The sequence below is a fragment of the Bufo gargarizans genome, chromosome 6, assembly GCF_014858855.1.
Source record: "Bufo gargarizans isolate SCDJY-AF-19 chromosome 6, ASM1485885v1, whole genome shotgun sequence".
Lineage (NCBI taxonomy): Eukaryota > Metazoa > Chordata > Amphibia > Anura > Bufonidae > Bufo > Bufo gargarizans.
The window spans coordinates 62,095,615-62,227,186 of NC_058085.1; the positions used below are offsets into that span (position 1 = coordinate 62,095,615).

The 131,572-nt window shown below is 44.1% G+C and overlaps 1 protein-coding gene across 1 annotated transcript; it reads left to right on the forward strand.

The window, feature by feature from the left end:
• The first annotated feature begins 8,177 nt into the window (after window positions 1–8,177).
• On the forward strand, window positions 8,178–111,638 carry LOC122941967 (polycystin-1-like). Its single transcript, XM_044299462.1, has 48 exons — window positions 8,178–8,250; window positions 9,587–9,830; window positions 27,016–27,087; window positions 27,191–27,262; window positions 29,322–29,461; window positions 39,329–39,594; window positions 44,737–45,112; window positions 56,822–57,002; window positions 57,194–57,384; window positions 57,948–58,060; window positions 58,191–58,338; window positions 61,985–62,238; window positions 71,022–71,777; window positions 72,282–72,413; window positions 72,591–72,766; window positions 73,550–73,683; window positions 73,766–77,379; window positions 78,152–78,292; window positions 78,372–78,509; window positions 79,460–79,748; window positions 80,259–80,466; window positions 81,944–82,100; window positions 82,183–82,317; window positions 82,573–82,714; window positions 84,430–84,984; window positions 85,239–85,398; window positions 85,665–85,917; window positions 87,148–87,337; window positions 87,771–87,938; window positions 88,845–88,988; window positions 90,372–90,582; window positions 90,970–91,093; window positions 91,183–91,308; window positions 91,424–91,488; window positions 93,507–93,712; window positions 94,781–94,877; window positions 97,375–97,574; window positions 97,648–97,850; window positions 98,773–98,964; window positions 100,285–100,439; window positions 100,516–100,622; window positions 100,722–100,824; window positions 102,841–102,936; window positions 104,160–104,328; window positions 104,410–104,697; window positions 104,787–104,921; window positions 108,283–108,558; window positions 110,719–111,638. Exons 1-48 carry the CDS (start codon window positions 8,178–8,180, stop codon window positions 111,340–111,342), a joined length of 12,999 nt encoding a protein of 4,332 aa, XP_044155397.1. The 3' UTR covers window positions 111,343–111,638.
• The last annotated feature ends 19,934 nt before the right edge of the window (window positions 111,639–131,572 follow it).

The following is a 131,572-nucleotide window of genomic DNA, read 5'->3' on the forward strand; positions in this document are numbered from 1 at the left end:
CAGGCATCCGGACGGGGACGCCCCTTGCGGGGCAAGATCCTCGTGTAGGTAGGTAGGGCGTAATAGCCCCTGTCCCCCATTTAGGGATGTCTAGGGTTAACTTACCCCGTCACCCCATTATTTAAAGGGGCATTTATGCCTGTTACCATCCAGTACGGTGATCCAACAACATAGGTCCGTCTCTATCCTCAACAACCTCCGAGAGAACCCCTGGTCTACATCTACAACCGGGTGAGAACGTTCCTTTTTGTTTTTCCATACCACCATTCCCGTACTGTTTTTGTGTGTTCAGTCTAGCCCTTTTGGGCTGTTTTTCATGTTGTACGTTACAGAGGCTCATCCTCTAGTGTCTATTTATTTTAGAATTGATCTTATTAAATGTTAAGTCTTACCCCTCTGTCCCCTAGGGGATCAGTACATATATCCGTACAGTATTAGAATGAAGTTTTATGGAAAGTCGATTCGCTCATCCCTAGTTATAACCTCCGATATTGTGGAAGGTTCCTAGAAGGCAACCCAAGCAGATTGCATTTTTCACTCACCACCTCCACTTTTATTGCAACCTTACCCTTGGCCGCACTCACCAACCCAAGGCCACCAAATCATCAAATATATATATATACACCCCTGTAAGCCTTTTAGCCCCAACAGGAGCCCCCAGCCTTCAGCTTACCAAACCTAATAAGATGCACGCTCCAACGTGTCATGTGCCTATTAAACATTGTTTTGCCTCCCAGAATCCCCCCATTTACCTGCACCCACTATGACAACGTAATCCCACAACCTATAACAGGACGGGTGGATAGGAACATTTAGCACAGGTACCCTCCGGCAACTGAAGGACCATTCCCCCTCCACAGCTTACATACAGCCCGCCAAACCCTTAACTGTTCCACCCCTCCTCCCAATTGAACCATTCCTTCCTCACTTCAAAACCTTAACCCCTTCCTGCCTACCGACTTACCCCTAAGTCAAGCCCCACTGCGCTATGGCTGCGCCCCACTGCGCTATGGCTGCGCCCCACTCCATTGCTTTACTTCTCAGGGTCCTTTTCTGTAATCCTATATGGCAGCACCTACTGTGCTTCAGTAGCCCGAGATACTCCCTACTTGTCCAACCTTGGTCTTGGGACCAATACAAGGGCAGAAAGAAGTGTTTTGGGAAATATTCCTTTTCCACAGCAGCAAAGTCTCTTTGTCATAAATGAGCAAATACCTCACTGTTGGAATTTTGCACGGCCTGGATGGTTTTGGACCTTCCATAGCCCTCTGAACCCTTTCCTACTCTGGTAGTAGAGGTGCTTCTTTGGCAGCTATAGTATTACGTTCTCTGAACTTTGGCCAGATGTGCAGGAACTCACACACACTTCCTTCCTGGAGCTTGGTCAGACTAGACTCCTACTAACTAACCAGGGGGTGGACCAGGTCCATTACCCTGGCAACCCAACTAGTCTGCCAGTATTAACCACATATTACCCATACATTGCTATTTGGGATACAGAGTGCATTAAAAGATAAGTGCTTTGACAACAAAGCACATTTTACCTGGTAACATCAAATTAACCCTTTTAGCATTAATTAACCCTTTGCAGTCCTCCACTGGGGCAATGCACATTGCTGCTTCTTTTAACTCTATGGGACTGTATAAGCAGTTGACTGTCTCTGGAATTCCCATTAAATTGAATGGAATGGTAGCCCATATGTGTGACCATCAATCCATTTACAAAGGAGCCCACAGGGCCCACGTTACCGTGATTGGTGGGGGCCCCAGTGGTTAGACCCCTACAGATCAAACACTTATCCCCTAATCCCATGAATAGGAGTTATGCATTTGTAATGGGACAATCTCGGTGAAGGTATTTTTCATTTTAATCTTGTAAAATATGTGAAACCAGAAATATATTATAGGAAACTATAGTGCAAAAGAAAAGTGGACCAGTTGCCCATGGCAACCAATCAGATTCCACCTCTCACTTTTCAGAGGCCCTTTGAAAAATGAAAGCAGCGACCTGATTGGTTGCCATGGAAAACAGTTTCACTTTTCCTTTACACCAGTTTCATAACATCTGCCCCAATTTTCACATGTGAAAAAAACTTGAAAACCCTGAGGCCTGGCACTTTAAGTAGCCAAGAAGGCCAGCGTGCTACGTCCAGGGTCAGAACATAAGGGTAACCGTGCTTGCTGAGAAGAAATACTTGACCTGTCATTGAACAATAGTAAGCCATAAATTATTAGTGGCCCTCTTCCAGCTTTCTACATGCCTCCATGTCTTGGTTACAACAGGGAAAGTTTGTTTTTTTACAAGCTGGTGCAGCTTTCTCTCGCTTGGCACGGTTGCTAAATCCACCTCTAGTATACACAGCGTGAAGCTGTAAACCATCGACCAGTTACTAAGTGACGGATAATTGCACACAGTCGGTGTCATAAAAATCAAATAGTGAGTCATCCAGAGATAAAACACTCCCTGATCTGACCTTCTGGAATTTTCTCCTGAACGACCAGGGTGGGGTCCTCCCAGGCCTTTACATAGACATTGTGTTGGTGTTTACTATTAGCAACTTGTGGACAATGACCATATGGATTAATATCCGCGCCTAAATACCCTCTAGATGCAAAAGGGTTATTCCACCGAAAACATTCCCCGATTGTATGAATGAAAGCCAACAAATAGATGAGGTTGTCTGGAACGTAAGATTAGGTAGTCTGAAAAGTAGATGAGGTAGCCAGGGACATAAGAGGAGGTAGCCTGGAATGTAAGATAAGGTAGTCTAGAACGTAGATGAGGTTGTCTGGAACGTAAGATGAGGTAATCTGAAACATAAGATGAGGTTGTCTGGAATGTAAGATGAGGTAGTCTGGAACATAGATGAGGTAGTCTGGAAAGTAGATGTGGTCGTCAGGAACGTAAGATGAGGTAGTCTGAAACATAAATGAGATAGTCTGGAACGTAAGATGAGGTAGTCTGGAACGTAAGATGAGGTAGTCTGGAACGTAAGATGAGGTAGTCTGGAACGTAAGATGAGGTAGTCTGGAACGTAAGATGAGGTAGTCTGGAACGTAAGATGAGGTAGTCTGGAACGTAAGATGAGGTAGTCTGGAACGTAAGATGAGGTAGTCTGGAACGTAGATGAAGTAGCCAGGAATGTAAGATTGATGGAGACGTGATAAGCTCCTACAAATCAGGTCACTGCAATTGTATGTCACCTATCACGTACCCTTGCCACAATCTGGTAATCATTTTGGGGACATAATGCACATAACACTTTGTGCTGTGGACCCGGGGGAGATTTTGCTGCTGGAAATTTCTAATAATCATGTAACTCCAGGATCTGGTGGGTGATGACTATCAGATTTGTCTCATGAATGAGAACCTCTGGTCCATGGATTGTCAAGTATCCAGTTTCCGAGATGCCCAGTGAAGAGCTGATTTAGCCAGGGAGAAGCTGCCATCGACTGCTCATTTCCGCTACAGGGAAAATGGAGTATTACAAGCGGCACTTTTTTAGCGGCTCTTTGTTTTGGTTCCTAAAAGGGTTTCTAAGAGATGGACTCTTCTCTATGTTGTTCATGTGCCCTAAAGGGCAGAATTAAAGTGGTTGTTCTATCTCAACGTTTATAGCATATTACTAGGATATGCCACAAATGTCAGATAGGTATGGGTTCTGTTCTGTGCGCTCCAGAGCTGAAAACAAAAATAGTGGGAAGTAAGGTGCAGCTGAAACAGGGAATAATATGACTGAAAAAACATTAGGGAAGCCCAATCATCACAGTTATTATTTTACAAAGAAGCACAGCCATTATGCAAACTTATTTTTTTTTTTTTTAACTCAGGTACGCTTTAAAGAATACCTAACTGTCCAATTGTGTGGAGTATGAAACGATATAATTTCTCTGGATCCATACTCCATACGTGCTTGAACAGCCTGGCAGAGCCAATGAAAGCCAAGAACGCTCAGAGTGGCGCTTCTGCTCCTTCCTGTTTTTTAACAAAATTTTAGTTACCCTTTAAGGTGGCCATACTCATTAGTCGAAAGTTTATCAAAGTGCACAATTGTAACCAAAATAATTGGTCATCAGGTGAAATTTATATTGTCGTCATCTGTAAAAAGTCAGCCATTTTAAAAATTTTGGTCGATATTTCCATGAAAGAACGTTCCCACAAAGATTGTTCTTCCTTTGTCCAGTGTCAATGAACATGTATGGCCAGTCTGAAGTACCAATATGGGCAAATCGTGTGTGGCTACATCGGCAGAATGATCATTCTCCATATGATGGTTTAGTCAATGGCTGTTCAACCATCAGCCTACTTCCGTATAATGTGTATGACCAACTTCAGGGTCTTAGGGGTTGATGCCCAGGACGTCTAATATTAAGAAATGCTAACCTATTTCTGGTTCATTCCATTGAATTCTCTCATCCTATGTTTGCTCGCCCTTCCTTCCATGTCATATTGAAGGATAGAGTGGCATAGCAACGTCTCTGTGGGAGCTCAACCTTGCTTCTCACTGCTCATGAACATGGGTAATGGGCCAGCCTGATGTAAAGCCCTCTCCTACATGACCCATAGAACCTGCGTGGGCTGTCTCAATGGCATGTATGGTCATTTTATCCTAAGACATCATTTACCATGGAGTTTGTTGTCATCCTTATATATTTAGATTGTCAGCAGAACTCACAGAAACTGACTTGTAGACAACACTAGTGTATTGTACAGCTTTGTATTATATATACATCTAAGCCAGCAAATAAAGGATGGTAGAATGATCACATATGTAACCTGATCCTCCCCTGTGCTATACAGTGTTATATAACATAGTGCCGTGATATAAGGCCGTAAGTCGGCAGGTGTAGATATCAAATCTTTTTGGGACTTTATGAGTTTATCTTATATGCAGATGTTGGGTTTTATAATTAGTGCTGCCATCTACCAAAAATAAGATCTAGAGGAGAGAATATACAGTATATAAGAAAAATATATACACTATATGGAGAAAAGTATCAGGACCCACCTCTCAGTTATTGAATTCAAGTGTTTCATTCAGTCCCATTGAGACAGGTGTATAAAATCCAGCCTCTACCATGCTGTCTGCCAATGTTTGTGAAAGTATGTCTCGTTCTAAAGAGCTTGCTGAAATCTTGTTTGGTCCTGTATTAGGATGCCAGCGTTGTAACAAGTCATTTCATGAAATTTCTTCACCCATAGATATTCCACCATCACCTGTGATGGGTATCACTAAAGCTTTTAGGCAGGGGCGTACATAGAAATCACTGGGCCCTATAGCAACAATCTAAATTGGGCCCCACTGCTGTATATAGTATATATATCTGTAAACACTGCATCTATTATACCTCGTACCTCAAATATCAGTACACTGCTGTATATACTATATATCTGTACACACTACATCTATTATACCTCGTACCTCACATATCAGTACACTGCTGTATATACTATATATCTGTAAACACTGCATCTATTATACCTCGTACCTCAAATATCAGTACACTGCTGTATATACTATATATCTGTACACACTACATCTATTATACCTCGTACCTCACATATCAGTACACTGCTGTATATACTATATATCTGTAAACACTGCATCTATTATACCTCGTACCTCAAATATCAGTGCACTGCTGTATATACTTTATATCTGTACACACTGCATCTGATTGTGAACTTCTAATACTTGCTATTAGGGGTTGAAGGACCTGTGATTATGTCATCACAGGTCCTGCCAGATGTACCTTTCAATTGAAAATAAGAGTTGAACGGCACTCCGTTGCTGCTCAGTGGTAAGTTTAATACCAATGTTGATAGGAAGACCACGGCACTCAAAAGAGAATATTGCATAAATATCTTGTTTATTTTCATATATTTTCTTTTATATTTTTGTATACTGTATATCCATCCGTAAATAAATTAATTAATAGTGGTATACTGGCCAACGTTTCGGTCTTATATAAGACCTTGTTCACGGCCTGAGTAATTTCAATAATAGAGGCATCTTCTCCACTGCGAGCCCCCCTTCCTCACGGGCCCCATAGCAGCTGTGTGGTTTGCCTATATGGTAGGTACGCCACTGCGTTTAGGAACCAAACCAGCTCAGGCACAAAGTAGAGACCATGTAAAGTTACAGAGCGGAGTTGACAAGAGCTGAGGAGCATAGTGCATAAAAGTCACAAATGCTCTGGTGACTCCATAACTGCAGAGTCCAAACCTCCTCTGCCATTAGCAACAGCACAAAAATTGTGCTGTGCTGGGAGCTTCATGACATGAGGTTTCATTGCCAAGCAACTGCATACAAGTCTGACATCACCAAGCACAATGCCGAGCATGGAATGGAGTTGTGTAAAGCAGGCCCCCACTGGAGTCTGGAGCAGTGGGAACATGTTTTGTGAGGGGATGACTCATGCTTCTCTATCTGGCAGCCTTAAGGACAAGTCTTGGTTTGGTAAATGCCAGAAGAATGTTACCTGTCTGACTGGATTGTGCCAGCTGTAAAGTTTGGTGGAGGAGGGATAATGCTGTGGGATGGTTTTTCAACGGTTGGCCTAGGCCTCTTAGTTCCAGTGAAGGGAAATCTTAATGCTTCAGCATGCCAAGACATTTTGGACAATCATATGCTTCCAACTTTGTGGAAACAGTTTGGGGAAGGTCCTTTTATCTTCCAGCATGACTGTGACCGAGTGCACAAAGCAAGCTCCATAAAGGAATGGTTGGGTGAGTTGGTGGGTAAGAACTTGACTGGCCGCAAAGAGTCCTGACCTCAACCCTATCAAACACCTTTGGGATGAACTACAATGGAGATTGCAAGCCAAGCCCTCTCGTCCACCATCAGTGCCTGACCTCACAAATGCTATTCTCGAAGAATGGGCAAACATTCCAACAGACACAGTCTAAAATCTTGTAGAAAGCCTTCCCAAAAGAGTCAAAGCTAAAAAGGGGGTACCACCTCCATATTAATGCCTATGGATTGACAATGGAATGTCATAAAAGTTCCTATAGGTGAAAAGGTTAGGTGACAATACTGACTAAGACAATCCCCAACTTTTGCACATAATTAATTTTTGGGGTCATTTATTAAGACTGACGATTTATATGCCGGTTTTAATAGCCCTGAGGTGGTAGTGGATGTGCCTAAGTTATGTAGAGGCGCAGGCCTCAACATAACTTAGGCGCATGTTCTAGTGGCGTGCAACAAGCTTAAACCTAAAGTGGTCATCCAAGCCCTATAATGCCCCCCACAATCCACGGGCCCCTCATACTGGTCATACTTACCCCCCTCCCCGACACCTGCATCGCTCCAGATGTCCGCACGGCTGCCACTGCATCTCACGGTGAGGCTAGGGAGGTTCTTCCTCGTCGCGGGCCTGCTATTGGCTGCACCCCCCGTATCTCCGAGTGTTTTGAGTGTTGGGATATGGGAGATGCAGCAGCGGCCATGTGGGCATCAGGAGCGATGCGGATGCCAGGGAGCGAGGTAAGTATGACCAGTATGAGAGGCCTGGGCATTATAGGGGGTTGGATAACCCCTTTAAGCCAGCTCCCTTGCTGGCCTAGTTTTAAGCTATTTTCTACGGCAAAAACAGGAAAATGACAAATGAGACAGGCCTGTCGGCCCACACTCTTGCACTCCCATGCCACCATTTTTGACAAAATCTGTGCCTAATATACACCAAAAAGAGACGTATATTGGTTCATAAATGCCCCCCTTTATGTTTAAGGGGTTTTCTCAACAAAACAACTCAGTTTTGAAAGATGCTGGAAATCCATGCATCCAGGGAGAGGCGCACTCAATTTTGCTTCGTAGAGGGAGATCCAGAGCAGGGGATGCCTTCATTAATTAACCAAACACATTTTACTAGGTAAGCATGCCAAATTATATTATATGGCATGCCAAAAATTTAAATGATGGGAAAAAATGAATAGTGTCCACCATCGGTCCGTCCCAGGGTACATTATTCACATCAGGAATTAGCATTTGCCCTGCCACTCCTAGGAGCTGTGATGAATGATCCTCATTGCCCTTTGTTAGGCTTTAAGTTGTATAATGGAGCAATTCTGTTCCACAATGGACCCTTTGTGTTACTTTGTAAAGTGCTCAACTTTTTACTACTTTTGTAGGTTTACTTTTGGCATCACATTTAAAATCAGCACTTTGGAATCAATGGCTAGGAGCTTGTGCCGGAAAATCGTGATTGATACTGTAAGAAGATACCTGGAAATATTGTGGGTGGAAGGTATGTGTCACCGAGGTTCCTGGCCTCAGTGAAGTAAGATCCGGTATTTTATGTATCAGCAGCATCTATTGCTAATTGACACCGTGAGATTTAGCATGGCTGTCATAGCTGATCCGGGACGGCTCTTACAGGGAGTAGTCAAAGTGCTGGGTGGGTGACTACTCCCCATGTTCCAGGCCGGGTTTTGCCAGGCATAAAAACCAGCCAGCACTGCCAGGTGTGTGGATTTACCTCCCTCTGACAGTGGAGCTCAGGAGTCTGTGTGCTGTGAACTGGGGGCTGTGCTAGGATTTGAGGTTTGAGCCAGGCTGGAGGAATCAGGCCCCTCTAAAGGCGAACAGGCCGCCTATGGACTTGATGAGGCTGAATTGCTAACAGGGTGAAATGGGAGAAAAGGTGACTTTTATTGTTTATGGACTTTCCTTGTGTGTGAACAAACACCAAGCCACCTGCCACCTGTGAATAAACACCGCTGTTTGATTCAAGAACTGTGTACTTTGCCTCTATACTGCATCCGCTAGTCCTAACTACCAGAGCGAATCCCCACAGTGCATAGTTTCTGTTTGAAAAATTGGACAAAACCATTTCTCAAGTGAAAAGCAACTCATGTCCCCTATTAAGTATTAGCGGTATCAGAACTAGACTATATGGCTGGCATTGCCCTCAAGTAGGGTACCGTTTTTTCACTTGATGTTCCATGCAATGAGGTAGTTGTTTAGCACATTTTCTATAAGTCATCATATAGCTCAGGACACTTTCCAGCATTGTTTGCATTTATATGGGCTTCCTTCAGATTTCCCTGCCTTTCTAGAAAGACAGACTTGGGCAGGTGCTTTGTAGCCTTCAGTGAATGCCCTCTTTAAAATCCCATTTAGTTTAATGTCTCCCCACCCACCGAGCTGCACAACATGGTTCCCAGGAGATGCAGGTTAAGAATGTTCTTGGGAGAATTTATGGGGGGTGGGTGAGACCTTGTTAAGAGATACACCCCCCTAAGGAAAAGGAGAGGAGCAGGGCTGGATGGGCAGGGGGTACCTCCGATAGCATGACACACTGGAGCACTGCAAGACAGGTTATAGCAGGAACAGGACTATTCCAGGATTGCAGAGCTGGAATTCTGGTGGCCTAGGAAAATAACTTTAGGTGGTTTAGATGGCTATTGACTTGTCCTAAGTGCATATCTCAATACAGGTGACACTGGTCTTTATGGTCCCTGCACCTGCTTCACTGGACCTTCTAGGTTCATCTATAATGTTCAAGTGCTGGACAGGGGGACAACCAGTACTGCTGTATTTCTTGTATACTACTCTATTATATGATTCTCTGTTAAATGCAGAAATAGCATTGAAGGAAAAGCGATCTGAAGAGTCAGGGGGATGTACAACCTATCTAGAAAGTGAAGAAACCTATTTAGACACCGATGATGACTGTTCCTTCGACCAAGGATGGAGATCAAACCTACAGACCCGAATACGATGTCCTCTACAGTGCAAGTGCACATCCACCTACGTCAACTGTTCTGGTGCTGGATTACGAACCATCCCTCCTGCCCAGGACTTTCCACCAGACACCATCACCATGTGAGTAACACCATGTAGAAAACATCTGAGCAAATGTTAACTTCATTGTTGTCATTACTTTATCCTGAATTGCCAATATTTTTCTATGATGTGTACCTAGTCCTATTGAAAGTCTTCCTGTGTATACTGTATCTGGTAATGTCTGAATGTGAACTGTGCTCACCTGCAAATATTTGTTTCTGTTCTTCTTTATTTCTGGGTAAGTCGCTCCCTTTCCCACTGCGCCACCTCCCCCTTCCTCCCTCCCGCACACTGTGTGGGAACTGGCAGCACAGACCGGAATGCAAGAATGCCATTCTGCAGGCTTGGCACACATAGAGGGAAACTCTGAGAGCGTTAGAAACCCTGCTACCAATTGTATATTATATAGTATTAAAGAGATTCTGCAGCAGCTGGGGCATGTGAAGTAAGGTATAATGTATAGCCCTGGAATTCTTCCACTGATTTCTACTATTATTACAACAGGATATCCTTTACCCATATTCATTTGTTACATTTATTTCTATAGCTTTTAGGTTACTTTCACATCGCTGTTTTCTTCTCCAGTATTGAGATCCAGCAGAGGATCTCAATACCAAGAAAAAAAACGCTTCCGTTTTGTCCCCATTCATTGTCAATGAGGGCAAAACAACTGAACAGAACGGAATGCTCCAAAATGTACTCCGTTTCATTTGGTTGCATTTCCATACCGGACAGAAAACCGCTGCAAGAGGTGGTTTTCTGTCCGGCAAGGTATGCGGAGCAAAACGGATCCGGCATGAAACACAATGCAAGTCAATGGTGCCGGATCCGTTTTCTCAGACACAGTAGAACACGGATCTGGCACCCGTTGACTTACAATGGCATTCATGCCAGATCCGTCATTGCTATTTTAAAGATAATACAACCGGATCCGTTCATAACTGATGCAGCCGGTTGTATTATCAATAACGGAAGCGTTTTTGCCGAACCTTGACGGATCAGGCAAACACGCAAGTGTGAAAGTAGCCTTACATAGTCCATGGCCCTGTGCAGAGATTGTCCTCCTTCACTGTCCCCGAAGCTCACAATCTAAATGCCAAGTTAACCTATACCAGTATGTTTCTGGTGTGTGGGCAGAAACTGGACTGCGTGGAGGAAAGCCACACAAACATCGACTCCCTTATAGCCTTTGGGATCCTGGATCACATGTCGGATCCAGCAATTCCATTTTCTCTGTTTTTATATTGGAATATATAAATGAAATTGTAACATAGTAACATAGTTTATAAGGCTTAAAAAGCCCTCCGTCCATCCACTTCGGCCTGTTATCCTGCAAGTTAATCCTGAAGAAGGCAAAAAAATAAAAAAACTGTGAGGTAGAAGCCAATTTTCCTCACTTTAGGTGAAAAAAATTCCTTCCCGCCTCCAATCAGGTAATCAGAATAACTCCCTGGATCAACGACCCCTCTCTAGTAGCTATAGCCTGTAATATTATTACACTCCAGAAATACATCCAGGCAGGGCTGGCCTTAGGTGTTCAGGCGCCCTGTGCGAGCTAATCTTGTGGCGTCCCCCCGTCCTCCCCGCCCGTTCACCTAAACATACACAAAGAGGAAAACAATCTTTGTAACAAATAGTTTTTCACACAATCTCGGGCCGGCCTGCTGTAAGAGACAGACTGCGAGCTGTGTCCAGTGGCGGATCCAGAGCCTGGTCTCGGGCGGGGCACTTCCAGATTATTTTCTGTCCGCCGCCACAAAACAATGGTGCTTATAGAACAGACTACACAGTGTAGCGGTATACTGTATATTGTGTGGCACAGTGTAGCGGTATACTGTATATTGTGTGGAACAGTGTAGCGGTATACTGTACATTGTGTGGCACAGTGTAGAGGTGTACTGTATATTGTGTGGCACAGTGTAGCGGTATACTGTATATTGTGTGGCACAGTGTAGCGGTATACTGTATATTGTGTGGCACAGTGTAGAGGTATACTGTATATTGTGGGGCACAGTGTAGAGGTATACTGTATATTGTGGGGCACAGTGTAGAGGTATACTGTATATTGTGGGGCACAGTGTAGCGGTATACTGTATATTGTGGGGCACAGTGTAGAGGTATACTGTATATTGTGTGGCACAGTGTAGCGGTATACTGTATATTGTGGGGCACAGTGTAGAGGTATACTGTATATTGTGTGGCACAGTGTAGAGGTATACTGTATATTGTGTGGCACGGTGTAGAGGTATACTGTATATTGTGTGGCACGGTGTAGAGGTATACTGTATATTGTGTGGCACAGTGTAGCGGTATACTGTATATTGTGTGGCACGGTGTAGAGGTATACTGTATATTGTGTGGCACAGTGTAGAGGTATACTGTATATTGTGTGGCACGGTGTAGAGGTATACTGTATATTGTGTGGCACAGTGTAGAGGTATACTGTATATTGTGTGGCACGGTGTAGAGGTATACTGTATATTGTGTGGCACAGTGTAGAGGTATACTGTATATTGTGTGGCACAGTGTAGAGGTATACTGTATATTGTGGGGCACAGTGTAGCGGTATACTGTATATTGTGGGACACGGTGTAGAGGTATACTGTACATTGTGTGGCACAGTGTAGGCTATATGTGTATAACATAAACACATTTCACATGAAAACTTACAATTACTTGGCTTGGCCCTTGGGGATCTCGGACACCACTTCAACACTTTGGCCGGGGGCTCCGTGGAGCTGATGTTGTGTTTTATCCTAATGAGAAAGATTTCATAATAAGGATTTGGAGAAAGGGCAGAGGGATAGCAGAGCAGGGAGAGGCTGGTGCTGCCACTAGGGGGTCATACCATAGGGGAGTAATAAAGCCCACCATAATGCCCCGCCCAGTAGAAATAATTCTCCTTATAATGTGACAGTGCAAGAAAAATACCCCCTTGTAATGCCCCCAGTTGAGCTAATGTCCCCATAGTGCCCCCATAATGTGCCAGTATAAAATACCCCTATACAGTGCCCCCATAGTGCTCCCCTCCCCCCTTCCTTCTAGTGCCCCCCATAATGTACCAGTATAAAATGCCCTAGTAGATGCCCTCAGTGTCCCCCATAATTTGCAAGTATAAAATACCCCTTCTTAGTGCCCCCGTAGATGACCCCATAGTACTCCTCTCCCCCTTTCCCATAGTGCCCACCATAATGTGTCCCAGTATAAAATTCTACTGTACAGAGCCTCCATATAAAATACCCCTTCTTTGTGGCCTCAGTAGATGCCCCTATAGTGCCCCCAATAATGTTCCAGTAACAAGAGCAACCCCCCATCATGTGCCAGTAATAACGGCCCCCCATCATGTGCCAGTAATAACGGCCCCCCATCATGTGCCAGTAATAAGAAACCCCATCATGTGCCAGTAATAACAGCCCCCCCCCAGTGTGCCAGTAATAACAGCCCCCCCAGTGTGCCAGCAATAACAGCCCCCCATCATGTGCCAGTAATAACAGCCCCCCATCATGTGCCAGTAATAGCCCCCCCATCATGTGCCAGTAATAACAGCCCCCCCATCATGTGCCAGTAGTAACAGTCCCCGCCATCATGTGCCAGTAATAACAGCCCCCACCATCATGTGCCAGTAATAACAGCCCCCACCATCATGTGCCAGTAATAACAGCCCCCCCATTATGTGCCAGTAATAACAGCCCCCCAATGTGCCAGTAATAACTGCCCCCAATGTGCCAGTAAAAGTATTGCATATATATAAAAATCAAACAAAAAAAAACACTTACACTTACCTCAGTGTCAGCGATGCGATGCAGGCCTCTTCCGGCCTGTGTCCCGCGCTGTACGGCTCAGGTGGCGCGATGACATCATCATGCCGCCTGCGCTGGCCTCTGATAGGCTGCCTGCCTAGTGCCTGCAGCCTATCAGAGGAAGGGAAAGAGACACGCCTCTCCCTCCCCTGCCTCAGCACAGCCATCTGTATAGCTGTCCTGAGGACGGCAATACAGATGACTATGGAGATGAGCACTTCCACAATGGAAGCGTTCATCTCCCTGTGCCCCGCTGCCGCCACCCCCTACCACGCCCCTGGATCCGCCAGGGGCTGTGTCGGCCGCCGGGCGCCCCTGTTGCCATGGCGCCCTGTGCGGCCGCACAGCTCGCACACCCCAAAGGCCGGCCCTGCATCCAGGCCCCTCTTAAACTCTTTTTTGTGAACTCACCATCACCACCTCCTCAGGCAGAGAGTTCCATAGTCTCACTGCTCTTACCGTAAAGAATCCTCTTCTATGTTTGTGTACAAACCTGCTTTCCTCCAGACGCAGAGGGGGTCCCCTCGTCACAATCACAGTCCTGGGGATTAATAGATCAGTGATTGCCAACAATCAGGAACAAATCTTTCCAGTATACCTTATCTCTGTAGGCTTCACTCCTGGCTTTGGCTCACAATCACTCATGGAAATCACTGATCAAACACTGATTGTGTAAAAAAGTCCTAAGGTACAATTCACTCCTTTGTTGGAGCCTCCGTTGCAGAATCGGTCATATTTGCCCGTAAAAATAGCGCAGGATGCAGCACTCTTTTTCTTGTAAAATGATGGATTGGATGAACCTCATTGTAAGGCCTCTTTCACACTACAGTATGTTGAATTCAGTGTTTTGCGTTCCGTTTTTCACGGATCCGTTGTTCCGTTTTTTGCTTCCGTTGTGGTTCCGTTTCCGTTCCGTTGTTCCGTTCCGTTTTTCCGTATGGCAAATACAGTATACAGTAATTTCATATAAAAAATTGGGCTGGGCCTAACATTTTCAATTGATGGTTCCGCAAAAAACGGAACGGATACGGAAGACATACGGATGCATTTCCGTATGTGTTCCGTTTTTTTTGCGGACCCATTGACTTGAATGGAGCCACGGACTGTGATTTGCGGCCAAATATAGGACATGTTCTATCTTTTCAACGGAACGGAAAAACGGAAATACGGAAACGGAATGCATACGGAACACATTCTGTTTTTTTGCGGAACCATTGAAATGAATGGTTCCGTATACGGACCGTATACGGAACGCAAAAAACGGACCGTATACGGAACGCAAAAAACTGTAGTGTGAAAGAGGCCTAAGTCAAAGGGTCCATCTGTCATGTGATGGGTTCCACAAGTTGGTGTTCAGTTTGGTTGGTGAGGGTATTTAGATGGAGGGCTATGGCGCAGACTGAAGCTTCATCATTGATGCAGTATAGCTTGGCTACCGCCTGTTTGTCCTCACCGATTAGGCTAGTTTCACATCTTCATTTAATGGATCAGGCAAGCTATTCTGGCAAAGAAACTGGATCCGGCCTAGCTGGACACTATTGTTGACCGCTGGACCCCATTGACTATAATGAGATCCAGCAGGAAAGTGGCCAGACCCTAACCGGATCTCATTATAGTCAATGGGGTCCAGTGGTGAACGCCAGTATCTCAGCTAGGCCAGATCTTTGTCGGAACAGTATACTGGATCAGTTAAATGCCTCTTTGACACGGTCAGTATTTGGTCAGTATTTGTAAGGCAAAACCAGGAGTGGAACCTACAAAGATAAGGTAGAAAATAAATATTTGTACCTCTTCTGTGTTTTGGACCCACTCCTGGTTTTGGCTTACAAATACCGATGCAAATATACCTACCGTAAGAAAGAGGCCTACGGCCGAATTCACACTTCATTTATCTGGTCAGTTATTTCAATAAGTTATGGTGACCCAAAACCAAGTGCGGGTCAAAAACACAGAAAAGGAGCAAATTTTTCCATTACACCTGATCTCGGAGTCGGCTTCACTACTGGTTTTGGCTCACATTACCTGATGGAAATAACTAATCAAATAACTGAAGTGTGAACTCACCCTAAGGACTCATGCACATGACCGTATGTATTTAGTGGTCCGCTAAAAACAGATCTGCAAAAAATACGGATGGGGGGGAAGAAGCTCATTAGGGGCAGGAGCACTAACTGGCTCATTTTCCTTAAAGGGGTTGTCCCACGACAAATACTCATATGTGTCAGATTGCCGGGTTCAGACTACTGGGGACAGAGGATAAGTTCCTGTGCTGGGTACTCCACCGATCATAAGGACGGTGGCTCTGTGTTCCCCAGTTTGAACAGAGTGGCGGTCACACATGCGCACTGCTGTTCCATTCAACTACATGCTGAAAAATGGCAAAAAGTTGCAAATTTTTGCGCAAATGAGGCCTCTGACTAAATTTGTGACTTTTTAAGGCCATTTTTGGGGCGTAAAGCTAATGATGTGCTGCTAGATATATCATCCAGCATAAGTGACTGTGATAATCCATTTCTAGACTGTCTAGTCTTAGGGGCATCAAGATGCCACTTTTTGGCCTTTTTTTCAAGTGTCTGCTTAAATTGAAGCCGTTTTTTTTCTCCACAAAGTTAAAATTGGTCGCCTGATTTTTTTAGTCTAATCATCTTTATTACAAAAGCTCCGTCAGTTTGTACGCCGCCACAGAGGACTGTAGTATCTTTGTGTCTTTTTGCAAAAAGTTGCAATGATAAATCTGGCTAAAATTGTAGCTCCGCCCCCCAAAAAAACATCTGCCCGTCCCTTGACAAATGTAAACTGCTGTGCATGGCGACCACCCTAAAAATAGCACAAATATATCATAATTTGGTGCAGCTGCAAATACCTACTCCATCACATTTTGTCTATTACCCCTTAAAAAGGAGCTGTTCCCTCCCCTGACATGTCTGGTTTAGTAGCTGCTTGATTTCCCCATGTAATAAAAACTCTGGAGCATCTATTCTTATCACTCTATGTTGTACTGTTCCTCTAATATTCCTGCTAGATGTTTATGCATGAATTAGCAGAAGCTTGCCATAAAGGTACAGATGGGTGTTACCAGTTGGGGGGGGGGGGGGGGGGGTGTCCTTGCACAGTCTGACATCAGCAGCACGGATTGGACAGAGTCAGACACACCTGCTACTGGTAACACCCAAAAGTACCTTTTGCAATTTAGGGCTCTTTCACACTTGCGTTGTCCGGATCCGTCGTGTACTCCATTTGCCGGAATTACACGCCGGATCCGGAAAAACGCAAGTGAACTGAAAGCATTTGAAGACGGATCAGTCTTCAAAATGCGTTCAGTGTTACTATGGCAGCCAGGACGTTCCGGTCCGGAACTGAAGACATCCTGATGCATCCTGAACGGATTTCACTCCATTCAGAATGCATGGGGATAATCCTGATCAGGATTCTTCCGGCATAGAGCACCGACGACGGAACTCTATGCCGGAACAGAACAACGCAAGTGTGAAAGAGCCCTAAGCGGTAAACTTCTAGCAGGAATAATATAGGAATGGCACAACATAGAGCCATAAGAATAGACACTCCAGAATTGTTATTACATGGGGGATGCCAGTAGTTACTAAAACTGACATGTCAGGAGAGGGGAGAGGTCCTCTTTAAGTTTGCAGTTATGCGGAAGATTTATCAAAACTGGTGTGAGGTAAAACTGGCTTAGTTGCCCATAGCAACCGATCAGATTGATCCTTTCATTTTCCAAAGGAGTTCTTAAAAATGAAAGGCGGATTCTGATTGGTTGCTATGGGTCACTAAGCCAATTTTCCTTTGCACCATTTCTTAGACACTATTAGTAAACCTGCCCCTTGTTAGAAGACATATCTCTGTAGACAACGGAGTAGATTTAGCAAAGCTGGTGTAAAAAAAAAAAATTGGTTTAGTTACCCACAGCAACCAATCAGATTCCACCTTTCATTTTTCAGAGCTCCTCTGGAAAATGAAAGGTGGAATCTGATTGGTTGCTATGGGCAACTAAGACAGTTCTACTTTACATCAGTTTGATAAATCTCCCCCACCATGCCCTATGAGATTCGCCCTGACATTATTTTCTTGGTGTCCGTGAATCACCCGCAGGGTGTCCACAGCTCCGGGTATCCGGGCAGCCCCTGAGAGAGATCAGGAATGTCCTGGCTGATTGTGCTCAGTCTATCTCCATGGCAATGGTAAGGGACTGTAGACAAAGTGTTCATAGCCGTGGTGACCGCCCCTCTGACCCCAGTGCCCGTCATAAAATTCGATTCCACCCAGGACCCTTCTGAGTGGGATAATGAAAGGCACAAATCTGCAGCCGCACAAAACCAGCTGCATGAGAGCTCATTCCCGTTTCTACCAATACAGGGGTCTCTGTGATAAAACTAAATTATAATTAGTCACTTTATTTTTTTTTAAAACTTCCATTTGATAATCCAGAAAGTCCAATAATCCGGCACAGAGCACAGATATGATGCGGATCTAAAGCAGAAGACCAATGATAAACTGTCTCCTGACATGTATTCTTCATACAGTAGTATAACAATTCTGGTGCACCTTTCCTTAGAGCTTACTGTTGGGCCGTTCCTCTGTTATTCCTCTTAGAACTGTATGAATACATTGACAACAGGATGTTAAAAGGGTGGGGAGGGGGGTTACATAGGCTGACATTGTCCAATCAGTGTCAACATGCCCATTTGACAAGACTAATGGTAATCAATTTAGTCATAGAATCCCAGGAGGAATAACAGGGGCACAACACAATGCAGGGCTCTAAGAAAAGATGATCCAGAATATGGCACTGTGCTTGGTATACTATGAAGAGGCCCCTTCAACGGCTGATCAGTGGGGGTCCTGAGGGTCGGATCAACATTGATCAGATATTAATGACTTAGGCTACATGCACACGACCGTATGCCATCCGTTTTTTTTTGCAGATCCATTGTAACAATGCCTAAAACGGACAAGAATAGGACATGTTCTATTTTTTTGAATGGCTGTAAAAATAAATAAAAAAAATCATACTTACCTGATCCATTTGTGCATTAAGAGACGGCCGCCGCCATCTTGATTGAAGATCTCACACAAAATCATGTGTATGGTGATGTATGACGTCACCACACCGAATGATGCGGTAAAGACATCAAAGGGCAACGCAAGATTTCGTGCTAAATCTTCAAACAAGGTAGTGGTGGCCGGCTCTTCGCGATCAAATGGATGAGGGTAAGTATGATTTTTTTTCTATTTTACACTGTGCGCTCCCTGTCATTGCACCCACTACTTACAAAGAAATGCGCTTCGTGACTAAGTAGTTCATCACAAAGTAAATTTTTGGGGTAAAATTCGGTGAAGCAGCCGAATCTAATTTTTGAATACTTCGATCAGCACCAGTGTTGGAAGCCAAAATCCAGAGTGGATCATAAAAGGAGAGAAGGTATGGAGCAGTGATAGTCAGTTTGCAGTGTTCGCTAGCGAACACATGCGGGCTGCCATCTTTAGTAAGGTAGACTCACCTGTCCGGCGATGCACAGGTAAGCCCTTACCTGTGCCTGTGCCGCGAGCCGTTCTGAAATCAAATGCAGTCACCGGAAGCAGGCAGTTCCGAGAACAGTCGCTGGGGGCCTTCATCGGGCTCTTCTCGGAACTGCCTACTCGCCTTTGATTTAAGACCGGCTCCCGGCACATGCACAGGCTTACCTGTGCATCGCCGGACGGGTGAGTCTACCTTACTAAAGATGGCAGCCCGCATGTGTTCGCTGGCGAACACTGCAAACTGACCATCACTGGTATGGAGATCAGAAATGGCTTCTCTTCTTTTTTTAATTCACTCCTAGTTTGGCACGCAGAAAACTGACTGTGTGAATGTGCCCTAGGGTCATTTGGTCTAATATTCAATTTTGCTTAAAAAATCGAATCCACAATATATATAGAGACGTGTTCTCCGTCTGCACAGCCTGATATCTTCTAGGCCTCTGGTAAGAAGTGGGCTGTGGATCCATATTAAATAGCTGCATAACATCCAGCTTGTAATAATGATGGCGCATAGCTGCATAATGACCATATAATCAGCATGCGGACGTTGCGGAGGACGGATTGTGGCACGTCATGTGTGGACTCTTTCACAGTACGTCTCAGCACACATCTCTTCCAGTAACAGCTTCTCCCCTTCCATTGTGCCTTCACAATCAGGATCTGGACATGGCCGAGGAGAATTGTTTTTGCTCAGTGTGTGTGAAAACAGCGCCCCACAGAAATGACTGGAATGTTATTACGCTGGCGGTGGAGCAATCAATTAACATCCTGATTAGATGGAGGGATTTGTCTCAGAAAGTACGTGAGCGATAATTCTAATAATGGAAACGGTATAAAAGAGAAATACAGCGGCTCGCCCGTTTCAATTTCTGGATTTAGGTGCACTGTTAGGCTCCATTCACACGTCCGCAATTTCGTTCCGCATTTTGCGGAACGGAATTGCAGACCCATTCATTTCAATGGAATGCGGATCCGCACTTTCTTTCCGCAAAAACATAGAACGTGTCCTATTCTTGTCCGCAATTGCAGACATAAACAGGCATATTCTATTAGTGCCAGCAATGTGCGGTCCGCAAAATGCGGAACGCACATCGCCGCTGTCCGTGTTTGGCGGATCCGCAAAACACGTTGCGGATGTGTGAATGGAGCCTTATCAGACTGCCCCACAGTCTATATGTAAAAAATTACGTTTCTAAAACCGTTTATTTATTACAGGAACTGTACTGGAAACCGTTTATTTCTTTTACCATTACCAGGTATAAATGAGATCAATGCAGACAATAAAAATCTATAAAAAAATATATATACAGTACAGACCAAAAGTTTGGACACACCTTCTCATTCAAAGAGTTTTCTTTATTTTCATTACTATGAAAATTGTAGATTCACACTGAAGGCATCAAAACTATGAATTAACACATGTGGAATTATATACATAACAAAAAAGTGTGAAACAACTGAAAATATGTCATATTCTAGGTTCTTCAAAGTAGCCACCTTTTGCCTTGATTACTGCTTTGCACACTCTTGGCATTCGCTTGATGAGCTTCAAGAGGTAGTCACCTGAAATGGTCTTCCAACAGTCTTGAAGGAGTTCCCAGAGATGCTTAGGCACTTGTTGGCCCTTTTGCCTTCACTCTGCAGTCCAGCTCACCCCAAACCATCTCGATCGGGTTCAGGTCCGGTGACTGTGGAGGCCAGGTCATCTGGCGCAGCACCCCATCACTCTCCTTCATGGTCAAATAGCTCTTACACAGCCTGGAGGTGTGTTTGGGGTCATTGTCCTGTTGAAAAATAAATTATGGTCCAACTAAACGCAAACCGGATGGAATAGCATGCCGCTGCAAGATGCTGTGGTAGCCATGCTGGTTCAGTATGCCTTCAATTTTGAATAAATCCACAACAGTGTCACCAGCAAAGCACCCCCACACCATCACACCTCCTCCTCCATGCTTCACGGTGGGAACCAGGCATGTAGAGTCCATCCGTTCACCTTTTCTGCGTCGCACAAAGACACGGTGGTTGGAACCAAAGATCTTAAATTTGGACTCATCAGACCAAAGCACAGATTTCCACTGGTCTAATGTCCATTCCTTGTGTTCTTTAGCCCAAACAAGTCTCTTCTGCCTGTTGCCTGTCCTTAGCAGTGGTTTCCTAGCAGATATTCTACCATGAAGGCCTGATTCACACAGTCTCCTCTTAACAGTTGTTCTAGAGATGTGTCTGCTCCTAGAACTCTGTGTGGCATTGACCTGGTCTCTAATCTGAGCTGCTGTTAACCTGCGATTTCTGAGGCTGGAGACTCAGATGAACTTATACTCCGCAGCAGAGGTGACTCTTGGTCTTCCTTTCCTGGGGCGGTCCGCATGTGAGCCAGTTTTTTTGTAGCGCTTGATGGTTTTTGTGACTGCACTTGGGGACACTTTCAAAGTTTTCCCAATTTTTCGGGCTGACTGACCTTCATTTCTTAAAGTAATGATGGCCACTCATTTTTCTTTACTTAGCTGCTTTTTTCTTGCTATAATACAAATTCTAACAGTCTATTCAGTAGGACTATCAGCTGTGTATCCACCTGACTACTCCACAACGCAACTGATGGTCCCAACCCCATTTATAAGGCAAGAAATCCCACTTATTAAACCTGACAGGGCACACCTGTGAAGGGAAAACCATTTCAGGTGACTACCTCTTGAAGCTCATCAAGAGAATGCCAAGAGTGTGCAAAGCAGTAATCAAAGCAAAAGGTGGCTACTTTGAAGAACCTAGAATATGACATATTTTCAGTTGTTTCACACTTTTTTGTTATGTATATAATTCCACATGTGTTAATTCATAGTTTTGATGCCTTCAGTGTGAATCTAAAATTTTCATAGTCATGAAAATAAAGAAAACTCTTTGAATGAGAAGGTGTGTCCAAACTTTTGGTCTGTACTGTATATTGGCAGATATTTACATAAAATAGGAATGAGTATTTAAAAGCAAGTACACATCACAAATTAATACTGTATGTCAGCTATCCGTTGTGTGTTCCCCTGTGTTGTTCAGTCAGATGCAAACTAACTGCCAGCGGCACATAGGGCTGTGCTGGGTGTAGGCTGGCACTCAGTTATAGATGTGACTAGACACATCCTGAACCTATATGCACAATATCATTAAATCCCAAGAAAAAACATTATAAGGCCTCTTTCACACGGGCGTGTGCGCCCTGTTGCCGTATTGCGGACCACATTTGCGGATCCGCAATACACGGGTGCCGTTCTGTGGGCATTCCTCATCATGGATGCGGACCCATTCACTTCAATGGGTCCGCAAATCCTGAGATGCGGAATGGTGCGGAACGGAAGCACGGAACGGAAGCACTACAGAGTGCTTCCGTGGGGTTTCGTCCCGTACTTCTGTTCCGCAAAAAGATAGAACATGTCCTATCTTTTTGCGGAACGGCCGGATCGCGGACCCATTCAAGTGAATGGGTCGGCGATCTACTGCGGCTGCCCCATGGACTGTGCTCGTGCATTGCACGACCACGGGGCATAAACGTCCGTGTGAAAGAGGCCTAAGGGCTCGTTTACACGAACGTTTTTTGCGTTCCGTATATGGGCCGTATATAGAACCATTCATTTCAATGGTTCTGCAAAAAAAAAACTAAATGTACTCCGTACGCATTCCGTTTCCGTATTTACGTTTTTCCGTTCTGTTGCAAGATAGAACATTAGTCCTATTATTGCCCGCAAATCACGTTCCGTGGCTCCATTCAAGTCAATGGTTCTGCAAAAAAAACGGAAGACATACGAAAATGCATCCGTATGTCCAATGTATCCGTTCCGTTTTTTCGGAACCATCTATTAAAAATGTTATGCCCAGCCCAATTTTTTCTATGTAATTCATGATAATTACTTTCTTTTTAAGGTGCAACTGATGTTATTGCTAATTGAATTTAATTCATAAATCAATGTACATATTTATAAACATGAGAAGAATGCTTGATCCAGATATTATCAATTAGCGGTCATAATTCACGCTGTATATATAGTTTTTCTTTTCAGGTGTAGATAATAATAGAAGGTTGTTCTCGCTCTGCTTTAGATGCTTATGTAAATAGTGGAACTCTTTGCTACTATGAAATTGAATTAGCAATAACATAATTTGCACCTCGAAAAGAAAGTAATTATCTATCATGAACATTGATTAATAAATCAAATTATATACAAAATCTGGATTAGGTAACCATTTATTGCGCATAATCATGGACATTGATGAGAGAATGAAACTGAATCATGAAGAATTGACATTATTTACAGCTATTTGCAATTAAAGAGCACTGATTCTTTTTTGGGATACAAAAAGGACGTTCCGCAGGATTATTGGATGAAATAGGCACATTAGGATCATACTGACCCTATTTTTTATGATTTGAGGGCTCGTTCACGCGACCGTATGGTTTTATCAGTGTTTTGCGGGCTGTTTTTAACGGATCCGTTTTTTTTTTTTGTTTTTGTTTTAGTAGTGGTTCCGTTCCGTTTTTCCGTATGGCATATACAGTATACACTACAAGAGAATTTAGACTAGAACCTTCAGACTCACAGGTGCATATCCATGAAGCAAACATAATTATAAAAACCAAGATGGCTGCACACCATTATACATACAAACAATAGAGCTAAGAAATGGGGGTCATTCTAAATAAAAGTGGTACAATAGCGACTATAAATTAGTTAATGGAAGCTCTTAGCGCACATATTTGATCAAACGTGTGTCGGGCCAATCTACCAGGCGTCAAGGTGGCTTCCGCAGATGGGTCCCTAACACTAAATATACCGCCTCTCTTTGGACTTACTTAAGCCTACAATATTCAGGGCAGTGTAGGAACCAGCTACATATGTATTCTGCTCAGAAGTCCCAGGTAGATGGGCGTGTTCAGTCTAAAAGAGGCGCTACCCTCATTATATACTACAAGAGAATTTAGACTAGAACCTTCAGAATTACAGGTGCATATCCATGAAGCAAGCATGATTATAAAAAATAAAATGGCTGCACACCATTATACATACAAACTATAGAGCTACGACATGGTATACAGTAATTACATTAAAAAAATTGGGCTGGGCATAACATTTTCAATAGATGGTTCCGCAAAATCGGAATGGCTACAGAAGACATACAAAGAACATTCCGTATGTGTTCCGTTTTTTTTTTTGCAGACCCATTGACTTGAATGGAGCCATGGAATGTGATTTGCGGGCAATAAATAGGACATCTTCTATCAATGGAACGGAAAAACGGAAATACGGAAACGGAATGCATACGGAGTACATTCAGTTTTTTGGGGGGAACCATTAAAATAAATGGTTCCATATACGGACCATATACGGAACGCAAAAAAAGTTCATGTGAACGAGCCCTAAGGGTCCATTCACACGTCCGTAGTGTATTGCGGATCCGCAATACACCCGGCTGGCACCCCCATATAACTACCAATTCTTGTCCGCAATTGAGGACAAGAATAGGACATGTTCTATTTTTTTCCTGCCCCATAGAGAATGAATGCGGACCCATTCTACGGACGTGTGAATGGACCCTTAGGGCTCGTTCACACGGCCGTATGTCTTTTTCAGTGTTTTGTGGGCCGTTTTTCATGGATCCGTTGTTCCGTTTTTTGTTTCTGCAGTTTTTTTTTTCTGTTCTGGTTTTCCGTTCCATTTTTCCGTATGGCATATACAGTATACAGTAATTACATAGAAAAAACATTATCAATAGATGGTTCCGCAAAAACGGAATGGATACAGAAGACATACGGTTGCGGACCCATTGACTTGAATAAAGCCACGGAACGTGATTTGCGGGCAATAATAGGACATGTTCTATCTTTCAACGGAAAAACGAAATACGGAAACAGAATGCATACGGATTACATTTTTTTTGCGGAACAATTGAAATGAATGGTTCCATATACAGACAGTATACGGAACGCAAAAAAAGGCCTGTATACAGAAAGCAAAAAACGTTTGTGTGAACGAGCCCTTATAGGGTTTTTTCTTGGGATTTAATGATATTGTGTATATAGGTTCAGGATGTGTCTAGTCACATCTATAACGGAGTGCCAGCCTACACCCAGCACAGCCCTATGTGCCGCTGGCAGTTAGTTTGCATCTGACTGAACAACACAGGGGAACACACAACGGATAGCTGACATACAGTATTAATTTGTGATGAGTACTCGCTTTTAAATACTCATTCCTATTTTATGTAAATATCTACCAATATATACATTTTTATTGTCTGCATTGATTTCATTTATACCTGGTACAGTTCCCAGTGATTCAGTGCCTGTTAACTTTTAGAAACATAATTATAATAATGTGCATGTTTAAAAATGCGGCATTGTAAGGTCTTTTTAGACAGGCCAACTTAACGGGCAATTATCAGGAACGAACTGTCCTTTCCTGATAATTCCCAGCTCGTCAGTAGAGGTGAGAGCTGCATGTACATGCAGCAATCATATCTTCTGTATAGGTCAAGCAGCTGTGATCGCTCATCCCCATAGAGATTGCTGATTTCTGGGCAGCAGAACCCCACCCACACTCCGCCCTTGCCCCGTTCCGTAAAACTGGAGTAAAATGCCATTGAAAAGTCACAGTTCTGGTGGATTTGCAACCTTTCTACGCCAAAAACCGCTCTAGGGCAAATAATGAATTTTCTCCATTATTTCAAATGTTGACCCTTCTATTTCAAGACTTCTGCAATTTGCCCTGGCATGCTGGATATCAGCTTCTGGACCAATGGTAACTCATTCTTCCCAGTCAGTGCTTGGAGTTTATCACAATTTCTGTGTTTTTCTTTGTCCACCCGCTTTTAAGGCTGGGTTCACACTTGAGCGTTGCGCAAACGCGCGTTTTACGCGCGTTTTTGACGCGCATTTTTATGCGCGTTTTTGTAATAGTAAACGCGCGTTTGACGCGCGTTTGTGTGATTCACTACAGTGTCCTATGGCCACAAACGCCCCAAAAGTCGCTCATGTACTTTTTGGAGCGTCGGGCGTTTTACAGCGCGATCGTACGCGCTGTAAAACGCCCAAGTGTGAACCATTCCCATAGGGAATCATTGGTTTCTCCTTGTTGAGCGTTTTACAGCGAGTAGGAACGCGCTGTAAAACGCTCAGGTGTGAACCCAGCCTTAAGGATTGACCTCAGGTTCTCATTGGGATCAAAATCTGGGGAGTTTCCTGGCCGTGGATCCAAAGTTTCAATGTTTTGTTCACCTAGCCACTTAGCACTCTTGACTTGTGACATGGTGCTCCATCATGCTGGAAAAAGCCTTGTTCCTTACCAGATTACTCCTGGATGGTTGGGAGAAGTTGCTCTTGGAGGAACTTTTGATCCAATTCCTTAGGCTAGGTCTACACGACGACATTTGTCCCGCGACATTTTGTTGCACCAATGTCGCGCGACAATTTTTATAATGGCAGTCTATGGTGTCGCACTGCAACATGCGACATGTTGCGACTGCGACGCGACAGTCGCAGAAAATCCATTCAAGATGGATTTTTCTGCGACTGTCGCGTCGCAGTCGCAACATGTCGCATGTTGCAGTGCGACACCATAGACTGCCATTATAAAAATTGTCGCGCGACATTAGTGCAACAAAATGTCGCGCGACAACTGTTGCGCCCTATTTGTCGCGCGACTTTTTGTCGCACGACAAATGTCGTCGTGTAGACCTAGCCTTATACATGGCAATGTTCTTGGGCAAAATTGTGAGTCCACTCCCTTGGATGAGAAAGGTCTCAGGATGCTAGAGTGCTAAATCAGTCGATCTTGATCGATTAGGATCTATCTTGGTCTTTTACTATGTAAAGTATATTTAACCTCAAACATTTCATCTTCATGTAGGGATCTCTCAAGAAACCAGTTGACTTTGCTTCACTCAAAAGACTTTATTGGACTCCAGAACATAAGGAACCTGTAAGTACAGAATTGATGGGAAAAGCAGAAATCACGCTATGGTTGATGAACCAGCGGTATGTTTCACACATGCAGATCTTCTATTCACCTTTCTTCTCTGCAGGTATCTAAGTCACAACCAGATTTGGATAATTGATGAATTATGGGATGTATCCCTGCCTGAGCTGCAGACGTTGTGAGTATTTTTATATTGAAGCATGCTTGTACTATTCAGAAATCATGGGCAAGCATCCCAAAACCCCAAAGTGACCCTACAATAAGACTACAGAATCCGATTTCCACTTTCTACCTGCCTAGAGTTGCTCCTGCCTGGCTATTACTGGTAATAATACCTAGATGCCTGTATTTATCAGTGACTGATAGCTTTCTCTGTAAAGGGCCCCTTTCACACGACCGTATTTTTGCTCCGCATCCAATCCGCATTTTTTGCGGCTTGGAGGCGGACTTATTCATTTCAACGGGGGGCCGCTAAAAATGCAGACAGCACACGGTGTGCTGTCCGCATCCGTATGTCCATTCCACAGCCCTGTAAAATAGAAAAAACATGTCCTATTCTTGTCCATTTTGCGGACAAGAATAGTCATTGTAACGGATCGTCACAGGCATGTTACAATGGGTCCGAAAAAAAAACTAAAACGGATGCAACATGGACATTGTCATCCATATTTTTGTGGATCTGCGATTTGTGGACAGCAAAATACATACGGTCAGGTGAATGCATCCTTAGGCCTCATGCACACAGCTGTTGTGCGGTCCCCAATGCACGGGCAACGTCCGCGTGGAGGCCGGGAGGGATCGAAACCCATTCAATTCCGTAATGCTTCCGTTGGGTTTTGTGCCTCCGTTCCGAACCGCAGCTCCGGACAGCATCCATGATGCGGGGAGCACACGGCCGTTGCCCGCATATTGCGGACCCGCTGTTTTCAGGCCACAATACGGCCACAGCCGGGCAACAGCCGCGTGCATGAGGCTTTAGTGTGTATACAGAGATAGCTGTCATTCACAGATAGCGGTACACAGGGGTGGTCTTAAGATCAGAAAAAAAGGTATAGGCCTCATACACACGACCGTTGTGTGTTTTGTGGTCCGCAAATTGCGGATCCGCAAAACACGGATGGCGTCCGTGTGAGTTCTGCCATTTGCGGAATAGCACGGACAGCCATTGATATAACTACCTATTCTTGTCCGCAAAATGGACAAGAATAGGTTATATTTTTTTTGCCGACCACGGAACGGAGCAACGGATGCAAATAGCACACTGAGTGCTGTCAGCATCTTTTGCGGCCCCGTTGAAGTGAATGGGTCGGCATCTAAGCCGCCAAAACTGCGGCCCGGATGCAGACCAAAACAACGGTCGTGTGCATGAGGCTATACATGTATATATTTCAAGTTTTACTGAATCTTTTCCCTTTATCTATTAACTATTTATCAACCTGCTCAGCCTGCAGATTGCACTGCAAATTTTAAAAAATAGCAAAACATAACATCCTATATACGGTATTTAATATCTCCATGATTGTGCTTAGCCACAGAATAAAGTTATTGTCATTTTTAACACACAATAAACAATGTAAAAGTGTAACAATACCATAATTGCTGACACCATCACCTCAGGTTTTTTTTTTTAGAACCCCTTCCTGATGCAGCAATTTTCTGCTTTTCATTTTTACTCCCTGCCTTCCCGGAGCTATAACTTTTTTTATTTTTCCGTACACATAGAAGTATGAGGGCCTGTTTTTTGCAGGACAATTTGAACTTTTTAATGGTACCATTTAATATTTCATATAATGTAGCTGGAAAAAAATTCTAAATTGGGTGAAATTGGAAAGAAGAAAATGTGATTCAGCCGTTGTTTTACGGGTTTTATTTTTACGGTGTGCCCTGTGCAGTAAACCTTCATTCTGTGGGTCAGTACGATTACAGCAACACCACATTTTATTAGTTTTTCTCTGGTTTTTTTCATATTAAAAAAAATAAATACTAGCCATAACATTCTGACCCCATACATTTTTTGGGGATATTAACGACGGCGACAGAGTCACACCGAAGAAGTGATCAGCCAGTGCTGCCGAGCAGCTAGTGATGGTCATCATGAGGATAGGCCATCATTTAGAAACCATTTTAAGCAGATATGTCAGAGCTAACAGATCTTCTTTACATAAAACAAAGAATGGTTGTTTTCCGCTTCTCTTTGTCTTCGTGTCCACAACCACAGTTTCATTACTATATTGCAGGGATCTGTCTGGCAATCGTGTGCCATGTGGTTGTCCCTTGAACCGTTTCGTTTCCCATTTGGCAGCAGGAGTGAAACTAGTCATGGACCCAGAGACAGAACATTGCCTTCATGATACCAGTATTCCTCTACTTCCCTGTGGTAAGAAACATGTAAAGCAACCCCCCTAGTTATGCCTCCTACGCTCGCCATACAACCTCCCACCCAGTGCCCCCACACAGTGAATATAATGCCTTTGTGCCCCCACACAGTGGTTATTCCCCCTTAGTGCCCCCACACAGTGGTTATGTCCCCTTAGTGCCCCCTTCAGAGTAGTTATGCCCCCTTAGTGCCTCTTTTGCTGTAGGTATGCCCCCTTATTCCCCCCCTGCACAGTAGTTATGCCTCCTTATTGCACAGCAGCATACCCCTTTTAAGAAAAAAAAAAAAAACTGTAATACTCAAGTAGCCCAATTTCCCCAATGTACTGATCACATCATGTTCTCCCTAGCAGGGGGGAACATCGCTGCTCAACAGAGAGCGCACAAGTCAGGGACAGGCCAGTCAATGATCTTTGGCCTGCGCACTTTTCCACTCCATCCAGCAGGGGCGATTATGTCAATGCATCACCCTGGGGAGAGCACAGGCTGGGAAACAAGGCACGGGCCTCCATGGATGACAGACATCCATTACAGCCTAGGCCTCCCTGCCACTGTGGGACCTGTAGCAGCAGCTGCTGCGGAGGTAGTTTCGCCTCCGAACAAGTTTGTGTCACCTCCAGTTTGCAAGACTGTCACAGGGGCTCAAGTTGCCCCCTTTGAATGGAGCGCCCGTCAGGCGTGCACATAGAGCGGCAGTCATGCGTGCGCACTTCCATTCCATTTAACACTATGGATCTGCCGGAGGTAGCCAAGTACTTGTACTTGGCTATCTCTGGCAGTCCCATAGACTGCCAGAGATAGTCCCAGTAGCCTCCATAATTCTTAACCCCTTAAGGACCGAGGACGTACCGGTACGCCCTATTTCCCGAGTCCTTAAGGACCGAGGACGTACCGGTACGTCCTGACTTAAAACCGTAACTCCGGCGCCGCGGGGGTTAATCGGAACGGGATTTCGGCTGAAATCATTCAGCCGCCATCCCGTAACAACGCAGGGGGGGGTCATTTGACCCCCCCGTATCGGCGATCGCAGAAAACCGCATGTCAATTCAGACCTGCGGTTTTCTGCGTTTCCGGTCCATTCGGGTGTCCTGTGACCCGATGAACCGGAAAAAGACTGCGATCGGTGGCGTAATTATACACCACCAATCGCAGTCCGAGGATTTGAGGAGGCGGTGCTGGCCCTGGTGCTGAACACTGCTGTCCAGGGTGCTGATTGGTGCAGGGGAGAGAGGCGCGAGATTCAAACTTCCTGCGCTCCTCTCTCCCCTCCTCTTCCTGTTCTGCACGAGCACCCGGCAGCATCGTCCAGCACCAGCTCCTGTGTCCCCCTAATCGGCATCCATCACCCTCCTGCACCCATCGCCACCCAGGTAGGTTAGGGTCAGTGAGGGAGAGGCACCGTTAGGCAGGGAAAGAAGGGAAAAGTAAGTTAGGAAAAAACAAAACAAAAAAAACTTATCCAAACTTCCATCTATCCATCTAACCCTAACCCAGACCCCCCCCTGCCACTTGCCCCCCCCCCACCAGCCCCCCCACCCCACACCCCACACCAGACCCCCCCCACCCACCCCCCACCAGCCCCCCCACCCCCCACCAGCCCCCCTCCTCACTTTTTTTTTTCTGCGTGCGCTGACTGGCCGGCACTTTTTAGCGTCCGTCCACTGTTAGCGCATCGCCCGCCCCACACCCCACCGACCGCTGATCAGCGTTGTACCGCTGATCAGCAAGTTTTAACTTTTTTTTTTCCTAACACTTGCCCTTTTTTTTTTGCCTTTTTTAGTACGCGAACACCCGTTGCCCACACACACACGCACATATAATAAAGTTTTACACACACGCACACCTACACGCACACACACCCATGGCCCGCCGGGTGTTCTCGGCCGAGGAGGCATATGCCCAGATTGCCTCCGACTCTGAGAGCCCCAGTGAGGATGAGGATGACCCCACGTTCCTCTTATCATCCGCATCCTCCTCATCATCATCGGATGACGATGAGCCACCAAGGCGGCGGAGACGCCGCCAGGCGGAGCCAGGGGCCCCACATGCTAGGGATCCTGTGGCCCACCCTAGTACGAGCCGCCCTGGGGTTCGTACTGGTTTCCCGGCCCACCAAATAAGTCCACCGGAGACCCCTGCCGATGAACTTAGCTGGTGTCCCCCAGTGGACTTTGAGCCTGAGATTCCGGATTTCGCTGGCAATCCTGGAATCCAGATTCCCACAGTGGGGTTTACTGAAATAGACTATTTTAGTTTTTTTTTCAGTAACCCACTGGTGAATTTGATGGTGGAGCAGACGAATCTGTACGCCCAACAGTTCGTCGCTCAAAACCCAGGCTCAGTTTTGGCTAGACCCGGTGGCTGGACGCCGGTCAGTGCAGCCGAAATGAGGACATTTTGGGGCCTCGTGCTGCATATGGGTCTAGTCCAAAAACCCAGTGTCAGACAATACTGGAGTGGGGACGTCTTGTACCAGACCCCACTGTACAGTATGGTCATGACACGTCACCGGTTTGAGGCCATCCGGAAATGTCTGCATTATTCCGATAATGCAGCATGTCCACCCCGAGGTGATCCTGCCTATGACCGGCTGTATAAGATACGGCCGGTCATCGATCACTTTGGGGCCACATTTCAGCAGGCCTACGTACCTGGAAGGGAGGTCGCGGTTGATGAGTCGCTCATTGCGTTCAAGGGGAGACTCAGTTTCCGCCAATATATTCCCACAAAGCGGGCGAGGTATGGCGTGAAGCTATACAAAATTTGTGAGAGTACCTCAGGGTACACTTACAAATTTCGTGTGTACGAGGGGCGAGATTCCCGTATTCAACCCCCAGAATGTCCCCCCACTCTGGGTGTTAGCGGGAAACTCGTGTGGGACCTTATGTACCCACTGCTGGATAGTGGTTACCACTTGTACGTGGATAACTTTTATACCAGCATTCCCTTGTTCAGGTCCCTTGCCGCCAGATCCACGTTCGCTTGTGGGACCGTGCGGAAAAATCAGCGCGGCCTCCCTGCCTACCCCCTCCAGGTACCTATCCCCAGGGGTGAGACCCGTGCACTTACCAGTGGAAACCTGTTGCTGGTCAGGTATAAGGACAAGAGGGATGTCCTTATGCTGTCCACAATCCACGGTAACGGCACCACCCCAGTCCCTGTGCGAGGTACCGCGGCAACGGTCCTCAAGCCCGATTGTATCGTCGACTACAATCGGTATATGGGAGGAGTTGATCTCTCTGATCAAGTCCTCACGCCATATAACGCCATGCGCAAAACCCGGGCATGGTACAAAAAAGTTGCGGTCTACTTGGTGCAGGTTGCCATGTACAACTCTTTTGTACTATCCCGAAGCGCTGGCAGCACAGGGACATTCCTCCAATTCTATGAGGCAGTCCTCAAGGACCTGATCTTTTCGGACCGGGAAAGAGCAGGCCGGAGTACCTCGGGAACTGGAGGCGCCCGGATCGTCCCTGGCCAACACTTTCCAGGTGTGGTCCCCCATACTGGAAAGAAGGGACGAACCCAAAAAAAGTGCAGAGTGTGTCACAAGAGGGGGATACGGAAGGACACCACAACTCAGTGTGACACGTGCCCCGATCATCCGGGCCTCTGCATTATCAATTGCTTCAGGGAGTATCACACTTCCATGGAGTACTACATTTTTATAATCCCCAACAGTTCACTAGAGAACATAAAACACTATGGCTCTCAGACTTTGGAGACACGAAAACTATTTTTCTTTCCCCAAAAAATATTAGTTTTAGTGCAGGCATCCTCAAACTGCGGCCCTCCAGATGTTGTAAAACTATAACTCCCAGCATGCCCAGACAACCTACAGCCATCATCAGGGCATAGTGGGAATTGTAGTTTTACAACATCTGGAGGGCCGCAGTTTTAGGATGCCTGCTTAGTGTGTCCAAAGTCTGAGAGCCATACATATTGGGCATCGTCGCGTGCGTAAAAGTCGTCGCTATAAAAATAACTTTTGACCAAACGCCTCGGATGAACGGTGTTAAAAATATAAAATAAAAACTGTGCCAAAACACCTATTTTTGGGCAAAATTTCAATTTAAATCCATTTTGCCGGTAATAAAGCAAGGGTTAACAGCCAAACAAAACTCAATATTTATGGCCCTGATTCTGTAGTTTGCAGAAACACCCCATATGTGGTCGTAAATGGCTATATAGCCGCACGGCAGGGCATAGAACGAAGGGAACGCCATACGGTTTCTGGAAGGCAGATTTTGATGGACAGTTTTTTTTTTGACACCATGTCCCATTAGAAGCCCCCCCTGATGTAGCCTAGACTAGAAACTCCAAAAAAGTGACCCCATCTAAGAAACTACACCCCTCAAGGTATTCAAAAGTTACTTTACAAACTATGTTAACCCTTTAGGTGTTCCACAAAACTAAATAGCGAATGTAGAAACAATTTTAGAATTTAATTTTTTTGTTACATTGCCTCAAAAAAGAGTAATATAGAGCAACCAAAAATCATATTTACCCCTAAAATAGTCCCAAAACAACAACCACCTTATCCCGTAGTTTCCTAGATGGGGTCACTTTTATGGAGTTTCTACTCTAGGGGTGCATCAGGGGGCTTGAAAGGGTACATGGTGTAAATAAACCAGTCCAGCAAAATCTGCCTTCCAAAAACCATATGGCGTTCCCCTTCTTCTATGTCCTGCCGTTTAGCCAAATAGTAGTTTACCACCACATATGGGGTGTTTCTGCAAACTACAGAATCAGGGCAACCCATTTTGAGTGTTGTTTGGCAGTTAACCCTTCTTTTACTCCTGGAAAAAATTGATTATATTGGAAAATTTTCCAAAAAATAGAAATTTCAAAATTGTTTCTCCATCTGCCATTAACTCTTGTGGAACACCTAAAGGGTTAACAAAGTTTGTAAACCCAGTTTTGAATACCTTGAGGGGTGTACTTTCTTAGATGGAGTCACTTTTCTGAAATTTCTATTCTAGGGGTGCAACAGGGGGCTTCAAATGGGACATGGTATAAACAAAACCAGTCCTGCAAAATCTGCCTTCCAAAACCCATATGGTGTTCCCCTCCTTCTATGTGCTACCGTTCGGCCAAACAGTAGTTTACGACCACATATGGGGTGTTTCTGCAAACTACAGAATCAGGGCAACCCATTTTGAGTGTTGTTTGGCAGTTAACCCTTGTTTTACTCCTGGAAAAAATTGATTATATTGGAAAATTTTCCAAAAATAGAAATTTCTAAATTGTTTCTCCATCTGCCATTAACTCTTGTGGAACACCTAAAGGGTTAACAAAGTTTGTAAACCCAGTTTTGAATACCTTGAGGGGTGTACTTTCTTAGATGGAGTCACTTTTCTGAAATTTCTATTCTAGGGGTGCAACAGGGGGCTTCAAATGGGACATGGTATAAACAAAACCAGTCCTGCAAAATCTGCCTTCCAAAACCCATATGGTGTTCCCCTCCTTCTATGTGCTACCGTTCGGCCAAACAGTAGTTTACCACCACATATGGGGTGTTTCTGCAAACTACAGAATCAGGGCAACCCATTTTGAGTGTTGTTTGGCAGTTAACCCTTGTTTTACTCCTGGAAAAAATTGATTATATTGTAAAATTTTCCCAAAAATAGAAATTTCTAAATTGTTTCTCCATCTGCCATTAACTCTTGTGGAACACCTAAAGGGTTAACAAAGTTTGTAAACCCAGTTTTGAATACCTTGAGGGGTGTACTTTCTTAGATGGAGTCACTTTTCTGAAATTTCTATTCTAGGGGTGCAACAGGGGGCTTCAAATGGGACATGGTATAAACAAAACCAGTCCTGCAAAATCTGCCTTCCAAAACCCATATGGTGTTCCCCTCCTTCTATGTGCTACCGTTCGGCCAAACAGTAGTTTACGACCACATATGGGGTGTTTCTGCAAACTACAGAATCAGGGCAACCCATTTTGAGTGGTGTTTGGCAGTTAACCCTTGTTTTACTCCTGGAAAAAATTGATTATATTGGAAAATTTTCCAAAAAATAGAAATTTCAAAATTGTTTCTCCATCTGCCATTAACTCTTGTGGAACACCTAAAGGGTTAACAAAGTTTGTAAACCCAGTTTTGAATACCTTGAGGGGTGTACTTTCTTAGATGGAGTCACTTTTCTGAAATTTCTATTCTTGGGGTGCAACAGAGGGCTTCAAATGGGACATGGTATAAACAAAACCAGTCCTGCAAAATCTGCCTTCCAAAACCCATATGGTGTTCCCCTCCTTCTATGTGCTACCGTTCGGCCAAACAGTAGTTTACGACCACATATGGGGTGTTTCTGCAAACTACAGAATCAGGGCAACCCATTTTGAGTGTTGTTTGGCAGTTAACCCTTGTTTTACTCCTGGAAAAAATTGATTATATTGGAAAATTTTCCAAAAAATAGAGATTTCAAAATTGTTTCTCTATCTGCCATTAACTCTTGTGGAAGACCTAAAGGGTTAATAAAGTTTGAAAAAATAGTTTTGAATACCTTGAGGGGTGTAGTTTCTAGAATGGGGTCATTTTTGGGAGGTTTCTATTATCTAAGCCTCACAATATGACTTCAAACCTGAACTGGTCCATAAAAAGTGGGATTTTGAAGATTTCTCAAAAATTTCAAAATTTGCTTCTAAACTTCTAAGCCTTGTAACATCCCCAAAAAATAAAATATCATTCCCAAAATGCTACAAACATGAAGTAGACATATGGGGAATGTAAAGTCATCACAATTTTTGGGGGTATTACTATGTATTACAGAAGTAGAGAAACTGAAACTTTGAAATTTGCTAATTTTTCTAAATTTTTGGTAAAAAATGTATTTTTTTATGCAAAAAAAATAACTTTTTTGACCCAATTTTAGCAGTGTCATGAAGTACAATATGTGACGAAAAAACAATCTCAGAACGGCCTGGGTAAGTCAAAGCGTTTTAAAGTTATGAGCACTTAAAGTGACACTGGTCAGATTTGCAAAAAATGGCCCGGTCCTTAAGGTGAAAATGAGCCCGGTCCTTAAGGGGTTAAATGGAAACGTTTGGAACAACAAGGACTCTTTCTAAAGTTGGCCACCCCACCAAAATAAGAGAAGAGGGAGAAGAGGGCCTTGGTATGAGAGGTGACCAATAATCTAATTGTCACTCTGGCTGAGCTTGAAAACTCCTGTGTGCAGATGAAGAAACTTCCAGAAGTTCAACAATTACTGCAGCACTCCACCAATCTTGGTTTTATGACACACTGGCCATAACCAAGTCTCTCTTCAGCCCAAAAAAGATGAAAGCCTACCTGGAGTCTGCAAAAAAAGCCCCTAAAAGACTGTGAGAAACAAGATTCTCTGGTCTAAGTATACTAAGATTGAACTTTCTGGCCTGAATTCTAAGCATCATGTTTGGTGGAAACCAGACACTGGTCATCACCTGCCCAATACCATCCCCACAGTGAAGCATGGTGGTGGCAGGATCATGCTGAACAGAACAAAATGAAAACCTCATCCAGAGTGCTCTGGACCTCAAACTGGGCCGAAGGTTCACCTTCCAACAAGACAATGACCCTAAGCACACAGCCTAGACAACACAGGAGTGGCTTAGAGACAACTCTGTGAATGTCCTTGAGTATCCCAGCTAGAACTCTGACTTGAACCCAATTAAAACATCTCTGGAAAGACCCGAAAATGCTTGTCCACTGACGGTCTCCCTTCAACTTGACAGAGTTGAGGGCATTGCTAGCCCAAAACCGGGCTAGATACCAGAATGCTTTGCCTACTGTCCTGAACACTGTGTCTGCGGTGGCATATTCAACTGTATCGTCCGTCTCAAGACGGGGAAACAGTTGAATATTGCGGTGGGGCATAGGTACCCCACAGTTTCATCTAATAGGCCCGTGGTCTGCCATCACAAACAACTGTAGATAGTGGCTGTCAGGTATTTAATTTGTTTTATTTGTCACTATGACTATGGATATTACTGGGGTGCTATGGATACTACTGGGGTGCTATATGGGTCAGGGGCATTATAAGTTCTGGGGCACTGCAGGGGAGATTATAACTACTGAGGCACTACAGGGGTCAGGGGCACAATAGGGGACATTTTAACTACTGGGGTCACTACACCAGCCATATTAACTACTGGGGCACTGTAGGGGCATTTTAAGTACTAGGGGCACTAATGGGGCATTCTTGTATAATTATTGGGGGCATTGTAGGGGATATTACTAATGAGGGCACTCTGGGAGAGAATTAAAATATTATTGGTGAGACTTTTATATTACTATGGGATACTATCTGTATGGCACTATTATCTCTGCAGTATATTAGTTGGGGGCATTGGGGGCACAGTATTGGGGGTAGCAATAGTATAAAACTGCTGGGGCACCAGGGTGGGGAGCATGATATAAAAGTGAGGAACCTAAGATGAATAGAAAGGATAACATTTAGATCAGAGGAGACATTACCTGTGAGGAACTGGAAGTAATAGGCATGTGGTGCTGTATAATCTTGTATATAAGCAAGTAACATATTGCATGTCTTTAGTGCTAGCACATGGCGGTCGGGGGATATTTGGCACACATGCATTAGGGCTTTGAGACCCTAGCAATGCATTGAGACCCTAGCAATGCCCCTGACAGAGTTTGCTTGAGAAGATCTATAGAGAACAATGACAGAAAAATAATCTAATCTAGGTGTGCAGACCTTGTGGCATCATATGTGCAATGGACAGTGGATTTGGATCCACTGTACCAATTGACCAGTTTGGCTTTGGGCTAGCTCTAAGGGCGTTATTCTGGCAGTTCCCTGATTTTCACATTTTAATCCTTATAGAGGGAACTTTTTTTCTCTGCAGGGGAGCCACCAGGTCGCTACCTCTTGGAATAGTCCCAGTGTAGTTGGCTGCTAATCCACTGGGCACAGACACCAGTGCAAAGCGCAAAGGTGACAGGCAATACTCATAGTCAGGAAACAGGTCGGGGTCAGGGCAGGCAGAGTTCATGCGTACAGTATCTGTAAAAAAAAGTCTGGGGTCAGGCAGGCACTAGAGGGTCAATACGTAAATAGGCAGGGGAGGATTAGAGTCAGTTAACAGGCAGAGTTCAGTACACATGCAGACAGACTGTAAAGCACACCTTCACTAGGACTAGCTAGCTGGAATACCTGTTGCTCAGCCACCTCTCTATTGGGAATGGCTCCTTATATATCCACAGGTGCCCAGCCATTAGCTGGAGAAGGTAGTGTTTAGGAGCGCTGGCCCCTTAAGGGCCTGGAAGTGCACATGTGATCTCTATTTTAGAGAGTAAGAGGCATGGCAGCAAGACTGCGACCTCCAATGCCAGGCACAGGACCCCAGCATGCAGCCCTGCCACTGGAAGGCAGGGAAGACTCAGTTCGGCTGGGCCACTGGGCAACAGCAGAGTAAGTGATGTGGCACCCTTGTCCACCCCAGATGGCTGGCATGGAGCGCCGCCATGACATTACCCAAGAAGACTGGAGGTTGTAATCACTGACAAAGGTGCTTCAGTACTGAGTAAAGAGGCTGAATACTTATGTCAATGCAAAATTTTAGTTTTTCTTTCTCGTAAATTAGCAAAGAGCATTCTGTTTTCCCTTTCTCATTATAGGGTGTTTGTTGAGTACAAAATGATGAGGGAAAATTGTTTTTTTTAGCACATGGCCGCAACATAACAAAATGTGAAAAAAATGAAAGGGTCTGAAGACTTTCCAAATGCATTCTATCAGAACTGTATGGCAACTTGACCCTCACTGGACCTGTTGTATTACTTTGGGGAATGGCCACCAATGCAGAGTGGTCAATGCTCTAGATGACTATGCTTCTCTGTGTGATAATATTTGTCCTGTCTTTTTCCAGCAGATAAATATGTGTCATGTTTGAGAGGACCCTCTGACTCTGCTGTGCATTACTCTATTGTGACTCCGACCTCTCTCTCCATGGAAGCCTGCCTCGCTCTTTGCTTTAGTCATGGTTACTCATATTACAGTAGAGACGATATACAGCGATGTCTTTGTGGCTCTGTGTCATCACAAGTCAATGGCTCCTGTGTGGGAATATGTTCAAGAAGTGGAGAAAGAAACACGTGTAATAAAACTATCATACAAGAGCCGCGGTCTGTCCAGGTGAAGAAAGATTTTTATGAAGTCTTAACCGTAAATCTGTCTCACAAATATAAGTCTGGTGTATTCATGAGGAGAGCGTTGTGTACTGTATGTGCAGCAAGTCCCTTAGGAGCCAGTGAAGAGGATGGGAGTGGTAGTGGCCCTGATGAGGTCTTGTGTCACGTGTATTCCCTCAGGCCGTTTCTCCCTAGGGATTGGTGCAGTGGAAAGGTGGATTGAAGTAAATGTACAGTTCGAAAGTCTTTACTTTGCGGAAGATAACTTCCAGCAGTATTGAGAAAAAAGTGTGGTGGCTGGTTGTGTGGCAATTAATGGCACTTACAGGCACTTGTGGATTCACGTGTCCACTGTGTGATACAGGCTGGAGGTTAGTCTGGCCTGTGGTTATTCTAGGTCAGTAATGGCTAATGTCCGGTACTCCAGCTATGGCGAAACTACAACTCCCAGCATGTTCCATTCTATGGAGTTCTGAGAACAGCCAAGCAAGTGTACATGTTGGAAATCATAGTTTTACCACAGCTGGAGTTCCGGAGGCTAGCCATCACAGTTCTAGGTGATGAGTGCCTGACCTGTTTTCTCTCACTAGCAGTAAGGTCTGTATCGCTGAGAGTTTGCTGCTCCCTCTGCTATCCTGCCTTCTGAAGCTTCTTGGAAGCAGTGTTCTTGATTCTGGTAATCTCTTGGAGTACTGGTCTCATAGGAGAACTAGATCTGGTCCCTTGGAGTAGGAGCTCTGACATGTGCTTCCTACCTCCTTTTTGTCTGAACTCGAACTCCCTCTCCGGGCAGGAAGCAGGACCACCCCACTCCTACTAGAAAGGGGACGAACAGGGTGGTTATCCAACCTGCCAACCATACCTCTTGACATCCAATGTATGTGTTATGAAAAGGTTCTAAAATGTCCAGTATTTCTTCTGTATCCAATCTTCATGGCTTTCTAGGTCTCTGGTTACTACCACTGAATACTACTTGTTTACTTTACATGGTTATGTGATGATCACCCAGATACACGGGTGACAAGACAGAGCTCCGATAACTGTACTGTAGTGTACTGCATCTATAATCCGTCCTTCACCGGCTTGTCCATCACTTGACCAGCAGGGGCCTAGCTACCATGGAAGCAGGGGAAGCTGCTTCTACAGGGCACAAACTCAGGGTTACTGTAACAGCGGCTGCTGTGGGCCGATATTCCCCTGCTTACAGCCGCAGTCCCGGGCGCCGTGTTCAGTGGTGACCTGTATGACGGTCCCTCCTGTGACAGAGGTTAGAAGATCTGAGAGACTGGCTGCACGTTAGGTTATCTGACAGCCTATCTGTTTTCACTTGTTGCAGTGTTGTTGTTGGTAATGACCACACCTCTTGTTTCAGGTGTAGCTTGTGGTCATTACTGCTCCTCAATTTAGTTTGGACTCACACTTCATACCATGCGGTTGATATTATATGCTTGGAGTTGGAATAGCTAGTGTGTGATCCTCATCTGAGTTCCTGCTCATCCATTTTCTATTGAAGATAAGTGTACTTCCCTTTGTATTTTGTTGTTCCCATTTGCTCGTTGTTTTTTTCTAGGCCTCAGGGAGACGCTGGTTTGTCCATCTGGGAAGGAACCAGTGGTCTCAGTCCCTGTCACTACTCCTAGGGATGTTCAGCGTTACTAGGGCCTAGGTTTACGGTGTATGAATATTCCCACCTTCAGGGTCTATTCATACTGACAGGAGTCAGGGCTAGGTTTAGGGTTTCCTAGGTGGTGACTGTTTCCCTTTCCCTAGCCGTGAGGCCTAGTTTATGGTCATTTTCCTTCTGTTGTCATTCTATGTACCTCCCCTCATCCTACACTGTGACAATCTGCTGCCAGTGTTTCCTTTCAGCCCTGGCCACAGCATGCTTATTGGTTGTTTCGTGCAGCATTTCCTTAAGGGTGGCGCACGTCACTTCCTGTGTTTTATGGTTTGGATCATGTTACATCACCAACCAATCCTAGCCCTCCAGCACATATATAAGTGGCTCAGCCCCCTTTCCAGATTACTCAGTGTCAAGGTCCTTGTGTCCTGCTAAGTTTCCTGATATTTGCTTGTGTTCCTGTGTTCCTGACTCGTACTTGTGTTCCTGAACTCTGCTACTTGTTTGTCAACCCGGATTCCCTGGCCTGTACCTGTGCTGCCTGCCCTGACCTATTGCCTGTCTGGCTTCGCCTCTGCCTCATCCTTCGGTCCTGCCCTTTTGCTCCTGGTAACGACTCAGCCTTCTGACAACGCCTGTACCTCTAGTACCTTTCTCAGGTATCTCCTGCACCGCCTGGACCAGCTGCCTTGTGTGCCTATCCTCCTCAAGAGGTAGTGACCTGGTGTTCCCCTCAGGAAAGTCTATTCCCACCATCAGGGGTACTGTGAAGATCGAGGGGTTCACTTAGACAACGCACTTAGAGGAAGTAGGACACGTGGCACAGTGGGTTCACACCCGCTGGTTCGTGACAGTTACACCACTGGTGACCAGGACAGACTTTAATTCCTGTAACTAAAAAATGATGGTTCCTATTGAAGAGATCTTGAAAACCATTAGGAATTGATAGAAAAAGTATATTAGAAAATTGTATACACATTTCGTTTGCTGAGGCTAGTGAATGGCTGCAGTGGTCCACGTGACCTGATACATGATGTCACATTTGTGCCAGGACCTATGGTGGTGGAACGAAGCTCCTTTCAAGAGGATACAAAAATTTAGCCGTAGTTAATTTTGTTTTTCTGTGATTATGGCATTCTGCTGGCACAGGTATTGGCTTTCATTATAGGATTGTGTACCTTTACTTGTGTAGGGGTTTAGAAAGATAGCCGTGGGCCAAACCACTCTTTGCTCAACGGCCATTATAGCTGTATAGGCACCAGGTGTGCTTGGATCACGTCAACTTCCTGAAGTAAAGATCGTATGAAGCACACTGCAGTACCTGGCAACATCATATGACCATCTCCCTCCTTTTCACCCACGATAATCCTTAAGTAAATTTGCTGGGATTATTGTCATGCACTTGTCAGGCTCCAAAGGTTCCAATATTGGCTGTAATCATGTTTTAATATTGTTGCTGTAGTTTATAATCCGTGTTTTTTATGCCATCACATGATCTTTGATTACAGACCATATTGTGAGAACAGTTAGTAGACTTGAAGGCTTCTCTGATGATTCTTTATCAGGACTATTTTGTATTAGGATACTTTTATGTTGTGTTTACCCTGCATATTTGCAGTATTTGCTGGTAAGCCTATGTATACGTTTGACCTTAAAGGGCTTCTGTCACCCCACTAAACTTTTTTTTTTTTGTGTACTTATAATCCCTATCCTGCGATATTGCTATACCTTATGTTATTAATAATTTCCGTTTAGTAGATTTAGCAAAAAAAGTACTTTTATGATATGCTAATTACCTTTCTACCAGCAAGTAGGGCGTCTACTTGCTGGTAGCAGCCGCGGAAAATCGCCCCCTCCTCTTGTTGATTGACAGGGCCAGCCGCGATCTCCTCCTCCGGCTGGCCCTGTCAGCATTTCAAAAATCGCGCGCCTGTGTTGATTCGGCACAGGCGCTCTGAGATAAGGAGGCTCGCCTTCTCAGCACTCCCTCAGTGCGCCTGCGCCCATGACGTAGCCGAAAGAGAAGACGTCAGTGGCGCAGGCGCACTGAGGGAGTGCTGAGGAGGCGAGCCTCCTTATCTCAGAGCGCCTGCGCCGAATCGACACAGGCGCGTGATTTTTAAAAAAGCTGACAGGGCCAGTCGGAGGAGATCGCGGCTGGCCCTGTCAATCAACAAGAGGAGGGGGCGGTTTTCCGCGGCTGCTACCAGCAAGTAGACGCCCTACTTGCTGGTAGAAAGGTAATTAGCATATCATAAAAGTACTTTTTTTTTTTAAATCTACTGAACGAAAATTATTAATAACATAAGGTATAGCAATATTGCAGGATAGGGATTATAAGTAGACCAAAAAAAAATAAAAAATCAGTTTAGTGGGGTGACAGAAGCCCTTTTAAGGTCAAACGTATCCATAGGCCTCTGTTCAATCGACAGAGGCCAAAAGAGTGTCCTTTTGGCATCCATCAGGCTGGTATATTTTGAAGTGCGTTATTCCATGCAGAGGAATCCAGTAAAAAAAACTAAAAAACATGCATAATATGTTTGTGGAAGCCTATGGGTGGAAAATACTACTCTATGCCTAGTCAGTGGCATCCGTTGGAGGAATATGATAGGAAATGCTCCCAACCTGTACCTCCAACTGACACTGAAGAACGCAGTGTGAATAGAACCTTACACTGGATACGCGCTACATAGTTCTTGACCGAACACAAATTCAGACAACAGCTATTCCTTCCTACCCCCACATACACATGCACCCTCAGCTTGACTGTGTGTACTCTGTATAGGGAGAGGTAGGTAAACCACTTCTGGTGGTAGCTAGTCTTCTCTGAGAGCAAAAATAATTTGAGTGGAGCAGGATCCAACTGCTCAGTCATTCTTTCCTCCTGACATCTGCTGTCGTGGGAAAGTTTGGATACCAACATATACTTTAGATGGCTCGTTATTCTTTTCAGAACTCGTGGGTTCAGTGAGCATTAATGTGTGTAGCCGCAACTTTACTTGCAATGTGAACCTAAATTACAGTATATCATTAGTAATAAGTCAGAGCATTTGGACTTCTTGTATTTAGTTTTCTTGAATAATTTTTGCTAGTCAGCCAACTGACTTAGTTAATTAGAATGACTTATACAACGAATCTCCTACATTAAATACTGGTGACTCATTTAATGCCGGAGATTCTTGTACAAGTCGTTCTAACTGAGAAAGCCAGTCAGATAACTAGCAAAACGTGTTTAAAAAAAATGCAAGTCTAGTTTCTCTAACTTGTTACTACTAACCTGTATGGATGAGAACTAATTTACAGTAAATTAGACTATTCCACTTGAATTGTCCATCTCATATGTCATGGGTGACACGACCATTGAAACTAACGGTATGTCTAAAGCTTGGTGCCAGACTTAGAAACAACTCAAAGTGTACACAATTGAAAATTTGTCAAATTCTAGAAATGTAGCTATGTTTCAGTTTTTTTTTGTTTGTTTTTTATCTGTGGCAGTAATTTGACAATACCATTTTATTCCTGCAGGTGGCAGTCTCCCTGTCAACCTATTCTCACTACTCTGTGTTTCAACCTTCTGGGTTTCATGCAGAGGCTTCTGCTCCTGTCCAGCAGTTCGTGTGGGAATTCAAAGATGGAAGTAAACCTGTCACCACTGCTGGCGGAGATGTCACTCATAAGTACAGTCTGCCAGGGCAATATAGAGTAAAAGTGAAAGCAGAAGGCCAGGAACCTGCAGCAGAACGCCTGGTCAGTGTGACAGTACCTGTAGATACAGCGGAACTCCAATGCCCAATGATGGCCCAAACAGGACAAAGCCTGGAGGTCTGGTTGAAGGTCAAGCAGGGAACCCACATCCGGGCAGTTTATGGGGTTCACCGACAAGATGGCCAGCATCTGACAGGTAAGTTCATTCATACATGGACTGCTTATATCTAGATATATGTATGTGTATGCCAACGCCTGATCCCATACTGGATCAGCGTTATGTATGGCCCTCTAAAGGAGTCAGGGGCTGCATTTCAGGTATTCATAATGGCACGTTCGACAATGAATGTAACACTGTGTACACACATGTGTTAAAAAAGGGGCTGCTGTCAATTTAAGATATACACGTATTGTTGAATTCATGGGGCTGTTTTTCTGTGCTCGTACACCACTCTTCAGTGCTGTTTTTGCTGCATAATTTTATGGGCAGTGTTCATGATGACTATCACCGCTAATATGTGATATATTACATTTTGTTATAAGGGAGAAGGACCTGTGTTCACATGAATGTGCCTGTGCAGGTCCTCAAGTTAGTAATACTTGACTATGCCCAACCAAAATAGAAGTGTATAAGCCTGGCCTGAGATGAAAAGATTTTTGGGCATTTGAGTAGGGGCGCTGTGTTCCTCATTCCTGTTGCAGTGGCTGGGTTTGGAGTGGCCCCAACGCTATGATGGGTCCCCGGACACCATTGAGGTGTCACCAGGTGTTGCTGCTCTCTGGAAGGGATGGTAAGGCATAGTGTACCCCAATAGGAAGGGGTTTGTAGTAAACCAGTGTGCTTCTTTAATGGAGAAACATAAGTGTAAAACAATACAGGCAAGGCACTGGACTGGTTTCTCCAGTCTCATCTCTGGCAGAAGAAGGTTCTGTGCTGAGTAGTGGCCTGAGCTAGCTGTCTCTCTCTCTCTGAAGGCTGGTATTCTGGTCAAAGGGCTGGTGGCTCAAGGTCTGTGTCTCAGTCGTATGGCTTACCTTCTGGTCAAAGGGCTGGTGACCCAGGGTCTGGATCTGTGACAGAGTATGCCTGTCTCAGCATCTTGTTCTGGTCACTTGTGCAGACTGGCAGAGTCTCTTCAACTGAACCCTGGTCCCTATCTGCAGACAACTAGGGGCTCTGATTGGTCTATTTATATACAGTTTCTAGCTGAACTGGAACCTTCTGGTGGGAGTTGAAGTGGAGAATCACAGCCTAAACAGAAACAATGTTGCAATTTCAGTCTGTCATACACTTGTATAGAGTTACAATACAGATCTATGGGAATGAAAGAGCAGTTTTTCCAGACATAAACCAGACATACACCGTCTAAAACACCGATCTTAATAAATGACCCCCATTGTGTCTAGTTTTTCCCTCCAAAACTTTGCATGGTCCTTTATAGCAACTGTGGAAGATTTCTAACTTCTCAATGCATAGATAGAAATTCCCAAAGTCTATCAGTATTAGCTGGCTGTGCATTAACCCTTTCACAGTGCAGTGCAAATATAGTGCAATAACAGTGCAAATGAACAGGATATATTACAAGAAACATTTAAAATACAGTTCAACAATATAAAACAGTATAAGTATAAATAACGCCATAAATAACAGTGCAAGTTAACCCTAGATTAGATTTATAAGCCCCATTTATTTTTGAGGGAGGCTCTGGTATAGTAAAGCAGGCCTTGTGGGGGCGCTGCAAGATCAGAACTGTAGCCACTGTATTAAAGACTGCACCCATTGTGGAACTGTTACGCCGCTTGTGCCTTTCATGTCTGAGAAGAATCCCTGCACAAACAGGTGGTGACATTACCTAGAAACCATGGCCCCAACATAACAGAGGGACCACTGGATAAGTTGCAACTACTTCCCTGAATTTCTTTCAATACATCTGATCGGTTTGGCTGATTTGAAGAGAATTGTACAAAAGCCATTTGTTATAAAGATTTCTATTTACCATAGAAAACAATTTCTGATTATTTGTAGACCCCAGCTGACTGCAGATTCATCTTCTGTGGCATTAGGAGCTTCCATCGCAGATTCCGTCAAAAACTGCGGACAAATTCCAGCTGTATAAAGCAGAATGCCAGAACCAATGGTCCTCATTACAGTCAATGATGATCAGTTGGGTCAGTTCTACACTGCTACACTGGAGCATGGCCATCCGGCGTGCTATAACCTTGCATCTTGAAGTTCTGTTTCATGCAGAGTATAATTTTTACTCCTGTCTGCATATTGCTCTGCACAGAACAGAGCAGCAAAAGATGTGCTGCAGCCCCCAGCCTGGTCCGCTCCATCCTCCAATCATGGGACTCTAGGATCCAAACCATTAATCTTAGGCCTCATGCACACAAGCGTTGTTTGGGTCCGCATCCGAGCCGCCGTTTTGGCGGCTCGGATGCGGACCCATTCACTTCAATGGGGCCGCAAAAGATGCGGACAGCACTCTGTGTGCGGTCCGTATCCGTGGCTCCGTTCCACGGCCCGTTAAAAAAATATAACATGTCCTATTCTTGTCTGTGCTTTGTGGACAAGAATAGGCATTTATATTGCCGGCGCCCGTTCCGTTCCGCAAATTGCGGAAGGCAACACGGGAGTCTTCCGGTTTTTTTTTGCGGACCGCAAAAAACAGCACGGCCATGTGCATGAGGCCTTAGAATCAAGTTTTTTCTGTTTTAAAACTTTTTTTTTATTGTTTTATCAGCAATAAAAACATACTCATTGACACTCGGATGTAAATGACGTAAGACTGAGACACAGATACCAGATGTCGTAATGCGTATCAGAAATAATGGACATACTCCACATTCCGGTAACATATCCAAGTATAAGAAATAGGTCATCACGTAAATTCAGAACATTCAGTTAACATCCACATACAAAACAAGTAGTAGTGGACAAACACAGGTAAGCGGGGTGAGGTAAGATAAAGGGAAAAGTAGCGGGGGGGGGGGGGAGGGTAAAACATATAGTTGGTGCGTGAGATATTCCCAATAACCTTGGGACCTTGCCATATTAAGGACAGACAGATGGTATAAACTCGTGTCTTGTAAGTCTCATCCATATGAACTTAGAATTGCTCACCTTCATGCAAGGGCCAACATTCAAGTATATCTAGTAATATCCTATCCAAAGCAATCAATGTAGAGTAAAGCGCCTATATGATCTCCAGGGGTTCCAAATAGCCTCAAATTTAAGTGGGGATCCAGAGTCCCAATGTACTATCAAGTCTACATATCTGATCACATTTGACAAACCATTTCTGGATTGGAGGTATTCCCTGTTGTTTCCAGCATGTCGCAATGAGAAGTCTAGCAGAGGCCAGCAAAGCCGTACACAAAATTCTTATATTCTTTGGACCCTTTATATCATTATACAAACCAAACAGGCAAAGTTTTGGAGTCACAGGGACATGCATCCCACTCATTTTTGATAAAACTCCACATACTGCTTCCCAAAAGGGCGCTATTTGGTCACAAGACCACCAAATGTGTGCATGAGTACCCACTTCCCTATTACACCTCCAACACAATGGGCTTGTAGTAGCAGGAAACATTCGGTGGAGTCTTTGGGGTGTAAAATACCACCTAGTTAGGACTTTATAACTGTTTTCTTGTACCTTGACACACCTGGACACCCAGAATCAAGTTTTTTCTGGAGATTTATAGTAACTCAATCGTTTTCCTTTGGCTACATTTTAAAACCTTGTTAAAGGCAAATCTGTGCCTTAATTTTACTTATCGGTTACAATATGCCTTACTCTAAATGATACTGCAAAATACTCTAATAAAATACCATAATATACTTTACAATGTAAAACCCTCGATTTTAGAAATCAATCTGCAGTAGAATGGCATGGCTTATACTTTATTAACTTAAACACATTTTTCCTAGCGAATGCTAGAACCTATGAACAACCATGGTCTTCATAGTCATTGTAGCGGGTAGATGTTCATTAGAAGAAGCTGTAGCGCCATCTAGAGATTACATTACATCTGATACATTATTTTTGTACTAAGCATGGTAAGAGTAGGTGACAATATGAGGTGTTTCCTCCTCACTGCCATTGAAGGGAATGTGTCGCCAGGTTTTAACCGCCCTTACAGAGGGTGGCATAAATTGGTGACCCTGATCACAGCCCAGAATCTTATACTTTTGGCTGTGGTTTTCCTACAATCATTGTTGATCACCTCTAGTTGTCCACTCAATGTGATGTGCTTGTAGAGACGAGTTCCTGGCTCTGTCGCTGCTGATTGACAGCTTTCTCTCTATACAAAATATAGTAAATCATCCACACGGGAGCGGGAGGAGTCGCCACTTATAAATACTAGGACTCTAGGGTTCAGTTCCAGCTGGAGCTTCTAAAAAAAAATTAACCCTGCATTTATAGAGATGATGATCAGCACAACATAGAATTATAAGAATTGTCATTTCATGTCAAATACCAATATTTGGTAAAACAGGTATTGTCCGGAGGGGTGACAGGTCTTATTTAAACACTCCAATCAGCAACAGTTTGTTTCCTACGGTAGTATACCTAACATAGTGCCCACCACCACTAGTAATGCATGCTATATAATAGACATCTGGCGTGACGAGCCTAGCATAAAATGTGATACCCCCCCCTAAACTCGTTCAGCCAGGTCACGTCTCAACCCGGATGATGTTGGGTCTGCCTTTTAGTGAACCAGCCACACAGCCATGCTGCAAGCCCACCGAAGGTTGCAGTTCCACCTCAATGTCAGATCGGAATTACGAAACCCTCACCTGGCCCTTCTTTCATACCTGTAACTATGCCCATTTTTTACAGCCGGCCCAATTCCCATACCCGTTTTGCCGCCACATATTCGTTTTTTTCTTAAAAGCTCCAATTACACCCCCGGCCCTGGCCACTCTCCCCAGTGTCTTCTTGACCTAGCGACTCCAATTCCAATCTAACCACTACCCCTATCATTCCTTTTTTCCTTGGATGGAGGTTACAATGGCCTGCTTATCACTCTTTGCCCCTGGTCCTTGTTGCTCTCGATTGGCACTTGCTACCTGTCATCAGACTATGTACATTCAATTGTGGCATTTCATAGTTTTTTCATATAAAGACCAGAAGAAAGAGAACGAGAGCTTCACCGGGGCCCAAACAAGGTAAGTAGTTATGTAAGTCAAACAATCAAGTCAAGCTTAAGTCAAACAAATGGTTTTATTAAAGCGATGCATTTCTGGGCCATACCGGCCCCTTCATCAGGCAATGACAACAAAACTCCAGACCCTCTAATGTTCACTTTACTGAATGAGCCTGAAAGGGTTTGTCTGATTCAGAGAACCTAGTTTCCAATGCTCTTGTAGGAATTCAATAGGAGCTTTCTCTTGAAGACCTGCTACCTCCATACCTTACAGATTTAGCCAATTGTTTTAAAAGACGCTGGTGCAATTCTCTTTTTCTCCTCTTGCAATAGAGCAGGATTTGGGGTAACGCTGAGGCCACCTATGCAGTGGGCCAGGATACGGGTGGATAATAGTCTGTATTTGTGGGTGACGCCAATTGCAGCCTGCGCAGGGTACTATCCCAGGGCCTTTCCAAGGTGTTATAACGCACGTCCCAGTGGTGTATTGGCTTATAATGTCCCTATAGGGTGGTGATAATTGTGTCACGGTGTCTCCTACCTGGGTACGACTGGACTCCTGGCTTACTTGCAATAAATTTGAGTGTAGTGATAGTATAATTAATAGAGGAATTTTGCAGCAGAAATGATGTCCATACCTTTAGGTGAAGGTCAAACGTTTCTTTACTGAAGGTAACTTGTATCCAAGCAGTATACAGCTTTGGTCTCTGGTTCCAGCAGGTTTTAGCTGTAAGACTGGAATCCTCTGGAAACAAATAAAAGTCACTTGTAATCCACGGGAAACAATAGAGTCAGTTGTAATCCAATAGGAGGTATATTTGTGATCAAAGGGATGGTATAAAATGTTATAGAAAACACATGAAATAGCAGCAAAAATGAGAACCGTAGTCCCATGAGGCTCTCAAGTAACCTGTTGTTGTGGCCGGGTGGCCGGTTCCGGTGCCTCCTGCTGGTGCGCAGGGACCTCTTTGGTAAGTGACGTAGTCGCGGCTGTCTCCGAAGCTGAAGTCGACTCTGCGGGGGTCGTGGCTTGCTTCTGGGCCGGGACGTCGATCGCTGGTGCAGGCGGTGAGGTTGCAAATGCAGTCATCTCCTCCGGTGCCTTGGCAGTGGTGGCAGCTGCTTCCGCGGGAGCTTGTTAGACGTCGGCGGCCATATTTGAGGACGTCTGGGTCACTGACTCGGCAGACACTGAGAGATCCACTGCCTCCGGGATCATGGCAAGCGTCGAGGGGCTGCTCCTCTGCACCAATTGGGAAACCCGGATCTCCGGTGGGTACTTGTCGAAGACTGGTTCCCCGTTGACTGTCATTTCTCCCCACTTGGGTCATGGGAGCGCCATCTTCCTCTGCTGCTTGGTCAGGATCAATGCAGGAAGTGAGGGTGGAGCCCATGGCGAGGAGTCTTCACTTCCTTGGCTCGCACTGCAGAGTTCATGGTGGGTAGTCTTTCGTTTTCCCACTTCTAGGAGGGCATAGTCATCATTTTCGCGCTCCTGAGAGGACGTTCTTGAGTTTTCCTGCTTCCAAAGGGCATGAAGAAGCGGCGCCATTACAAAAACATGGTGGATTAACCCCTGGAGTGCTGGTGCACACGGTTTAGCGTTGTCTGGCACCGCAATAAAAGTCAATTATCAGGGAGGGTAATCACACAGTCTGTAGGCCTTGTAGCAGGGATAGGCACACAATCCGATCCTGTTCTAGTGATGCAAAATTTACAATAGAGCAGGATTTGGGGTAACGCTGACGCCACTTATGCAGTGGGCCAGTATACGGGTGGATAATAGTCTGTATTTGTTCATGACGCTAATTGCAGCCTGCGCAGGGTACTACCCCAGGGCCCTTCCAAGGTGTTATAACGACGCGTCCCAGATTAGGAATGCCAGAGTGGTGTAATGGCCTATAATGTCTCTGTAGGGGGATGTCACAACCAGACAGCTGAGAAGCTCTGACAGAAGCCTTTCAGAACCTCCTCCTTGAATTTTCTTAGTTTTTGGTTTTCAGTTCCTCATCTTGTTAGCCTCTCTCAGCTGTCATGTAGTTGGACTGATTGCATCCCTTTAAATTCCTCCCCATAATGCATTAGTGTGCGGTTTATACAGCTTCCTGGAGTGTGTGTGCATGCTGATCCTATTTCCCAGTCTTCTACAAGTTAAGTGTTGTACATTCTTTTGTGATTTTCTGTTTGCTGGATCCCAGGTGACCCTGACTCCCTCCGTGTCTAGTGTAGGGATCCGGTGGTCGTGTCCCTTCACTATTGTAGGGTGTTCAGGTGTTATATAGTCGAGGTACGAGGATATGCGATCATCCACCATTGGGATTATCGCATAGGCTGAGCAGTAAGGGAGAGAGCCAGGTCTGATGCAGGGGTCTCCCTTTTTGTTCCTTAGTTTTGGATCCAGTGAGTCATATATTCATTTTGCATTGTCTTGTTTCCTGTACACCTTCCGTGACATTATAAACCGCCAAAACCGTCTCAAGCATGGATGCGGTTTCACTTTTGACTGAACGCTTCCAGGGTCTTTCATTGGAGGTAGCTGATCTCCGTAAGACTCTTTCTCAGTTTCTAGTGACCGGTTCAGCTTGCGTTCATGGAGTTTGTTCTGAGCCTAAGATCTCGCTCCCGGATACGTTCTCCGGGGGTAGTGAGAATTTTGTGTGTTTCAGAGAGGCTTGCAAACTCCATTTTCACCTTCTTCCCCATTCCTCTGGTGATGAGGAACGGAGGGTGGGGATCATTATATCGCTGCTCAGGGGTAACGCTCAGTCGTGGGCCTTCTCGCTGCCGGTGGGGGCACGGCCCCTCCGTTCAGTGGATGAATTATTTTTAGCCCTGGGTCAGATATATGATGATCCGGATCGTGTTGCTTTGGCTGAGTCTAGACTACGTCTGTTATGCCAGGGTAAACAATCCGCAGAGATATACTGCTCAGAATTTCGGAGATGGGCAGCTGATACTGGTTGGAATGATGCTGCACTCCGAAGTCAATTTTGCCATGGTCTTTCAGAGGGATTGAAAGATGCATTTGCCTTTCATGAGAGGCCTATCTCCTTGGACTCTGCTATGTCTCAGGCTGTTCGTATTGACAGGCGTCTTAGAGAGAGAGGAGAGATCTCTCCTTCCTGTCATACTCAGTCCCAGGACAGTGCAGCGGTCTCATTCTGTGCGCAGCGGTCTCAGTCGCTGTCAGCCCCTTCGGAGCCCATGCAGCTGGGGTTGATTGCCTCTGACAATAGAAGATTCAGCCCGCATGGGAAGGTTTGTTTTTGTTGTGGAGGTATAAATCATTTGGCAAATGTTTGTCCCTCTAGGAGATTCAGGCAGTTTTCTGGGAGTAATAAAGAAACAAAAAGGAAAAAATCTTTTAAAAATGTTCCATCTGTTACTATTGGCAGGGTTGAGGCGGAAATTGAAGGTTTTCCGTTTGCTTGTAGTTCCCGTTTTGTCCTGCCTGCCAGGGTGGCGCTAGAGAGCAAGAACATTTTTTGTGAGATTTTTGTAGATAGTGGAGCAGCTGTCAATCTCATTGATAATCATTTTGCGATAACTCATGGTTTCCAGGTGTGCACTTTGGGAAAGGATATTCCTGTTTTTGCTATTGATTCCGCTCCACTTTCTCAGAAATCATTAAAGGGCATAGTTCACAATATTCGTTTAATTGTGAGTGATGCTCATGTTGAGGATGTGTCATGTTTCGTCCTTAGCGGATTACCTACTCCTCTTGTGTTGGGACTACCCTGGCTCACTAAACGTAACCCCACCATTGATTGGCAAGCGAGGCAAATAAATGGTTGGAGTGACTTTTGCAGAGAGAATTGCCTCACGACATCTGTTTCTGAGGTTTCTACTAAGACTGTACCACCTTTTCTCTCTGAATTTTCGGATGTCTTCTCTGAGAGTGGAGTTCAGGATTTGCCCCCGCACAGGGAGTACGGTTGCCCTATTAATCTCACCCCAGGCGCCAAGCTGCCTAAATCTCGTTTATACAATCTTTCCCAACCTGAAAGGGTCACTATGCGTGCTTATATCTCGGAGAGTCTGAGAAAAGGACACATACGACCCTCGAAGTCCCTTGTTGCTGCTGGTTTTTATTTTGTTAAGAAAAAAGATGGTGCTTTAAGACCTTGTCTGGATTTCAGGGAGCTGAACAGTATCACTATTCGTGACCCTTATCCGCTTCCTCTGATCCCGGACCTGTTTAACCAGATTGTTGGGGCTAAAGTATTTTCCAAATTAGATCTAAGAGGGGCATACAACCTGGTCAGGGTCAGAGAAGGAGACGAATGGAAGACGGCCTTCAATACCCCTGAGGGCCATTTTGAGAATTTAGTTATGCCTTTTGGTTTGATGAATGCCCCAGCCGTCTTTCAGCATTTCGTGAACAGCATTTTTTATCATTTAATGGGAAAATTTGTATTAGTGTATTTGGATGACATTTAGATTTTCTCTCCTGATTTCAAAACTCATAAGGAACACTTACGTCAGGTCTTGCTCATCCTGCGGGAGAATAAATTATACGCGAAACTGGAAAAATGTGTGTTTGCGGTTCCAGAAATTCAATTTCTGGGGTTTCTTCTCTCCGCTTCTGGTTTTCGCATGGACCCCGAGAAGGTCTGCGCTGTGCTTGAGTGGGAGCTTCCTGAGAATCAGAAGGCGCTGATGCGTTTTTTTGGGCTTTGCCAATTATTACAGGAAGTTTATTTTGAATTATTCCTCTATTGTTAAACCACTCACTGATATGACCAGAAAGGGGGTAGATTTTTCTTCCTGGTCGGTAGAGGCGCGTAAGGCGTTTCCTGTACACCTTCTGTGACAGGTAATGTTAACTATGTCAACAGTGTCTCCTACCTGGGTACGGCTGGACTCCTGGCTCACTTGCAATAAATTTAAGTGTAGTGATAACAGGAGTAATAGAGGAATTTTGCAGCAGAAATGATGTCCATACCTTTAGGTGAAGTTCAAACATTTCTTTACTGAAGGTAACTTGTATCCAAGCAGTATACAGCTTTGGTCTCTGGTCCCTCTTTAGCCCTAATTTCCACCTTCCCATTCAATCCTTAGACATGGAATAAAGAGCATATTTCCAAATATCCCACAAGATGCTGGCCTGACCGTATTTAAGTTTCTTATCTAGGTCTCTCCATTTTTCCAATAAATGAAACACAACGGCGAAATCTCTTTAAATAAGTCCAGGTATCTCAGCCATTTAACCCAAAAACTAACCTAATCAAAAAGCTCAAAAACCTAATTTCCTATTTCAACCCAGACAGGCCTACTTTCACCTGACTACTTGGACCCAATTTGTACTATTCATTTATTACAGTAAGGGCTCATGCACACGACCGCGGTGTGTTTTGCGGTCCGCAAATCGCGGGTTCGCAAAACACGGATGGCGCCCGGACACAGACTGCCTTTAATATAAATGCCTATTCTTGTCCGCAAAGCGCGGACAAGAATAGGACTTGTTATATTTTTTTTGCGGGGCCACGGAACAGAGCAACGGATGCAGACAGCACACGGAGTGCTGTCCACATGTTTTGTGATCCCATTGAAGTGAATGGGTCCGCATCCGAGCCGCCATAACGGCGGTTAGGATGCGGACCAAAACAACGGCCCTGTGCATGAGGCCTAAGTGTTAAAGTTCACAGCTGTATGCACAGTAATGCTAGCCTCAGAGCTGAAATCTCCCAGCATTCCTTGTTGACAGTCTACACAGATTTTGCTTTAGTTATTTGCATTCCACAACATGTTGTCTTTACACCTGACACATATCAACTTGCCCACTGTATTATAGGATCTCAGCTACATGTCTGTTGACATCAATGTAACAGGACTTGGAGCACCGGAGTGGAGGATGGGAATGGTAGTGAATTAAATGGCTGTAACGGTCAATGACAGTGGCAATCCTCACACCAATCCTCCTAAGGTCAGGGCAGTGTTAAGAGGTTGCACCCTTTCTACCCCCAGGGAACACCTTGATGTTGGGTCTCCTGCCTAATAGTAGTTGGGGTACCCTTGATGTTATAGATTTGGTGCGGATGCAAGGCAGGAGGTGTAGGGTGAAATGGACAGCATATGGTGCAGGAGTCAGCAACCAGGTGTGGAAAATAAATGTGTCTCTTTACTAAAGTGAAGAATGGGAGTTGTAGTATATCCAGTGGTATCAGCAGACAGTTTGCAGCGCAGAGCTTCCCAGATAGCAATGTGTGCATTTAAGCAATGGGGAATGTAGTACTCTTTCCTCTGTCCCTCCAAAGTCTCTCTCTGCAGAATCTATGCCTAGCAATATTACTCTTACAATGGTGGCTGTAATTTCCCATATACAGGGATACAGGGCTCAAGTTACAGTTGGCCATACTGTGTCCAAGTGTGACCATGTCCAGGTGTGGCTTCCCTCAATTCCCCTGCTAACTCTAGACTGAGCTAAGGGCGAATCCACGTCCCACACCTATCTTCCTGAAGGGGCTTTAACCCCAACTGATCCATACAAAAGCTATACTAGGTACAATACAATGCATTATTACATCAAACAACACCAAACCAAAGGAACAGTTTGCAAGTACCCTGGTCTGGGATACTGCAGTAACAACTAGTAGAATTGTGATGCAGCTCTGGGATATAGTCCTATAAGATAAGTGGTTCAATATATTCACAACTTTTTAAGCACATCATATGTATAGATGTTGTTGGTAGTATTACCTTTCATGCTGACTAAATCCTCATTATTATGTTCTGTACCATCTTTCAGATGAATCATCCTGCCCTCGCGGAGGCAGAATTTTCCTCGGTGACCTGCACTGCTATTGGTTGAGTCATGTAAGAGAGTCCCTAATTTCTGCCCGCAGTCGTTGTTCTGCAGTCCCTGGAGGTCATCTTGCGTACATAACCTCAATGGACCAACTAACTTTTATACAGGAATCTTTTTCTGGGTAAGAAGATATCCCTTCCCATAATGGTATATTTCTGTAAACATAGATCCCATCGTGTCCCATTTCTTCTGTCACCTGATTGGATATTGTGGACTAGAAGGTCAGCCATTTTGTATATACGGAACATATATCACCGCAGAATTCTGTAGCTGAACAGTTGTCATCTATACAGTATAATGTATTTCTTACAGGCACCTCTCAGTGTGGATCACCATGTCGGAGTCTTTGAGAAAAGAGGACAGGATTTCCTTGGTTGTGCCTACTTCAGGTGACCAGAAAGAACAGGAGGAGTGTATACTTTTGCCATTAATACCTGGGGAAATCTATCAGAAGAGTTCATGCATGGAGAAGGCCGCATTTTTGTGTCAATGCCAAGCAGGAGGTCAGTCTCCGATTCTTCTACCTCTTACTGCAGCTATATGAAAGGGGATTGTTGATCTTAAAAAAATGGAATAACTTTTACAAAGATAGGTGCACTCTGCAGACTTACTAACCCTCATACTGATGTAAAATTGAGAGATTAGCCAACATATACTACTGTGGAGGACATGTCTGAGCCCGAGCACCGCGCCAAGGTTCTTAAAAAATTGGTCCTCATGTCTTGCACCAATCTTTTGCTCGACATCTACTAACTGTGTACAGACAGTTGCCACCCTTAGGACCCTAGCAAAGGAGGTAGCAGTCAAACCAGGTCAAGGTGCCAGTGGCCTAATTTCTTCACTATTATGGCATTCTGGGCAACAATTCATATTTGTATTTGCACATGTGGCCTGAGGGGGCAAAAAGTGTACCTCTTCCTCATAAGATGCCAGTATTATAAATGGCACATGGCAGGTCGGGGCCCTGTTAAGATTTAACATTGGCACCCAGGATCTTCAGGTCATTATTAGCTGGATGTTCAAGTGCATATATTATTTACATTGTCAAGGGCACCTTTCTTTTCAGCCCACCTTCCTGATGCCCCCGTGTACTTGGTAGGGGTCCCTGTTTTCGATGAGGCTGACACAAGAAATACCACATTATCCACTTTACATGAAGACCTTGAAAGTAACATTGAAGTAAGTATTTGAAGTTTTACAAACCTTTCACACACGGTTATATAAGTGTAGCTCATCATCTATGGAAAGTGCGTTGCAATGTACATATTCTCACTGGACACTATGCACAATGTTCTCTACCTTGCTGCAGGTGATGCTGTTTCCTGGTCTTTGGTTCAGCCATTCTGGATTTCCTTTGTCTCTTGAATTGGGAATCCAGCCCCTTCAACATGAATACCAGGCTCGAGTCCAGATCCTACGGCCATTTTGTAGTCCAGAACAACATTTGGTTCCCCCTGGTAGGTTTTGCAGTTTTCCCTGTCACTACTGATTAAACTGTAGATTTTATGAGACTCAAACCAGTAATCAGGATTATACACTGCCTGTCCCAAAAAATAGTCGCCACCTTGATTTAACTAAGCAAATAGTTATGAGACTCCTATTCAGCGGCGTAGCTAGAAATGACTGGGCCCCACAGCAAATTTTTTAATGGGGTCCCCCTCCCCCAGTAATTATTTTGCAACCTCTTCCTTTCAGGCCGCCCCCATTCCTGTGGCTAGTAAAGATCACTCTCTCAGACCAGGCCCGGCAGCTGTTCCATCTGTTTCCTACACTGTCTATACTGTCACTTTATATAATTTTATTGTGTAATACTGTTGACGGGGACCTGACCAAATCTCTTAGTCCGCCTCCTCCTGGATGGGCCCCTTTTGGGTCAGGGCCCCAAAGCAGCCGCTTCCCCTATAGTTACGCCACTGCTCCTATTGGATAATACCTGCATGGGCGATTATCTTTCAGCTGGCAACAAGTTATTTAACCCCAACTGGTGCAATGAATTGCTTCTCATTTCTTAAACAACCATGTCGAAGGACACATCTCGTGGTCGTGGAAAAGATGTTAGTCTGTTTGAGAAGGGTCAAATCATTGGCATGCATCAAGCAGAGAAAACATCTAAGGACATTGCAGAAACTACTAAAATTTGGTTAAGAACTGTCCAACACATTATTAAAAACTGGAAGGATAGTGGGGACACATCGTATTCAAGGAAGAAATGTGACAGGGAAAAAATATCCTGAATGATCGTGATCAGCGATCACTTAAACGTTTGGTGAAATCAAATCAAAGAAAAACAGTAGAACTCAGGGCTATGTTTAATAGTGAAAGTAAAAGCATTTCCACATGCACAATGCGAAGGGAACTCAAGGGATTGGGACTGAACAGCTGTGTAGCCGTAAGAAATAACTAATCAGTGAGGCAAACCAGAAAAAAAGGCTTCAGTTTGCTAGGGAGCATAAAGATTGGACTCTGGAGCAATGGAAGGTCATGTGGTCTGATGAGTCCAGATTTACCCTGTTCCAGAGTGATGGGCGCATCAGGGTAAGGCTACTTTCACACTAGCGTTCGATCGGATCCGTTCTGAACGGATCCGTTCTGAACGGATCCGATCATAATAATGCAGACGGAGGCTCCGTTCAGAACGGATCCGTCTGCATTATATTAGCATATAAAAGCTAAGTGTGAAAATAGCCTCGTACGGATCCGTCCAGACTTTCAATGTAAAGTCAATGGGGGACGGATCCGCCTGAAGATTGAGCCATATTGTGGCATCTTCAAACGGATCCGTCCCCATTGACTTACATTGTAAGTCTGGACGGATCCGCACGGCCAGGCGGACACCCGAACGCTGCAAGCAGCGTTCAGCTGTCCGCCTGTCCGTGCGGAGGCGAGCGGAGCGGAGGCTGAACGCCGCCAGACTGATGCAGTCTGAGCGGATCCGCTCCATTCAGACTGCATCAGGGCTGGACGGCTGCGTTCGGGTCCGCTCGTGAGCCCCTTCAAACGGAGCTCACGAGCGGACCGACGAACGCTAGTGTGAAAGTAGCCTAAGAAGAGAGGCAGATGATGACCCATCATGCCTAGTGCCTACTGTACCAGCCTGTGGGGGCAGTGCTATGATCTGGGGTTGCTGCAGTTGGTCAGGTCTAGGTTCAGCAACAGTATGTGCTCCAAGAATGAGGTCAGCTGACTACCTGAACATACTGAATGACCAGGTTATTCCATCAATGGTTTTTTTCTTTCCTGATGGCACAGGCATATTCCAAGATGACAATGTCAAGATTCATAGGGCTCAAATTGTGAAAGAGTGGTTCAGGGAGCATGAGACATCATTTTCACACATGGATTGGCCACCACAGTGTCCAGACCTTAACCCCATTGAGAATCTTTGGGATGTGCTGGAGAAGGCTTTGCCGGATCGGTTTTCTGGAGGACACTGGACAGACGGATCCGGCATTTCAATGCATTTGTCATACGGATCAGGATCCTGATCTGTCTGACAAATGCCATTAGTTTGCATACGTTTTGACGCATCCGGCAGGCAGTTCCAGCGACGGAACTGCCTGCCGGAATCCTCTGCCGCAAGTGTGAAAGTACCCTTAGCCAGGTTCTCCTATCTGGCTGCTCTGAAACATGGACTCTGGCAGTAGCAGAGCTACACATCTGCGTTCTGCGCACACGTTCACACACTGGAACAGTATTCTCTACCCACTTCCTGTCTAGACTCAATCTTGTCGTCTTGACCAAGGATCTGGTGCCCTCTGCTGGAGTTGGATATTACAGCAGTTTTGCTGTGTGTTACAAGATCATGCATGGGCATAAAAGTTAGGAGAAATTGAAACACAAGTACAGGTAGATTTATTTTCCTCACTTATATAGCTGTAACGTGTTCAGAAGCGCTTTACTCACATTAGCATCACACTGTCTCCAGTGGAGCTCACAATCTAAATTCCCTATACATAGTACATTTTTGGAGGAGGAAACCCACACAGACATGAGGAGAACATACAAACTCCATGCAGATGTTGTCATTGGTAAGATTTGAACTTAGGACTGCTGCGCTGCAAGGCACCAGTGCTGACCACTGAGCTACTGTGCTGCCCATATTTGGGAAAATTGCACAATTGTTGTCCCCAAATGAAGGGGACTAACCGGCAAACTTTCTATGGGACTGATTGCCGCTTCATTCAGTTGGGGGTATTGTAAACCCCATTCTTAAGATAAGTGAGGGTCTCACTGCTGGGACCCCATCAATAATACCATCATGTGTTCCCGGGCCAAATACAGGGACCTGCTAGACCAGGGAATGTTTCACTTGTGGCCTAGGGGGCAGCATTGGGCGGTGTTTACACTTGCCGGGCTGGAGACTGCTCTCAGGGCACTTGCCAGTTCATTTACATAATGAATGAAACTTCTCTTTCTCTGCAGTAATAAAGCAGTCAGCGACCATAAAAGTGTGATGCGACAAATTTTAAGTGCCCTACCCAGCGATATTAACGATATAATGGCCATATAATTCATGGCGGGCTGCCAGTCACAGTGAATAGGTAGAAGTGTCTTGATACATAGGATAAAGAAATGTCAATAATACAGTATTTTTATTTTAGAAATTTGTACTGTATGTGGAGTAAAGGGATTTTCCAGGACGTAGATATTGATGAACAATCCTCAGGTTAAGTCATTATATCATATAGGTGGAGATCTGACACCAGCACCCCCACCAACTACTGGAAACTATACAGTTGATAGGGCAGGTAGCAGAAGGGTCCATCTACTGTCGTGGCCATGCCGGTTCCTGCAGCTCAGCAGCTTCCATTCAATTGAGTGGGAACTAAGCTGCATTATCCTGGTGCTGTAAAGTACACAGTGGACAGACCCTTCTGCTTTCAGCTCCGTCCACTGCATAGTTTCCAGTGGCTGCCCAAAACAACTGATCAGTGGGGGTAATGGGCAACTGACCCCCACCAATCTGGTATTGATGAGGATCCTGAGGATAGACCATGAATGTCTATGTCCCTTTAAATTAGTTCTCTTTGCAGTGTAGTACCATTGTGCTATTGGAAGCGATTGTCCCTATAGTAATGTGTGCTCCTTTCTATATTCGTGCAGGTTGTGTACTCCAGCAGTCTCCTTTTGCTACCTGCCATCCGCATCCACTATGTAACACTACTGGGGCCTGTCAAAGTGGCAAACAGTGGTGCCCACTTACCGAAAGCTGTTTGAGTCCTGACCATCCCTGCAGTACTTATACCTCTGAGGGCTACATAAACCCACCTCGATATGTTGGAACTCCCCCACTTTACTCACCAGTCGCGGACATCCCTTTGCTTCTTTCAACTAGCAGTAAACGGCAAAATATCCAAGTAAGAAAAGATGATGTGTCATTTATTAGTATGTAGAAAGAAATGGTAGGTAGCTCCTGGCCAACCGGTGGTGCAGGGAACTGCAGCTGGTCCCAGTCACTTGAATGAAGCTATGCTACAGGTTCCTTAAAGAAGAACTCCTGCAAAAAAAATTATTCTCTGACTGGTTAGAAAGGTAGATGATGTAGTCTGTAGTGCATATAATCTTCTCATTAGTGACTGTATTTGTGAGTTATCCCCTCCCTTCTGCTTCTCAGCTGTGTCATGTGACCAGCAATCAGACTTTCTAAATCAGCATCTTACTTGTGGACAGGAAAACTCACAGAATGAACATAACCCTGTTCAGGGGAATATAGTAGAATTAGGTCTGTTAGTAAAGAGACTTCACAGAATTACCATTAATTCTAAGACATAACTTTTAATAAATCATTGTTTAAAAACAATTGGACCCTTTTGATACGAAAATAAATAGTAAATACAGAAATAAATCAAAAAAACTAAGTGTGGAAAAGGTATATTCCACTTGCCTCCTCTTATTACAGGATGGGCAGCCAAATATAATTTGATAGGCTATAGGGGCAATGTCCCTAATGCTCACCCTATTTAGATAGCCCTGCCTGCAAATGGAATATCCGCCCCGATAGGGGCGATCCCGTATCTCGTACCTCCTGTTGATTCCTAGAGGACCCTACTAATATGGGTGATAGGTGTAGCAGAAGATGCTATCCCTAATTAGAGACCTGGGCTAATCTATATATATATATATATATATATATATATATAAAAAAACAAACAAACAAGGGTAAGCATTAGGAAAGGGGCAGGTGGCGACCCCATTTATTTGAACCACCTTCCATTCCCGATCTATCTTCATTACTGTTATCGTATACCATTTATTTTTCCCTGGTTAGGGTCAATCTAGGGATTTGATAGTCTTAGGTTCGGGGACAGGGAACCCCCACCATTAGGGGGTCACCCTAAGCTGAGCAGCTTTTTAGGGCTTTTTAGGGTAAGCATTGTGTCTGCCCTGCCCTTTCCTCAGACCCTGTCTTATTTCTGAATTGATCCTCGACCTGTCTAAGCCTATTGACATTGTGTATCACTAGTAAATGTTCTGGTCAGGAGTCACTACTCCCCTGTCAAAAGAAATTTATATATAATCCTTTTGAAATTGTAGCACACTCTGTCGGTATATACATACCTATACCCACATTATCACTAATAAAGGTATTTTTAAAAGTCACTAATTCTAAAAAGCAATTTTAGTAAATACCCCATAAGAAATTCAAAATATGCAATTATTACAGGACCCGTAGTTAATACATTTGAACTACAGGAAATGTAACCTTTTTGATCATGATAAAGTTGTCTAGTTTAGAAAATCCAACTTGTTTATGGAATCCCTTTTAATGACTGCACCCAGGTCTTCTGCCTCGTATGTCCCACCATTTTGTATAATGACCAGTGTATGTTGTCAGCTTTTGCATTGAGGCCCAGTGTCATGGAACCATGAACCAGACGTACAACAAGAGATAAGTGGAAATAAGAAGGCTTTATTGAAAATCAAGCTGTAAGCAAAAGTCCAAACGGATGGCTAAACCGAAGCAGGGTCTTGCGTAGACAGAGGTCAGGAACCAGAAGGGTAGTCAGACGAAGCCTGGATCAGGAACCAGCAGGGTAGTCAGACGAAGCCAGGATCAGGAACCAACGGGGTAGTCAGACGAGGCCAGGATCAGGAACCAGAAGCAGCAGCAGTCTTAGAAGCATGTGAACACAGGAGGACCAAGCAAGGAACTGAAGCCACAGACCTCCTATATATATGAGCTAGGCATCCAGCTCCTCCCAGTGGGAAGGAGAAGCCGCAGGGTGGGAGGCTACAAGAAACCCAGAAACCAAGATGGCCGCCAGCACATGTCAAACGAAGGAGAACAGTAAGAAGGTAAGACCATGACAGTACCTCCCCCTCAAGGGCCCCTCCTCCGCGGAGTAAGGAACGGTTTCTGAGGGAAGCGTGCGTGGAAGGCTCGGAGCAAAGCAGGAGCATGGACATCTGCGGAGGGAACCCAGGAACGCTCCTCTGGACCATAACCACGCCAATGGACCAAAAACTGCAACCGACCGCGGACCAGGCGTGAGTCCAGGATATTGCTCACCTCATATTCCTCACGATTGCCCACTTGGACCGGACGGGGCCGAGGGAACCGAGGAAGTGAAACGATTACACACCAATGGCTTCAACAGGGAGACATGAAACACGTTGGAGATCCGCATGCCAGGAGGAAGCGCAAGGGCATAGGCTACCGGGTTTACCCTGCGAAGCACTCGGAAGGGACCAACAAAGCGAGGCGCCAGCTTGGGAGTAGGGCACTCGAAGGTTGAGGTTGCGGGTAGACAACCATACACGGTCTCCGACCTGGTAGGAAGGAGCGGGCGCTCGTCTGCGATCAGCCTGGAGTCTCTGGCGCTGCGCAGAGACCTCAAGGGACCTCTGGATCTGTACCCAAGAAGCACGTAGGACGGAAAGGTGATCCTCCACAGCCGGAATATCCTGGGGAGAGAATACCTCCGGTAACACGGCAGGTTGGAACCCATAATTGGCCATGAAGGGAGACGTCCCAGAGGAAGAGTTCACCGCCGTGTTCCTGGCAAACTCAGCCCAAGGCAGGAGGTCAACCCAATTGTCTTGGTGATCGGAGACATAGCAACGAAGGAATTGCTCCAAGGTCTGATTGGATCGTTCTGCGGCCCCATTGGACTGAGGGTGGTAGGCCGAGGAGAAAGAGAGATGAATCCCCAACTGGGAGCAAAAGGCGCGCCAGAACCTGGACACAAACTGACTCCCCCGATCCGACACAATCTCCTTGGGCAAACCGTGCAACCGGAAGACCTCCCTGGCGAAAATCGTGGCCAACTCTTGTGCAGAGGGTAACTTCTTGAGAGGAACACAGTGGCACATTTTGGAAAACCGATCCACAATCATGAGAATGACCGTATGGCCTCGGGATGCAGGGAGGTCCACAATGAAATCCATCCCCAGGTGTGACCATGGGCGCTCCCCGGTGGCTATGGGTTGCAAAAGGCCCAACGGAAGGTGCCGAGGGGACTTACTCTGGGCACAAACGGAGCATGCCGCTACATATGCGGCGATGTTGGAACGTAGAGAAGGCCACCAGAACAGACGTGAAACAGCCCAGGACAGCTGATTCTTTCCAGGATGCCCCGCGGCCTTGGAGTTATGGTAGGTTCGCAACAACCGAGTGCGCAACTCCTCAGGCACAAAACACCTGCCGTTGGGTCTCCCAGAGGGAGCACCAGATTGAGCCGCCAAAATCTGCTCACCCAGGGGAGAGGTCAGGCTGGTGCGAATGGCGGCCAGGATCTGATTCGGAGGTATGACCGAAGTCGGAATCGACTCCTCCCCGGACAGCTCGGAGTACTGCCGTGATAAGGCATCCGCTCTGATGTTCTTGGAACCGGGTAGGTAGGAGACCACGTAATTAAAACGTGACAAGAACAGAGCCCATCTGGCCTGACGTGGTGTCAATCTCTTGGCCTCAGAAAGGTAGGTCAGATTCTTGTGGTCCGTCAGGATGAGAACCGGAACCACCGAACCCTCGAGCAAGTGCCTCCATTCTTTAAGGGCCTGCACGATGGCCAATAACTCCCTGTCACCAATCTGATAGTTGCACTCCGCGGAAGACAGTTTCCGGGAGTAAAACCCACAAGGAAGCAGAGGACCCTCTGGTGTTCTACGCTGAGACAGAAGGGCGCCTACTCCCGTCTCAGACGCGTCCACCTCGAGGACAAAGGGCAACCCAGGGTTGGGATGCGACAGAATCGGAGCCGACACAAAGGCGGACTTTAGAGCCTCAAAAGCTCGGATGGCCTCGAGCGGCCAGACCTGGAAATTACTGCCCTTCCTGGTCAGATCCGTGAGAGGCTTGGCTAGCATAGAAAAGTCCCTGATGAACTTCCGATAATAATTGGCGAAGCCCAAAAAGCGCTGCAGGGCACGGAGACCACTGGGCTGGGGCCACTGTAAGACAGCCGAAACCTTCTCAGGATCCATGGAGAACCCCTCAGCGGAAATGATGTAACCTAAGAAGGTTACCTGGGATCGGTGAAATTCGCATTTCTCAAGCTTACCGAACAGCCTGTTCTCTCGTAACCGTTGCAACACTCGTCTGACATCCATAATGTGGGCCTCCATGGATTCAGAATATACCAAGATGTCATCCAAATAGACCACCACACACTGCTGCAACAGGTCACGGAAAACATCGTTGATGAATTCCTGGAAGACTGCGGGCGCATTGCACAACCCAAAGGGCATAACCAAGGATTCATAATGACCGGTCCTGGTGTTAAACGCGGTCTTCCACTCATCGCCCGCCTTGATCCTTACCAGGTTATATGACGCCCTCAGGTCGAGTTTGGTAAAGACCGTGGCCCCTTTGAGGCGATCGAACAGCTCGGAAATCAAGGGTATCGGGTAAGCGTTCTTGATCGTGATGCGATTGAGACCCCTGTAATCGATGCAAGGCCTCAACTCACCGCCCTTCTTTTTCACAAAGAAAAATCCAGCCCCTGCCGGGGACGAGGATTTGCGAATGTGTCCGCGTGAAAGCGCCTCCCTCACGTACTCCTCCATGGCCTCATTCTCCGCTACCGACAGTGGATAGACCTTGCCACGAGGAGGAACGGCACCAGATTGTAACTCTATGGCACAATCGTATGGGTGGTGCGGAGGTAGGGCAACCGCGCGCACCTTATCGAATACATCCCGGTACTCTTCGTATTCAGGAGGCAACAGAGAGTCCGAGGAAGTACACAGCAACTTGACAGGCCCATGGATGCAACTAGCCCCACACTGCGGTGACCACGAGAGGATCTCGGCCGATCTCCAATCGAAAGTCGGATTATGCTTCTGGAGCCAGGGGTACCCCAAGACCACCGAGTAGTGTGGAGACGAAATCACCTGGAGACAGACCGACTCTCTGTGAACGGCACCAATGGCTATCCCCACTGGAAGGGTCTCATGAGTCACGTGTGGCGGCAGAAGGGGTCTGCCGTCTATCGCCTCAAGAGCCAGTGGGGAACCTCGAGGCTGCAGAGGAATGGAATTGGCGGCAGCGAACACACTATCAATGAACAAACCACCAGCACCAGAGTCCACCAACGCCTGGGTCGTCACCGAGCCCCCGACCCAGGAGAGGACAACAGTGATCAGTGGTTTGTCAACACGGGAAACCGGGAATGAGAAGACTCCACCCAAGATCTGCCCCCGACAGGATCTCAGGTGCGAGCGTTTCCCGGACGGTTCGGACATGCCAACCGAAAATGCCCACCGAGACCACAGTACATGCATCGGCCCTCGCGTCTCCGGAGTACCCTCTCCCCCTCGGACAGGCGAGCAAACCCCAGCTGCATGGGTTCACCCCCAGACGAGTCATCCCCAGGAGGCGTGGGAGGAGAGGGAGGCACGGGTGGGACAGCAAACGTAGGCGCCAATCTGTTAGAAGACCTCCGCAGGCTCTCCTTAAAGGAAGGTCTCTCCCTGAGTCTGGTGTCAATCAAAATCAGGAAAGAAATAAGAGACTCGAGCTCCACTGGTAGGTCCTTAGCTGCAACCTCATCCTTCAAGGCATCCGAGAGACCAGTGAGAGAAAGCAGCGACCAGAGCCTCATTATTCCAGCCCACCTCTGCTGCCAGGGTACGAAACTCAATGGCGTATTCAGCTACGGATCGTGAACCCTGTCTGATGGACATAAGGAGCTTCGCAGCAGAGGCAGCACGAGCCGGCACATCGAATACCTTCCGAAGAGAAGCAACAAAACCGGAAAACTCGGCAACCACCGGATTGTTGTTCTCCCATAAAGGGCTGGCCCAGGCCAAGGCCTTGTCCGAGAGCAGCGAGATAAAGAAGCCCACCTTTGATCTCTCAGTAGGAAAGGCATGTGGCAACGGAAGCTAAATGAGCCGTGCGTTCAAGCAGGGTTTGCAACGCCACAGCGAACCGACCCAACAGGTGATCCTGCTGATCAAGTCTGTCAACCAGCGTAGGTAGCGAGGATGGCCCTGTACCGTCAAAATTCATGGCTTGGTCCTAATGTCATGGAACCATGAACCAGACGTACAACAAGAGATAAGTGGAAATAAGAAGGCTTTATTGAAAATCAAGCTGTAAGCAAAAGTCCAAACGGATGGCTAAACCGAAGCAGGGTCTTGCGTAGACAGAGGTCAGGAACCAGAAGGGTAGTCAGACGAAGCCTGGATCAGGAACCAGCAGGGTAGTCAGACGAAGCCAGGATCAGGAACCAACGGGGTAGTCAGACGAGGCCAGGATCAGGAACCAGAAGCAGCAGCAGTCTTAGAAGCATGTGAACACAGGAGGACCAAGCAAGGAACTGAAGCCACAGACCTCCTATATATATGAGCTAGGCATCCAGCTCCTCCCAGTGGGAAGGAGAAGCCGCAGGGTGGGAGGCTACAAGAAACCCAGAAACCAAGATGGCCGCCAGCACATGTCAAACGAAGGAGAACAGTAAGAAGGTAAGACCATGACACCCAGTCACTTCAATTTATTCTTCTGATGAAATGTAAGACAATCATCGATCAGCCGTAACATTATAACTACTGACAGATGTAGAGAATAACAATTATGTTCCAATGGCACCTGCCAGAAGTTGTGATATAATAGCCAGCAAGCAGCTCTTGATGTTGATGTGTTGGATGTAGGAAAATGGGCAAGAGTAAGGATGAACTTTGACAAGCACGTAATTGCAATGGCTAGACAACTGGGTCAAAGCATTTCCAAAAGCAGGGATTGTGTGGTGTTCCCAGTGTTCAATAGTTAGTATTGACCAAAGATGGTCTAAAGAAGGAAAACCAGTAAACCAGTGATTTGGTCATGAATGTACATCGGTCAGACTTGCCACGTCAACCCCTGATCACCACCTAAAGTGTCTACAGTGGGCATGTAATAATCAGAACTGGTCCATGGAGCAATAGATGAAGGTAACCTAATAAATCATGTTTTCCTTTACGTCATGTGGTTGGCCGGGTGTGTGGTCATCACTTACCTAGGGAAGAGACGGCACCGAAATGCACTATAAGAAGAAAAGTCAGTGGAGGCAGTATGATGCTGTGGGCAATGTTCTGCTGGGAAACCTTGAGTCCTGATATTTATGTGGTTTTGGCAAGGTACCACCTACCTAAACATTATACAGACAAGTGCACCCCTTCATGGCAGCGTTAGTCCTAATAGCAGTGGCTCGAAAATGGTTTAGAGAACATAGCAAACAGTTCAAGGTGAAGATTACGCCTCCGAATTCCCAATATCTCAATCAAATCAATCATCTGTGGGATGTGCTGGAAGTCCGATCCACGAAGGCCACATCTCATAACTTACAGGACTTAAAGTCTATGTACACCTTTGGAGGCAATTTTTGTTTATGATTACATTTCACTCATTTTTGGCTAAAAATCATATTTTCAGTTGGCCTTTATTAAAAATATTGAGCTGTTCTGTCACAAAGGGTTAACAGTTTTTCTAACTGTGTGACTGATACTTTTCACTTTCACTTTGTGCTGGTCATCTAACCCTCTTCTCTAAACTACTAAGAGGTCATAACCACATTCTTTCTTATCAGTATAATAAAGATTGAGCTTTGATGAGTGTTTATAATGTCAGAGAGCAGAGATAAGGAGCCTGTATGCTCCTCAGATGACGGATAAGACAAAAAATCCGCAGGCAGCTAGTACAGCATCTCAGTGTCACTGACGTACCGAGACATACTGACAGTGAGTGGCAGGAGATCTGTGAGACTGGCAACACGTGGTTTGATCTGACAGGTTTTCCTTGTGGATCAATAGGTGTCTGTGTTGTTTCTGTTGCTTCTCCCACTATGTTGTGCGGTTTATAGCTTCTGTGCCTGTGGATTGTTTGTGGTTGGATCTCGGCTGAATTCCTGGTGCTTCCATAGCCTCTTTGAAGTTAAGTCTTTCCTTTCCCTTTTGTATTTTGTTTGGATTCTGTGTGTTGCATTTCACCATTGTTTGTATTAGGCCTGAATTGGACTCCTGTTCGTCCTTTATTTTGGAGGAACAGGTAGTCTCGTCCCTGCCATTAGTACCAGGGTCCTATAGGACTAGATAGGACTCTAGGTATTCCTGCGTATGAACTCACCTACCTTTTGGGGTCTGTTCATACTGGTAGTCAGTCAGGATTTTGGTTAGGGTTTTCACTTGGAGGTGTCCATCTTCCTTCTCTAGTTCTCAGGCCTGATTGCCTGTTCCCCCCTTCCCTCCTATACTCAGTGTGGTGTTTCCCTCCCACACAGAAGCATGATACTCAGCTCTGTAGACAAAAAAGGATTCCATATTGTTAATAAAGACCAATTGAAAAATTTATTTTAGCTCAAAATAAGTACAATGCAATAATAAATAAAAATTGTCCACAAAGGTGTACATAGCCTTTAAAGACCTATTGATAGTGTCTTGGTGCCAGACACCACTGTACACCTTCCAAGGTCTTGTAGAGTCCATACCTTCAATATTATAGCTGATCGGTGTATATTAAAGCTACTACGTCTACTGCTTTTAACAGTGCCTATATTTTAAATTTTCTTATGCACCTTTATCAGGTATAATATCATTGGATTATCTCTCTGAATGAATAGCAGCCAATTTAGTCAAAAATAGTAAAACATACTGTATATGATATTGTATGGAATATATATGATGAAATATAATGTGAACTGCAAACATATTTCTCTTGCAGGTCCTGCTATCTGAACTGTCTTACTCTGTGCACCCTGACGACATTCTGTCAATGCAGCACACAGGAGTCAAGGGGTCTTTCTTACATTGCTCCTCTAGTTCTGATTCACTCTGGCGGCAAAGTTACATTACCATGTCACATGGAGGATGGCTAAAAGAGTCGATTCGTATAGATTCTGTCAGCTGGGTCGATGATGTGGTGTGTGACCTCCATGTCATGTATGGCTCAGAAGCACACAGCCTCGTGGTCTCGCCTTTGTTATGGGGTCTTCAGGAAGCTGGAACATATACTGTCAGTGCCATCCTGACCAATGTGGTTAGTTCGACTACAGCCACTTGTAAAGTGAATATTGCGAGTCCTATCACTGATGTGCAGATTGTTCACCCTATGCCTTGCAATGGCTCTTTACATCTGCTGACCCAGGTGGTTAATCTGGTTGTTATCAGCGCTTGTAGTACAAGCGTTGTTCACGTTCATTGGTTAACAGCCATGCAGAGTGGAGAATCCATTATGCAGCAAGAATGTCCTTCAACTATCGCATCCTCCTTGCCAATTTGCACCACCCATTCCAAGGATGTGAAATTTTCTGGCATGTCGTTGCATTTTAATAATCCACAGAGCACCTTACTTTCCATCCAGTTGACTGGTGAAGTCAATGTCAAAAGTATTATCGTGGAAGTCCAGGCTCATGATGCCATCCAGGGGCTTCGAATTCACATTGATGGATCTAATCACATACAGTTACACCAGACTCAGGTAAGTAGGCGTACCTACATCTACTCTGTGTGGTAATTCATTGTTTTTTTCATCCTCGCCTTCCATCAAAACGAGCAAATTGTTTTTTATTTGTCTCTTCATTTCCCAAAAGACTGAAAAAAATGTGATCAAGAATTCATACATACCCCAAAATGGTATCAATAAAAGTGACAGATCCCGACACGAAAAAATGAGCCCTCACACAGCTCTGTAGACGGAAATATAAAAAAGTTATGAAAGTCAGAATATGGTGATGCAAAGAAATGTTTTTATTTTTTTTAAAGTATTAAAACATAAGAAAAAGTATAGAAATGTGGTATTGCTGTAATCGTAACCCGCAAAATAAGGCTAAAATGTATTTTGTGCAGAAGGAACATTGTAATAAGAAAACCCATAATGGCTCCTGGAAGGTGGGGGGTAAAAAATTAAAACAAAAAAATGGAAATGGCTACCTCAGGAAGCGGTTAAAGTAAACATATAACTTTTCTGCATCTACTATTTCAGACTTTCACAGCTGAACTGTCTCATGGCTCATCTGCTACCTTTACATGGACAATGGATAATAATAAAGAGTCTTCATTCAAGGGTCCAAGCTACACTGTGACATTCAGAACTCCAGGAGATTATCACCTGAAGGTAAGTTTTTCCTTATGTTTCTCACCAGACAGTATTCCCCCATAGGACTACAAAGATTATTAGCATAGTTGATATTCAAGGTTTAGCTTTGCATAACCCCTTCCTATTTTATATATTACATTCTATGATTATTGCATTTTTGCCTCTAAATTTCTTTCTTTCTGGTCTGTTTCTCAGGTTGTTGCTGAGAACCCGGTTAGTTCTCAGGAGGCGGCCAGCATGCTTCATGTAGATGGGATCCTTCCTCCGCTCCATGCCGAACTTTTTGGGTTTTCTACTTTGCTGCTTGCGGCTAAGACTCATGAAATGTCTTTAAAGATACAACTGGAAAGGTCATCTAATGTGACTATCAGGTACTGATTTTATAATAGTCATACTTGATTTTTGATCTTTCAAGGATTTTTTGTTAAAAACAGCATCTTACTTTTCCTTCACTGCTTCCATTCCGACCTTTACCAGGTTCCTGCTGGCCTTTTCGTTCTGTTCCTTCTCAACATGCAAAAAATACCTAATCAGCGAATCGTTGGCTGTAGAGATGACCTGCACCATTCAGCGACTGAATCAGCAGGCATCTTTAGGGATTTCCAGTGTGTTGAGATGGGACCAAGAATTGTAGATCAGTGGGGCTGCAGAAAGCATCAGAATAGGAGCAGCGAGAGGGCAATAAGATTTTTATTTTATTGTTTTACACTAATCTGAAAGGAATTACCTAAGGTGAGATGACCACTTTAAGTAGAGAAAAAAACTGGAGATCTGAGTTCTTACCTGCTAGTCAATGTTTTCTTTCAGTCAAACCTTTTTGCTTATTTTCTTTAGAAATTTTACAGGATAGGGACACACATTGTGGTGTTTAAAATTTTGGACAGCCCTTTTAAGGTAAAATTTGGGTCTATCTATCTATCAACTAAATCTGGTCAAAATTCAGATGTCTTTATACAAGTTTCCAACATTGAACATTCATGCTTAAAAAAGCATGACGGACATTTTGCATCACAGCACTACGTATGCTTTGGAATTGATTCAGATTTTCCGTAAAGAGATTAATGTACAGTTTTGGTTCTACACCCTCCCCTCTTCTTTGTAGATTTTTCACCAGTCTTTATGTCAAGTCAATTGTACATTTTGCCTTTTTACAGCTGGAACTTTGGAGATGGCGGCCCCCTGCTCAACAGAAGCTTTTCTCCTCCGTATGATCCCCAGTATCTGCAAAACCCACATGAGCCATTGGTCTCTTTAAACAGAACAGAAAGACATATATATGCCCAACCTGGTAGGAGAAAAAGCAAATGGTCTGTTGGGTCTGGATGTTATTGTTACAGATAGTGAGGTCATCCTGGGTTTTATTTTCACAGGAAATTATCAAGTTAAAGTGACAGCATTTCAAGGTGGATCTGAAGTCACCTGCATAGCGCAGTTACAGGTTATTTCTCCACTGACATCCTTGAACCTTGAAGTTGATGGGTCATCTTTAGGACTGCATACAGCTGCATTATTTTCCGCATTATGTCGCCCTTCATCGTTTGCTGTGTCCTTCACTTGGGACTTTGGTGATGAATCTGGAGTCATCCAAAGCAGAGATCAGCAAATAACACACGTCTATACATCAATTGGTATCTACAAGATCACAGTCACTGCAAGTAATGAGCTGAGCCACATCAATGACACCTTGATAGTCACCATAGAAGAACGGATCAATGGCTTACAAGTATGGGGCAATAGTCCTACTGAGCTTGGTGCAAAAATCCCAGTTTTCTGCTCAGTAACCCAGGGCACTAACATTATTTGGACCTTCGATATGGGAGATGGCAAAGTCTACATTAACCAGTCGGAGGCATCAGTAAACCATCGATACAGCCAGCAGGGTAATTTTAGTATTGAGGTAATTGCTAGAAATGCTCTAAGCTTGGCCAGGAAATCAGTCATTGTACAAATATACAGAATACAAGTCACCAATGTTCTTCCTGAAATTACCTCCAGCCAAATATCTACAAAATTTACTGCAAAGCTCTCCATGCCAACCAAATTGCAAATATTTCACTGGGAGTTTGGAGATGGCACGCCATCCATTCTCACTCAAGGGATGGAAGTTGTGTGGCACACCTATAGTTCTGCTGGTAATTACACAATTAAATTGCTTACCTCTGGAGATACTGAGAGCAATTTTTACAGAAAAGTAATAACTGTTGAAGATAGAATCATCAATATAACCATTAATTCATCACCCATAGCTGCAAATGTATCCCAGCCTGTCTTCTTCCATGCACTGGTGCAACCTCTGCCTGACCTCCAGCACCATTACTGGTACCTTTGGGATTTTGGTCAAGGAATCCTGCCTATAAACACTTCATCTTCAGAGGTCACCTGGGCATATATGTTTGAAGGTCACTACAATGCGACGGTCACAGTCTGGAACCAAGTGAGCCAACATCGAGCATGGTGTTTTGTCACTGTGCAGCAACCAATTGTTTCCTTGTTTATAGAGCACAATGGTGGAGCTATAATCCCTTGTGGTGTTGAGAAGATGTTCATGGCTAGGGTTACACCAGAGATGACAGCTCAGTTTTCCTGGAATTTTGGGGATTCCTCCCCTGCTTTCTATGGACAAAATGTTACACACACTTTCCAGGTCTCTGGAAACCTAACAGTTAGTCTCTATGCACAAAATAATGTGAGTCATTATGAAGCCACCTACTCATTGTATATACAAGCCCCAATCAAAGACCTTTCACTGACTCCTGATATCATGCTGGCAAACTCTAAGCAAACTGTTAATTTTTATGCTGTGTTGTCTAGCGGTGACGATGTGCAATATTTCTGGTCAATGTGTGAGTCCTGTCCATATCTAAGTGGAACATCAAACATATCTCACACATTTTTCTATCCTGGTAGATATATGGTTAGGGTACAAGCTAAGAATACAGTAAGCTCTGCTTATGCTTTTTTCATCATAGATGTTCAAGAGCAAGTGCAAGGTGTAAGAATATGCCAAGAGAATGTCCAAGTTGATGGATATGCTGGCATTGGTGAACCTCTCACTCTTACAGCTCTTGTGGTCAGTGGATCCAACCTTACCTTCCATTGGGTATTGATGCCAGGAGCATTAGAAAGTCAAAACTCCTCCATCAGTTTCCGTCCATTAGAACTAGGGGACTTGTTGGCAGAGGTTTGGGTAGAGAATTCATTAGGAAGAGCGTATGCACAATCTCAGGTGAAAATCATACAGAGAGTAAGTGGCCTCAGGCTACAAAAACCTATTTGCAGTGTGGCCGTTGGGATGTCTTTGAATTTGACTGTTCATGTTCAATCCGGCACCGAAATGCGTTATAGGTGGGATCTTGGGGAAGGAGCATCTTTGCAAAATGGCCAAAATAGGTTAGTGACTTTAAGTTATCTCACACATGGATTGAAGGTCATTACGGTTATGGTGTCCAATGCTTTGAGTTCTGAGTCTGCATCAACAAAGTTGATAGTACAAGAATCTATGTCCAATATTAGTATTGTCATCAATGGGATGCATAACCTGACAGCAGTACCATCATGTAAATCAGTTTTATTATGTGGCATAGCAGAACGCGGCACAGAGCTTATGTGGGAATGGAGGGTGTCAGGATTGAATGAAAAATTCACATATAGCACACAAAATGTGTCTCATGTCTTTAAGGAACCTAGTGAGTATGTGGTGTCACTTAAAGTCTATAACTCGGTGAGTAAGGCCACTATCTCCCATAAACTTTTTGTGCAAGATGCAGTAACTGGTTTTCAAGTCAATACAGGAAACAGTAATGTCTGTATTGGACAAGAGGTTACATTTTGTCCAAGTATCCAGTATGGCACAGATGTGACCTTCATGCTCACTGTTCCTCAACTGAATTTGACTCAAGTTCTTAATACAACATGCGTTCAATTGAGCTTCCCTCTTCCTGGCATTTATGAAGTTTTGTCATCTGCCTATAACCAGGTCGGTCTGGCCAATTATACACTTCACATAAAAGTCTTGGAGACTATTAAAGATCTAAAGATCCATGATCTTCCCTCTGCCTGGCCAGTCAAGAAGACCATGTATTTACTTGCAGAAGTAAAATCTGATTATCTCCCCAGTTTTCAATGGTATTTCCAACAAGACAATCAACCTGGACTTACAGAGAGAAGGCAAAGGGTAGAATTTACTCCACTTGAACCAGGAATGCTTCACATCAACCTTAATGCCAGCAACCATGTATGTTTCTCCTTAATGCAATCTCTGGTCATTGTACAGGAACCAGTGACTGGTGTTTCTCTGGAGATTAGTAGTGAAGAAGTGTTCTTGCATCAGTGTGTCATATTTATGGCAGTCGTATTCGATGGCTCCGACTTACATTTCCAATGGATATTTGACGACACAAATATCACAGGTGTGGCAAACTCAGTAGAGTATTGCTACAATGACATGGGGGAGTTTGAAACTAAAGTGACTGTGTTCAACCTGGTGAGTGTGGTTCATGCATACAAAAGAGTAAGTGTAAGGACAGTTGATTGTGAACAACCACTTGCCTGGCTGGTGGACTCACCATCAGTAATGTACCGGGCCGATGATGGTAATTTTGAGGCTGTTGTGGACCTAAGAGACTGTTATAAATATAAAGTTATATACCAGTGGCAGGTGTACAGAAGATCAGATAACCAGACAATAAACCTTTCAAACATAGACATATCCAACTCTCTGCTGACCATCCCTGGACACTCACTGAATATTGGGATCTACTGTCTACTTTTTACAGTCACTCTTAAAGGAACTCCACTATCAAATAATGTTACACATATATTTGAAGTAATTCATAGTTTGTTAGTGGCCAAGATACATGGAGGATCAAAAGTCATCTGGCCAGTGGAAACCGACTTGACTCTGGATGGCTCACAATCCTATGATCCAGATCATGATGATCCTGAGATGGAGTATGAGTGGAGCTCAGAATCTGTGGACAATGAGGTATGAGGAATGGATATGCAGAATAAAAGGGGATGAGATATAGTATAGTGAAAATATACAGTGGTTACTATTTTATCTGCAAAGCAAGATAAAGCTATTCCGTTGTGGGGGTCAAGATACATTTACAAACTTTGCATGAATTAATAGTACAAAGTACTACATAGTAAAGTTTGTAAAATATTGTATTAGTAAAACATGGCTCTTTCTCCACTAATCAGCCAATTTTTCTCCTCCACCTTCTTGATGAACTAATCAGTCGCTCTCATTTAACTGCTAAAATCCATCTTCAGTGTGAGATGAGCAAACTGAGGAATAAGGTTACATGTTGCTTACAGAAGTCTTTGGAGAGTGGAGGGGGTGGAGGATGCAGCTGCAGAATAAGAAAGGCAGTGCACACACACACTAACACTGCAGAATGGTTTAGTTAGTTTTCTATCTCACTCCAGTGCTGGATTCACAGCCACACTGCTTAATACTGATGTATAATAATCCTGTATGTTGCTGTTTCTAAGGATGTGCTACAGAGAGATAGGGGAGTAGGATTTCTTCTTCTCTGTGTGCTGATTATGGGAGACATCATAGCATCTACAGTAGTCATCACCCACTTGCACAGGGAAACTGACATTCATATACAAAGACTGCAGAAAAATCTCGTAAAGAATGCCGAATAGAAGACACATAATGGCCAGAAATATCAATATTCCTTGTGTGCATACACAATGGTACAGGGCATCATTTTAACAACTTTATTTTCTCTGTCCACATCCATCAGGACCAGGCCTGCTTTCTGAGTTCTTTGCCCAGTCTTCCAAAAATTACAATTACTTGGTCTAAACTATGCGCCAATATTTCATACAACTTTACACTAACTGTTCAGAAACCTGGAAGAGCCACAATGATAGCCAGACAGACAGTAAGTAATAGTCTTAACTTGCTTGTTATCCCACGTACTTTATTGTAGAGCTGAAATGTAGCTTTGTCTCTTCATACAGGTTTTGGTTCACAAGGGTTCTGTGTTCCCAGTTTATATCCGGTGCATCTCCTGTGATTTATCATCCTCAACTTCTATCAGCAATAGGACTCCTGTGATTCTGTATGGAGAATGTGGCAGCTGTTATAATGACACGTTGGTGAGAAATTCTTAATATTAATCTTTCTATATCTTATCTAAATTTGCAAACACTAGTGTGTGGGGGTATGTTCTAGGTTATCTGTACATTTTTGAAATTAGTGGACAAACCATGGTCTCATAATGGCTTACATTAGAAGTAGTCCAGTATAAAATGACACGTTATTTAGAGGCTATGCATACCTTTGCACTATTTGTTTTTGTAATTGTTTAATTGCTTCCTAAATGCCAAATGAAGTGTGTGTACATTTTCTTTGTTCCTGGAGCTGCAGAACCTGACAGAAATGTGATATCAGAGCGCTGCTCATGTTTCTTGCAGAATTCCCTGCTCCCCGGCGCCCTTCTCTTAGTTTTAGACAGAGCAGCAGGGAGGGGGAGGATGTTGTCCACAGCAGATCAGAATGTGGAGAACGGGGAAAGCATCCAATGAGTGCAGCTCACACAAAACAGAGAGGAGAAAACAGACTTGACAGTCTGCAGGGGGAAGGCAGCGGCATCTTGGACAAACAAACTCAGAATGTGTTTCATGGAGGGACACATCTACTTGAGAAAGTTTGACACTAGGTTCAGATTTTAAATTAAATATAGGGTATGAAGAATGCAGAATGAAACTTTGTCCAACTTTTTTCTTTTACTCAAGATAACCACCAACATTTGTAAATATCATTTTTTGATGTCAAAGGTGTCCCCCCCCAAAATGCCCAGGCCCTTCACTCAGGTTATACTTACCTTGCTCCCCGACCCTCACATTGCTTCTGATGCCCGCATGGCTGCCGCTGCATCTCCCCATCATGAGGGCATTATAGAGGTTGGATAACCCCTGTAACTTACAATACAGATATAGGGTAAAATGTGAAATATAAAGACTATGAGAAATATTTGTAAATAATAAAGGTATAAGTGTGATAAAAATATCCCAATATTTTTTTAGTAATTTTATATTTTACACAGTTTAGATGGAGTGCTGTGGACTCTCATGGGAATCCTCTGACCCTGAACGAGCATACAACTACTATTGGCTCCTTACAGCATCGTCTTATCATTCAAGAAGGGGCTTTACAGGACAATCATGGCATTGGCTATACATTCATCCTTCATGTTATTCAGCACATGGGACCAGGATGGGGTGAAGCGAGCATTACGTTAACGCCAAATCATCCGCCTACTGGGGGCCAATGCTCACTGCTTCCCTGGAGTACTATACTGTGGCAGGAGACCCCTCTGAAATATAACTGTCTAGGTTAGTAGTCACAGTCACCAGATCTTAATAACATACCATACACAGCAGAAGCTTTTTAAAGAAATCTGGCGCCTCTCTTGTCACCTCTGTTTAGTAAATATGGAATTATTCTGGATCATTTTTTTTCTTTAAAAAATTCTAAGTTGTGTTGTTCCTCTATTAATGCCACAATAAATTAATAAAATATTGATAATTTGTCATTACCAGTTGGGATGTGTCCCTACACACTCTGACACTATCAAATTAGTCAGAGTACTTACCAATATGGCCCGTTAACCAAGGGAATGGTGTTCATTTAGTCATCAATTTCTTTGAGGAATAACAGAGAAAAGGCACAACACTGTTCAAAGAAAAAGATGACCCAGAATAGTTATTTTATTGAAAATACACGCATACACGAAAACCGATATGTGCAGATCCTCTTTAAAACAGAAGGTGTTAATATGCTGACTTTCATTTCGTCTGCACACAACAAAGACATTTTTGCTGACTGTTTGTATTCTCTGCCAGGATGGAAGGATCCAGATATGGGCACCCAGTTGTTTTACCTCCTGTCAGTACACATCTGCTCATTCACAATTTGTCAAAAACTGTACTTATATCGAGGATTGAAGAGCTCGCACAGCGTACGGGTTCCTGCAGCAGTCGAGGTTGGATATATTCATGTATATATAGAAGTAGAAGACATGCAGGGAGATCGGACATTGGCATTAAATCGGTAAGATTGAAGGCAATAACCATTTACTTTAAAATTATTAAGAGGAATGCAAGCATTTACTGAAACAGAGAAGTTAGGCATGCTGACAGGTCCTCTCAAAAGCGTAATCTTTGAATTTTTTGTGTAATCTTTGAATTTTTTGGGAGCCTTTGTCCTGTGTGTACCATCAACCTTAGTTGTCTAAGCTGTGTAAATATAATTCCAATACTGTAAATACTGTAAGTGTCATTTTTCCTCTTTGTATCTGTTCTGTGAGCTCCAGAGCTGAAAACCAACATAGTGGGAAGGAAAGGAAATGATGCCACAGCAGTAAAGTTTTGACAGATTCCACAGAAGGGAGATGTCCATTCTTTTGAGAGAAATGCATCTAGCTGTGCAGCTAAAAAGGGGAACAATTTGGCTAAAAATGACATTAGGGAAGCCCAAAAAGACCTATTATTCCCTTTTTTTTAGCTGAACAGCTAGATGCATTTCTCTTACAAGAAGGAAACATCTCCCTTCTGTGGAATCTGCCAGCACTGTACTGCTGTGGCATCATTTCCTTTCCTTCCCACTATGTTGGTTTTCAGCTCCAGAGCTCACAGAACACAAGAAGAGGGAAAATCACACTTACAGTACTTAGTATTATATTTACACGGACCACAGTTTAGACAACTAAAGTTGATGGTACACATGGGACAAAGGCTCCCCAAAAATGTAAAGAAAGGGGGCATATCTCACCTGTTCATTTAATTCAAATGGACTCATGGTCTTCAAAGTGTATATCCATCTTGTCTCCTTTTGTGCAAGTCATTTTTCTCCAATTTCCTCCTCTGGTAGAAATTGTGACAATGCCTACAAATCCCATCTAAGTGAGCCACCATCACACTGGTGATATTCTGTAAAGTGTCTGGAGATAGTTTTTAGACGTTTCAGGTCTTGTGTCTCCCTTGTGGTCACATGGCCGGATGGAGTGGCATACTTCTGGAGATCATGCATGGCGCCAAATAGGAAAAAGTCTATTCTGTAAATACTTTAGTTATAATTTTAACTGCACAGATGCAAATGATTTGTAAGCAATTTCTGGTTACTGATTGGGTCTAGCCTCCTTAAAAATTAGACTGTTCCCTAAATTAGTTAATCCCAGAGGAAGTAACTGCAAAAACACATGTGGGGTGTTTCTGCTGGTCACGACATTTGGTTGGTATTTACTTTTTTGTGCATTTAGGAGGTAGTGGTGATATTTTGTTGAGCATTTTGATATAAGTATATAACGTTTGTATTACTGCAAGCCTGGCCATATTGTTATTGTATATAAGGGTACGTATTACTCCATCTATTGAATATATTTACAATAAATTTTATCGCTTTTTGCACATTGCATTTGTACTTTACTCACAAGACCTATGTGGTGTTCCTGAAAGGATGGGGTTGTACTGTGCCTTTGTTATGTTTCAGTCTAGGTGCAATTCTGGCATTTTCTATACTTTCTCTACAGCTCTCTGTCAGTTTCTGTACCCTTCTTCTCCGAAGGAATCTCAATGGCACAGTGGTTGAGGAATCACAGTGACTCCATGTTAGAACACATTGAGGTAGTAGGAGACTCTCCCTTATTGCTCCAGCTTGCCCTGGAAATGGTTTTGACCATGAAACTGGTGAGTACAATTGGCTGTGCTTTATGGAAACACTACACACCAGTGATGTTTTTTCTATAATGTCTCTTGCTTCTCTACATAGGACAATAACCTGACAGAGGAAGAGCACAAGTATCGTGTCTACGTACATAACAGAGTTATCGATGCATTGTCCTCTCATAGTGTCTCTAGTCCATGGGAAGTAGCAGCTTTCAGTGCCGCTCTGACGCAGTGTGTGGTATGTGTAGCTCTGGAGCATCGTTGTTTGACATCTTGAGTTCATGAGTTCATAGAACAGTATTCCTTATCACCGGAGATGGGAGCTATTTTAATTGGCAAATTAGAAGTTGAGAAGGAATTTTTCTGATAAAATTGGAAATTTTGGCTTTTGCCTCATGGGAGTTGTGGAAACTTGCTTTGCATTGGAATAAGTTTGATGAGATGATTTATGTCCTTGTTTCAACCTTACTGATTATGTTACTATTACCCCAAGGACCATCAATCTGAGCTGGATACAGAAGTGCTTCTCAAGGTCCTCAACTTCACTGAGAAAATGTTCCATGTGCTGAATACAGAAAGCAACAAGGGAAGAAGAGTTGAGAATGATGTTCAAGAAAATATTCTCACTGTGCTAGGTACGAAATAAGCATCAAGAAAACATTATCTTGTCACAAAATGGTAGAACATTTTTAGGCTCCATGTAGCGATCCCATATAGTCAGCCCATGAGGAGCTTATACACTGTAGGAATTAGCTCTGTAGTGGTAGGCAAAATGGGGTCAAATGCAGTCAGTCAATGACACAGAAGTCTATTTAAAAAAGGGCTTTGGCTGTTGATAAAAGCATAGGGGGTCATTTATTAGGCTGAAATACACCTATGTTAGGCATATTTCAGGTGCAGATTGTGGCGCAACAGCTAGTTGCACTTCAATCTGTGACTTCTCCCCACTCACGGCAGGTCTAAATAAGTAGGCGTGGTGTGGGCAGGGAAGGGGATGGGCCGGCAGGTCCGTCTCATTTACCATTTTTTACGCCTGTTTCAGGCATAGGAAGGCTAGGAAGCTGTCTTACATTTAGAACTGGCAGAGAGTTCACCGAAGTTATGAAGAGTCCGACGCCTCTTCATAACTTTGTTGGATCTACCGCCAGCTTAGAGGTTTATTAAGACCGGCGTCTAAAACGTCGGTCTTAATAAATGCGCCCCATAGCCTTTACTTTCAGGCCTAAAAACACAAATCAGCCACTTCCAGGCTGAGCACTAGCGTATACGTTTCCCTGACTATACAAATGGCTTACTATAAAAAGATTTTTGCAACGCTCACCTGCGTTGAATGCTTCAGAAGCACGGACACAGCCTGGACAGGACTCGGCCGTTATACAACTTGCAAACAAATGGATGAAGTCTAGCTTCTTTAAAATCCAATTTTGTTTATTTCAAGCGGTAAAATCCATAAGCAGCTTATGGATTTTACCACTTAAAATAAAGAAAATTGCATTTTAAAGAAGCTGGACTTCATCCATTTGTTTGGTAGTGGCTTACTACCTGCCACTCAAACAAAGTTACATTAAAAAGAGCAAATGTCCTCTTTGAGGCTAGCAATCACAGGTACATTCTATCCAGACAGGTTCTGCCTCCTCAGATGGCTCTTTCTTTCTAGTGCACACCTTGCACGTTAATAATCTGGACTTGTGTTACAAAGAAAACGTGTACTGGCCTGGAAGGGAATGATAGGTCCCACTACCAACCTGCCCTACATTTCATAAAAATGCTAGCCCAATTTACTAGGGATTCTCAACTTTCCTGGATTCCTTATATCTTATCTAGCTTTACCTGGAATAGATATATACTTCCTGGAGCCTAGTACACATACAGTATGAGAGGAATACTTAGGAAATATAAAGATTCCCAGCAAACTCACATGGGATGGAAATGCTGCAGATTTTTTCCTGCAGTTTTGCACCAGAAGAATTTACAGAATACAGTACAAGGCAAGTGGATAAAACTGGTGTGGAGTTTAAAATCCACAGCTTTTCAATGTTTGCACATTTTAGTTGTGGATTTGTTGTGGATTTTCCCCATTTCAGTGGTGAAGGCAAAATCTGAAAGTAATCCTATTGCTGCGGCATTAGGTATGTATAATGGTTATGAGAATTTGTCCTCTAAGTGGTTGTTGAGAGTCTGAATTCTTTTGATCTAAAGATGGACCCCGTCTTGGCTCTTGGCATGACAAAAGTGTAATGGTCTCAGTATATGTAATGTGTATCGCCTCTTACAGTAGAGGCATCCTACCCTTGTGGACACAAGTGTGTTATATATGCCATTTAAAAAAAAAAAATTTTATTTATTTCAGGCAGTTTTATGAAAGTCCCATATTCTGATGCTTTTTCTCTTCATGCTTTTAACCTGACCCGGGATTTTACAATAATGCTTGGCAAATCATACATGGCTGGAGAAGAACCTTTGTTAATTAATGTTCCTGGACTTAAAATACAAGCAACAAAAGTTCACCCAGAGCAACTCCTGTACTCCTCGTCATCCTCCTGCTGCCAAATACCCAAATTCCAAGCTCTTCCAGGTACTTTGCTGGACCACCATGAGCTTCTACAACTGTCTATAGAGCTGGACCACAACCCATTTCCTGGTGGACTTTTTCCGAATATTCCTATGACCTCCCAGTTGGTGGCTTTGGAATTCACATCGCCACATGGAGACACAGTACCAGTAAAAGACCTGCCAGCAGATGCGACCATTCAGTTGAGGATGCCTGTAAAGAAAAAAGTTGTCTTGAGCCCTATATCAGTATTCTTACCACCAAGAGGTTCTGCCAAATTTACAGTAACTGTAGAAGAGAGGACACCTAGATCTGCAGGAGTGCATCTGTATATTATGGTCACCATAATGAATGGTGAGTGGCACATGCAATGCTAATGTTACATTTTGGTCAGCCTGTGAAAACAGTGGACAGTCGTATATGGATTAGTTTTGTATGGGGTGGCTCTGAAGTTTTTGACATCACAGTACAGGTATTGCAATAAGGAACATCCCCTGTGTCTGTTCCAGTTACCAAGGGCTGGTATAGTCTCAAAGGGAAATGAAGGACGTTATAACTTTCTGACTTCATGGATGATGTTCCTTTTCCAATTGTCTTCTATTGCTTAGGTTCGGATTGGTCTCATGAAGAGGCTCCAGAGTTACTAATTTCATATGGACCCATTAATTCTTCTAATGAATCTAACACTCAGATGAGACACGTCTTTCAGTTAACTCTTGGACAAGAAGTGGAACAACATCTAAGCCTTCTGCTTCCAAGTTCATGGAGGTATATGCTGTCTGTATGCTTTATCAGTACTTACAGTTCTTTACAAAACCACAGATTTTGAGAATTTTTGCTTATTCCTACTTATAAACAAGGGTGTAGCTATGGGAAGTTCACAAGACTTGTGAGGGTACCAATAAACCAATCCACCTTGCCCATTGGACAGGGCTAGAGCAGCAAACTGAATCTCTGCCCCAAGAGAATGAAAACCTATCTGCGACTCTAGATACGTAACCCAATGTAATTAGATTTACCAATCTGCTTTTCAGCCGGCCAAAACCAGTGCTTGAGTACCAAGTAAATATCATCAGCCTGCTTTCTATCTGCCCAGTCACTATGTCTGTCAGCCTCTTCTCAAGCCTCTGCCAATACTTCCATATGCCCAGCCAGACATGGAGGACAGACGGAGTGACTCCGAGTAATGCTAGCCTACCTCATGAGGCTGTTTGCCAAACCAACCACCTTACGCTATTTGGAGCTAGTGTGTTTGTGCCTCCACATCAACTTATTTTGCTTCCTCCTGTAAGTATATATCATTTTCCATTTTTGTTTCAATATTTGTATTACAATAGTCTGCAGCCCCTCAGTACTCATTTACATACAAGTGGTATTTATCAATGCAGTATCACGGCACAATAACATTGAAAACAATGGCTTTTGGTATTTATCAAGGCCTATCAGATGCATGCCAGAAGGACGGTCTTTTGGCTTACGTCTAGCTCATGATAGCCTATGGATACTTCTGAAGTACACATCAGGAGATATTCCTGGCATACATGCTAGGCATCTCCAAAATGAAAGGGCTTGTGGGGCTTGTTCCTGGTATGCAGTGCTTAGTACCTACCATAAGTGGTCAGAGAAACAAAAACTGCTAAACCAGCGACCGCACTCAAGGCTATTGATGTATGTAGGGAAAGAAATCTAGCGCATCTGGTCTGATCCCACAGGAGAGATAGCTGTACAAATTGCTGAAAAAATTGTGACCAGTGCAGTGGAAAGGTAGTTTGAAGAATCAGGCCAGAAGTAAAAGTACAACAGTCTCTCTTGGTATACCCTGCAGTATTAAGTTCAAAGTGCAGTTTCTGGTGCCTGGTTGTGTGGAAATTAAATGGCCCTTGTGGATATACTGTAGGTGTCTACTGTGAGATATTCAGACTTGAGGTTAGTTTGGCCTGGTGGTTATTCCTGGTGATAGGTGTCTGACCTGTTTTCCCTCACTGACAGCAGGGTCTGTAAAGCTGTGATTTCATTGATCACTCTGCTGTCTAGGCACAGTGAAGCTTCTTGGAAGCAGTGTTCTTGACTCTGACAATCTCATAGAGTAATGGTCTCACAGGAGAACTGGGTACAGTCCCTCAGAGTAGGAGCTCTGGCATGTGCTTCTTATCTCCTTGCTCCTTGCACTTGAACTCCCCTTCTTGGCAGAAAGTAGAACCAGCCCACTCCTACCAAGAGGGGAGATTAGCCCTTTTCTTGCAAACCATTGGCGACCATACCTCTTCTGCTGGAATAATGGCAGAATATAACATAACATGACCTTGCTCTAACAATACATAATAAAACATAAAAGCAATGACCGATTGCCCCAGGTGTGGGGTACTGCTTTTGTTCTACACAATTAAGCTTTCTTCAGTGTATATATAAATGCGCCCCATGGTCAGTACTTATCATCCTTTAGTATTTCCATGCTTTTTTTTAATACATAGGCCATTTCCTAAGATATATTTGCTTGATGTTTGATTGCCCTCCTAGGCTCCTCGACAGTGGACCCTCGTACTGCTGTGTTGTTTAGGGCTCCTTTCTCTGTATCTGCTGCTGGTCCTTATTTCTCACAAGTTGGACCATCTGGATGTATTACGAGTAGGAACCATTCCTTTGTGTGGTCCAGCAGGTCAATACAGGTATTGGGTCCTGGTGAAGACAGGCTGGAGAAGAGGGGCAGGTAAATATTTCATTCATTATTTCATATTTCTATAGATGTTGTAATTATTTATTACAGTATGTTGGCAGTATAAAAGTTCAGTTTTAATCTTCCGTTAAAAACTGTACAAAACCCCACATGTAGAGGATCAGGTATGGCTTACAAGTTTCGGACAGAGTCAATTACAGGCTAGTTTTACTTATTAGTCATGTCTTTCACATCCACAGCCATTGTTCTTTCGCTTTATTTTACATACCGTATATTATGCAGTGGGCCAGTTATGGATCTGGGTATCCATTACTGTTTATGCTACATCTGGCCCTTGACATGACGTGGTAGCACTATTTGCTGGCTGTTGACTAGAACAATGCCATTTATTCTGCTGATGATCTTTAAACCAACTTGTGTCTGTTTATTCATCCTGCAGCTTTTTTTTTTCTTTTTTTTTGGTCAGGTACAACGGCACACGTTGGAATTTGTCTATATGGAGTGACCAAAAGTGGAGCCCGCCAACTACATAGCAGAGAAGGCTTTACTACTGGGAATCTGGACATGTTTCAGGTTGAAACTGATTGTAACTTAGGAGAAATCTGGAAGATACGTGTGTGGCATGACAATACTGGTAAGATACATAATATTTTTTCCTCTATGAGAAATCTAAACTGTTTGAACCTTGCATAAACTTCTAAAAGTCTTAAAACTTATAATAAAAGTCTATTAATACCAACCCCCTATTAAACTTTTATCATAAAAATCACTTCCTACAGTAGATGACGTAAACCCAGAGCTGCAAGGAATTTACAATGTCCTTTGCACTGTGAATCTATTCATTGTAATATGAATTAGTAGGCTTTTAGAAAGAGTGACCCGTGACCGGTTTGCAGCTCCACTGTGTCTGTAACATGGCAGACAAGTAGAACAACTTTCTTTTAGTGAATTTGGAAAACAGGAGACGTCTGCAGCACATATGGCTGACCTTTTAAGAAAAAAGGTTCCACAAAGGTAATGTACATGAGCAGACGTTCACTCATATGCACTCATATTATACTGTATTTTATTAAAGTGGCTCTGTCACCAGGATCAACCCTATATAAACAGACGTATAGCCTGATAGGGTTACTGAAGCTGATTAAAAGGATACCTTTCTTTTCTCTGTAGTAACCTGCGTTCTTGAAAAATTCCAAAAATTAGCTATTCGGGCGTCAGTATGGAGCACCATGGCTGGAGCAGTGCTCAAATCACATAAGACTGCCTCCTGGTGCTCCAATAGCTCATTTGCATATTAATAAAAGTTCAAATTTCTCAAGAACCCAGGTTCCTACAGAGAAAAGAAAGGTATCGTTTTAATCAGCTTCATCAACCTGGTTGTATAGGGTTGATCCTGGTGACGAAACTGCTTTAATAAGAGTAAATTGTTTGAAATAATTTCAAATGTTGCAGAAGTGTATGTGAGCTCTCCTGTTATATTGTATTAATCAAAGTTAGATACATGTAGTACACACACATAATGATGCTCTTGTATTCCTAGGATTGGATCCCTCCTGGTTCTTACAGTATGTGGCTGTGTGGGACAAGCAGACAGATTTCCTTTATTTCTTTGTGGTGAATGACTGGCTGTCTGTAGACAATGAACGGAATGGGGGAAGAGTGGAAAAAGAGATTCTAGCCACATGTAAGTTTTATTATGGGGTCATATTACTGATTTTGGTGGTTGTCCATTTTCACATATTTTTCTGTTAACCGAAGTCTGAGGTCTCGTTCACATTGCTGATACACCTCCGCTAATCATTTCTGCAGTTCTGTTTTATCCAAAGAGCAGAGGAACGAGTGGCAAATCTTTAAAAATGCTGACCGCAGCACCCATTGGACCCCTTTGACTATAATGGGTGGTCCATGAGGTTTCTGTCATGGCAGCCATCATTTTAACGGACTAAATAGTGCAGTAATGACACTCCAGGCATAAGCGGGAGGCATTCACCTAAGGCTACTTTCACACTAGCGTTCGGCCGTCCGCTCGTGAGCTCCGTTTGAAGGAGCTCACGAGCGGAGCAGAACGCTTCCGTCCAGCCCTGATGCAGTCTGAATGGAGCGGATCCGCTCAGACTGCATCAGTCTGGCGGCGTTCAGCGTTCAGCTGTCCGCCTGGCCGTGCGGAGGCGTGCGGATCCGTCCAGACTTACAATGTAAGTCAATGGGAACGGATCCGCTTGAAGATGACACCATATGGCTCAATCTTCAAGCGGATCCGTGTTTTTTTTTTTTTTACACGCACAATATACAATATTGCAGGAGATCAGTCCTATAGACTAGTAGTAAGTCTATTCCTAACTTGCTATCCAGAACGTATGGGGTTTAAATCCCACTAGGACCTGAGAAAATTTTCTGCAAAAAATTGTTGTTGCTAAAAAATTAATAAATGACATAGCAAAACACATTACAATAAATGTGTTTTTGTAACATACTCACTTTTCAAATATCACAAAACAGCATTTGGCAGCCTTGTAATCAAAATAACCTGTACAATATAGTGATCGGTAAACAGCGTAAATAAAAATGGCGCAACATTTTTTCCTTCATTTAACCCATAACAAAAGTTGATAGATCTTATTGATAAAAATGGTCTGACTAAAAAAATAATAAAGTTATGGCTGTTACGGCTATGAATGCTAGAAGGCTGGTGGGGTAGGGCACATAGTTTGCCTGTATGGGGCCCTGAAATTATTGACAGCACCCCTGAGTCCAGGCACAACACCTTTGGTGGGTTCAAGTTAGGACCAGTCGTATACTCCCAGTTCATAAATTAATGGTATATGCTAGCATATGACCGCGGGGGGACCAATCTCTGGGGGCTCCTTGTAGTAGTTTCCTGGAGAGCAGTGAACCAACAACAGCAACATCCAGGAAAACTGCAGCCAGACTAATTGCTGTTGTTGCATCTGTTATTCTATGCCATATGCACATCATACTGTATAATACTAGAAAAAGATGATATAGCGGTATAATGGTCTCATAAGGGCTATGTTCGCTCAGTATTCTATCGTCTACCTTATCTCAGGTCCTCAGGAGCTCTCCAGTTTTTCACAAGTGTTTCCAGCACAACTAGCGCTTGGCTTGACAGACTGGCACCTCTGGTTGTCTGTGTGGTGGAGACCTGCCCGCAGCCGCTTTACACGTCTCCAGAGGCTAACTTGTTGCGCACTGACGTTTCATCTTTACATGACAGCTTGCGCCCTGTGGTATGGGGCCGTTGGAGTTCAAGGAGAAAGGTATTAGTTATTTCATTCTGAAAGGGTTGTATAAAATTTAGAAATGAGGCCGTGGTGCAATACCAGACACAGCCCATGGATCAGGGTGGCACTGTTTCTGGAAAAAAAAAACAATGTCTCACAGTAATTTAATAATTTTTAGACAGGGTGAACTTAGACAGAGAGTCCGAAAATGTGCTGAGTTTATCATAGTGGTTGATGCTGGATGATAAATATGATGCATCTTCAGGATGTTGAGTCTGTACCACCTATTTCTTGGCTTAGATCATGTCCAATATTTCTCTACATGCTGCAAAAGTTTGTCTAAATGCCCTTGAAATGTCCACCAAAAACTTAAGATCAATTTAGTTTATCTAAAGAGTTTGATTTTATTTAGCTATGTTTTAGCTTGCCTTTAGGATTCCAGTCCCTGGTTACCTGGCAGAGTGCATGTGTTGGGATCCTTACGTCTGTTATGGTTCTTCCAGCACAGCTTCTCTTCTCATTCCTTTTCAGAGGAACCCGTAGTTTGGTAAGAAGATTACTGTATCACACAATACAACGTGATTATATGTTTACTCTGAATAGTTGCCTAACTGTGTGTAAATGAACTGCTTTTAGGTATTTGTAGAAGATTTGGTTACTTCTACTTCAGCCACAGAGGAGGAAGCAGATATGGATTCATCATCAATATTATCCATTCCCGGAAGAGCCGATTCTTTGGCAGATATCAGTTCTCTCAGCTGTGTAGGTCACGGCAACACACAGGAAACGGCATAATACCCGTTATATATCATTAAGTAATATACGCTTTATCATGTAGGAATTCATCTAATTCATTTAATAAACTTTTTCTATTTAGAGGTCCATAACAAGCAGCAAATTTACCTTTGACCTTGGTAAGGATGAATTCTGGCATCTGGAGAGGTGAGCTCTATCTATCTATCTATCTATCTAATTTACATCTATCCATCTACATATCTATCTATCTATCTATCTATCTATCTATCTATCTAATATCTACAGTTGCAATAAAAAGTATGTGAACCCTTTAAAATGATATGGATTTCTGTACAAATTGGTCATAAAATGTGATCTGATCTTCATCTAAGTCACAACAATAGACAATCACAGTCTGCTTAAACTAATAACACACAAAAAATTAAATGTTACCATGTTTTTATTGAACACACCATGTAAACATTCACAGTGCAGGTGGAAAAAGTATGTGAACCCTTGGATTTATTAACTGGTTGAACCTCCTTTGGCAGCAATAACTTCAACCAAACGTTTCCTGTAGTTGCAGATCAGACGTGCACAATGGTCAGGAGTAATTCTTGACCATTCCTCTTTACAGAACTGTTTCAGTTCAGCAATATTCTTGGGATGTCTGGTGTGAATAGCTTTCTTGAGGTCATGCCACAGCATCTCAATCGGGTTGAGGTCAGGACTCTGACTGGGCCTCTCCAGAAGGCGTATTTTCTTCTGTTTAAGCCATTCTGTTGTTGATTTACTTTTATGCTTTGGGTTGTTGTCCTGTTGCAACACCCATCTTCTGTTGAGCTTCAGCTGGTGGACAGATGGCCTTAAGTTCTCCTGCAAAATGTCTTGATAAACTTGGGAATTAATTCTTCCTTCGATGATAGCAATCCATCCAGGCCCTGACACAGCAAAGCAGCCCCAAACCATGATGCCCCCACCACCATACTTCACAGTTGGGATGATATTTTGCTGTTGGTGTGCTGTGCCTCTTTTTCTCCACACATAGTGTTGTGTGATTCTTCCAAACAACTCAACTTTGGTTTCATCTGTCCACAGAATATTTTGCCAGTACTGCTGTGGAACATCCAGGTGCTCTTGAGCAAACTGTAAACATGCAGCAATGTATTTTTGGACAGCAGTGGCTTCCTATGTGGTATCCTCCCATGAAATCTATTCTTGCTTTGTGTTTTACGTATCATAGATTCGCTAACAGGGATGTTAGCATATGCCAGAGACTTTTGTAAGTCTTTAGCTGACACTCTAGGATTCTTCTTCACCTCATTGAGCAATCTGTGCTGTGCTTTTGCAATCATCTTTACAGGATGGCCACTCCTAGGGAGAGTAGCAGCAGTGCTGAACTTTCTCGATTTATAGACAATTTGTCTTACCGTGGACTGATGAACAGCAAGGCTTTTGGAGATAATTTTATAACCCTTTCCAGCTTTATGCAAGTCACCAATTCTTAATCGTAGGTCTTCTGAGAGCTCTTTTGTGCGAGGCATCATTCACATCAGGCAATTCTTCTTGTGAAAAGCAAACCCAGAACTGGTGTGTGTTTTTTTATAGGGCAGGGCAGCTGCAACCAACACCTCCAATCTCATCTCATTGATTGGACTCCAGTTGGCTGGCACCTCACTCCAATTAGCTCTTGGAGATGTCATTAGTCTAGGGGTTCACATACTTTTTCCACCTGCACTGTGAATGTTTACATGGTGTGTTCAATAAAAACATGGTAACATTTAATTCTTTGTGTGTTATTAGTTTAAGCAGACTGTGATTGTCTATTGTTGTGACTTAGATGAAGATCAGATCACATTTTATGACCAATTTGTGCAGAAATCCATATCATTCCAAAGGGTTCACATACTTTTTCTTGCAACTGTATCTATTATCTATGTATCTATCTACTGTATCTATCTATTAATCATCTATTTATCTATCTATCTATCTATCTATCTATCTATCTATTAATAATCTATTATCTATCTATTTGTTTATCTTATCTGCAACCAGTGCTAATGCTGCTGTTATCACATGACTTTATTACCTAGCAGTTTCTCTTTGCAAGCACACAGACAACATGTAATTCCCTGTTTTGCTAAGACATTCAAGTTACTTTACATCTATCTACTTACAGTACTTCTTATAAATACAAAAAAAAATATGCCCCTCTCTCCCACCAGTTCAGCTCCCATCTGGATGTCCTCTTGTGATAGTTTGTATGACGTCCGGTATGATATTCCATTAGAGTCAAGATTTAGCATCACTCAACCATTGTGTAAAGAGAAGAGGAATGATCTTGCTGGCATACAATCCTCCTGCAGCTCTGGTGATGACCGCTTATCCCTATCGGAGAGGTCCAACTACAGTCCACACTTCACTCTTTCAGGTCAGTCCGCACTTCACACTTTTTGGTAACTTCCGTTTATTTATCCATCAGTTCTACAGGGAATGTACAAATGTGGAAGTATTTTATATTATTTTCTTGAACCCAGACTGGGAGCTATATGGCTTCTGACATTCGAAGAATCCCAGAACTTTGCACATCTGTTGTGGTAAAAGTGGTACCCAAAAACCATTATGGGGGTACCCAAAAACTGTTAGGTCATGGCCACACGATCAGGTTTCCTGATGCAGTTTTTGAAACCAAAACCGGGAGTGAATCCAAAAAATAGATGAAGTTGTATTTGTCCTTACTTTCTCTCCTTTCATGATCCACTCCTGGACACATCAGAAAACCTGGACGTGTGACTGCACAATTAGACAACTAGCATTTTAATATAAGCATTAGCTCCTCTGTGTTGGACATTTAGTTGTAGTTTATTCAACCTGTTTTTGCTCCCACAGCCTTTGTATGTACTTGAGTTAATTACTCCTTCCGCTGGATGTTTCTTCAAATGAATGTGAAAAAGTACAACCCAAAAAGATTATCCAAAAAGGGTTTATACAATATTCTATTTGAGTAACTTGTGGTGCAGTCCCAACCTCCATCCGGTAGTAAGTTATTTTTTTGTAGTTTGGAGAAAGGAACATTGTTGATCATGGTTGAACATTCATTTTGCCAAAAGCCACCCCTCCCAGCACCCATACCCTTGTACTGTATGCTTGGCTCAGTTGAGTGCCTGTGTTCTCAATAGACCTCAGGCGGTGGCTTATCTCTCTTTAGAACACAGGATCACCATGTAGAAATCCATAAAAGATTGATGGCAGAAATAGACCACATGGTCCATCTAGGCTTCTCATATGTTATTTGCCTTTGGATAGATTTTTGTTTATCCTAGCCATGATTCACTTAAGTTTGTTTTTCAACCACATCTGCTGGAACGTTGTTCAGAGCCTCTACTACTGTTTCAGTGAATTAATATTTTCTGATATTGCTTCTGAAGGAAGCTGATGGAAGAAGGAGGCCTCTACTTTGTGTGACGCATCAATGTCTTTCTGTCCACATTTTTTTTAGAAGAGAATTTACTCCAATCTATTGTTGGTAAAACTTGGAAATCAAGCGAATCAGATAGCGGCAGGTTTTCACCTCGTCCAGATCGAGGATCACCCAGGTAATAGAACTGAATCATATGGCTAATAACTTGATGCCTTTTACTATTTTCCTTATTACTATTACTGTTGAAAAGTTTAGGTCGTTATTACAACTACTGCAATGTAATGATAGGTTCACTGTTTAACACGCTTCATGTATGAGGCTGTGTTCACATCTCTGTCAAATGTTCTCCCACAGATTACATCAGATGTGACAGAAATAACAACATGCAACTCTATTCTTCCAGTCACAATGCCTGACACCACAGCAAAACCCACCCAACCCTTTTATTTCACAATGTTTTTATTGAATAGTATAAAACATACATTACAAGCGACATAGCATTCTTGCTTGACAATCATTTATATACTTCTCACAATAGTAATCGTCATACTATGTCCTTGTGCAGGAACAAAGGGAAAGGGGGATAGGAATGGAGTTGGAGGGACATAGGGTAAGAACATCAGAACTACAACAACAACATCAACATAGTCGTGGATCAGAATTAGATATAGAGTCAGTACTTAGTGAAGCATTCAAGTTTCAGTTACATTCATGTATAGAGATGATCCAACAGTTGGTGGGAAAGCAAGAGAACATAATAACCCAAGAGTAATATGTGTCATCGTCATCCATTTATCTTGTGTCACTAGACCGCAAAGGTAAGACTTTACCCTGCAACCCCTGTGCCTCTTAGCCAGCTTTATCTCCCTTTATGAAGACAGACCTCCAGATTTCCCATTTCCCAAGGTAACTATTGTATGATCCTGAGCATGATGCCATGGTACCTTCCATTTCACAATGGTAGGAAACCCTTTTCGTGACCTCAGTAATAGATGGTACCACCGTGGACTTCCAATGCTTTGCTATGAGTATTTTAGCAGTTGTTAGGACATGGAAGACAACCGTACGATGTCTCAGAGGAATCAGCTCTAGGCCATTAAGTAAGAGGAACATATCGGGAGAATAAGATAATCCAATTCGTAGAGTGAATGACAACAGCTTGTAAACCCTCCTCCAAAATTTCCTGACCTCCGGACATCCCCAAAAAATGTGTAGCATATCCCCAAGAAATTTCTTACACCTCCAGCATGTGTTAGACACACCCGGGTATATCAAGGATAATCGTTCCGGCCTCCACTCACCGTAGGCGAGTATAATGTAGAAGCCGCTACCCTATGTCTGGCGTTTTTCCATACAAAATTCGTCAATAAAGCCTGGAGTTTAGTAATGTATCTTTTGGACAAAGTTATTGGAACGTTCCTGAACAGATAGATCACTTTTGGTAGTAACATCATTTTAGTCACCGCTATCCTCCCCACCCACGAGATTTCTTGAGAAGAGAAAAGTTTAATGTCTTCTATTAACGTATTAATCAATGGCAAATAGTTCATCTTATATAGATTTTTGGAGGGGAACGTCAATGTGATGCCAAGATATGAGATCCCTTCAGTCGCCCACTTAAACGAAAATTGGGAGGATAATGTCGACACCTCATCTGACGCTAGGCCCATATTAAGAATAACTGATTTACTAACATTTAGCTTGTAGTATGAGATGTCACTGAACTCTTTAAGTTTTAGCATGAAACGCCGGTAGAGATTGTATAGGGTTAGACATTGCTATAAGCACGTCATCCGCAAATAAGCCAATTTTATGTGTTGTCCCACCTACGGTAATGCCCTCTATATCAGTCGTAGAGCGGATAGCTGCAGCCAAAGGTTCCATGACAAGGGTGAAGATCAGGGGAGAAAGGGGACACCCCTGTCGTGTGCCATTGGAAATCGGAAATGGTTTGGACATAAATCCGGTGGATAGTACTCTGGCAGATGGTGTAGTGTACATTGCCAAAATAGCAGTTTTCGCCATTCCCACTATCCCAAATTTGTTTAGGACTTTATCCAAGTAGCCCCAATGGACCCTATCGAACGCCTTCTCCGCATCCAAGGAGAGGAGCAGAGAAGGCGTCCACCCAACCCTTTTATAAGTCAATGGGGTTCGTTGTCCATTGGATCTGGCACTGCGTTGTGGTTTCTATTATAAATGGAATCCAGGACACAAATATGTGAAGAGCTTTAAGTTGCCTATACACCTCAGATAGCTGTCAGCCGACCTCCATACACATGCATGTTCAACTCAACCAAACTTGCATATATTCTCAACAGGTAGAGAATTAGATTGTCAGCCGGCCCTACCAAAATCAGAGGGTTTGGCCAACATTAATCTAAGGCCTATGACCACCTTGTAAAAATGCAGCAAACATGGACCTCTCTCTCTGGACCAGATCAGATAATTGCTAACAAGCAGAGGTTCTTTCTGGTGTACTCTGGCTGTCCATGTAATACATGAACCACCATTGATCTAAGTGGCCTCCTTGTTTTACTACATTACCAGTTGCTGCAAGGGACACGTACAATCAGCTGTTTGCCAGGGGTCTCTGAAATCAAACCCGTGTCGATCAGCTAATCACATCCATTGCAAATGGTTTCTCATCATGGTTCCTGGTTTTCTTGCAGTACTGAAAGCGGTTGCAGCCACATGTCTGAAAATACATCTACCTGTGTGACTGGGTGTTGGTCTGTGAATGACCTGTATGTACCTAAGAGGGGATCGGTTTCTTCCTCTTCGGTTTCTGATATAACCAGCAATGACTCTGAGCTCCAAGACTGCTGGGACATCTCTTCTCCATCCCCCTCGCCCTTTAACACACGCATTGGTAAGCGCAACGTCTATGAACTTTCCAGATTCTCATTCTTTCCAGTATTAAATTTAGATCTCTGTGCCCTCAGGTGTTCGCTGGAAGCCTCTCGGATGGCTCTTTCCTTCCAGGATGCTGTGGGTGGTTTACGTGGTGTCACTCGTGATAATAGCTGGCTGTGTTGTGATCACAGTTCTATACGTGTCGTCACTTGCAGAACATGGCTTCTTAGTATGGGTTATCTCTTGCACATGTGCAGTGCTCACATCCGCTCTACTACTGGAGCCTCTTAGGGTAAGTGGACTAAACTGTCTAAAAGGACATTTAGATGGAAAATGTTCCCTACTTACCCCGCTCCGAGTCTAATACCTATTTAGTACACATGTCAATTTTAAAGGAAGTCTGTCACCTCCATATGGCCATATACAGTGCTTACATGGCTCTGTAGCGCACCTATACAGGATTGTAATGGTACCTTTGTCTTTGTCTTTAGACTTGCACCAGCAGGAAAAACTAAGTTTAATTCATATGCAAATGAGCACTCGCAAGTGCCCAGGGGCGGCGTTCAGTGTGTAGGTGCCCAGGCTGCTCCGCCTTCTTTTCCCTTTACTCCTCCCCAGCCTCTGACTTTCCCCGCCCTCCAAGTCCAGACCTATCGATGAGGCAAGAGACTGGGAGGGCGGGCAAAGGCAGAGACTGGGGAGGAGTAAAGTGAAAAGAAGGCGGAGCAGCCTGGGCACTTACACACTGAACGCCGTCCCTGGGCACTTGCGAGTGCTCATTTGCATATGAATTAAACATCGTTTTTCCTGCTGGTGCAAGTCTAAAGAAAAGAACAAAGGTACCGTTACAATCCTGTATAGGTGTGCTACAGAGCCATGTAAGCACTGTATATGGCCATATGGAGGTGACAAACTCCCTTTAAATGTTATTTCCATTGCTCGCCTATTTCCCTATGTCTAACCTGTATATATTTGTATATATATTTTTTGTCATGATTGATTAATAACAAATTAAATAAAGTATAGATTTTCATATATACAACTTCTGCATGATCATCACAGCCACAACTTGGTGTTGCACCAATTTTGAATTTGACAGCAATTTTGATGTAACACAGAATAACTGCCTTTAACATAAGTGAAATTACAGCTTTTTAGATTCATGGGAGAATTCTAACTAATATTCCATATTCTTATGTGTTTTCAACTTACAGGTCATGTTGCTGGCACTTTACTATGCACTACGTTGCCCACCAGTTCTCAGTGAAGGACTGGGGTTGGTGGAGGAGCCACTTGTTAAGAAGATATCGGATCACTGTAACAAGGTTCGAGCTCCAGGAGGTTTCAGCCTCCTCCAGGCAAAAGAGCAGGCGAGGAGAGTTCGTGCACTTAAGACCATGATCAAGGTGAGAATGAAAATCACAGACTGTAAGACATCTTGCACACAAACATATTTTCATTCCGTGTCCGTTCCCTTTTTTTTGCAGACAGTATACGGAACTATTCATTTCAATGGGTCCGCAAAAAAAAAAAAAAACGGAAGTTACTCCGTGTGCATTCCGTTTCTGTAGGCCTGTATTTCCGTTCCGCAAAAAAAAGGAACATGTCCTAATTTTTCCCGCATTACAGACAAGGATAGAACTGTTCTATTGGAGGTCAGCTGTTCCGTTCCGCAAATTTCGGAATGCACAAGGATGTAATCCATATTTTTTGCGGATCCGCTTTTTTGTGGACTGCAAAATACATACGGTCGTGTGCAAGAGGCCTAATTCAGAAAGTTCTAAGCAGAGAAGCCTGACAAATAAGAATTTCTGGGGGAACCACTTAGGATCCATGATGTTGGCCTGATTTGTAGAAATCAAGCCTAAAGGAGCAAAGGGCCATTCACATAAGATAGTTTTTAGCTGAACACTCATTTAGACAACAGCTATGTCTTCCAAGCTTGACACAAACATGAATGCCAAGATCAACATGGTTCTCCTTCGGTGTTCTTCAAACAGCAGATCAGCGGGGGGTGCCGGGTGTCGGACCTCTAATCCAATCTGAATCTGATGACCTACGCTGAGAATAGATCATCAATCTAAAATCCCCATACCACCACTTTAATGTTTCCATACTCCTTAGACATCTGTTGGCCAAACAAGCTCTTTCTGACCCCCTCACACACATGCACACTGAGCTTTGTCGAAATTGCATGTGTTCTCAATAAAGAGAGGGGCAGAAGTCACTGCCGTAATCCTCTGGCGGCTTATCTTCCCCGAGAACCAAAGTATTGAACGTGTTGAAATCCAACAGCCGGATCTTTCTCTCTCCTGACATTTGCCATTGGGGGGAAAGTCAGCAGGACCTGATGGTCTGGGTGTCAGTTGACATGTACTACACAGCATTGAGGAGAAGACTACTGAACAAAGCAGTACTTATCTTGCAGATCTCGCACCGCCGTTCCAATCATTGACCTGTGTGGTTCACCAAAGAGGCCAATGATTTGGCTGCAGCAGTCACGTGTTGTCAACATGACATCACTGCTGCAGCCAAGAACCGGTGTGGCTACATAAAGCTGCTAGGTAAGTACTGCTCAGTTCTTTATTTTAGGCTATTCCCCAGTGCTGTCCAGTTTCTTGCTGAAATTGGACAACCCCTTTAAGAATAGAGACAATCATCTTGAACACATTTGAATTCTTGTTTTTTATATACTAGGTAGGTGATTAAGGTTTGTTTCATTTCAGAGTTGCACAGGTTACATGATTTTCCTAATTCTGGTGCTAATGATGAATTTTCAAAGTACTTTTCATGACAACAATATCAGATTGCTCCACTCAACCATTAAAAGATCTATTAACCGGACCACTGGTGCGGAGGTCAGCTTTACTACAATACACAGGTAGGAAAGCTCACATCATACTGTATTGGAGGACTTCAGAAGGAGTGGAAATAATCTGTATGAATTGTATTTGCAGTGTTTCTGATCTCTGGCAATGGCTAGAAAGTGTGTTACCTGCTCACCTTTACAATGATCCTCGATTGACCTTGCTGGGATCTCCACGTCTATGCCAGTATGATTCTGGTGAGGCCCTTTGCCAGAGTATAACCGCTGCTTATGTTCTTCAAAAGAAATATCACTTTATTTTAATATTTTAATATTTCTCTTAATAATATTTTTCAGGTTTGTTTTCCACCTTACAACCTCAGTCTGTGAGGGTCTTTCCAACCAAATATTCTTCCACCAGCTGGGACTATGCAGAATTATGCACCAATCTTACTTTAAGGTAAGCATGTAAATGGGTCACACTTTGCAGTATGGATCTTTTTGGCCCTCTGTGGTATGCATGTGGCTCGCCAATCTAAGATGGTGAGGAAAGTCTCGAATGTTTCAACAAGGGGAAGTTTTTTGGATTTATGGCAGGTATAAGCTTGGCCATTCTGTCTCTCAGAGAGGGCACAATCATATCACTGACAACAGGTATTTATAGACCGATCCTTCAACAAGGGATAACTCCCACCCACAGTCTTACTGTTTTACGTTGATCTGGTCTCTTTCATTAGCAGCAGGGAGACGGACAAACTGTCTGCAGCAATACAATGTGCACCACTTAGATCATTCATGGTATCTCCCTTTCTTCTCGAATTGGCGTTAACACCCTGGCTGGACATCACCACACACGGTCAGCTGTCTGTCTGGTTGTTCCGCTCCTCTTTTTGCACTATTGGTTCTGATGCCCTAGCTAGTCCCTGAGGTTGTGCGCCATATAGGCAAACGTCACACACTCCACTGTCCAGCTAGTTATCATGGACAGCTGCAAAAAAGAAGTAAAACACCAACCTCACTCCAGCAGCGTGAGAAATCCAGGAAATGGCAAACAATCATTCAGCTCCTTGGTTAAACCTTTTTCTTTATTTTTTAAAAACAACCATGGTGACTCTAACGTTAGTACCCTCACAGTCACCATGGCTGTCTTTAAAGACAAAATAAGGAAAAAGTTTGAACTTCCATGGAGCTGGATAATTGTTTGCTGTATCATGGACAACTCTCTGACGTCTTCCTTCTTGGACTCCCGCTGATGCCTCCCTGCTCCCCTACTTATACCCTTGGGGAAACATTAAGGTAACGTCTGAGGCATATTCTTTATGATTGGCCATTCCTGCCAAAATCCAGGAGTTAACTGTTACATTTCCAGCAACCTATAGCCCTGCATATTGTACATAATACAATGCAGCCCAAAATTAACTTTTCTACTAATTCAGTGCCCCACTCAATTCAAACTGTGATGTCCACAGCATCCTGCACAAAGTAATATGGCCATCTACCGTAAAACTGCCACTCACGCGTTTAATCTTCTCTTTAAGACAGACGACACATACAGCACATTAGAAATGACACAAATATATCAGATTTAGTCTTCTCTATCCTGTTGTGTTCGTCCTTGTTCCCCAATCGGGAGATCTGGATTCTACAGCAGCGGATTAAGTAGATATCAGCACTAGTGTTGATCACGAATATTCGAATGTCGAATTTTATCGCGAATATAGGTACTTCGAAAATTCGCTAATATTTTGAATATAGTGATATATATTCGTAAAATATATATATTTTTTTCAATCAGTACACATGATCCCTCCCTGCTTCTAGCTTGTGGGCCAATGAGAAGGCTGCAGTATATTTGACTTTAGGAGTAATGTGAATTTTCGTAATACGAAATTTTCGCTATATTGCTTTAACTTAGTTTTTTCGAATATTCGCTATATTGCTATATATTCTTGTTTTTTAATATTCTCAATATTTGAAAAAACGAAGTTATAGCAATATAGGGAATATTCGGGGAAAAAAACCGAATATAGAGCAAAGTAGCTAATATAGTGCTATAATCTTCTTTGTCTAATAGTTGTTTAGTTGAAAAATTTGCAATAAAAATTCGTATTACGAAAATTCGCATGTTACACAATCATTACCTTGCCGATTTTTCGAGTAAAAAAATCGTAGAATATAACAAATATTCGAATTTGCGAATATTCAACGAATATTCTACAAAATATTTGCGAAATATCGCAAATTCGAATATGACCCCTGCTGCTCATCATTAATCAGCACTAAACAGCGGATTGTTTGAACAACACATACTAAGCGTGAACTTGGTCTATCTAGACCACAAGTATTTAGATCCGTCTGGTTTTACTTAGTGATTGATTAGTGTTTTCTGATATTGGTTATATTTACTATGTTTTCCTACATAAGCTGGCATTTGTGTACTTTTCTGATATACAGTATGCTATGTACTAACTTATAGGTGCATGGAGGAACCATGTCAGTCATATGGCAACACAATAGAAAATACAAAAGCAATCATCGAGGCCCTGAAGAACATGAGCTGGATAGTTAAAAGGTTTGTTGAGACAACGTGGGAAATACATACCCCTAGTAAAAGTTGTTCTTGTTGCTGGGAGTCATTCGTCAGTTGTTTTGGGAACTATAACTGAAAGGACAATGGTAAAGGTACCAATGCAGATGAAAGTTTGCACTTCTCTATAAACTTGTATTGGATTGATGTAGACAGGGCTCCATCAGTCCCATAGAAGTGATTGGAGCAGTGGACCACGCTACCACTTCATTCAGAGAAGGGTCTTGGTGATCTCTCGTATTAGTGATCACTTGGGGTCCCATTGGTTAGACCCCTCATGATCCAACATTTTTCCCTATCCTATGGATAGATGATTAATACTTTTTATAGGATAATCCCTTGAATGGCAGATGTTGGGGAAAGAAGGTTAGGGCTTTTTTGATTTTAACATGCCCAATCCCTTGTGCTAAGTGGAGATAAGCTGCTGCCAGAAGTATGTGCCAGCGATTTATTCTTCTCGCTCCCCATTGAAAACACCGCTGAGGCCAATAATTTGCTGCAGCGGTGCACATGATCCCGTCCTTGCAGAAGTTGATTGACAGGGGCAGAAGACCAGTGAAGCGAGTCAGGGAGCTAGTATAGAGTGGTGTGGTTTCATCACATATACAGATGGCTGGGGGACAAATTGAAATGTTGATGATTTGACAACAATTTCCATAGGTAATCCCAGCTAAATTCTTCATCTAATCTGTAATCAATCCACCTACCATGCAAGTTTGGCAACCCCTCCAGATGCAGTGGAAAAAAATTGTGTGGATTTTAGTTTATGCAGCCAATCATAAACATGATAAAGATGTTCGTTCTTCTCGTGGATTCTGCATGGATTTAAGAGTCAGATTTCTGCAGTGGATCCTCTAGTAAAATATATTGTGAATTAGCCATAGGCAAATCTTTGACATGGGGACCTAACAGTATGGAGCAGCTCCACAGCTCCCTCTAGTGGTGGCCGCAGACAGTCAAAATTTTATTTTTTATATCTATGCAGAGGGTTTGGAACTCTGTTTCATAAAAAAATAAAGGTACAATAAGAAATTAAATAAAAATTATTTTAATTTCAAACCAATTTAGATAAAAATGAAAACAGAATGGTAGTGAAGAAATTCACTTTTAGGATCCGCTCTTGGCTTTGAAAAAAAACAAAACGTGTAAATATTAAATGAACTGAGTAAAGGTTTCAAGATTGCAGTTATCTTTTTTGCAATCCCTAGTGCTTTGGAAGTAGAGATAACCCAGTATCATAAGGATGTTCAGCTTCACATCTCCACTGTTCTCCAACTCAACCTCTCCCCTCAAGGCACCGGATCTTCCAGACTGACCATCCTCCCATTCCACCTCTCGGAGGTCAGATATGGTCTGAACTTACCCATGTCACTGGCTGTGAGTATCTCATCCTAGTCTGTAACTGATTGCTTACGTGTCCTCATTGTGGTTGACAAGTCTGTTTCCATCTTTCACCAGTTCTCTTTAGTTCTCGCTGCCATTTGTTTCTTATATCGAGAGCTTGCTGCTGTAAAGAATCTCTGCGCCATGAACTCATCTTACTCTCCAGATTGGATGCGAATTATCATAGGGCTCACATCTGCAGCCACTGGAGCTCTGTATTTCATTAGGACTTGGCTAGTAAAGGATGTGATGACCCAATATCATGCAAATCCCTGGGCTTTCATCAGCCTGTATGATGTCGCAGTTTTATCACGAATACAAGTTGCGCTGTCTGCCTCTCTTCTCTTTCTTATCATGTTGAAGGTGAGGATCGCTATTGTGTTCATTCACTGTGATATTAGTTACAGACAAATCATTTTAGGGCAAAGACATCTCATTTCTTCTTTTTCAAGGTTTCTCAACAATTGCGCTTTGTACGGAGATGGTCAATTTTTGGGAAGACATTTCAAAAGTTAAAGCGACATCTTTTGGGATGTGTATTTTTTATCACAATTTTATTCCTTGCTCTTATTCACTGCGTGAGTGTGGTAAGTAATATAATTTTGTCTCATCCATAGGTTATCTGTCTAATAAAGGGATGTCTTGTGTGGGTTTTCCCTGTTCAAAGGCTGTATTTAGACATACTGATGTCTCTATGAGCAATGTAACAGTGTCTCCTTTGACAGAGTTGCTGTATCCATGCGATTCATGGTAAACCGTCAAAACCGATTTCAGAAGAGTAAAGGTGCCGATATACAAAAGAATAAAACTGACCAGACCGTATGACAATCTTAGGGTGTGCATACATATAAGGCTAGTTTCACACTAGCGTTCGGCTGTCCGCTCGTGAGCTCCGTTTGAAGGGGCTCACGAGCGGACCCGAACGCTTCCGTCCAGCCCTGATGCAGTCTGAATGGATGCGGATCCGCTCAGACTGCATCAGTCTGGCGGCGTTCAGCCTCCGCTCCGCTCAGCAGGCGGACACCTGAACGCTGCTTGCAGCGTTTGGGTGTCCTCCTGGCCGTGCGGAGGCGTGCGGATCCGTCCAGACTTACAATGTAAGTCAATGGGGACGGATCCATTTGAAGATGCCACAATATGGCTCAATCTTCAAACGGATCCGTCCCCCATTGACTTTCAATGTAAAAGTCTGGACGGATCCGCTCAGGCTAATTTCACACTTAGCCATTTTTTGCCAATATAATGCAGACTGATCCGTTCTGAACGGAGCCACCGTCTGCATTAATATGAGCGGATCCGTTCAGAACGGATCCGATCGAACGCTAGTGTGAAAGTAGCCTAAGACAGCTGTCTGTCCCAATTCATCCATACACATGTCTCGGTATAGCATTAAACGTGTCCTGAAAGTGGAGACAGGCATCACCAGAAACCTCTGGCATTGAAAAAAATAAAGGACTGAGCATACAAACATTTAATCTAATATCTGCTGTTGGGGGAGAGTCAGGAGGCCACCATACACATTATGGCAGGCCAGTCCTGCTAAAATCGAAAAGTTAGACTGACAAGTGTGGTCAACGCTATGTGTATGAGGAGTACCAATGCAATGACCAGGATGCGGGTATTAAAGTTCTGTATTTGTCGTGACGCCAATTGCAGCGTGCACAGGGTACTACCACAGGGCCCTTCCAGGGTGTTATAATGCACGTCCCAGGTTAGGAATGCCAGAGTGGTGTAATGGTCTATAATGTCTCTGTAGAGTAGTGGTAATTGTGTCAATGGTGTCTCCTACCTGGGTACGGCTGTACTCCTGACTCACTTGCAATAAATTTGAGTGTAGTGATAGTAGGAGTAATAGAGGAATTTTGCAGCAGAAATGATGTCCAGACCTTTAGATGCAGCTCAAACTTTTTTTTACCGAAGATAACTCGTATCCAAACAGTATGCAGCTTTGGTCTCTGGTCCCAGCAGGTTTTGGCAATCATTGGCAGAAATAAATACTTCTGCTTTAATGTGAGATTGCAGGATAATTCGTCTGCTTGTTAGCTCTGTAACTGAGGCAGGAACTAATCTTCTGCTTTGAACTGTACCTTCTGCTTTGTGGGGACAGACTAGCTGAGTAAGAATGGCTTCTCCTAGGTCTCTGGACTTAACTCACAGATATATTCTCAGGGAATGCTTTCTTCCTGGAACTGGAGGTGGTCTGCAACTTTCTGCTTTCTTTTCATCCAGTTGAGCTGCAGGGCTCTGACTGGGAATATGATCAATGTCTCAGCTGAGACAAGATCCTTGCTGTCTTTCCTATGCAGGGTATCTCCTCACACACACCCTACTCCTAGAAGGGGGTGGGCTAAACTGACTCTAACTTCCTTCTCCACCCCGGCTGCAGGATGTGGGCACAGCCCACTCCGCACAGAGGGGGAGCTAAGCTGGAATAATCCATTCCAGCCTAGATATACTAAACTGTAACTAGTACCTGGCCAATGCATTGCTGCCACCTGCTGGTAAACCTACAAGAAATAACTGTGTTTAACATGGTTTTACATGCACATTTGTGGAGACATAATACAAATTATATCAGATGACAATATAAAAGCTCTTAAAGGGCAGTAGTGGGGTAGAAGCGTGTAGTAACACAACTTTGGGGTGTTACACCAACTTTCCCTCAACAGGTGTTGTCAGGAGAATGAAGATTCAGACATGTTAAATTTCAATGCCCAATGCTATTCTCAAGGGAGATGAGCCAGAGTTGCCTGGCAGCAGCTTATTCCCCTCTTCCCATTGAGAAGGCCTCTAATTGTATGGGGAGTCAGAGAGTATAACTCACTCACATGACTACTATCGAAGGTGTATGGGCCACTTTAATTGTTGCACCTAAGCCCCAGTGCAAATATGCAACAGGACCCCCACCTTCCATGTGAAATTTATAATACGGGTGCCTTCTTATGTAGCATAGAGACATTTGCACCTGCAGTGATCCCCTGAGGAGCCGGGGCAGAGGATGGGAGTGGTAGTGGCCCTGATGAGGTGTTGTGTCATGGTGCACTGCCTCAGGCCATTGCTTCTTGAGGATCGGTGCAATGGAAAGGTGGTTTGAAGAATCAGGCCAGTAGTAAACAGTAATAAAAGACTCTCCTAGTGCAAAATATAACTTGCGGCACATCAGGCAGTAGTGGGTTCAAAGTGCAGTTTATGGCACCAGTTGAGTTATGGTGGCTGGTGGTGTGGAAATTTTATGGCAATAGCAGACACTGGTGGATATAGGTGATACAGGCTTGAAGTTATCGGCCTGGTAGTTATTGTAGGTGATAAGTGTCTGACCTGTTTTCCCTCACTGGCAGCAGGGTCTGTAAAGCTAAATCTTGCTGGTTACTCTGCTGACTTCATCCGCTGTAACTTTTACCTCTGGCAATCTTCCCGGAGCAAGGGTCTCACGGGAGAATAGTATCAGGCTCTTGGATTAGAAGCTCAAGCATGTGCTTCCTTCCTCAACACTCTCTAATCTGGAACTTTCCCTCCTGGCAGGAAGTAGAACTAGCCCACTCCTACCAAGAGGGGAGGAACAGGGTGCTTAGCCCTGTTCCTGTCAAGCATATATCCTGTTGCTGGAATGCATGGCAGAACACAAAATAATAGTACAATCTATATAAAACAATTGAAGATAACCCCAGGTCTAGGGTACTGCACACCAATTCAGGCATCAAGCCCAATGTGTGTCTACTATCGTACCTCTTCTGATTGCCAGTTCCAGTAGAGGACCACACTGGCCTCCATTTTCATAGTTTTGATGGCTGTTTTCATAAGACAATTCCTTACATGTATTAAATATATTCTTATAAATGCTTTGACATTTTTTCTTTTTATATCAAGTTACTAGGTGGGTGTTCTTCATGGACAGGTTTGTTCCCACCATATAATGTTGTATTTATCTCTCATATAATCTCCATTTAGGTATCCTATGTGAAAGAACCTACAGTCTTTCTTCATACTCTACGGCATGGTTCTGGTCTTCAGTATGTACTAAAGCGTTTCCCTTTGGTAGGATTATGTCTTGGAGTGGTCCTGTTTGTAGTCTTCAGAGGGTTTCTATGTGGTTTAGTACTTAGTGTCCATCGCAATATTCGAGCTGAAAACTACTGCTCAGCCTTGGAACCTCAAGACCATGAGATGATTGATTTTCTTGTCAAAAGGTTCAGATTATGGTTGGGAGTCAGCAAAGTAAAAGAGGTAAAAATATTTCTTTATTATATAGTCTTTATATAAGACTTCACCCTTGTGAAGTTGATGGCATGACATCAGAAGACTTGACATTATTATTGGGGTTTTGGCTACTTTCACATTAGCGTTTTTTGCGGATCCGTCATGGATCTGCAAAAACACTTCCATTACAATAATACAACCGCAGCTCTCTACAGGACAGGCAATATGTGTCTAATCATGGGGGTCCCACTAACTGGATACTAATCAATCATGCAAAAGGGGGTCCTTTGTCCCCCGTTTCAATGGAGTAGTGGTCACTGTCGCTGAAATTTAGGACAAGTCCCAAACTAAGGGACTACAACCTCGCTTGTCTGTGGGATTCAAATTAGTTAATATGTTCTTCCCATGTGCCAGGGGATGCGGTGGACCGAAGAATAAAATACCCAGACACTTTGCTGGTTAACGGATTCTCTGCCGGGCGACGCCCATAGAGCCAATTTTATTAGTTATACATTGGGGATGTAACCCCCCCCCAACCTTAGCTATCAATTTGAATATGTCCAATCACAAGCATTTATTAAAGCAACCAATCAGAAGCATAATGGTATGGAAAAATACATCTAGACATTACAGCGGGTGCCTGCTCCACACATTTCATAATGTCTCAGTGTCTGAGTAGTTCTCTATTTGCCGTATCTAAGTTCTCATAAATGTTGTAAAACAGAACCAGGAAACTATATTCCTTAATTCAGCATAAAAATTAAAGCTCTTCATATATGTTATATTAGCCCTAAACATTTAAAGAGGACCTTTTATAGATTTTTCTTTTAGTTTAATTAAATTCCTTTCTATGCTAATGCTGCCACCCTGCCTGTTTTTTTTTTTTAGAATATTGCTTGTACGCCCCGCTGTGCCCCCCCCCCCCCCGCAGTATGTTAATACTGAGCAGCGGTACAGAAAGGAAGAGACGTCAGGGTTTTTCAATGGGCGTCTCCTTCTCCCTGGCTGTGCCGCGATCCAATCACAGCGGAGAGCATCAAAGCCACAGAGAAAAAATGCTCACCTTCTCCCTGGCCGTGATGCACTGTGATGGGACCGCGGCACAGCCAGGGAGAAGGAGACGCCTATTGAGAAACCCTGGCATTTCCTCCTCCCTGTACCGGGAAAACAGCGGGCGTACAAGCGATAAAAAAAAAAAAAAAAAGGCAGGGTGGCAGAATCAGCAGGGGGTACCCGGCAAAGAAAGGTGTTTAATTGAACTAAAAAGAAAATCTGTGAAAGGTCCTCTTTAAGCATAAAATTTTAAAATGGAGAATACTTGACCAGTGGCGTACAAGAGAAGTAAAGGCCCCATAGCAAGGATCAAACCAGGCCCCCCACACAGGACAGAAGGGTTTCCGCCTAAAACCCTTTCGGTGACCCTTGGGCCATTTTTCCCACTGCCTCATTTGCTAAAAGTGGTTCCTTTAGAGGTTAGAGTCCTGACCAAGTTTTTACCACCAGTAGAAGAGGAGAGGATCCCAACTGGGCCCCCTCTTGCCTTGGGCCCCATAGCAGTCGCATGGTCTGCCGCTATGGTAGTTACACCTCTGTACTTGACAATTAACTAAAATTAGCACAATTCATGTTCATTAACCACTTAATTTCTTTCATAGTGACACATGTACATGGTTGCTCCATTCAGTCTCTGTAGGATTAAGGAAGATAGCCCAGTACAGTGCTTGGTTATCTCTCAATGTGAAAGGAGCAATAGTGTGAATGTCTGAACACCACTCCATTCAAACAGGTGAAAAGGGACTCTCATTTTTGTGATAAGTGGGGATATCCAACGATCAGACGACTTACCACTTATCCTGTAGATAGCTAATAAGTGTTCATTATTGGAAAACCATGGCTAATTGAATTAGGCAAAATAAACACCCTACACATCCGTAGCCAGTTTGCCCCAAAAATTTCCTTCCTTCGTTAAGTAATGGGAATCAATTAAACAACATTCTCCTGCCTTAATTATTATAATCCATTTGACATTACTTTTTAGTGGAGAATTCAAAAGTTGAACTACTTTAACTGTAAAGAATCCTTTCCTGCATTGATATCATACTGAAGATAACTTATGATTAAACTGATAATTCTGATATTCAGTCAGTTCATCTTCTGTTCCAATTATCTTAACTTTCCCTTTTCTAGTATCGTCACACAGTGAGATTTGAAGGTTTGCATTCTGGCTTAACGAGACCTTCCACGGCATCTTTCCGCGGTCGATCCATGAGTGTTCTGTCAAATCACGCCTCTACTTTCCAGCATGAAGATGTGGTATCACCAACCAGCCCTAGACCTTTATTTTCACCGGGTCTAGCTGTGGAACACCTCCCTACGGCAGTGAATGACCTACTAGACAGGATGGATAAAGTAACTACCGTCCTTAGAGAAGTGTGCACCTTGGAGCGGAAACTGAAGCTCTGGCAAATCAGACAACAGTCTTGCAAAGTTCCCAATAAAGACGTAATGTTAGTTCCAGATAATCCTAAACAACTTCCATTGCCACGTACCTACAGTACTTTTTCAGAGTCTGCTCTCACCCGTCTAAAGTATAAAGGACCTATGTCAGATAACTACTCCAGGGCTACTCCAGAAAGTGCAGGCTTACTAGTCGCCCCTGGTTCTGCCGGTAAGTTCAAGACCCTCCTGTCCATGAGAAGACCTCACAGTGAAGAAAGATCGGGTGTTCGGAAACTAAATGAAGTTGTGGTTCAGCCCATCCCCCAGAAACGTAGAGCCTGGGACTCCGAGAAGCCTGGAGATGCTGTGTGATAGAAAATATTGTCTATGTAAGAATCTTAAAGGGGTTATTCCATGATTTATTATTCTGTTAATGAAAAAATGAAAATCAAGTTATCATATAGTACTTGACAGTTTCTTTATAACAAACGTAGAACCAACCCTGCACCTCACATGGATCCAGAGATCTCCTCATTCATTGCACCAATTACTCTGCTATATTTACAGGCATGTCCTTTCTACTGCAGATGGTGGCAGCTGAAGGATGGAACCAAGCATGTGCTTCTATCTCAGTGAGCAAGACGCAGAAATTAGAGAATGAATAAAACAGCAGGTGGCGCTATACAGATAGATTTGACTAAATAACTCAGCGGCTATACTGCATTTTTAATTACATGCAATTACAAAAGTATTTAGATCCAGGTGCTGGCTTGAAAAATGTAGAATATTTTCCATGGGACAACCCCTTTAACGCTCGTTTGCCTTTCAGTGGATTCATTACAAGATTTCCTTCCAAAGAACTACAATTACATCAATCAATCCTGAAAATGGCTACATTGGTCAAGTAATTTTATGTTTGGTGACCTCATTGTTGGCACGTTGAATCCCAAATATTCCCAATAAATCAAGTTTCTTTGTAAGAATCATAAAAATCTGCAGCATGCTCTCAAGACTTTTCTAATTAATTTGGCTGAGAGTCCGTAAATCTCTTTTGCATTGTACTGTAATGTTTTAAAGGGGTTCTCTAACTCAGGGTGCATGCTGTAAAAAAACAAACAAAAAAAACCCTCACCTGTAACTGGTGCTCCAGTGTCAACAAACACCTCCTCCTCCGCTTTTCCTCAGCCTGACTTCTTGCAGAGAACCTGATGCGTCTCTGGCTGACTTGCTAATTGTCCTTGAAGGAGTTACGCCATGATTGATGCGAAAAATGAAAATCAGACATCATACAGTACATGGCAATCTGTTTCTAACAAAACTAGAACCAGCCCTGAGTCCAGAGATCTCCACATTCACTGATTCAATTGCTCTTCTAGATTATCTTCAGCTTGGCATCTAAGGGGGCATGTCCTTTCTGCTACAGCTCTCTCCCTGTTACTGCCACAGATTCTAACAGAACATATGGCTGGTGGCAGTTGAAGATTTAAACTGAGCACGTGTGACCAGCTCAGTGAGATGGACAAAAAATAATAAGGAAAATAACAAACAGCAGGTGGCGCTATACAGATACATTTTATTGATTAGCTCAGTGGCTATACTAAATTTGTAATTACATGCAATTACAAAAGTATTCAGATCCAGATCTAGGCCCGGTCATGTTATTTGACACAACCCCTTTAATAAAAGCTATAATCCTAAATGGTATACTTTTGTCAAACCTATGCTTAGATCGGTGACCCCTTCCAAATTCTGCTGTGGCCTTCCTATTACTACTTATTCTCCTTTGTCGAGGTCATCTAGTGTACAAACACTCATCATGTTTCCTAATGATGAACTATGACAGATATGAGGAAAGGATGGGGTTAGGCAATTGCAACATCTTACCAGCAAATTAACAACCTTCAACCTGCTCCACAGAGTCATAATGAGTAAGTTTAAGGAGAGGATCAAGTTTCTCCTGTCATCAAACACATAATGAAGCTATGAGATTTCTAAGTGTGCAACATGTCAGAAAAAAGGGAGAGATAGCATACTATAATACACTGAGCAGCCATACAATTTAACCACCCGTCTAATAGTGTGCAGCTACCAGACTTGCCGCCAAAACACTGTCCTGCTAAGGGATGGACTTCACAGGACCTATGAAGGTGTCCTGAGGTATCTAGACCCAAGACATTAGAAGTGCATTGACCAGGCTGGAGGTGACACCCAGACACTGTCATGTCACCATGTGTTACTGCTCTCCGGAAGGGATGGTAAGGTGTGGTGCACTCCAATGGGAAATAAGTCCAGAGGGTCAGGGTCTGCAGCAAACCAGTGCACTTTGCTACTGGAGGAACGCCAGTGCAAAACAATACAGGCAATACACTGAGCTGGCTTCTCCAGTCTCCCTTCTGTGCTGAGGAAAGGCCTGAGCTAGCTGTCCCTCTCTATCTCAGGGCTAGTACCCTGGCCAAAGGGCTCGTGGCCCAGGGTCTGTAGCTCAGGCTTCCGGCTGGCTCCCTGGTCAAAGGGCTGGTGACCTATGGTCTGTGGCAGAGTATCCCTGTCTCAGCATTTTCTGTTGGTCAGTCGTGCAGACTGGCAGAGTATCTCCTACTAAACACTGGTCCCTGTCTGCAGACCTCTAGGGGCTCTGACTGCTCTCCTTAGGCTACTTTCACACTAGCGTTAATATTTTCCGGTATTAAGATCCGTTTTTATGCCAATTCCATATTGATATGATCCTAAGTTATACATAAGGGGGAAAACGTTGTACATAATCTATAGGCAGTAGTTGTTGCATTAGATGTTTGCCACAGTAAATTGTTGCATGTGTCAACACACCCATTGTTAAAGCTGGCGTATAAATAGATTCCTTGCAAATTAATAGGACCACACCATAAGACGTTATCTCATAAATCCCCAGCACTAATATACTTAATGTCAGTGGCGTAACTAGAGTGTTATGGGCCCCAGTGCCAACTTTGGATCAGGCCCCCCCCCCCATTTTTAACCACTTCAGCCCCGCTAGGTGAAACCCCCTTCATGACCAGAGCACTTTTTACACTTCGGCACTACACTACTTTCACCGTTTATTGCTCGGTCATGCAACTTACCACCCAAATGAATTTTACCTCCTTTTCTTCTCACTAATAGAGCTTTCATTGGGTGGTATTTCATTGCTGCTGGAATTTTTACTTTTTTTGTTATTAATCAAAATGTAACGATTTTTTTGCAAAAAAATGACATTTTTCACTTTCAGCTGAAAAATTTTGCAAAAAAAACGACATCCATATATAAATTTTTCGCCAAATTTATTGTTCTACATGTCTTTGATAAAAAAAAAATGTTTGGGCAAAAAAAAAATGGTTTGGGTAAAAGTTATAGCATTTACAAACTATGGTACAAAAATGTGAATTTCCGCTTTTTGAAACAGCTCTGACTTTCTGAGCACCTGTCATGTTTCCTGAGGTTCTACAATGCCCAGACAGTAGAAAACCCCCACAAATGACCCCATTTCGGAAAGTAGACACCCTAAGGTATTCGCTGATGGGCATAGTGAGTTCATAGAACTTTTTATTTTTTGTCACAAGTTAGCGGAAAATGATGATGATTTTATTTTTTTTATTTTTTCTTACAAAGTCTCAAATTCAACTAACTTGCGACAAAAAATAAAAAATTCTAGGAACTCACCATGCCCCTCACAGAATACCTTGGGGTGTCTTCTTTCCAAAATGGGGTCACTTGTGGGGTAGTTATACTGCCCTGGCAATTTAGGGGCCCAAATGTGTGAGAAGAACTTTGCAATCAAAATGTGTAAGAAATGACCGGTGAAATCCAAAAGGTGCACTTTGGAATATGTGCCCCTTTGCCCACCTTGGCAGCAAAAAAGTGTGACACATCTGGTATCGCCGTACTCAGGAGAAGTTGGGGAATGTGTTTTGGGGGGTCATTTTACATATACCCATGCTGGGTGAGAGAAATATCTTGGCAAAAGACAACTTTTCCCATTTTTTTATACAAAGTTGGCATTTGACCAAGATATTTTTCTCACCCAGCATGGGTATATGTAAAATGACACACCAAAACACATTCCCCAACTTCTCCTGAGTACGGCGATACCACATGTGTGACACTTTTTTGCAGCCAAGGTGGGCAAAGGGGCCCAAATTCCTTTTAGGAGGGCATTTTTAGACATTTGGATCCCAGACTTCTTCTCACTTTCGGGCCCCTAAAAAGCCAGGGCAGTATAAATACCCCACATGTGACCCCACTTTGGAAAGAAGACACCCCAAGGTATTCAATGAGGGGCATGGCGAGTTCCTAGAATTTTTTTTTTTTTGCATAAGTTAGCGGATATTGATTTTTTTTGTTGTTTTTTTCTCACAAAGTCTCACTTTCCGCTAACTTAGGACAAAAATTTCAATCTTTCATGGACTCAATATGCCCCTCACGGAATACCTTGGGGAGTCTTCTTTCCGAAATGGGGTCACATGTGGGGTATTTATACTGCCCTGGCTTTTTAGGGGCCCTAAAGCGTGAGAAGAAGTCTGGAATATAAATGTCTAAAAATGTTTACGCATTTGGATTCCGTGAGGGGTATGGTGCGTCCATGTGAGATTTTATTTTTTGACACAAGTTAGTAGAATATGAGACTTAGTAAGAAAAAACAAAAACAAACAAAAAATTTCCGCTAACTTGTGCCCAAAAAAATGTCTGAATGGAGCCTTACCAGGGGGGGGGAGGGGGGGGGTGATCAATGACAGGGGGGTGATCAATGACAGGGGGGTGATCACCCATATAGACTCCCTGATCACCCCCCTGTCATTGATCACCCCCCCTGTAAGGCTCCATTCAGACATCCGCATGATTTTTTACGGATCCATGGATACATGGATCGGATCCACAGAACGCATGCGGACGTCTGAATGGAGCCTTACAGGGGGGTTATCAATGACAGGGGGTGATCAGGGTAATCAGGGTGATCACCCCCCTGTCACTGATCACCCCCCCTGTAAGGCTCCATTCAGACATCCGCATGATTTTTTACGGATCCATGGATACATGGATCGGATCCACAAAACGCATGCGGACGTCTGAATGGAGCCTTACAGGGGGGTTATCAATGACAGGGGGTGATCAGGGTAATCGGGGTGATCACCCCCCTGTCACTGATCAGCCCCCCTGTAAGGCTCCATTCAGACATCCGCATGATTTTTTACGGATCCATGGATACATGGATCGGATCCACAGAACGCATGCGGACGTCTGAATGGAGCCTTACAGGGGGGTTATCAATGAAAGGGGGTGATCAGGGTAATCAGGGTGATCACCCCACTGTCACTGATCACCCCCCCTGTAAGGCTCCATTCAGACATCCGCATGATTTTTTACGGATCCATGGATACATGGATCGGATCCACAGAACGCATGCGGACGTCCGAATGGAGCCTTACAGGGGGGTTATCAATGACAGGGGGTGATCAGGGTGATCACCCCCCTGTCACTGATCACCCCCCCTGTAAGGCTCCATTCAGACATCCGCATGATTTTTTACGGATCCATGGATACATGGATCGGATCCACAAAACGCATGCGGACGTCTGAATGGAGCCTTACAGGGGGGTTATCAATGACAGGGGGTGATCAGGGTAATCGGGGTGATCACCCCCCTGTCACTGATCACCCCCCCTGTAAGGCTCCATTCAGACATCCGCATGATTTTTTACGGATCCATGGATACATGGATCGGATCCACAGAACGCATGCGGACGTCTGAATGGAGCCTTACAGGGGGGTTATCAATGACAGGGGGTGATCAGGGTGATCACCCCCCTGTCACTGATCACCCCCCCTGTAAGGCTCCATTCAGACATTCGCATGATTTTTTACGGATCCATGGATACATGGATCGGATCCACAGAACGCATGCGGACGTCTGAATGGAGCCTTACAGGGGGGTTATCAATGACAGGGGGTGATCAGGGTAATCAGGGTGATCACCCCCCTGTCACTGATCACCCCCCCTGTAAGGCTCCATTCAGACATCCGCATGATTTTTTACGGATCCATGGATACATGGATCGGATCCACAAAACGCATGCGGACGTCTGAATGGAGCCTTACAGGGGGGTTATCAATGACAGGGGGGTGATCAGGGAGTGTATATGGGTGATCACCCGCCTGTCATTGATCACCCCCTGTAAGGCTCCATTCAGACGTCCGCATGTGTTTTGCGGATCCGATCCATGTATCCATGGATCCGTAAAAATCATGCGGACGTCTGAATGGAGCCTTACAGGGGAGTGATCAATGACAGGGGGGTGATCAATGACAGGGGGTGATCAGGGAGTGTATATGGGTGATCACCCGCCTGTCATTGATCACCCCCCTGTAAGGCTCCATTCAGACGTCCGTATGCTTTTTGCGGATCCGATCCATGTATCCGTGGATCCGTAAAAATCATACGGACGTCTGAACGGAGCCTGACAGGGGGGTGATCAATGACAGGGCGGTGATCAATGACAGGGGGGTGATCAGGGAGTTTATATGGGGTGATCATGGGTGATCGGGGGTTTATAAGGGGTTAATAAGTGACGGGGGGGGGTGTAGTGTAGTGTGGTGTTTGGTGCGACTGTACTGACCTACCTGAGTCCTCTGGTGGTCGATCCTAACAAAAGGGACCACCAGAGGACCAGGTAGGAGGTATATTAGACGCTGTTATGAAAACAGCGTCTAATATACCTGTTAGGGGTTAAAAAATTCGGATCTCCAGCCTGCCAGCGAACGATCGCCGCTGGCATGCTGGAGATCCACTCGCTTACCTTCCGTTCCTGTGAGCGTGCGCGCCTGTGCGCGCGCGTTCACAGGAAATCTCGGCTATCGCGGGAGGACGCGTATATGCGTCCACCCAGAAGAGCAGGACCGCCGGCAGGACGCAATCCTGCGTACGGCGGTCCTGAGGTGGTTAAAAAGAGGCGGCAGATTTTCTTTACACTAAGGGCTCTTTCACACTAGCGGATGCCGTGCGGGTAATCCGCTGCGTGAAAGAGAGCCAAGCCCCGTTCCGGACAGCGGAGACATGGAGCAGTAACATGATTAATAATGCTCCGCGCCTCTCTGTGACTTTTTTACTACAAAATCACAGTGAGACAAAGTTCATTTTGTAGCAATAAGATCACAGAGAGGCACAGAGCATTATCAATCATGTTACTGCTCCGTGTCTCTGCTGTAGCGGGGCTTGGCTCTCTTTAACGCATCGAATTACCCGCACAGGATCCGCCCATGTTAAAGAGCCCTAAGCCCAATGCATGGCTGCACTCACCCAGTCCTAATAAAATCTGGTCCTACCTCATCCAGGGTGTCGCTGGCGTCTGCGTGATGTCCGCTGGATCCAGAACAAGGTCCCTGTGGTGATAGAGAAAAAATGAATAATAACATAAGAAAGGGATAGTGACTGCCCCTGTGAAATCGCCAGCAGGGGGCGCTGTGCTGGCCTGTAAGACTTAGCCATGCCAATGTATGGCAGGGTAATCTAGGACATTTCCCCTAAGTACTACTATACAGGACTAATGCCTATATTGTGGCTCCTCACAGTACTAATGCCCACCTTTTGGCCCCTCACAGTAATTAATCCCACCTTGTAGTTATGCCAAACTTTGTTCCTGTCACAGTAGTTATGCCTACTTTTGTGCCTCCTCACAGTAGTTATGCCAGATTATGTGCTCCTTACAGAAGTTATAGCCAGATATGTGCCCCCGCACAGTAGTTATGCCAGATATGTACCCCTCACAGTGGTTATGCCAGATATGTGCCCCCTCACAGTGGTTATGCCAGATATGTGCCCCCTCACAGTAGTTATTCCAGATATGTGCCCCCTCACAGTAGTTAGTTATGCCAGATATGTGGCCCCTCACAGTAGTTATGCCAGATATGTGCCCCTCACAGTGGTTATGCCAGATATGTGCCCCCTCACAGTAGTTATGCCAGATATGTGCCCCCTCACAGTGGTTATGCCAGATATGTGCCCCTTACAGTATGCCCGATATGTGTCTCCCTCACAGTAGTTATGCCAGATATGTTCCCCCTCACAGTATGCCAGATATGTGGCCCCTCACAGTAGATATGCCCACATATGTGCCCCCTCACAGTAGTTATTCCAAATTAGGCTGAACCCTCAGTAAAGAGACCCACTTTTGTGCCCCCTCACTCTAGTTGTTACCCCCTTTTTGCCTCCAGTCTGCAGCTCTATGGGAAAAAAACAAAAAACACATACTTACCTTCTTCCCTGGTAACACGCTCCCACACTCACATCGCGCTGCTGGCTGTGCTGAAGGCCGATTCCGGGGCTTTCAGCGCTCCTCCCACAGCCAGCAGCGCCATGTGCGGCTTGCAAGGGGAACGCCGGAGCTCAGAAGAACAGTGAAGCAGGGAGCAGAGAGGTTGCCCTGCTTCACTCTGAAAACGAACAGCCCGGCAGTGACCAAAACTGCCGGGTGAGTGTGCCCCCCCCCCCTTCCTTGTCTCTGCGCTCACCCTGCCTCCTGCGCCCCCTCATGTTTGAAGAGCGCTCTGACAGGGCCCAGCATTCTCACTGTACTTCACGCCGGGCCCCCTCAGAGCGCTCCCATTACATGTAAATGCAGCAGGCCCCCTCCCCCCGCTGGGCCCGGTCGCACCTTCTGCGACCTAAACCATTACGCCTCTGCTTAATGTGCAACAGTTTTTACATGTGTTTCCTCCCACATATTAAGTAAGACTTCCTTTCGATTTCACAATGTGTTGCTTTTATTGTAGTGATTACATAATAGAGGAAAGGATCCACTGGTTACATTTTTCTTATTGTAATCTTCCTATTGTAAATAATCTTTTTATTTTTGCGACTATAATGGGGCGGGCTGGAGTTTCGGCGGCAGCACGGCAAACATGCCAAGAGGCGGCCAGAATAAAACTACGCCCTTAGTTTCACTTTAATGGCAGAGATCCGACAGGCTGTTCCCTGCTGGAATATCTATTAATTCCGTCAATGCTGGACGTTTGTAAGGCTCCGTCCGGCCCCATTCACTGTAATACGGCCGCATTCTGGCAAATATAAAGATATCTAACGGCGCACTGTTGGTACGTGTTGGCATGCAGTGGTTTTCTTCTGGCCGATTCTCTGCATATTTGCCAAAATAATGACTAGTAGTGAAAGCTGGCACACACAATAATGCTTGTATGTTTATTATACAAATGAGGATAAAAATAAATAGGGGGTCATTTATTATTGTTTTTACGTCACGTTTAGGAGTATTTGTGTTGCATATTTAGTCATAAAGGTGTTTTGCGGCAAAATTCGCGACTTTTCCCCGCTCATGGTACTTTTTCTGAAAAAAGGGAACGTAGGGTAGGCGGGGAAGAAGGCGGGCTTCTCAACATAACTTTTGCGCATTAACCTGCAGCACACAGGGATTAGGACTGACGTATCAATCGTCGGTCTTTATAAATGCCCCCCAATAAATAGATTAATATAATCAATAAATAGAGTATATCTACATAAGAGGATATCTATTAATAGTACCTACGGGGCCCACGCGGTTATTAATAATCAATCGGTAGGGAAAGATAAAGGTAACAGAAAAAATGAAAAAGATAAAAAATTATATGAAATGTCAAAAAAGTAACATAAAATGTAAAAAGTAATATTAGTCAGTATGCATAAGTGCAAATCATTGATACCAGAGTCAAGGAGATTAATGTCTTATGCGGAGATGAAAAGAGGTGATGCGCTGCTGCGCCGTACCACCCTGTTACAGTCTGTGTGCTGGGTGAGGTTACTTCTTCAGAGCTCCGTGTTTCTATTCTATCCTGCCCTCTGGCAGTGTTCCTTTGTAAGCTGCAGAACTGCAGAGTTCCGCTGCTATCTATGACTAGTGGATGGCGGGACCATGTCGGTCTGTAGGCACGTGCGACATCCTAGATGATTGACTGTGATCACTCTGTGCACTGGGGTAACTTGAAATGACTGGGCCCCACAGCAAATTTTTCAATCCCCCCCCAAGCAACTTCTTCGCACCCCCCTCATCCCGTGCAACTCCCACTCCTGTGGCTAGTCAAGATCGCACTCTCTGACCAGGCCCAGCAGCTGCTGTAGCGGGCCAGACCGCAGGGGCAGTATGTGAGTGCACGGTGGGCTGATGGGGGTAGTAGTCATACTCACGGTTTTGCAGCTCCCTTGGTCGGCGTGCAGTGATGAGGAAGACAGCACTAAATCCTCCAGGGCACTCTCTGTTGCAGGGAACACTGATGGTAATAGGTACGCTTAGGGTGCTTTGGTGACTGGGCCCCTGTTCTGTTTGTGACACCAGCACTGTGATGTGCAATTAGGAGATGAAGTGGAATAAGGAGACCAAGTTTCTTAATAAACTCCCAGTACTTTACTGAAGCTGATCCAAAGGTCATCAATGTATGCACAAGTCATTTACAGCAAGGCAGCTTTTACAGTGATTCAGATTAGTTCCCAGAAGTTGCATAAGGGGCAATTTATTATGACAATCAATCTTTCTCCCTTGTTTGTCCAGGGTGGAGGGATGGACTATCTCTGCTGTACTGTATAATCATATACTTCTGTATCTTCTCTAGGAATACTATATTCTGACAGATGGCCTTTCTTTCCTTGGTTATGGTGGGCAGCTTGTAGCTTAGAATCTCTCCACCTATTGCAAAGGAGACTAGAGCCTGATAAACGACAGTTACCTTCCTTTGCCAATATTCTCACCCCCTCTCTGAGTTGCCTGGTTCTTCTGTAATCTTTCCCTTCTATGGGCTGGTGCATTGAACTAACTATGGAGTTGTTATAACTCTCCAAAATGGCTGCTGAGGTGCAGCTTTGTCCTCAGACATCACACACACTGACCTCCTTTTTCTCTGTACTGTGTGCAGGGTGGAGTCAGCCCTGGCGGCTTGTTAGAACCTCCCCCTCCCTATGCAACTTTATTGGAACTTATATACAAGTACAATTTACATGAAACACAATCACAGTATTAAGCAGTGTGTTTCAGGACACTGCACTGCTCCATCCATTTCCTACATTGTTTCTGTATATTATGTCATTTTATAATACTGTTGAGGGGGCCCTGACAATAAAATCTTTTAGTCCTGCTCCTGGGTGGGCCCCTTCTGAGATGAGGCAAAGCAGCCGCTTCCCCTGCTTCCCCTATGGCTACGTCCCTGGCTTTAGTGCAGCTAGTTTATATGAAAGTAGCTGTTCTCGGCTTGGGAAGGTTGAAAGTTGTTTTAAAATGCCAGTAATGGAATTATATTAAACAGATCAAGATAAACTGAATACTATATAAAAAAAAAAAAGACTGCCATATGGTGCCCAGATGTGTTTTGGTGTTGTCTCAACACCTTCTAACACAGATGCCTTCAGCTGCCAAGCGCATATGTAACAGGTCGGCCAATTTCATAGATACAAATCTGCTGCCAGATGCCCTTTAATTCTGGGACATATTTAACCCCTTAAGGACCCATGACGTACATGTACGTCATCTTTGGCCGTGACTTAAGGACCAGAGTAGTAGATGTTCGTCATGGTGATCAGGCGGGTGCAGGAGCTGAGCACGCCCGATCAGCAGCAGGGGTTCGGCAGTCACTGATAGCTGGACCCCTGCTGCATGCGCCGGCATCTGTGAAATCACCCATGCTGGCGCATTAACCCTGCACAGCCACGGTCAGCGCTGACCGCAGCACGTGCGATGTTCGTGCAGGGAGAAAGCAGCCATCGGGTCCCCGTGCTGCTATGACGGTGACTCAATGGCATGGAAGGCAGCACGATGCCTTACTTGGGTATCGTGGCTGCCTTAAGTTTAAGGCAGCAATAAAGTCACTCGAGCCTCAAAGTTACAAGGGGTTTATAGGGGAGGGGTAGAGAGGGGGGGGGGGAAAGGGGACGGGGGTAAAGGATGAAGACAGAATCCGGATGCGTCAGAGGTGGGCCAAGAGGCCAATCAGTTGGTAAGCGGGTGAGTGACCTAATCAAAAACAAGGGTCACAAAAAACATGAAAAGGTTAGTCTTTCATTAAGTTCGCGGGGGAATTGGGATCGGAGTCTATGGATCCATTCACTCTCCTTCTGTAAGATCCTCCTGTCCCAATCAGCCCCGCGTGGAGACAGAGGTACCAATCCAAGCACAGTGAAGCAAAGAGACCTGGGATCACCTCCATGGATATCATTGACGTGTACCGCCACGGGTGTGGCCTCCTGATTCTTTACGTCATTGACATGCTCTAGAAATTCCCTTACTGTCTTTCCGACATAGTCCATAGGACACGTACATTGACACAAGTAGATCACTCCCTTAGATCTGCAGTTAATAAAGTCATGAACCAGGAACGTCTGCCCCGTCACCGAGCCTGTGATGGTTTTCGTGGTAGTCAAATATACGCATGCTTTGCAGCCGCCACATCTAAAGATGCCCATGGGTTTTTGGTCAAGCCAGGTACCCATCTTGGCAGGTGGTGTGAAATGGCTGGATACTAACCGATCCTTAAGACTCCTCCCTCTTCTATAAGAGACGGCTGGATATTCAGTAACAATCTCAGAGAGGTCAGGGTCCATTCTCAGGATGGGCCAGTATTTGCTTAGAATTTACTTCACGTCATGATTTGCAGCATCAAAGTTAGAGATGATTCTGGTCGGTTGGGGGCAGTCGGTCATCCTGGTTTTGGGAGTTAATAGTTCATTCCGTTCCCTGGTCAGTGCATGTTTAAAGGCATCCTTAAGAACAGGCTGTGGATAGCCTCTAGCCACAAACCTGTCCTGTACCCGGAGGTATTGACCTCTTGGAATACCCCGTTTAAGGGGGGCGGGGTGGTAGCTACTCCAGTGTAGGAGGGAATTAGTAGCAGTAGTCTTCCTATATATATTTGTCGATAATCTGTCACCGACTTTTGTCACCTTGACATCCAGAAAGGTAATACTGGAGGAATTGTGTTCAGAGGTAAACCGGAGTCCAATCTCGCTTGAACTCAGTCGGTTCCCCCTTCCAGACAACAAACACGTCGTCTATAAAGCGAGTCCAGAACTGGATGTTCCTGGACCACCAGACGACGTGATCGGGGAAGACATGTGTATCCTCCCACCAGCCCAGGAAGAGGTTGGCATAAGCGGGGGCACAAGGGCTGCCCATCGCCGTTCCCCTGAGCTGGTGGTAGAATTTTGAATTAAATAAGAAGACGTTATGGGTAAGGGTATATTCCAGCAACTTGACGATGAATCTATTATGTGAATTAGATTGTATCCCCATAGTACGCAAGAAATACTCCAGGCCGGTTAGTAAAATCTGTTTGAGTTCCGTCAGAAAGGACTGGGTAGGGTTGGTTGGTAGGATCCTATATCCCTCTCTGTCCTTCACTACCAATCAAACCGTCATCTCATTCCCAAAAAATTAGCCCCTACACAAGACAGTCGCCCAAAAAATAAATAAAACTACGGCTTTCAGAATGTGGAGACACAAAAAAAAACTTTTTTTTTAAAATGCTTTATTATGTAAAACTGAAACAAACAACCCAAAAAAGTAGTCATATTTGGTATTGTCGCGTCCGTAACAACCTGCTCTATAAAAATACAACACGATCTAACCTGTCAGATGAATGTTGTAAATAACCAAAAATAAAAACTGTGCCAAAGCAGCTATTTCTTGTTACCTTGCCTCACAAAAAGTGTAATATAGAGCAATACCCTAAAATAGTACCAACAAGACTGCCACCTTATCCCGTAGTTTCCAAAATGGGGTCACTTTTTGGGAGTTTACTCTAGGGGTGCATCAGAGGGGCTTCAAATGGGACATGGTGTCAAAAAACCAGTCCAGCAAAATCGGCCTTTCAAAAAACGTATGGCATTCCTTTCCTTCTGCGCAATGCTGTGTGCCCGTACAGCAGTTTATGACCACATATGGGGTGTTTTTGTAAACTACAGAATCAGGGCCATAAATATTGAGTTTTGTTTGGCTGTTAACCCTTGCTTTATAACTGGAAAAAAATTGATTAAAATGGAAAATCTGCCAAAAAAGTGAAATTCTGAAATTTCATCTCCATTTTTCATGAATTCTTGTGGAACATCTAAAGGGTTAACAAAGTTTGTAAAATCTATTTTTAATACCCCGAGGGGTGTAGTTTCTGAAATGGGGTCATTTTTGGGTGGTTTCTATTATATAAACCTTACAAAGTGACTTAAAACCTGAACTAGTCCTTTGGAAATTTTTAGAAAATTTTCAAGATTCGCTTCTAAACTTCTAAGCCTTCTAATGTCCCCAAAAAATAAAATGGCATTCGCAAAATGATCCAAACATGTAGTAGACATATAGGAAATGTAAAGTAATAACTATTTTTGGAGGTATTACTATCTATTATAAAAGTAGAGAAATTAAAATTTTGAAATTTGCTAAATTTGCTAAATTTTTGGTAAAAAAAAAAAATTTTTATAAAAAAAAAATAAGAATAATTTGGGCTCAATTTTACCACTGTCATGAAGTACAATATGTGATGAGAAAACAATCTCTGAATGGCCTGGATAAGTTAAAGCCTTTTTTTAAGTTATCACTACATAAAGTGACACATGTCAGATTTGCAAAAAATGGCCTGGTCCTTAAAGTGAAATATGGCAGGGTCCGTAAGGGGTTAAAGCACAAACGGTGTACTATTTGCGAGACTTTAGATTCATTACTCATCATTATAATAATCCTGAAACATACTGGAATATTGAGTGGCTAACTATCTCTGCATTTCCCTCAATTGCCAGTTGGGGTCGCTATTGCTTATGATTGTGATCATTTCTGCCTAAGAAAGGATATGAGCGCCAGCAGAAAAGGTTTATATTACACTGTTGTGTGTGTGATGAAACAGTCACTGGGGGATTTATTGATCCATTGGTTACATTCAGCTACATTTTTGTGCATTTGATGTATGAAGGATGTATTGTGTCCTATATGTTCCTGCAGTGTATCAGTAATTGCAGGCTCATCCTGGTGACATTCTTGTCTGCGGTGTCACTGTATGACATCTATGTACTGAGTTGTCAGACAGAGCTTGGATAATACTAATAGGTCATTGAGGTCAATGCGGCGATTAAAATCCCAGCCTGGTTTTAGTGACATGTAACAAGCAGTTTAATTGGGTGCGGAGACAAGAAAGAGAGTCAGACAGCGCAGCAATAAGACTTTAAACGTCCCTGTCTGGAATCTAATAGAAAGAGAAGATGGGTTAAAGGGAACGTATCACCAGAAAATGACCTACAGTATTGTTTAAATCACGTTTTTAGGTCTAACATTTTTTTAAAATACATTTTTCATTATGTTATTTTTAATTTATCATTTTTTTTGCACTTAGTAAAGGGAGACTTTTATACGTTCACTTCTGGCCTGATTCTTCAAACTACATTTCCACTGCACCGATCCCCAGGGAGGGAGTACACCGGGACACAACACTTCACTAGGGCCACTACCACTTCCATCCTCTGCACCGACTCCTCAGGGGCTTGCTGCATATGTGAGTGGTGGTTGTGGGCCTGAGAGGAGACTGATGGTTGTGGCCCTGAGAGGAGACTGGTGGTTGTGGGTCTGAGAGGAGAGTGGTGGTTGTGGGCCTGAGAGGAGAGTGGTGGATGTGGGCCTGAGAGGAGAGCAGGAGATGTGGGCCTGAGAGGAGAGCAGGGGATGTGGCCCTGAGAGGAGAGTGGTGGATGTGGCCCTGAGAGGAGAGCGGTGGATGTGGCCCTGAGAGGAGAGTGGTGGATGTGGGCCTGAGAGGAGAGCGGTGGTTGTGGGCCTGAGAGGAGAGCGGTGGTTGTGGGCCTGAGAGGAGAGCGGTGGATGTGGCCCTGAGAGGAGAGCGGTGGATGTGGCCCTGAGAGGAGAGTGGTGGATGTGGGCTTGAGAGGAGAGCGGTGGTTGTGGGCCTGAGAGGAGAGCGGTGGTTGTGGGCCTGAGAGGAGAGCGGTGGATGTGGCCCTGAGAGGAGAGCGGTGGATGTGGCCCTGAGAGGAGAGCGGTGGATGTGGCCCTGAGAGGAGAGCGGTGGTTGTGGCCCTGAGAGGAGAGCGGTGGTTGTGGCCCTGAGAGGAGAGCGGTGGATGTGGCCCGGAGAGGAGAGCGGTGGTTGTGGCCCTGAGAGGAGAGCGGTGGATGTGGCCCTGAGAGGAGAGCGGTGGATGTGGCCCTGAAAGGAGAGCGGTGGTTGTGGGTCTGAGAGGAGAGTGGTGGTTGTGGGCCTGAGAGGAGAGTGGTGGATGTGGGCCTGAGAGGAGAGCAGGGGATGTGGGCCTGAGAGGAGAGCAGGGGATGTGGCCCTGAGAGGAGAGTGGTGGATGTGGGCCTGAGAGGAGAGCGGTGGTTGTGGGCCTGAGAGGAGAGCGGTGGTTGTGGGCCTGAGAGGAGAGCGGTGGATGTGGCCCTGAGAGGAGAGCGGTGGATGTGGCCCTGAGAGGAGAGTGGTGGTTGTGGCCCTGAGAGGAGAGTGGTGATTGTGGCCCTGAGAGGGGTAATAGTATTCACAGTTTAGAGCGCCAGTCCCCTCACTGGTGCTCCCTGGGGCTGTGCACACTTTCTTCCCTCGGGGCACTCCCTGGTATTGGGGCTAATGCCTTGTGCTAGTTGGAGTGCCCTTGATGGAATATGTTTGGCTGGATGCAAGGCAGGAGTGTTGGAGTAGGGGCCAGCGAATGGTAGAAACAATATTCAGGCTGTTGATTGCACTAAATAAAGTCTTTCTTTACTGAGTTGATGATAGGAGCAGTAGTAAATATAGCAGCAAAAGTCAGAGTGGGAGATTTATCAAGACTTGCCTTCCTATATGCAATACTTGATCTCCCTCTGAAAGTCATTTTTCCCTCTTAAAGGGAAGAGAAGGTACGTGCTGTCTCCTGTCTCTCTTCCTGCTCGCTGCTGCTATGTCTATGGAAAGCAGGAAAAGGGACAGGCACACGGCTTCTCTTCATACAGCTGATCGGCGGGGGTGCCGGGTGTAAGACTCCCACAGATCTGGTATTGATTACTTATCCTGAGGATAGGTCATCAATATTAAAAGCCCAGACAAGCCCTTTAATAAATGTGCACCAGAAACTCGAGTCTACACCAGCTAGGGGCTTGCGCAGACACTTGAGCTATAACCAGTTTTTGCTGTAAGTTATAGTATATCTAAATGTCTCTAAACGTCACAAATTATGGCACATATATGGCGTGCACCATAATTTGTGACTTTTTTTACACTCCAAACACTATGATAAATGTTCCCCTCAGTTCCAAGGTGGATCACAGTACAATCCTCTCACAATAGCACTGAAGAAGAAACAATGATGGTAGTTGTAGTACTCCCTTGTTCTCTCTCTCTCACTAAGGAACTATTTATAGTCTTTCAGCAGAGCCACAGGCAAGCGATGAGGTTCTTAATAACTTCTGAGGAGTGCAGATACAGGTGTTCAATCTGTCTTAAAGGATAGGGTATGTTTTAGCAGTATTCCCTCTCCACATCAATCTTTCTGCCATAAACCTGCACAATACCTTGCTGTCCGAATCCAATGCCGGCTTTGTGGGTTCTAGAACTTCAGGGGTACTTTTACAGTAGAGTTGCTTGGGCCTAGTCCACACAGAAGCTCTCAGCAAACAAGTCTCTCCTGTAGCTTCTCCTCAGACTAATCTCTACCTGGCAACCTAAAAAAAGTCTGCCAACTGGTTAGCCATTACTTTACTATTACATTGCTGCTGCGTTCACATAAAACGCAATAAATCACAACATATAACTGAAGAACTTTGCATTAATTCTGGAATTAGTTAACCTTGGGGTACTGCATACATAAGAGAGTTGTGAACTCCCTTGCCCCTCTTAAAATCCATATACCTTTTGCAGTTGTAGCCTGTTGTTGTGATTCATCGTTGACCCTGTTATAATGCCACCCATGTTGTACCGTTATGCGCCTAAACTATGCCAGTATACATCTAAGGGTGCATTCACATGACTGTAAGTGTTTTGTGGTCCGCAAATCACGGACACTGGCCGTGTGCATTCCGCATTTTGCAGACCGCAGATGGCCGGCACTATATAGAGAATGCCTATTCTTGTCCGCAACCTTAGACAAAGGGATGCGGACAGCACACTGTGTGCTGTCCGTATCTTTTGGGGCCCCATTGAAATGAATGGGTCCGCACCCGTTCCGTTAAATTGCGGAACGGATGCAGATCCATTCATACAGTCGTGAGAATGCACCCTAAATGTTAGTATTATTATGACATGCTAACTCACTAACTTACATCTACTTGCACTTACACGTGTCATATATAATGCCTCATATGACATATTATTTCCTATTTTATGGCTTATGCTGCAGTGAGATGCCAGCAAGGGAATGAGTGATGTCCAGTAAATACAATACTGAGACCGTGAGTATAGTTGTATATTATATTGTGATATCACAGGTAGCCTGTGACAGGTGAACAATGCCTTGGTAGTCAGATACCATCAGCCAGGATGTCAATAGGTGCAGAAACCATGTTTGAGGTTAACCACACTGTTTATTATCTGATATACATAGTGTTTCTTGTAAAAATTACAATGTAAATGTTGGCAGGAAAGGGTCAGTCAAAGAAATGTGGAAGTGCTAGGCTGAGCCACAGAACACATTCCTGTGAGGACATAAACGGAGCTGGTGAGATGCAGAGCCAGCTGACTCCTGCGTGATTGCTAGCTAGCAAGTGGAGGTAAGCGATGTTCACAAATTGGTGCTCTATCTCACAACCTAAAGGGGATGAAGTAGCTGAGCACTACAGTAGAGAAAATAGCCTGGAGTGGCATGGGATATGAGTGCAGAGAATATGTTGTGAGGAGAGAGATACAGCGACCTAACACCTATGGATATTATGCACCAGTGCACCACAAAGAGAGAGTTGCCATGGCCTGTACTAGAGACTGTGCCATGAGTAGAGAGTGCTGTGACCTGTTAACTGCAAATCCATTTTCATTGCTTTCAGCTAGAGGTAGGCTTCCAGACAGAGTGTCATCGCTTAGGAGTTGGGTGCAATGCCTGTAGAGACGGAAAGAGTAAACCTGTTGTCTCTTAACGGGGAGGTCCAACTTCCAAATCTATTGCCTCTGATTAAGCTTGTGTGCTCATTGAGAGACTCTTGTACCCAGGGTATAGCTACAATGAAAGCAGGGGAAGAGGCTGCTATGGTGCTCGAACTAAGGAGTAAGACAGGTGAATTTATTTTCAGGGCCCAGGGAGTGGTGAGTATGGTGCTTCTAGTCCTAGCACTGGTATTACTCACCACTCCCTGGTATTCTTCTCTGGGTGGCTAAATTGCACAAAGACCTGGCAGTGCACAGCTTCAGAACAGGATGTAGTGTGCGTAGGAGTACACTATGATCTTATTTTCTTGGTCTGGACTGATGCCTACGGGAGACCCGTTCAAGAATTTGCTGTTGGGCCCAGTCAGTTCTAGTTACGCCACTGCTTAAGCGCATTGTCCCATGTGAGACTTTAACTGCTAAGCTAGTTGCCTCTTCTGAGTGTACTGTAACCACTAAGCCAGTTGCCTTTTGTAAGAACTCTGTAACCATCAAGCTTATTGCCCCACCTAAGAACAGTTAAGTTGTTATTCCTGTTACATCAGTGTCTGCCTGTTTCCTTTCATCACTAATGAGTTGGGAGTGAGCCACGTTTACCACTCATGGACCAAGAACATTCTTACATGAGGACTGACACCCCATAAACATAGTCAGATATAGCCAGCTAGAAAAAGCTGCATGCAACATTTTTTTGTCCAGCTAAAAGGAGGTATCCAAATACCAAAAACGATCCCATGGAAAAACATGGATCCTATTTACCCATCATCATCAGTTTCCCTCTGGCGTTTTTGTCCAGAAATGTGAGAACCCAATCTTACCAGGTAGATGCGTTGTTCAGGAGTAGTCAATAAACCAGGCAGACATTCATGATGAAGAGCTTCACGTTTAATATTGAAAAGTGCACGAGTGCTATTTAAGATTTATTGTAAAATGCTAGCCTCGGACCAGAGGAAGTCATATAAAATATTTAACTATGCACACATATAATTATACATTTTTATGTTTGTGCTCCTGTATCTCTAAATATATACAATGTGGAATTATTTCTCTTCAACTATACACTATCATTGTAATGCATAAATGTGCATTCACTGACTATACACCTACCTATGTACAGGGACACAAATACCACGCACGCACGCACACACACACACACACAAACAGCCTATTTGATGCCAATAAAGAGACTACAATGGTCACCAGTGATGACTTCATGGAGCTTCACAGTATATGACTAGTACTGGCCAAAATGCACAGTTTGCAGAATGCACCATACATTATTCTTCTCAGGGCAGAAGGAATGGTGTATAGGACACCAGTAAAATTGGGGACCCTGATTACGCTACAATCTATTGTGATCTATCGTGGCGCTCAAATACATTTTTCCCCCCCAAAAAAGAAATTATTGCAAATTTTGCACACTCTGTCCAAAATAGTTTGCCAACTGTGGTATGATCAGATACATGTGGGTTAAAACGTAAGAGGCACACAAATTTAAATCTCTGCTCTGCCATTGTGTCTCCAA

Excerpts from the sequence above, each read along its gene's own strand:
- LOC122941967 (XM_044299462.1), top strand. The coding sequence starts at position 8,178 with ATGGCTAGGAGCTTGTGCCGGAAAATCGTGATTGATACTGTAAGAAGA. Across the intron at positions 58,061-58,190 it reads ACCTTGAAAGTAACATTGAA|GTGATGCTGTTTCCTGGTCT; the intron begins GTAAGTATTTGA and ends ACCTTGCTGCAG. Across the intron at positions 80,467-81,943 it reads CGGACATTGGCATTAAATCG|CTCTCTGTCAGTTTCTGTAC; the intron begins GTAAGATTGAAG and ends CTTTCTCTACAG.